This window comes from Polyodon spathula, chromosome 6, assembly GCF_017654505.1.
Source record: "Polyodon spathula isolate WHYD16114869_AA chromosome 6, ASM1765450v1, whole genome shotgun sequence".
Taxonomy (NCBI): Eukaryota; Metazoa; Chordata; class Actinopteri; order Acipenseriformes; family Polyodontidae; genus Polyodon; species Polyodon spathula.
In genome coordinates this window covers 16,805,835-16,950,013 of record NC_054539.1, presented here as the reverse complement: position 1 = coordinate 16,950,013, position 144,179 = coordinate 16,805,835, and the positions used below count along the sequence as shown (strand labels likewise).

The 144,179-nt window shown below is 39.6% G+C and overlaps 9 protein-coding genes across 9 annotated transcripts in view; all 9 read right to left on the bottom strand.

The window, feature by feature from the left end:
• The window catches only part of LOC121316518 (trace amine-associated receptor 4-like), a 10,419-nt gene extending 2,568 nt beyond the window's left edge, over positions 1 to 7,851 (bottom strand). The window contains exons 1-2 of the mRNA XM_041251552.1: positions 7,830 to 7,851; positions 5,997 to 6,039 (exon numbers count right to left, since the gene is read on the bottom strand). Of these exons, the coding sequence (XP_041107486.1) occupies positions 5,997 to 6,022 (26 nt within the window). The 5' untranslated portion in view covers positions 6,023 to 6,039; positions 7,830 to 7,851. The remainder of the gene's footprint in view (positions 1 to 5,996; positions 6,040 to 7,829) is intronic.
• Positions 7,852 to 37,564: 29,713 nt separating this feature from the next.
• Positions 37,565 to 38,610, bottom strand: LOC121316517 (trace amine-associated receptor 1-like). The gene has a single exon (XM_041251551.1). The coding sequence runs from the start codon at positions 38,600 to 38,602 to the stop codon at positions 37,565 to 37,567; it is 1,038 nt and encodes a 345-aa protein (XP_041107485.1). The 5' UTR covers positions 38,603 to 38,610.
• A 14,909-nt stretch (positions 38,611 to 53,519) lies between these two features.
• Positions 53,520 to 54,565, bottom strand: LOC121316656 (trace amine-associated receptor 1-like). Its single transcript, XM_041251696.1, has 2 exons — positions 54,242 to 54,565; positions 53,520 to 54,169 (listed from the first exon to the last, which is right to left on the bottom strand). Exons 1-2 carry the CDS (start codon positions 54,555 to 54,557, stop codon positions 53,520 to 53,522), a joined length of 966 nt encoding a protein of 321 aa, XP_041107630.1. The 5' UTR covers positions 54,558 to 54,565.
• Positions 54,566 to 69,042: 14,477 nt separating this feature from the next.
• LOC121316516 (trace amine-associated receptor 1-like) lies at positions 69,043 to 70,080 on the bottom strand. Its single transcript, XM_041251550.1, has one exon. The coding sequence runs from the start codon at positions 70,078 to 70,080 to the stop codon at positions 69,043 to 69,045; it is 1,038 nt and encodes a 345-aa protein (XP_041107484.1).
• A 14,086-nt stretch (positions 70,081 to 84,166) lies between these two features.
• On the bottom strand, positions 84,167 to 85,207 carry LOC121316515 (trace amine-associated receptor 1-like). The gene has a single exon (XM_041251549.1). It carries the CDS (start codon positions 85,202 to 85,204, stop codon positions 84,167 to 84,169), a length of 1,038 nt encoding a protein of 345 aa, XP_041107483.1. The 5' UTR covers positions 85,205 to 85,207.
• Positions 85,208 to 99,704: 14,497 nt separating this feature from the next.
• On the bottom strand, positions 99,705 to 100,727 carry LOC121316655 (trace amine-associated receptor 1-like; the record flags this gene model as incomplete). Its single annotated transcript, XM_041251695.1, has 2 exons — positions 100,412 to 100,727; positions 99,705 to 100,339 (listed from the first exon to the last, which is right to left on the bottom strand). Coding segments are annotated over exons 1-2 (951 nt in total), but the record flags the coding sequence as incomplete, so codon positions are not given.
• A 13,765-nt stretch (positions 100,728 to 114,492) lies between these two features.
• On the bottom strand, positions 114,493 to 115,530 carry LOC121316514 (trace amine-associated receptor 1-like). The gene has a single exon (XM_041251547.1). The coding sequence runs from the start codon at positions 115,528 to 115,530 to the stop codon at positions 114,493 to 114,495; it is 1,038 nt and encodes a 345-aa protein (XP_041107481.1).
• Positions 115,531 to 127,017: 11,487 nt separating this feature from the next.
• Positions 127,018 to 128,037, bottom strand: LOC121316513 (trace amine-associated receptor 1-like). Its single transcript, XM_041251546.1, has one exon. It carries the CDS (start codon positions 128,035 to 128,037, stop codon positions 127,018 to 127,020), a length of 1,020 nt encoding a protein of 339 aa, XP_041107480.1.
• A 14,548-nt stretch (positions 128,038 to 142,585) lies between these two features.
• On the bottom strand, positions 142,586 to 143,623 carry LOC121316512 (trace amine-associated receptor 1-like). Its single transcript, XM_041251545.1, has one exon. It carries the CDS (start codon positions 143,621 to 143,623, stop codon positions 142,586 to 142,588), a length of 1,038 nt encoding a protein of 345 aa, XP_041107479.1.
• Positions 143,624 to 144,179: the final 556 nt, after the last annotated feature.

The following is a 144,179-nucleotide window of genomic DNA, read 5'->3' as shown; positions in this document are numbered from 1 at the left end:
TATGGTTTGAATCAAACTACTAGACATAAGAAAACCCCAAATACATAGTTTAATCAATAAAAGTATACACAGATATTCAAATCCCTTGGAACAAATGTTACAATTGAACATTTGTCTTATTGTATATCCCTGTATGTTAATACAATCTTCCTTCTAAACTCTAAGTTATTTGAATATATTTCAATAATCAAAAACTGTTCTATTGTCATAGTCACTTATTCTAATTAACAACATAAGCCAATGATCAATCAATCTCCACACTAGCCAGCCCTTTTCCATAATTTGATTAAACACTGAGGTACAAAACTCATTCCACGTATCTTCAATAAAAATAATAAAAAAAAAACACTTCCATAAATGTGAATAGAAATATATAAATGTCAATATAAAAGTCCAGCGGACAATTTAAATAAAAATATTTATATCTTTCTAACATGGTTGTTCTAACATGTTCATGGCTTGTTAGCATATTGTAAATCTCACCTTATAGTCACTCTGCACTGTTTTTCCAAAACTGTGTTGCTGTTATGTCCACTGCAGCTTCTTTTTCCATGTACAATTCTTACTTTTTGAAATCCAAATGCTTCACCAAATTGGTGTCCTAGAGTATAAAGAGGTGTTGAGGTTGTCAAATAATCTTGTTCCCACAGCTATTACATCAGGTTACTCCCCCATTAACCTCCTGAGTGTCATTGGACAGATTTAACTGATATTTACCCAAGGGCCCACTTATCTGTCATTGTTAGTAACTTAACCCTCCTTTACTGTGTCAGAAATTGATCCTGTTTAAATATTTACTTTGCTGGTGTTTGTTCTGCTATTTAACTCTTATTGCATTAGTTTGAAATATAAAGGTATACAATAAATTTTCCTCTCTACAGAAATCTTTCGTAAGACCAGAAAGATTTGTACAATTTGAAGAGAAACCAGAGTATGTCTATGGAACTTTTTGCAGTGCACTAGAGACTACAAAATCGTTGTTCTTTTGTTGTGGTGACAAATGTGTAATGTATTTCTTTTTTTCCATCAAATTGTAAAACAAAATCAGTTATGCCTGACTACAATTACAAATTATGTTATTTGATTTGGTTAAGATTCCTGTCTGCGGGTAAAAGGAATCATGGGTATGCAAATTAGTGCAGCTCTTTCTGAAAACTAGTATAAAGTACCAATGGAACATAACAAAATGTTTTTTTGTGTATCCTACTATTTCTCTATAGGCTAATGGCATTTATTCTCCAAAATGCACGTGGGACCTATGTTGGTTGTTAGCAATGTGGTTGCAAATAGTGACTTTGAGCATGGTACCATATGGTAAAATATAAGATATACAAAAAAAATATTTACCGTATTAAAAATGTACAATTCGTTAATGCTCTTCAAAAATGAATTCCTTAAGGTTTCTGGTAGAACTTCCCAATCATTAACAGGTAAATACTTTTAAATGTTTTTATTTTCACCTTTCTTTTACATCATGTTTTTAATTGTTCTGTTCCAAAATCGATTTTTTCCTCTGTATCAGATTTCAACTGGCATTATAAGGGTGGCGCCGATGTGGCACCAATAGCATGTTTAGTGCCAGTGAGGCACCAGCATTTCCCAACTTATAATCTTTCTACTACTGTACGTTTGCTGCAGCCCACTGCCCAATTTACAATCCAAGAGTTACTTGAGAAACTGCATCCCTGTTTAGGTATTGTTTATGACTGCATACATTACATGAAATGCAGTTTAATAGTTCAACAAATTGCTAATTTCCTATCTCTCTGCACTCATAGAATAATTTGTAGAAGTAGCACAAAAACCCACTGTCTAAAACACAAAATCCAAGTCTCCATCATTCCTGTACTGGTAGTACTGAGATACTAGCAAGTCAAGGTCAAATAAGTTAAACTAATTTGCAGCTGACAGAATATGCAATGTATTGGCTCTATAAAAGCTACATTTAATTCAATTTCTAGGTATTGCGGTAATGTGGTCGAAGGTAATAAACAATCTTCACAAAGATTTTGTTTAAATAAACAGAAAACTTTATTTACAGAAAATAAATATTGTTTACAAAAAGAAAACACCTAGCTCTTCTTAAAGAACTAAATCAAACACAAACTTCAAGCCTCAACTAATAACAGGACGGCTAAGCCGTTTTCCTGCAAACACACATTGCAAAAAACAATATTTGCTTTCATATAACACTGTTTTCATGTAGTCCTACTTCTTAACATGAAACTCTGCTACAAACAGGCTTTAAATAGCTCACCCAGGCTACATAATAATATTTCAATGAATTACGTCTGTTACCAATCAGGTCCACTCTTTACACACATGTATCCTGCAAACCGATGACCTCTTGTGGTCTACATGCTTGTACTGCAGCCCAAATACCATACATACTTCATACATATTTATTATATTGGTGTTTAATATGTGTTATGAAACGTGCATTTACATTTCAGACTATAAATAAATGTTTATAGTAGTGCTGGTCCTGAAGGCTGCTGGAGTGAATAAATAAAAAAACAATGCTGCACACCGCAGGGGATGCGAATGACACAGATATGCCATAATAATGAACTGGCGACGCCATGTTGTTTGTTTGTGTAGAAACAGGTTTCGTTAAGACCATTACTAAGCAAGTAAAGCATTCCCTTTTCTAGTGCAGAGGCGCGTGCAATCTTCAAACTATGCTAGGGGGTGCTGACATCTGGCAAGTGAAAACATTGAGAACCACAAAACAAAATTATCACTCACGTGGAAATGCACTCCAGTCACATATTTTCATCACACTTCCTGCTCCAGTAACCTATTACTCTATAGTAACCCTCTCTATACTGACCTACTACTGTTGCTTCCTAGGTCCTGGCCTCCCAGCGACTCAGAGCCGTTCTGATGGTCCTGGCTGGGCAAGCGCCTTCACAGGCACAGTCTTGCAGTCGAGGGGTTCTGTTGTCGTGCTGAATGCGCATATCTCAAAGTGGTGCAAAATTCACTACTTTGTAAAGCGGACGCTCTCCTACTTGATGTAAACAAACACACGCTTCCACTCATCACATGTCTGTGTAGCAATGGCCTTGCAGTAGCCTCGAACTGGGGCGCAGATGCTTTTTTTTCCCATTAAATTTAGAATCTCCAATTATTTGTAATTTTCTCACAATTTGGAATGCCCAATTATTATTATTATTCACCTTCACCGCGGGGATTCCCCACACTGCTCAGAGACCTGAGACTCAGTGGCCGTCCTCCGATCCCACGAGCCAATCACTGTCTTTTTACATCCTGGTACCTGAGAACGGATGGCCACAGGCTACTGGCCTGTGGAGGACAAAGACCAGCAGATTTCCACCCCCAAGCTCAGAAAGCACCAGAACTGTAGGGGTCTCCATAGAGCGAGTTCCCAGCAGAGTTCCCAGTGAAGACCGCCTGCCTCGCACACCCATGATTCGAACTTTGCAATCTCTGGTTGTATGACTCACCCTGCTTTTACCAGGTGAACCATTTGCCATCAACATGCTGTAAAGTGTTTCAGACAACCAGAGTGCTGAATTTATGTTTCCCTTTCTAAAAAATTAATAAACACAGCGCGTTGCCGTCAAGACACAACAGCAACTACAGTGACAGCCAAGTAGTCCCCAACAATAAAAGCTACAAATAAACCTATTTGAAATACAGACTTAAACTAGGGGAAAATACTAGCTCACAAATATTTTATGTTGGTTCCCTTTCTAATAATTTTACTCTCACAATTACTACAACTATCATTACTCATCCTCTAAGTATGGCTAGACACACATGTATTTTTTTTGTTACACGTGACAAAACTGGCAGTTAAAAAAATAAAACCTCAATAACAACAATAATAATAAGGAATTCACTCTCATTGAAAGATAAATAACGAGACCGTAGGTGGAGGATCCATGTCACCAGAAGCCCGAAATACAATTACAGGCTTTTTATTATGCACTTTGGTGTACTTTATTTGTTATAATTAGTTGTAATTGTTTACAATAGCTTGAAGAAGTAGCACATATGACAATTTCCCTTCCCTGTTTTTTTGTTACGCTCTTGTTTTGCCACTAAATTTTGTTCTGTTTTTGTGAAGTCTGTTTGGTTACCGTAGTAAATTGAACTCTCATATTTGTGTCATGTTAAATACCTGTCTTTGCTTCCCAGTATACCGTAATGTTGTTGAGTTGTTGTGTGGTATTTGATGAATTTTCCAGTTTTCTCCATTTTGTGTAATGTTTTGTTGAAAACATTGTATTCTGGGAGATGTAGTTGTTAGTGAAAGTTTTAGGAGATAGACAAGCTGTGCAGCAAAATTGCTCTGCACATTTTTACGCATTTATTCAAATCTATTGAGCATTTGGGATTTTTAATGCATAAAAACACAGGTACACAGCTTAACTAGACCGCTGGATGCGAGTCCACGTTATGAAGACGAGATTTTGCAAATCAAAGGTAGGCACTGTGTGTAACATGCGTACGGATCCGGGTGATAATGATTTTATCCACCATTGCAGAAAAGTATAATGCTTTGTCTATATTAGATATGAGCTCAGTTTTCAAATAATCATGAATAAATATATGTACATCGGAGCCATTAAATTAAGATGCTCCCATGGTGATTGATCACTTGAATGTGTCCACTGGTCAGATGTTTCTAAATTGTGTTGTGCTTTACTTAGCTTCTTATTGAAAAGCACAAACAGCGTGACATTGTTGTTCAAATTAATTGGATATTCTTTCTCAGTTCTATAAAGACAAAACAAATGGTCACATCCAGTTTATTAGATTTTTGTTTACTTCCCTCCAATGAAAAGTGAAGTAAAGTATGCATTGATCTTCGTATTAAACATGTTATTGTAATATGTTAAGTTAAGTCAATACAAAATATAATAGTTGTTTTTAAATTATCAATATAAACTGTAGTGAAACCAATTAATGAAAAACTATAGCAAATGTACCTTACCATAAAATGTTATTGGATTTAAACAAGAAGCTGCAGAATACTTAAGCAACATATTTGTGTAGTGTACAAAGAGATAACCACTCAGAAATCTTATAAACAACAAGGCTTTTAAATGTGTGCTGTTCATTCTTGGATAGTAATAGATCTTGACATTTTTACATTGCTCTGTTCTGCAGTAATCTCCATGGTGCTTTAGTGACTGAATTATGTATTTGTTTTTTATTTCGTACAACAAATCACTGGAGTGATCTGATTGGTAAGAATGGAGTGTTATACAGAAAGAGACACAATAAGTAAGGTAAGGGATGCAATGCCACTGTGTGGAATGGAAAGACACATTTCCACCCCAGTGGAAATGAAAAAATCCTGTGATGACTAGTGGTCATGATGAACTGGAAATGCAATTGTTATTGGTCAATAAAGATTAAATAAAGTAAATACAGCTATTCAAATAGCAACCTGTAGCTGGATTAACACATCAACAAAACAACACAATTTGCATGGCTCAGTTACATTTTAATTAGAAGAACGCAGCAGTTAGAAGCCAAGCTAACTGGTCCCATGAGTACAATATAGAGGTTGTGGTTTCATCTCTAGTGGGTTCATGATTAAATTACTTTTAATAATGTCGTTCTGAGGGTTCCCCGAGTGGCTCACCTGGTAAAAGCTTGGCCGCATGGTGTACAAGGTGATTCATATGGTCAGGAGAGTGAAGGTTTGCATCCTGGTGGTGCAAAGTCGACGGTCTTTGCTGGGGATTCCGGAGGGAGGGTCAGATTGGATTGGCAGTGGCACACTCATGGGTTACGGAGGGACCATTGATCCTCACTGTGCTACAGAGGACCCTACTGGCCAGGTTCCTGGGGCGCTCTAGCAGATACCGACAGGGCCAACCTATGTCCTCTAAAGGCCGATAGCTCGTTGACATAAGTTGCTGAGTTTCTGAGTGTAAAAGAGGAAACTGGCTTGGTCTAAGGATCGGTGGACGCCCACTGAACCTTTAGTTCTCCTGAACTGTGTGGGGAATTGCTGTGGTGAGGGAACATAATTGGACATTTTAAATTAGGGAGAAAATTCAAGGGTAAATTAATTGGGCACTGTAAATTTTTTAAGTAAATAACTACAGTTAAAAAAAATTATGTAGGTCTGAAAAATGCTCACTGTGGATAAGGCAGATTCTTCAAGAAACATTGTCCTTCTCTACACTTGGCAGTAATAACAAGAGAATATAAAAACAGATAGCAGAAAACCTTTTGTGGGAATAGGAAATACTGAATAAAATGTACCCTTGGAATAAACATATACAGTGCTCCCCCTTTATAATGCTGTAGCCATATGCTGGGAGCCATAGTTAAGAGTTAAGTGCTATAACAAGAATATTAGTGTTAGTTTAATAGCATTATGGGGCAAATGGGAGTCATGACTGTAGCGCCTTATAACCTGTTCCGCAATATAAAGGGCCACCTTATAAAGGAGGTGCACCATATATATATATATATATATATATATATATATATATATATATATATATATATATATATATATATATATATTATTAACACATTATTTATATCCATCTCGACAAGTATCTGTGTTCTTTTCAAGTATAAAAGGGGATTTCCGGTAACCATTGGGTCCATGAACGTGCGTAACAGGCAGGGATTTTTAATGTCCTTTGGGAAAATAACGAAAAGATTGCTTTTTTTTGAAAAAGCTAATAATCTTATTTGATCTGAACCATCTTACATAATGAACAATACTAGCTAATTTCTACACTGTACCTGGTTTGCACAAATCCCTGGTCTAATTTAAAAGAGCAGGTCAAAACGATTTGATAGAACCTACTTTTACCTAAATCATCATCCTTACCTGAGATTCTTCTTCGTGTATGCTGAGGCACTTGCTCTTCATTCCCTACCACTGATGATTTTTCATGCATTTGTAACTGTTAGCTAACGTTACCTAACAGTGCGAATTTGATCAAAACAATATGTTTGTTTATAGGGAATTTATTTTGTGTATCATCGGCTATGTCTGTTTCCCTGTCGTCTTTGGGTAGCCAGGATCGGCTATGTTCAGTTCTATGCTATGTCAACAAGGTGGAGGCTGGATGCGAACTGGCGACCCTGCACATTGTAAATGAGCATCTTCACGACTATGCATAAGAGGGTCATCTGCATTCATGGTTTTTAGAGCTTTTAACCTCATCTCATGTCTCTGACGAAACAGAATCTGTGCCAGCTGTGTACCACACACTGTCTGTTACAAGATGCCTCCTTTCTTAGCTGTGTAACTATGGCAATTCAATAAACCTCACATACAGATAGCGCAGCCCTTTGTAACCAGCCAGACTGTATTTATTTACATGCTTGATTGACAGAATCTTTGTCACTTTGATTGTGTTTCCATGTTTCCATGTTTATTTGGAAGTACAGTATATGCATGTACAAACACCCATGTAATCGTTATTTGCTGCTCTAGCTTTGTATGTTTTATACTGTGTTTAGACAAAGATTATTATACACAGACAAAATATAAAAAGTAGTAGGAGGAAATGCTATGATTTTTGTTTATTCGTTCTATTTCTAAATCTGTATTGTGGAGGGACATAATATGTAATAATCAAACATAAATCAAATTGTATTTCTTTATACATCTAAATGTGTTTTATAATAATTTTCTAAATGTGTTTGCTTAATGACTCAGTAGGAATTAAGGGGTGGTGCATAATATATATATATATTATATTTGCACCAACGAATATATATATCTATATATATATATATATATATATATATATATATATATATATATATATATATATATATATATATATATATATATATATATATATATAAGGTGACATTGGTTTTATTGTTTTATGTTGGGAACTATTTTTAAGAAAAATAAAAAACTGAAATATCTTGCTTGCATAAGTATTCAACCCCTGTGCTGTGGAAGCACCCAGTTTGCACCGATGAAAGAAATTGCCCTAACAAGTACATAATTACCTTACCATTGGCCTCCACCTGTGAACCATTAAAGTTACTGTCACATTTTCTGGATAAAAACCCCACTGTTGAAGGATCAGTGGTAAGGCTGTGAATCTGAAGGAAAATGAAGACCAAAGAGCATTCTGGGAGTGGAGTAATGGTGCTCCAGTCAACCATATCAAGAGCTCTGCATAACACTGGCCTGTATGGGAGGATGGCAAGAAAGAAGCTGTTATTCAAAAAGTAACATCTGAAAGCACTTCTGGAGTTTGCCAGAAAGCATGAGAGTGACCCAGCTGCGATGTGGGAAAAGGTTTTGTGGTCAGATGAGACCAAGATAGAGCTTTTTGGCCAAAACTCAAAGCGCTATGTGAGGCGCAAACCTAACACTGCACACGTCTCAAGACACACCATCCCTACAGTGAAGTATGGTGGTGGCAGCATTATGCTGTGGGGATGCTTCTCATCAGCAGGGACTGGGCATCTTGTTACAATTGAAGGAATAATGGAATAAGCAAAATACAGGAAAATACTGCAAGAGAACCTGCTTCAGTCCACTAAAAAACTGAAGCTTAGGAGGAAATTCACCTTTCAGCAGGACAATGATCCCAAGCACAAGGCCAGAGCAACATTGGAATGGCTCAAGAACAAAAAGGTGAATGTCCTACAGTGGCCCAGTCAAAGTCTTGATCTCAATCCCATTGAGAATCTGTGGCACTATTTGAAAATTGCGGTCCACAAGGGTCGTCCAACCAACCTGAACAACCTGGAGCAAATCTGCCAAGAAGAATGGGCCAAAATCACTCCGACACTGTGTGCAAAGCTGGTACATATTTACCCCAAAAGACTTAAAACTGTTATTGCAGCGAAAGGTGGCTCTACCAAATATTAATGTGTGGGGGTTGAATACTTATGCAAGCAAGATATTTTAGTTTTTTATTTTTCTTAAAAATATTTCCCAACATAAAACCAGTGTCACCTTACAATAATTGATTTTGAGTTTAAGTGTTTTAAAATAAAATATCGAACAGAACGAAATTATCATTTGTAATTCATTAATATGAGAGAATTGGTCATTGGTCTGAATACTTTTGCAAGGCTATTTATTTATGTATTTGTTATTTTAGCTCTGTAATTTAATAACTGGCATGCAGTTTGCAAAGGTAAAGAAGTACTGCAGAAGTTACTGAATTCACATTCCTGGGCAGGTGTATGGCCAACCAATCCCAAACACTGTATAGTCTATAGAACGAGAATGAGCAGTTGTCCTGAGGAAACTGGAGAGTTAAGACCAGACATAAAAATATCTTGATATTGTTATATGGAGATATACAAAAAAAAAAAAAAAGGTTTCTAGTTTGATGTACAAACTTTTTGCAGTAATATACAGTGTTTATATTGTTATGCAGTCTGTTGACATTTTCATTTGTTTCCAGGTTCAATAATTAATGTTAAAAAGTTTACCCCAGGGTGCCTTAGGTAACATAATTTAGATAAAAATGTTCTATCATTGATAAAGTACCTCCAAAAGGTAGAGCATAAAATGAAATAAAATAAACTTTTTTTTAACATTTGTTCCCTTATATATATATATATATATATATATATATAACACACGTACTTGCAGTACCAGTAAATCATATTCATATTCATAAATTGTGTCACCTTCTGTTACTGTCTTACACAGAGCCATATACAGTAGCTATTAAAGTAAATACATTGCACATTTCTAAACACTTAGCAGTGGCTTTACATAATACCAAAGGTCACCAAATTAATATTGGACATGAACAAGTCAAGTATGCATGAGAGAGGCATACTATCAAATGTAGATTTCCTCAAGTCATTATTTTTTATGGTGTTTGTTTTTGTCAACACTTAACGGATAGCTTATGTTTGCATTGGTGTGCCCACAGTGCCCTATTTGTAGTAATGGTACAACATTTACAGTTTGCCACCTTAGTTAAATGTCTGAGGGATTTGTTGTAGTAAGTTGAACTGACAATTGCACAAGCACCCTTGTAAATTAGTTGTTTACTCTGTCAGACAGATTATGTGTCAAGCAAAGGGCCCTATCAACACCTATCCTCATTTTATGTATTAATGATATTGCAAGTCTCCCAGGCTTCAAGGTGTCAAAAACTACCAAACATTAAACATTATCTAATGATCTAATGATCTGTGTTCTAGCAGCTGTGGTTCCTTGGAGACTGCGCTGGTACTGACAACAGGGTAATTGGATGTAGTGTAACGTTCCATGCAATAATCAACAAAAACAACAGCCGCTGTTTTGTTTGATTTCTTAAACTTTATAATGTGTTTAAAAGTTGTTTTTTTTCATGTTAAACCTTTATTCTTTGCAGGAAATACACATTCAATTAAAAAACTGTTATTTTATTTTTTACACATATATATTGTGTGGTGTTCTGGAAAAAAAAAAAAAAGTATATCCCACAATCACAATTTCAGATTAAACTAATTTTGCTTACTATTATCATTAAAATGTTTTCTAGAAAAACTCACCCAAACATTTCAGTTAAAAAAAAAAAAAAAAAAAATATATATATATATATATATATATATATATATATATATATATATATATATATATATATATATATATATCTATATAGTGCGAGGGGGATATATAACCAAACCATTAACGAAACATTTGGTTACATAAGGATAGGTTATCTAAAGAAAATTACATGTACAATAGGTTTATTAAAGCAATGACTAAATGATTTGGAGATTTTTATATTCATGCATTTTTTTAGAATGATTTTGCTCCATTGAAATACTATATTTTATCAAGTTTTCTGGTGTTGCAGATACTGTTGAGAGTGGTGGTGCAGTGGTTGGAGGGGACAGCTTATTTTTGTTTTGATTCCCAGTTAAACACCTTACTTACTCTGTAACCCTCTGTTACTTTGCACCAGTCCTTCTTAGTTGTAACCTGGGCAGAACCAGGGCATGTCATATTACAACATTTCAGAAGTGCCGCCTTCTCTTAATAAAACAAAGTGCATTCAAAAAAGACACTTCATTTAAACAGCTGTCTATTTTTATAAATATTTTTTTATTGACTCTTTTTTTATCTTTTATGATGCACAAAACAAATCCACTGACATGGTATGGTTTTAGCTATAGTGTAAATAAGTATTATCCCGTGCACAACATACTTTATTTCTCACTGTATTTTTCCATACATCTTTAAAACCTCTTATTAAATTGTGATGGCATTTGATATTAAGTCACTGAGAGCTGTATATTCTCTGTATATACAAGGGGGTGGGGGAGGTCTGTCTGTCCATACACAAAAACAGTTATAACACATATTGTAAATCCCAATGTCCATTAAACTATTCTTTTACATTCTTTATATTTACATTTCTGATTGTTTTCAGCTCCAGTTGCCAGATGATCTCTCACCATAGATTATTATTATTATTATTATTATTATTATTATTATTATTATTATTATTATTATTATTAATAATAATAATAATAATAATAATAAGAATAAGAAGAAGAAGAAGAAGAAGAAGAAGAAGAAGAAGAAGAAGAAGAAGAAGAAGAAGAAGAAGAAGAACATAATGGCAACTAACACAAAGAAATACTGTGATCCTGAATAAAAAGAATAAACAAATGACAAAATTTGTGGGATGAAATCTAGAAATCTACTCTCACAACATAATATCTAGCTCATGTAACATCTGGTACTTTTAACAATTTTAATAATTATTTAATTGACTTGTTCTTGCTGAGAACTCAACTAGTTCAATACATGTAATGGTTGCTATGGGGGATCTTTCTCTCTCTCTCTCTCTCTCTCTCTCTCTCTCTCTCTCTCTCTCTCTCTCACAGGCACACACTGCCAGTTGTCCAGAGTCAATAGATAAGTATTTTACTTTATGTTACTCTGTATCAAGGCTAATTCATAGACTCTAATGGTAGAGAATTTCTCTGTATAATTTTACCTTTACTGTATGTTAATAGTAAAAACTGATTACTGTGATTTGAAATTGTTTGTTGTGTCTGGTCATTTTTACTCTCAGGTCTCGGTAGATTTTAAGAAAATAATAATAGGCCTTGTTTTCTTACACTCAGGGTTAGATCAGTTTAAACTCTGTCTTATTAAAGGATTAAAATACAAAAGGTATGCAAAAGTGCACAAGTTAAACCAAAGCAGGAAAAAGCAGCCCACTTCAGTACATCCAGTGTACATCCAGCTACATTCACTGCTTCCAAACCTCTTCCCTCTATTGCAGGAGGTGCAATGGATGAGACTCAAATCAACATATATACATATACAACAGTTGTTTTTTTTCTGAAAGAGTAGATAGCTCCACATTACATTTTCATTCACTGTACTCTCCCCCTTACCCTGTTAGGATACAATCATCCTGAGTGGCTTATTTCAATTACTCAAATGCTGGGTTTTTCACTCTGTGTAAAGGTGGTTTGGCCTGAGTTTTGGTGTAGCTTTTCAGCTCCGGTTGCCAGATTCTCTTTCACCATAGACATAGGAAATACACGCTAAATGACTCTATATTTGTACGAGCAAGAACCATTGAGTGATCAGGTACAATGAACAGGTACTGTGTACTGACAGCAATGCAAAACTTGATTCACTAAACGGTGAATAACACTTAGGCTGATCTGCATTAAGCACTGTATGTATAAAAGATAAATAACAAATGCCAGTAGGGTGAAACTGTAATAAGTGAGTTTAATAAAAATGTTTGCAAATGAATGTACATAGGCCTCTGCGCAGGTTGTAATGTTTTTTTTCTTCTTCTTTTTCTTAATTCAGTCTATTTTATTTTACATTATGTTTGCTGACTCAGGTATCAAATGCATTTAGGGGCAATTGAAAAAGTTTTTAAAAAACTGTTAAATGTTTGTTTCCCTATATTTGTGCTGGGACTGTAAAATACTGTACTGAGAAAAAAAAGTATAAATGACAATCTATTGCAGTATATACAGTAGGAGTACTGTCCACATTTCTGGGAGTCTAATCTGGGAACTATGAAGAGCTGCTGGGTGTAAATGGGTAGAAATGAAATCTCTTTTTCCACTACAAATGAGTGTCATTTCCTGGTAAGTTCATTTCTTATATATTCTGTACAGTGTGAATGGCACATTCTCAAAAATGTATTATCATTGTCTTGTTTAAGTAAAGACATTTTTAGAATCTGTCTCTCGTGAAAATTGACTGAATCTATAGTTCATTCTGAAATTATGTGGAATTTGCAGCGAATAGAGTAACTGAAATTGTTTATTTTTTTCACAATTTTCACACATTTTAAAAAATAGCAATGAGTGAAAACCTGTAATAAATATTAGGCATATTTTCCTTTTAAATCTTGCAATGTAATTTTGTTGCCAGTAGATGTCAGTGTTGTATGAAGCCTTTACCCTCAATTTACAACATCACCCTAAGCATTTTGTACTGGAGCTTTAGGGAGCAGGTTGGTAAACTACAACAAAACAGTGTTTACAAATAAAGGGATTTGTGAGGAATACAGAATATGTGTTTTTTTAATTAAAAAAAAAAAATTACTTTTAAAAGACAGGATACTGAAGGTCTATGCCAGGTTTACTGTTGCCGAAAACAAATTAACTGTTTAACCTGGAAAAGAGGGAGTCTCCATATGCAGACTAATTGTTTCTAGAAAAAAAAAAAAAAAAAAATTAAATTAGCTTTACATTAAACTGAGTGAGAGGGCGGCGCAGCCCCTGAGTTGCTCATCGTATACACCTCAGAGTGTTTTTAATAAATAAAAGTTACTTAACCTCAGGACCAGGAGTAATATTTGCCATACCTACTACCTACTGTATGCATCAGCTGAAGATATATACAATAACACTATTCCAAAAGTACTTTTTGAATACACCTAATATTAGGTAGTTTCCATGTGATATACAGAGACCTGGTAGTCCTGGTAGCCAAACTGATACCATTTGATTAAGATTATGGAACTGGCTTTCTTTAGCACTAGATTTTTGAACAATATTGTATGTGAGCTGTGCATTTCATATTCTTGTATTTTATTGAATTGTTGCTGTAGATAGGCTATTTAAACAAAAGGTTCTAAATGTAAAACAATGCACAGTAATAAAAACAAAAAAATCTTAAATTAAAAATGATGTGCATTTGGGACCCTTACCTGAAAGCACCAAGCTGCCAAGCTGAATCAAGCTGGCCTTAAAAAATACATTTTTCTTGCTGTTGCACATTCATATTCATATATTCAGCTAATACAATAAATTTACCCAAACAACAACCCCTACACACCCCACCATTTCCCTCCTTTATTCATAAATACAGAGTATCTCCCCCACCAGAGGAAGTGTGTGGCAGTGGTGCGTTGCTAAGGTTACTTACCTGAGTAACCAAGGATCTTTGATAATTGAGTCCCACATGTTTTACAAGAGCTAAAACTCCCAGAAGGGTTGCCTTCCTAGTATCTATACATGTTCTTCCCTAACAGTATCAAATAAAATACCATTACAGAATTTGGATTCATTATTATGTGCATGCCTTATATAAGAAAATGTGGAAAAGCTCAGATTTTATGTGGTTTTAGAAGAAACACCTGAGAGGTATATTGTATCAAATTCAAATGAGAAGAAAACAAGACTCGAAAAATATTTTCTCTGAGAAGTGGATGAGACATACATGCTCCCTGAAGAACTACATCCTCCACAATGCATTGCTTTTGCAGCCAAATTTAGCTTTCAAGAGCCTGGGGAAATGTAAACACAGTGCCTCACTGAAATGCAGTACGAGTGTGAAAACCATTGCATGTATTTCCAGAGGCACATGAAAATAGCAGACAGAGCTTTGTTTATTATGTACTGCTTGCAAGTAAATATCAAGTACAACTTACAGTAGGTGACAGTTGGTTTAGTCATGCAATATATATTTTTAATTACATTTTTTGTTCTTTTGATTGATCAATATTTCCTTTAACTACAACACAATAATAGTATATTTTGTAATACTTGTTTCTTAGCAACATAATTGGCATTTTATGTAGATAAATATCAATTTGCAGAGTTAATAAAGTTGGATAAAAGTTGGTATTAAAACCATACAAAGGAGAGCTTCTCTAATGCAACGTCTTGTAGGGGAGTATCATTTTAAAGTGGTGTAATAGCACAATCGTCCAAGCGTTGTAGAACCCACATTACAGTAATGGAGGTCCTTTTTTCAAGACAGCTTTGAAGTTGCCCCTGCAGCATGCTTGAACGTTTAAAAAACAATAGTAAAATATATACATCAAATCTAAAATAATGTTGCGATCCTGGGGGGAGGGGTAGAATCAGGATATAGTAGAGGGTGTGTGCGTGCAAGGGTTGCATGGGGGGGTGTATGTGTGCAGGGATGCATGGGGGGTGTGTGCATGCTGGGGGTTGCATGGGGGGGTGTATGCGTGCAGGGGTTGCATGGTGGTGTGTGCATGCAGGGGTTGCATGTTGGGTGTGTGCATTGCATGTTGTGTGTGTGCATGCTGGGGGTTGCATTGTGTCTGGATGCTCGCAGGTGTCGCCTGTTGTGTGTCGGTGTGTGTGTAGGTGAATTGGGGTGCAGGTTTGGCGCGAAAGACGTGGGGGCGGGGGTCTGTGTAAGGGGTGGGGGAAGTGAGGGCATATAAAGGGGTGCAGGGAAAAGCCAGGAGGATTAGGGGAGAAGAGTGTGAGAGAAGGTTGTGTTTGATGGAGATAGATAGAAAGAGAAAAAGGGTAGCGTAAAACAAACAACTATGATCATTCATTTTAATTTTTCCCAGTTCCCTTCCCCTACTTTATTGTTTTATTTCACTGATTATTGCACAAAAACAAACGGCTTGAGCCTTCATCTTCTGTACACCAAACACAACTATAAACTAAACAGGTGTAAACAACGCAAAGCTTTTAACAATATACATTTTTTTTTTTTAAACTTTTAATGTGTTTTTATTATTTAAAGAGACAGTAACCAAATACACAGTAAAACCTGTCTACTATGCACCTTTACATATCAGCATCATTTTAGGGTTCCGACCAAATCCCTATTGAAAATGATTGCATGATACCCTTTACAATACGAAAGCCGTCAATTATGGAGTCCGGCATGGTTTGTAGGTCTTGTCTGTCTAAAACAAATGTACATCTTACTGTGCAGACTGGCATCAAGTCACTTGATTTTTATTTTCTAAGTTATTTTTATAATCAACTATATTGCATACATACGCATGTGACCCGCTGGTATGATACATCTTCAGTAAAATAAGGGTTTCATAGTGGACAGTAAAATGTATACAATCCTTGAATTACAGGGTATGACTGGACAGTACTCCTAATGTATCTACAGTAATGGTGTTCTTGAAAGCATTACATTAGTTTGTCATTTATATGTTTTTTTCTACATACAGTATTACATTTTACAGTAACCTCTATAAACCAGCACACTGAATTATCCGGAACACTTTGTGGCTGTTAGATAAGTTTTACTATAGACCATCGGTGCTGTAATTCAGCAATGCATTGTTCAAATGCTCTGTTCTTTAGTGATTGTGAGTAATTATACAGTTTGTAGGCTTTATATGAACAATATTTCATAAGCATATTTAGCTGAGATATTAATTGTTAATATTTACTTATTTATTTTATTTCAATATTGGAAAGTTTCAACTGTAGGCTATATTTAAAAAAAAAAAAAAGTCATTCATAGTGTAGTCTTTCTACAATATTATTGTAAAATGGAAAAGCAATCAAGCCTACTGCCTACCCACATGAACAAAAATGGTTTGTAAACTTCTTTATCCTTCTAAATACATAAATATCCAGGCAAGATGCTTCAATTATTAAAATAGAAATACATGTTTTCTTCCACTCTGTCCTTTTCATGCTTTGCGTCACTCCAGTTTTTCACTCCCTTTTTTTTTCAGTGTGTTGGTTGATTTGTGGAAATGGTAACTTCAGTTGCCTCCCAATTAAAAGACATCCCCGCTTTCTCTCTCTCCCCCCATTTTGCAGCACCTTAAATTTCAGGAATTGTTTGATTTGCTGTGTAAGAGAAAACCGCTTGCTGGAAAGCGGCACAGTTTTCACAGCTTCTCAGAATGCACATCCTTAGTCTATAAATTACTTTTAGGGCAACTGTGAATCTTATAAAACAAAAACAACTTTGTCCACTGCATTGGATTGCAAATATTTACCAATTTGTTAAAGTTATACCTATTAAGTAGAAACAAGTGTGACTTAGAAACTGTTAAAGGCCTATCAAAGAAGTGTAAATTATCAGAAAAATCACAACTGGAATTTTTTCAGCTCAAAGTTAAATTAGCATAAAATGAAATGGTGAAATAAATAGAAATGCATTTTTGACTGGAGCAACATAAGGAAACCCATATTGTATATATAATGGAATAAACAATTATACACTCCCATTGGTGTTATACTTTAATCTGCAAATATTTTAGTTAGAGAATAATCTCTTTTAAATATCTGACCAAGCATAATAATCCTTAATGCTTTTCTGAACCAGATGGAAAACAGAAGCTGTACTGAGCATGATGTCAGTGCTGGTGTGGATTTTACAAAAGAAGTTTCCCAGATACCAGCAGCCTTCCACTGATTGGATGGCGCTGCACGGCATTATAAATCCCCCCAGGAGAAAGTCACATACTGCCAGTGAGAGGATAAGGTAATTTGCAGATGTGTGAAGCTGCTTAAAATGAGCTATGGAGGTAACAACCAGTAGGTTCCCAAACACTGTGACTATTATTACCATGAACATGCACATTGGAAAACGAATGATGAATGGTCGAACTTCTCTAGGACAAGACCCACTTACAGATTCATAACCCAACGGCATGACTACAGTGTTTCTAATGTTAGAGCTCATTCTGCAGGGGCCACGTTTCTTTCATAGCGGTTTTGTCCCTAGAGAAAATTTAAAGTTTCCTTATATATGACCAGGTTATTTATAAGAACAAAGTTTAATAATATTTTTTTTTTCTTGCCCAAATAGATGTTGTTCTTCTAGCAACAATCTGAAAAATGTTCTTGATTTTAAGAGGTGCAGGTTGGATACTCCTGTTGTAGAGTTGCCCAAATTATTGGATAGCACAATAATGCACACTTGCAGAGAAAAATAATAACTTTAGATAAATATTCTTAAAAGATCACTAATAATGGGTTGTTTCTACAGGGGAACTAATTTGCTACAGTTGTGTTGACAACATAATGTTGGTCAATGAAAAGCAATAAATCTGGCAAAATAAGCAAACCACAAAATGAGTATTGATACAATACATTAAATTACTCTTTTATGTTAATAACATATTTCCAATCAGCAGTCAACACATTGAACAAGCTTAAGATCAAAAGAGTACACAAACATACACTTTGCAGTTGCATTATGCTGCATTGTGCTACTTTATGGAAAAGCTTACTGGTTGGTAGTTTTCCCTCAAGTACAGTAAGTGAGGTATGACACAGGCCCGGTATTTGGGATGGAACTGCAAAACAGTCTCGCGTTTTGATTGGTCCATGTCTGTCACATGAATAAGTCGTCACACGAGTGGAAAAGCTTGCAGGCATTTTTAACATTGCGATCAGAGAGAGAAAGAGAGAGAGAGATCTGCTTTCCACAACATTGCAATTAAAATATAATGTGGTATTTTGCTGTACTAATATAACAAACTATGAGTTTTTACTTTATATGAATTATCATGTTATGCATGAATGTAAGAATTGTTGTTTCTGTAGTGGTGTACTTTTTTCTTTCAAATAGCATATATCTATAACACTATGTAACACAATTTTTGTTCCTGGGTAGTAAGTGTTATTTCCTAATTGCTTATGCCTCAAAAGTATAGAAAATGGCTATTATTCCCCACAAACTTTGCTTTTGTGACCAGGACAGTGATATTTTGAAATTTACCTATTTCCAATGAGAAAATGGGCGAATTTGTGTCTTTTCAGAAAAAAACAACATATGAATCCAAATTAACATGTATTTATACTAAAGTAATACAAAAATGACTACAAAAGATTTAGAAGTGATTCGTTTTTCGAGATTTACGATTATACTGTAAATCACTTTCACGAGTCAGCCCCCAGATGCAGTCTCCCATCATGTTCTCATTATACTGTCCTTGGTAGCGGCGTTCAAAGTCCAGTATATCCTGGTGGAAGCACTCGCCTTGCTCCTCCGAGTATGCTCCCATGTTCTCCTTGAATTTATCAAGATGAGCATCAAGGATATGGACTTTGAGGGACATCCTACAGCCCATTGTGCCGTAGTTCTTCACCAGAGTCTCAACCAGCTCCACATAGTTTTCGGCCTTGTGATTGCCCAGGAAGCCCCGAACCACTGCAACAAAGCTGTTCCAAGCCGCTTTCTCCTTACTAGTGAGCTTCTTGGGGAATTCATTGCACTCCAGGATTTTCTTTATCTGTGGTCCGACGAAGACACCGGCTTTGACAAATTGTTTCATAAGGCCCAATTTGATGTGCAGTGGTGGCATCAGCACCTTCCGGGGGTCCACCAGTGGCTCCCACTTAATGTTGTTCCTCCCCACAGAGAACTCGGTCCGCTGTAGCCAGTCCCGCCTGTGGTAGTGCGCCTTGGTGTCCCTGCTGTCCCAAAGGCAAAGATAGCAGAGAAACTTGGTAAAACCGCCTTGGAGACCCATCAGGAATGCCACAGTCTCCTATGACCTCCCAGCCGTACTCATCATACTTCAAGGCGTCCAGCAAGGTCTTGATGCTGTTGTAATTCTCTTTGAGGTGCACCGAGTGAGCCAGGGGAATAGACGGGTACTTGATACCATTATGGAGCAGCACGACTTTGAGGCTCCTGGATGAGCTGTCAATGAAGAGGCGCCACTCATTCTGGTTACAGGCGATTCTGATTGCTTCGAACAGACTGGTCACATTGTGGCAGAAGCAGAGCCCATCTTGACGGGTGAAGAAGCTGGAAAAAGGTTGGTGACGCTTCCTCTGATCTGCGACTTGCACACTTTCATCCAACAAGTTCCACTGCTTGAGCCTAGACGTCAAAAGCTTGGCATTGGACTTGGTGAGACCAAGATCTCTAATCAAGTCGTTGAGGTCTTTTTGGTTGGGGTAGTATGGGTTTCTCTCCTCAGCTCCACCTCTGAAATTGTCATCTGGATCTACAACGTCTTCCTCGCTCTCTGACCTGCTCATGGCAGTGTGGCACCGGGGCGATGGATGAAGGAAGGTCCGGATACATGATAGCAGGTGCATTCTTGCCAGTCGTTTGGAAGGGTCCACCATGCAGAAGTAGCAGTTGCTTGAGTGGTCAGTGGGTTCCGGCCAAATTCTTGGGATAGCGAACTTCATGGCTCTCTTTTCCCCTCTGTACCATCCTACAAAAATACATTTATTTCACCCATGACTAATGTGTAAGTAGATTCTCACAACATTTTTCATATATGATATATTTTTTCAATAACATTGAAAATTGTAAAACATTTTAAAATTAAAAACTTTTACAATTTTAAAAATTAACAAATTTTATAACATAAAATTCCAAGCAACAATTGTCCATCTTACCTTCCAGAGTTTTTTTGCAGTGCTCGCAGGTGAAATGAGGTGCCCAGGGTTTGTCTTGATCCCCGACAGGCATGCCGAAATATGCCTTGTAGGCCTCACACATCTTAGCAGATGCTTCCACGAGTACTTTTTCGCTCTTGTCTTGATAAATTGGCTGCAGACATAGCAAAATGCGTCTGCCGGATGCTTGCAGCCTCTTGATGCCATCTCAGAAAAATGCAGATATGTATCCACTTAGGCAGCTGGAACTAAACTGAACTGGTGGGCTTAAGGCCCCTGTATTTATACTACTATTTATATTACTGGAAAGTTCTAGAAGTTACTCCAAGTTTACTCAGCACTGAATCTATCTGGAATGTTCTGGAAAATAGGTACATTTCAAAATATCACTGTCCTGGTCACAAAAGCAAAGTTTGTGGGGAATAATAGCCATTTTCTATACTTTTGAGGCATAAGCTATTAGGAAATAACACTTACTACCCAGGAACAAAAAAAAAAAAAAATTGTTACACGGTGTAATCGTTTGTGTGATGTATTTTAATATCAAATATATACACTATTGCAGTTTTGTTACATGATACATTAGTTTATCTCTAATGTAATCACAGTTTTAAATATAGACTGTGACTGTTTTCATTTATGTCCCAAATTCTGAGCCACTTTGCTTTTGATAACGTCCCAAATTCCAGGCCGCTCTGATAACGTCCCAATTTCTGGGCTGCTCTGGTTTTTAGATAACGTCCCAAATTCTGCATTTTCGAATTCAGCCCAGTTTTTGGGATATTCTGCTTAGCTGACAGCTGAGTTTAAGTCATGCATGCACAGTTTACCATAAACTGGATCGTGAATTCATTTGAGAGTAACCCTTAGTATATGAATCAAATGTATTTTTTACTCTTCCAAGAAAACTTTTTTTTTTTATGAAGAAACAGAAATAAAATGTAAGTGTTAAAAAAATGTATTTGTTATTACAATGAAGAAACTTGAAATAAATACATGAAAATTAATGAAAGCAGTTATTTTCCTTTATTAAAGGCTAATATTAAAACACTTTTGAGAAAGAACATGGTATTCCAAAAAAAAAAAAAAGGATATTTAATCTGCTTATGTAATGTCCATCAATATATAGTTATGCGTAGGGTTTACCAGACCTTCTGGGTTTAAGAGACCAGTGCCCTTCAACAACTTCAAATAAATCTTATTGTATTGTATTAGTCAACATTTTCCTTATCTATTCCTGATAGTTTATACTGTAGGCCAGGGGTTTTCAATTTTGAAACTGTACCCCTTCTACCTGGAGGTTTCAGCTCAAGTACCCTGTGGCAGAGCAAAGCTCTGCGCTTTAAATTGGCAGAGATGGGGTTAACTTCCCCTACCTGCCTGGGTTTATTATGTTCAGGTGGCTGGGGTTGATTAGTTGATTAGGTTGATTAACGATCAATCAGCGCCCAGCCACCTGATATAAAAGGAGGCCTCTGCTTCTCATTTGGGGAGAGGGAGCTGAGGAAGCAGGTTGGTTTTTTTTTTGGGTTGTTTAGAAAGTTTGAATCCAGTGAAGGCATTGCCCAGCCTGGAAACTGTTATTTTTGTAAGTTTTGCTTTTTATCTTTTTTGTGTTTAAATTGCTTTGTTTTGGCCCTTGTGCCCTTTCATTTTGTGTTTATTTATAATAAAATAGTTATTTTTTGAACTGCAGTCTGTCTCTGGGCCTCTATCCACTCGCCAGCCTACCACATACCCCTTTACAATTTTCGCTCAGTTGAACGGTACCTCAGTTGCAATAAAATGGAGAATAATCTAATGCTTCTGTTGCATAAATACACTACAAAATGTGATCGTTTCAGGTGTTACACAGTATATAATGGACATTTTTGTAGTATTTTGCCATAGGAAATCTTGTTCGGGTAGGGGGTGGGGTCCTGTCGTACCCAATAGGTCCACAAATCCTGGGCCAACGAACTTGGTAGTACTGTCTTTAGATGCACAACAGTTTTAGCTAAAGAAATTGGGTTCCTTCGAGTTCGTACGGCCCATGATTGCTATTTGCTGAGCCTTATCCTGATGGTGTTTTTATAATGGGATTTGTCATAGGGAGGGGTGGTCTCTTATGGTACCTCATATCTCCACGACCCCTGAGGCAAGGAATTAGGGAGCACTCTCTTCATGTGCACATGACTCTCAGCTAAAGACAATCACCAGTCATGGGTTCATACACCACCCCGCTGCCAGATGTTGGGCGTTGCCCCAAAGGTGTTTTATAATGGGATTTCCCATAGACATTTTTCAGGGTACTATATCTCGGGTTTCTGGGGTCCCTGAGTCTTGTAAATCGGTAAGGGGGTCCACCTCGTGCCCCTGTTGATCCCTCCAAGCAATGTGTTCCCAGCTGGAGAGGACCCCAATTTAGACTTTTTTGCCAACCTGAAGCTCAAAAGCTGTTGGAAATCTAACCTTGACATGCCATCATGCTGAAAATGTGAACATTTGTTGAAAATGTAGCATTTGAAAATGGATGTCTCTCTGTGAAAGAGGGGCCCCAGACATGACCCTAGGAAGTTCAACCCGGGTTCTAGGCCCCAGGGTCTTTGAGATATGTCCCCGTAGATGGGTCATTTTTGGACATTTTTGATGGGGCATTGTCACAAAGACGGCCGGAGTGGGTGACGACAGACCAGAAACAGGAACTGACTCTAAACACAGGCTTTGAAATGGTGAAGGCGCTGATGCACAGTTTAATAATGAACAGGCAGAAAATAAAAGGTTTGTAACAATACAAAAACAGGACGTGGTACATGAGGCCAAAATAAATAGACAAACAAAACGAATACACTTACAAAACACAGAGTAGACGAACGCTAAACCAAAACAATTGAGACTTGATAATTACACTTATCTCTCGCTCTCTTTCTCTTTCTCTCTCTCTCCCCCGTTCTTCACTCCCGAACACACAACCCTGCGAATGTGACAACATGCTTCTTTTATGCAGCTGTACCGAGACTCGACAGGTAATCAATCATTCATTTGGAGTCTCGGTAAAACTGCACGTGAATTAATCAAGTGCAATTCCCCGTGCTCATATATTACTACATTTTACTTGCACGTGAAGTGCTGTGCAATCCTAGTGCCTAAATACACATATACATTTTAAACACTTGTGTTACACAGACCCGTTTATATCCCGTGTGCCAATGTCTATACACCAACATTTAAACACACCACACGCAACACATAACAGATAATATACACAGGGGCGGGCACTTTGTCATAGGCGTATCTCAGGTTCTGTGGAGGTTAGGAACTTGATTTTTTTTTGCGGCGGGTCCAAACGGGGCCCCCGCACAAGGAGTCACCATTTTCATGGTTCTAGGTGCCAGGATGGCTCAGCAAAATGTTATTGTCACAACTTGAGTTTTTGGGTGAACCACAGTGCCATTTTAGGAGGTGGTTTGTGGCGCTCCCGTGAGTCTTTATCACGTTCAATGGTGTTTCTATGTGTTCGGGTTCAAGAGAGATACATGAAAATGTGTTTTTCAACCCTGCCATAGACATGAATGAGGCTGAACACCCTGAACACCCTGGAAAACCCTGAACATATTTTTTGCAAAGAATTGCCACAAATTCATGGCATGTTACATTCAGGCTGGTCCCCTAAGTCTAGAACCCTTTGAACGGTCATTGTATGTGCTCTGGGTCAAGAGATATGACTGAAAGATGTGTTTTTTAACACTGCCATAGACATGAATGGAGCTGAACACCCTGAAAATGTTTTTTTTTGCAAAGAATTGCTACAAAACTGGGCATGTTACATTCAGGTTGGTCTCCTGCTTCTGTTCCAGAAATATGCACTAAAAGTGATGGCTTTAAGCATAAGGCAATAATGTGATTTGTGCCACCTAAGGAGAGGTGCATCTGTTACTTAAGTAATTCAGGGTACAGTTGGAACAAAAACCAGGAGGGACATCGGCCCTCCACAACCAGGATTGGAGACCCCTGCTAGCAGATTCATTGTTCCATATCACCAGATTTATATTTTAATTAAAACACCTAATGAATCCCCCTATTGTTTATTGCTAATTCTGCATTTGTTATGTGCTTCTCCAGGCAGAATGTATGTATTTTATGAAACAAGTGGTGTGTAGTGTAATGACTACATCTTCTTTACAGTGAGTGTAAAGCAATCAGTTTTGTTCAAGGAATGTATGTAGGTGTACGCTTGCAGAGGTTGCCTGGTGGTGTGTGTGTGTGCCGGGGTTGCATGGTGGTGTGTGCAGTGGTGGCTTGATGGTATGCGTGTAGGGGTTGCATGGTGGTGCGTGCTTGCAAGGGTTGCATGGTAGGTGTATGTGTGCAAGGGTTGCATGGTGGTGTGTGCATGCAGGGGTTGCATTGTGGGTGTGTACATGCAGGGGTTGCATTGTGTCTGGATGCGCGCAGGTGTTGCCCGTTGTGTGTCGTTGTGTGTGTAGGGTGCAGGTTTGGCACAAAAGACGTGGGGTCGGGGTCTGTGTAAGGGGTGGGTGAAGCGAGGGCATATAAGGGGGTGAGGGGAAAAAAACGGGAGGATTAGGGGAGAAGAGTGTGACAGAAGGTTGTGTTTGATGGAGATAGATAGAAAGATAAAAAGGGTAGCATAAGTGCATGGGGTGCACGATAAGTGCATGGGCATGGGACAGATGTGCACTGGATGTGCTGGTGCATGGGTACCGATGTACATGGGGAGTACACAAGCACAGGTGCGTGGATAGATGCACCGGCACGGATGTGCACGGGGCACAGGTGTGCATGGGTATGCACGGGCACGGGTATGCATGGGGTGCATGCACGGGCACGGATGTGCACGAGGTGTACAGGTGTGCAACTGGTGCACGGGCACGGATGTGCATAGGCACGAGTGTGCACAGGACACGGGAGTGCACAGGGTGCATGGGGCACGGGTGTGCACAGGGTGCACGGTGTATGGGTGTGCACGGGGCATGGGAGTGTACAGGGTGCACAGGGCACGGGTGTGCACGGGGTACACAGGGCACGGGTGTCCACAGGGTGCATGGGCATCTGTCGCTGCGAGGGTGTGGTGAGACACACTTGGGGAATAATCCTTCAGAAAACCATATTAAAATTTAGATCGGGAGATCTAAGCTAGCACACAGGGTAAAAACTCTGTGCGCAGCTGGTGTCTGGAGCTGGCTATGGTCTAATAAAGACCGCTGCTGTAGTGTTCCGTCAAGCCCAGGGCCAACATACACACACTTCATGTTTAATTGATCCAATGAAGTAATTTAAGGTAGAGTTGGAACAAAAAGCAGGAGAGACACCAGCCTTCCAGGACCGGAATTGACCCCTGGACTAGACACACAATATATATGTAGGGATAACAATAGGAAACAGCAACAATCAAAGTAAACACTTTAACAAGATAGAGGAGACCGCAGCAACAATCAAATCTCGTCCCATCTGTTGGTCCTCGACTTCTCTCTCTTGCATCTGCCACTGGCAGTAAAGAGTGCTCGGTCATACTCCTGCTGCTGCTCTGCTCTGTTTTGACCTGCTTAGTTTCCCCTTGTCTCTCTCTCTCTCTTCTCTGTGTTTTTCTCTCATCTCCACATTTCTTTCTCTTTTAAATCCAAACTGGTTTTTAGAATAAACAGTAGGATTTGCACAATTGACTTAACTGGAATATCTCTAAAATTAATAATTATTTCTGATGGCAGACTACTCCTTAAAACTAATAATATACAGTACCAGGCTTTTCCCCATTTTTCTAAGGTAAGAATGTATGAGGTCTTCTCTAAAACTAATAACATATATTCTTGTACCTTGGAGTTGCCTCTCACTTAAGATACAACATTATAAAAGTTCTGCTTTGGTTGTTAAAATATATTTTCCTGGTACCATAATATAGCAGGTGGACTGCAATAGGCAGGATAGCAGGACCCAAGGGAACTCTTAATTCTGTCAACCTTGTTTTATTCTTTTCTTTTCAAATATTCTAATTGACTAATTGTTTAACATTAACAATTCAGTATACTATATAAACAAGCCATTTCTTCTCAAACTATTTTCACTATTCTGTTTTCACTTTATAGAACATTTTCACTGTATAGATATTTACTTTTATGTTTTTCCTTAATATTGTGTTTGATTTTATATTGTTGCTTGAGTGGCTATGACTGAATCAAATGCACTTAATCACCTAATTAGTGAGACAATTGATTGGACACTGGATATGGAGTGATTTTGGCTGTTGAATTGCAAGCTTGAATAAAAGCAATAAAGAAAATCACACAACAAAAACAATATGCCACATCTGTCAAGACTCTTTAATACATTCTCCCAGCTTTGGTGCATGATTCTCCCACTGTCGCTCACTTTAAATCAACTATCAGGACCCACCTGTTCTCTCTTGCTTTCCATGCTCTTTAAGCCTGATATCGATAGGTTGCGGATGCAACCCCGGTTCCCTGAAAAAGAAAATAACCATCAATGTATGGGACATTGCCGTCAGGCAGTAGGATTGGCTGTGCTTTATAACAAAGCTGCCGATAGGCCTCCGCGCGAGCTGACGCGAGACTCTCTTCCTCTTTTGCTCTTCAGGCCGTGAAGGCTTCCGGAGCGACCTCACGGCTTGATGGTTATTTTCTCTTTCAGGGAACCGGGGTTGCATCAGCAACCTACCGTTCCCTTTCAATTCGAAAATAACCATCAACGTATGGGAACAGTGTACCTAAGCCGTCGTGAGGGAGGATTCTCTGCAGTAGGACAGACTTACGTCATAACGCAACTGCGTAGGCAATACATCTAGGCATATGCGGAGCTGCGCCTCAGAGTCTATGCTCGCAATGACACCTGTCCTAAGGTGAGGTATTAAACACTATATTGGCATCCTGAGGTACCATAGAGTGTAGTACAGATGCTCCAAATAATGGAGCAGAGGAATCCAGCACGTTTAATCTGTAAAACTTCATAAAAGTATGTGGTGTAGCCCAACTGGCTGCCGCGCAAATGTCAGACACTGGCACTCCTCTAAAGAGGGACCAGGACATTGCCATACCCCTAGTGGAATGCACCTTCAACTGCCCTGGTGGTGGAAGGCCTGCAGACTCATAGGCTAATTTAATAGCATCCACTATCCAGTGGGAAAGGTGTTGTTTTGACAACGGCTGACCCAAGGTCTTAGAACCATGGCATATGAACAGTTGTTCTGTTTGCCTCACGGTCGTTGTACGGCCAATATAACACCTCAATGCCTGCACAGGGCAGATCATGTGTAACCGTTGTTCCTCTGGAGAGGAAAAGGGAGGAGGATGGAACGCCATCAACTCGACCGGCTGGTTCATGTGGAACGGAGATATAACCTTTGGTAAAAAGGCTGGATCTGGGTGCATGGAGACCTTAGAACAGTCTCCTGCGAAGCGGATACATGAAGGATGCACTGACAGTGCATGTAACTCACTGACGCGTTTGGCTGACACTACTGACAGCAAAAACACAGTTTTTATAGACATGAGCTTCATATCCACTGTGTGGAGAGGCTCAAATGGTGCCTTGGTAAGGGCTTCTAGCACCACGTCAAGGCTCCATGACGGTAAGCTGGTTCTTGGAGGTCACAAGCGTCTTGCGCCTTTAAGGAACTGAGATGCCAGAAAATGGCAACCTGGTGATAATTCGTCAATTCGTACATGGCAAGCTGATATGGCGGCTAAATACACTGTGTATTTGTGCTAAATACAAGTGTAGAGGGAGATTTCCCTTCATCTAACAGTTTCTGTAGAAACTGTAATATCACCACCATAGGACAAGAGATTGGTTCATGGCCCCCTGCCAGACACCAATCCTGGAACAACTGCCACTTGTACATGTACTGCGACCTAGTAGAGGGCGCCCTAGCACTCTGAATGGTCAAAATCACCGCCGTCGAAAGCCCTAAGGCTGACAGGCGCTCCCGTTCAGGGGCCAAGCCCACAGCTGCATGAGCCTGGGGTTCGGGTGCCAAAGCCGTCCTTCGGCCTGGGACAATAGGTCTGCTCACAGGGGCAGCTCCCAGGGCTGACCCAGTAGCAACTGCACCAAGCTCGGGAACCAGATCCTCCGAGGCCACCGAGGAGCGACCAGTATCGCTGTCGCTTGCTCTACCCTGACCTTCTCCAAGAAGGTGGGGAGCATCGGAATCGGTGGAAAAGCATATAAGAGGACTGGTGGCCATTCGTGAGCCAGTGCGTCGACTCCTAGGGGGCTGTCGAGGTCCCTCACTGAGAACCATAGGGGGCAATGCGTGGTCTCTCGTGAATCGAAGAGATCTACTTGTGCCCTGCCAAACCATTCCCAGATGCGTTGTACCACCTGGGGGTGGAGACGCCATTCCCCTGCAAGAGGGCCTCCCCTGGATAGGAGATCTGCTGCATAATTGGCTCTGCCCGGTAGGTGAATCGCGCGCAGAGAGGTCAAGCGCAGCTGTGCCCATAGCAACAGCCGTGCTATCATCCGGTGAAGGCGAGGGGACCGTAGGCCGCCCTTTCGTGGTTGATATACGCCACAACCATGGCGTTGTCCAACCGCACCAGCACGTGCTTGCCTAGACGTACTGGCAAGAAGTGCCGAAGGGCAAGGTCCACTGCTCTGAGCTCCAGAGCATTGATGTGGGCTGATCTCCAGGGTCCTGACCACACTCCACGAGTCCCTGAGCCATTCCACACTGCTCCCCAACCTTAGTTGGTGTTGTCGGTCGTAGCAAGCTCCCTCCAGAAGATGGGACCCAATCAACCTGCGGTGTTTGTCTCTCCGCGGATGCAACGCGAAGGCATTGAACCAGGCCTGTAGAGGTCTCTGGTGTAATAAACCCAAAGGAAGGGCTTGTGAGGCGGCAGCCATCAACCCCAGCATGCGTTGGCACAGCTCCATGCTGACTGTTTCTCTCAACCTGAATAGAGAGAGACACCGCTCCAGGGAGGCAACTCTTTGTGTTGACAGGGTCGCTTCCATGGACACTGAGTCCAGATGTAGACCCAAAAACTCAGTCTGTTGGCTGGCACGAGGCGGCTCTTTCTGAATTGATTTTCAGACCTAGCCTCCGAAGATGGTTTGTAACCATCACTGTGTGCTGTGCCAACTGCACTCCTTTGACTGCGCGCAGACGAGACAGTCGTCTAGATAGTTCAGCAGTCGGATGCCCTGGGCCCACAGAGGAGCCAGAATAGCGTCCATACACTTCGAAAAGGTTCGAGGAGCTAGTGACAGACCGAATGGGAGGACACAAAACTCGTACACCCTGCTCTGAAATGCGAAGTGCAGATACTTCCTGTGACCTGGACAGATGGGAACGTGAAAGTACGCATCTGTCAGGTCCACGGTGGTAAAAAAGTCGCCGAGTCAGACAGACTGGATGACGTGCCTGTGTGTAAGCATCCTGAATGATAAAATCCACAGGTATTTGTTCAGTACTCGTAGATCTAAAATTGGTGCGGAATCTGCCGTCCTTCTTGGGCACTAGGGAGTATTTGGAATAGAATCCCTGGTCGAACAGAGCATGGTCTACTTGTTGAATGGCACGCTTCCTGAGCAATGCCCGGTGGATATAGTCTTGTGCACCCAGATGTCGTTGATGCATTGTTGCCAGAACTGGAGGTGTGGGACAGTGTAGGGGTGGGTTGACGGCTGCCTGAAGATTTCAGGGCTTTTTTGGCTGCGTTAGTTTGCGAGGGGGCTGGCCAGAACGACAGGGACATGGTCTGCCACCTCCCTTAGTGTGCCACCCTCCGCGCTGCAGTCCTGAAAATGGAGGCTGACCACGCGCTGCTGCAGCTGAAGGAGGTGTCTTAGCACCCCGTGGCTGTGGTAGGTGCTGTGGTGGCGTTCTACGCCACTGATGCTCCTGTTGGCACTTATGCCGGAAGGACTTATGCGGCCACATCTTCGCCATCTGCTGAGATGCCTCCCGGGCTTTAGCAGAGCGCTGCAGCATCTCCTCCACCGCTGGGCCAAACGTGTGCCCCGGTGTGATGGGAGCATCTAGTAACGGGGCCTTGTCAGGCTCTTGGACTCTCGCCTGCGAGAGCCAGAGCTGCCTTCTGGCAACTACTAGTAACGCAATACTCCTGCCCTGGGCCAGAGCATTTAGCTGGGCTATCTTGACGAGGAATTGAGCGACCAGGGGGTCATTGGTTCCAACACCTCCAAGTGTCTTGTTCTGAGTTGTGAGAGGTTATTCGGTATCCGGACTCACTTTCTGACGCATCCCTGGAGATGGCATCTATGTCCTAAACCCCTTGAGGTTGTTGGCCGACTGGGGCGGGCAGAGCTGGTTGGATGGCTGTCGGCCCGACCTGTGCATCGGTGGTCTGTGGTGCCCTGTTAGTTAATGACATGAGCAGCGATTGCTGACCCATCATCATGTCCATAAACTGGGACATTTTAGACGTGAGCTCTGCCATGACTGACCTGTTCCTATACAGTCTGTCTTGACGAGGGAAACGAGAGCGTCCCCTATGACGGGGTGAGATGGAGCGAGATCGTGACCAACGAGGGCATTCCCTGATAGGGGAGGGGCCTTGGGGTCGAAAAGGCGGGCTACGGGAGCGTTCCCGAGCATGTCTACGCTCTGGAGATCTCTGACCAGCTGTAAGCTGGGAGGGGCTCCTGGATAGCTGTGATTTCACAGGCAGGGTTGCTGTAGACGACGGAGGAGCAGACACCGTACAAGACAACCCAGAGGAAGGGGAGTGGCTCCCCACTGCTTTCCTCGCCCTCTGGCGAAGAGTGTGCTGCTGAAAGTTAGCACACAGTGAACAAAACGATCTGTCCGCCAAGGTCCTAGACACGCCACACAATCCTCATGCGGGTCGTTTGCCGACAATTTAGCCTGGCAGGTGACGCAACGGTGAAACCCAGACATGTTAATGATAGGCGTCGTGAACGCCAAGGTGTGTGCCTTGATAAGTGCGCCGAGTGTCGAGGTACATGTACTGAATGGCGAGGCGTTGATGCACCGAGTGTCGAACGGCGAAGCGTTGAGGCGTCGAGCGTCGAGGTGTTGATGCATCGAGCGTCGAGGTGTTGATGCACCGAGCGTCGAGCACGGGAGCGTCGAGCGTCGAGGTGTGTGCGCCGAACTTTGAAGCGCAGAGCGTCGAGGTGCGTGCGCCGAGCATCTACGTGCGTGCACTGAGCATACGTGCACCGAGCGTCGATCGCAAGAGCGTCGAGCGTCGAGGTGCATGCACCGAGCGTCGAAGCGGTGAGTGTCGAGGTGCTTGCACCGAGCGTCGAGGAGTCGATGCGCCGAGTGTCGAACGCGGGAGCGTCGAACGTCGAGACGCGCTCGTGGAGAGTCAAGGTGCCGAGCATCAAACACAGAAGCGTTGAGCGTCGAGGCATGTGCGCCGAGGGTCGAAGCGCCGAGGGTCAAAGCGTCGAGCGTCGAGATGCGTGCATCGAGTGTCGATGCACCAAGCGTTGAGGTGCGCGCAAGCGCCGAGGCGCTGACACTGGAAACGCCGAAGCATGTGTACTGAGCGTAAAGACGCTATGCACTAGACGCCGAAACGTCAGCTGACCCGCAGAGTGGAGATGCTAAGTGCTACTACAGTGTCTTGGTCTTAAAAGACAATGGAGTTGTGCTATACTTACCTGTTGGTAAGGGGCAATGAAAGTTGTTTTTGACCTTTTCAGGATCCTTCACTTTATGAAGCCTAATCAACATGTTGACCTCCCTTTGAACTTCACTGCAAAATACTATGAAAACACCTCTATAATTTTTACATTACACACTTTTATAAACACCATAAAGTCAAGGACAGTATCAGTTTTGATAATTATTATAATTGTTCAAGAGTGTAGTGCTAATAATATTGATGCATGAAATTCATAACAAAGGAAATATACAGAATATTCAAATGTCTGCACAACTACATTGTAGTGTACTGCATCCCTATGATAACAAACAAACAAAAACAAAAAAAAAAATGTGTGGACCCCACTTGGAGAATTGCTGAAATAGCAAGGAATAGGCTTAGGGAGTCTCCTCATCAGAATAAAAACAGTATGCCACAAATAGATAAAAGGCAATTACCATTATGTCAGATTACAATAGTAATATTTTTGGCAGATCTTTAGTTTGTTTTTTTCCCTCTGGATTTGACTTTTGTTTAAACAATGTTATTAGGCTTTATCCCTATAAAGCCTACTGCACTTAAAATACACATCTATTGTGATAATAATTTAAAAAGTTATATTGACACTTTTTAAAATTAGATCTCCAGCCATACAAGGCTCTAATTGGGTACATTGATTAGGAAGTGCTGTGATTGACTACTGCACAAATCACTACGAACAAGACAAACTGTAGATATATGTTTACAATTTTAGATAATCCAATTTGTTGCTCATCAGTTAGTCACATATATTTGCTGAATTGTGAAAAAATTATATTAAAAATAACTCTTTGTTGAGGATCTAAGCAATATGTAGACCAACACTAGGATGAGGACTGCTCTATAGCATTTTACCTTCACTGATGTTTCAAAGTTAAACAAAATATGACAAAGGCGAAGTTACGTTGTGTTGGAAATAAACAGTAAGTTGTACAAAAACTATATTTGTAACTTTAAAGAATAGATTGGAGTTTCTTAATAGAAAAAAAAGATAGACAGTCCTTGCCTAAATATTGTACAGTTTGAAAATAGTGTAACACATCCAGGTATATTTAAGGAGTCAAAAAACTTTCCTTGCTGTAAATTTACAGAATTCCCATCATATGACTATCCTGGTCAGAGCCGGTGGTTTGAAGTTTCAAGGCATGTATTTAAAGAAGTTATGTACTGTATGTTATGTAAGTTCCATTGCTGTAAATGATGGTTAATAAACAATGTATTAAAGATAACAGAGTTTCTTCCCTACTGCTTGCATAAAATACCACGGAAAAATGACAAACATTTTAGTTCCCTGAGTAAAATCTTTCTTTTAAAAACAGAATCACTAAATAAAAGGTTAAACAAGAAGTCGTAGTTGCAGCATAGGTGGGAGGGATATAATTTTAAAATACATGTCAACATAAAAGAGATATGAATCCATTGGGTTTTGTAACATTATTTAACACTTATTGAGGTGATGTACATTTTCTTGACTTGATCATTCTAATAGAGCATTTACCAAGTTTGCTGTCAAAGAAATAATAATAATATAATATATATATATATATATATATATATATATATATATATATATATATATATATATATATATATATATATATATTTTATATACAGTGCCTTGCAAAAGTATTCAGACCCCTGACCAATTTCAACCCCTGTGCTGTGGAAGCTCCCAGTCTCATATTACTGAATTACAAATGGTACATTGAAATTTTGTTCTGTTTGATATTTTATTTTTAAACACTGAAACTCAGAATCAATTATTGTAAGGTGACATTGGTTTTATGTTGGGAAATATTTTTAAGAAAAATAAAAAACTGAAATATCTTGCTTGCGTAAGTATTCAACCCCTGTGCTGTGGAAGCTCCCAGTTTGCACCGATGAAAGAAATTGCCCTAACGAGGACACAATTACCTTACCATTGGCCTCCACCTGTGAACCATTAAAGTTGCTGTCACATTTTCTGGATAAAAACCCCACTGTTGAAGGATCAGTGGTAAGGCTGTGAATCTGAAGGAAAATGAAGACCAAAGAGCATTCTACAGAAGTTAGAGATAAAGTAATACAAATGTATAGATTAGGGAAAGGGTTCAAAAAAATATCCAAGTGTTTGGATATCCCAATGAGCACAGTTGGATCAATAACACTGTGTAACAAATTTTTATTTTTTTTTGTTCCTGGGTAGTAAGTGTTATTTCCTAATTGTTTATGCCTCAAAAGTATAGAAAATGGCTATTATTCCCCACAAACTTTGCTTTTGTGACCAGGACAGTGATATTTTGAAATTTACCTATTTCCAATGAGAAAATGGGCAAATTTGTGTCTTTTCGTTCACATAAAGTCAGAAAAAGTGACTAGTGAGTAGTTTTTCGAGATTTACGATTATACTGTAAATTTACTACTCACTTCTAAATCTTTTGTAGTCATTTTTGTATTACTTTAGTATAAATACATGTTAATTTGGATTCATATGTTGTTTTTTTCGGACTTTATGTGAACAAAAAGACACAAATTCGCCCGTTTTCTCCTTGGAAATAGTGATATTTTGAGTGATATAGTGTAATCAGCAAGCGGAAGCTGCATCACACAACCTAGGCACTGCCAAGAAAAGGCCGTCCCTCAAAACTCAGTGCTCAAACAAGAAGGAGACTTGTGAGAGAAGCCACAGAGAGGCCAACAATCACTTTGAAGGAGCTACAGAGTTCAATGGCTGGGAGTGGTGTAATGGTGCACCAGTCAACCATATCAAGAGCTCTGCATAACACTGGCCTGTATGGGAGGGTGGCAAGAAAGAAGCCATTACTCAAAAAGTACCATCTGAAAACACTTCTGGAGTTTACCAGAAAGCATAAGAGTGACCCAGCTGCGATGTGGGAAAAGGTTTTGTGGTCAGATGAGCCCAAGATAGAGCTTTTTGGCCAAAACTCAAAGCGCTATGTGTGGCGCAAACCTAACACTGCTCATGCCTCAAGACACACCATTCCTACAGTGAAGTATGGTGGTGGCAGCATCATGCTGTGGCGATGCTTCTCATCAGCTGGGACTGGTCATCTTGTTACAATTGAAGGAAGAATGGATGGAGCAAAATATAGGAAAATCTGCTTCAGTCTGCTAAAAAACTGAAGCTTGGGAGGAAATTCACCTTATAGCAGGACAATGATCTCAAGCACAAGGCCAAAGCAACATTTGAGTGGCTCAAGAACAAAAAGGTGAATGTCCTACAGTAGCCCAGTCAAAGTCCTGATCTCAATCCCATTGAGAATCTATGGCACTATTTGAAAATTGCGGTCCACAAGCGTCGTCCAACCAACCTGAACAACCTGGAGCAAATCTGCCAAGAAGAATGGGCCAAAATCACTCCGACACTGTGTGCAAAGCTGATACATACTTACCGCAAAAGACTTAAAGCTGTTATTGCAGCGAAAGGTGGCGCTACCAAATATTCATGTGTGGGGGTTGAATACTTATGCAAGCAAGATATTTCAGTTTTTTATTTTTCTTAAAAATATTTCCCAACATTAAACCAATGTCACCTTACAATAATTGATTTTGAGTTTCGGTGTTTAAAAATAAAATATCAAACAGAACGAAATTTCAATGTACCATTTGTAATTCATTAATATGAGAGAATTGGTCAGGGGTCTGAATACTTTTGCAAGGCACTGTGTGTGTGTGTGTATATATATATATATATATATATATATATATATATATATATATATATATATAATATATATATATTTATAATTTTAACAATTTAATTTACCAACTTTTGAAAACTGATGCGTTAGTGCTGATTAAAATCCCTTTACTGTAAACTGTCTACACACCTAAGCAACGCTAATTAATCGGAACATTTTCACCTTTTTCTATACAGTACCTGCTGGGTAGCCAGTAGGAAACCAGTAAAGAAAAAATCTAACTCCCAGCTCCTGTTGGTCACCAGTTTACCATCTTTGCTTTGTTCATATACATAGAGAGCAAGGAATAAAATAAGTCAGATGTATTAGGATTAAAAATGATTTTGTGGCTGCGCTCACTTAATACAGTACATTTAGTTAACAGTGTAAGTAGTTTTGGATGGTGATGTCATCATGTGTAAAAGTGAATGCCCTGTGTCATAGCCTACCCATGATGTGTACATCTGTCGCAGTGAAGCATTCCATAACAAATTACCAGAGGGTTCGTAACAAGACTACACCTCTTCTCTCTTGGCACCACCCCATGCAACTGAGCTTGCCGGTTTACCTTCACTACAGTATGCATCAGCATCGATATCAGCAGTCCTCCTGGTTCAACTGCAGCAAATGTCGAGCCATTTGTGTTATGGAAACATAGTTTAATTAAAACTTGAGAGCTGTTAAGACCAAACACTTCATTAAAACATGATTATTTTAGAACTAGAATAAAGCACTTTGAGAGCATTTCCCTAAAGATTTTGAACATCATCTCTCCTGCTTAATCACTTATATTTGACTTTATCTGTTTTTCATGCTGATTATGGCTGTTTACTGCGAACGATTACATTCAAAATAGATTAGCAATAGAGGTAAAACAATCCAACACAGTTATACATTTTAATAGTTTGAGCCTTTACAGTACAAAATCAGGTTTCGTTTACAACATTTATCAAAACACAGATACATAGATTTAACAAAAGCAAACTGGTTTGGCATCTCACAGAACAGCTGCACAGCCATGGAGCTCATTAACCAATAAAGAGCAATGCAAATCTCCCAGCTCTATTACCATGAACAAATATTTTACAAAAACCAAGACGGATTTAAGGAAGTTCATTCTTTATATTTACATTTCTCTTTAATGTATACGTATATAAAATAACAGTGAAGTAAAATGTCTATAAAAGCTACAGCAAATAGAGTGCAGTGCAACCCAGTTTCAACTGTATGCTTCAAACTAGAACTGCTAATGCTGGATATGGGAAGTGCTATAAAAATATATTCTAGGTTATTGCTGCATGATTACTTTAAAAACTTGTAATAGATGTAAAGGCCAATTAAAACAGAAATATGTGCTTTTAAGATTAATAAAAAAGGGATTTACATACAGCGTGTGGTTGTTAAAGCAATACTCTTTACAAACAAAATGTGATCAGTTTATACTTTTTTAGACCATTTTATAGAACTGGGGAGTCAACTTGGATTACCATTACAAATAAGCATTTGATGCAATCCAGGTAGATTTCTTAGTGGAAGTTCGTGTTTCATTTTGTAATTTAAACCGTTCCAAAAAGGACAGGGTGCGTCAACAAAAACATGTACCATTTTTAAAATAAGAATTGTTATAGATACTATATATATATATATATATATATATATATATATATATATATATATATATATATATATATATATATACTTACATTAGTTAGTTAATAATTGTATACTGGAAGAATTATTTTGAAAGATTTTGCCAGATATAATAACTCTGAATGCTTTTCTGAACCATTTATAAAATAAAGCATAAATAAAAGGATTAAACGCTGAGTTTAAATAAGCGAACCAGACCAAAGCATCTACTAAAATAGGTGGAATTGAGTCATTAATGATAGGATCCACATTAAAGAATGTAAACAATGGTGACCAACAGACTAGAAAGACCCCCATTGTTATCCCCAGGGTCCTTGCAGCTTTCATTTCTCTCTTTAGTGATGCTGTATTTTTCTTTTCTTCAGCTGTTTGCCTTTGGAGTTCTGTGTCTCTAATTGACCTGGCCTGTCTTCTTGCCACAATAAATATTTTAAGATAGATACATATCATAACAAATCCTGGGATGTAAAAAAATAATAAAGATGTAATAATGGCTGATGCTGCACTTAGAGCTAAAAAGCAACCTCCTATACAGTCAGTATTATCATATGAATCTTCCATACCTTGTTTGTTTAATTCTAGAAATATGAATCCAAATCCACTAACTGCAGCTAAGGTCCAGCTAATGAATATCATGTTAACTGTAACAAATACAGTAATTTTGTTTCTGTATCTAAGAGGATGACACACTGCATAGTAGCGGTCAATGGAAACGAAGAACATATGCCATAGGGAAGCTGTGCAAAGTGTGATATCTGTACTGGTATGGACTTTGCAAAATAAGTCCCCAAAGTACCAACAATTTTCAACCGATCTGATCACACTGGGTGGCATTACAAATCCTCCCACGAGAAAGTCAGCAGCTGCCAGAGAGAGGATAAAAAAATGTGTGGGTGTGTGAAGCTGCTTGAAATGTGCTATAGAGATAATGACCAACAGGTTTCCACAAAGTGTGACTGTGATCACTGCCCCCAGGAACAAGTATAGTGGAACACGAGCAATGATTGGAAAGGTGCTTTTAGGACATGACCCAGGTGTAGATTCATAACAGAACTGTGTGCTTCCAGAGATCCCACTTTGACTGAAATTCATTTTCCAATATGTATTACCTAGAGAAAAATAAATATGCTTTTATTAGATAGGCAGTGGCTTTTAAGTACATTTAAAAAAACACCTTTAATCTTTGACACCTTTTTTTATTGGTTATGTCACAAAAGTATTAGCATTCAAGATGCTCAAAACATAAACAGAGCAATGCCACTATATACTTGCATTGCTGTATTCTAAAGGGTAAAAGCACTTTCCTACTCATAATTAATAGCTGCACCCTTTTATCTGCCCCCAGTAGAGCTGTCTTTTCTGTGTTGGTTCATAGGATTAAGTCAAATGCTCTATGTGGAGGAAGCTTACAATTAGTTACAGTTGCAAACTACAGCTGGAGTGAAAATATATATGGAAATAAAAAAGAAGCCCTGCAACTCAAGTCTCTAAAATAGTAACATATCAAGATTTATTTCTTAAGGCATCAAAAACCTTGACAGATATCAAGTTTTTGTTTCTGGTGCCTTTTATAGTAAAATGCTTTAAGTCAAAATGTTTACCTAGTTTCTTTTTATATTGCTACATATGTTACCATGTTTATGTACTTATGGATGAAATATAATATCGCTTAGTTCATAAAAACACACAGAATAAAAAAGTCACAATTGTTGCAGTTCCAATTCCTCACTATGCACAATAAAAAGTGTGAGTAATTTCTGCAGAGAATGTCAACAAAAAAGTTACTATTTAGTTTTTCATTTCAACACCAAATACATTGGAATTGTCAAGGTTCCTGAAAATCCATTTTCAACACATTTCATATTTCAATAGAAAACCCATAACCAGTACCTCAAAGTCCACTGCTGTGCTTCCATTCCTTGTTGTTTTCCACATGACAGTTTCATATTTAAAACCACAGCCACGTGTGCATCTGCACCAATTTCTTGACAAAATATGTAATTACCTCAATTTTTTCCTTAAGGAGATACAACATCTCCAGTGGTAAACAAAACAGTGGTCATTAGGGTGTCATTCTTTTAATGTGCACCATGAGAGTGACCTTTACTAATAAGGCATCCTATGGTTATCAACAGTACTATACCTCCTTACTCTCTTGATACCAACCATGCAACTGAGCTTCCTGGTTAACAATAATGTGCAACAGCAGTTTCGTTTCACAATATTTACAGAATGCTAAGTCTGTAGTTCAGCCACATTCACAAAAGACAATATAACATGTACTGTTTCAAAATTAGAAATAAGTCTGAAAGTTAGACCTGTTGGAAATGTGTACAAAGATGCAATGCAGAATTTTAGAAGAATCCATGCATAAGTTACTTATTATTCATCAATACGCATGCCCAAAACATCATCTGTGTAGTGTGGGGTGATGGATATAGCAGTACAGTGATCGCAAAATATACAAGTTACTAAAGGACCTACATTAAACCGTATTGCTTATTATACAATCAATTCACACACTTACACACACATACATATATATATAGTTTCTGTCTCTTTCTGTGTACTGAAGGCTGTGCTCCACGCCACTGTAAGCTACGCGCTGCTCCGGTTGTGTACTGCATGTGGTCCAGACTTGTACTGTCTGTATGCAGTGCTTCACACCGCTGCAAACTGCGTGCTGCATCGGTTGTGTGATTGCACGTTGTCCAGACTAGACACCTGGCCCAGTAACCTCAGTGCTTATGCCCCTGGTCGTCGGTGCTTCAGACCCTTGGTGCCTCGTTGCCCACGGTGCCATAGAACCTCGATGCCTCGTCACCCCTGGTGTTTAGATGCTCCCTGCATCACTGCCTTCAGTGCATCGGCACCTTAGAGCCTCGACGCCTTGGTCCTTTAGCACCCTCGGTGCTCATGAGCCACGAGGTCTCAGTGCTTATGTGCTCAGATACTCCCTGCATCGATACCTTCGGTGCTTCAACATCTCAGACATGGTAACTCGGTACTTCAGCACTTTTTGGTCCAGGAGCCTAGACGTCTCCGTACTTCAACGCACTTGGCACTCGATCGCACCCTGCATGTGCAGATGCTCATGCATCACAATGTCGAAGTTCCACCTTTGCCCGTCCTTTGGAGGGAAGATTCTCCCACAGGACAAACACCTCCTATGTGTCAAGTCCTTGGGATGAGACGTTTTGCTCGATCTACGCAGTGTCAGCCACGGACCCTGTGCAGGAGGTTCACAGAGTTTATGGGAGCGGCTTCCTCAGCCAGCTCAGCTGAGCCCTCTGCAGCGTTGGGAGCCCTGCCTTCCTCCCCTCCTCCACCTGCCTTCCAGCCCAACACTGAGTATTCACTTCATCACTTCAGTCCATCGAGCTTGGAGCTGCTCATGGTCTCCTTCGAGGAGCAGTAAGAGGGTAAGAGGGCAAAGCACAGTAGGTAGGCCAAGGACATTGTCAGAATCTGCACATACCCTTTATATATATATATATATCAGGGGATAAGTGGATTGTTTGTGCACTGGGCTTCCAATGTATCCAGATGACTTTTAATAATCAAGAAGACCTCACAGACTCATTCGATTTGAAATATTTAGCGAATTAGAGTAATATCAGTACTCCTGGTTTTCAGTGATTGATATCAATAATGGTTTTTGGAGTCTAACTATTAGACTGGAAGACCAATGGAAGTTCGCATTAACGGTGAAAGTTGTACACAAGGGTATCACAACTCACCAGTGATACAGTATTCCATCAATGTCTGGCAAAGACAACAAGGTCTCTAGACAACAACCAACATGGAACTGTGTTACAAAAATGTCGATGACTTATTGTTATGTAGTTCTTCTCTTGCAGAGGTGCAGAAGTTGTTGCATGACACAGTGGCCCTACCAGTGTGTGCGTTCAAGGAAACATCCAAGGACAATGGGTACACAAGTGTGACAAAGTGCCTGCCCCTGTGTATATTATCTGTTATATGTTGCATGTGGTTTGTTAAATGTTGGTGTATAGTCATTGGTACACGGGATATAAATGGGTCTGTGTAACACGAGTGTTTAAAATGTATATTTGTATTTAGGCACAGGATTGTACATCACTTCACGTACATTTAAAGTAGTTAATATGTGAGCACGAGGTTGCACATAATTAATTCACGTGCTGGGATTCAAGTGAATAATGAATTAGTAATTGAATCCCAGCACAACAATATATATAGATGCACGTTTTACTCACTCACGGTTGGGTGTTCGGTGAGTGGAGAACGGGAGAGAGAGAGAGAGAGAGAGAGAGAGAGAGATGGAGAATTCGAAGTAAATGTCAACTGCTATTGCGTGTTGGTGGGACCAGCACGATCCTTGTTTATTTATCTGCTCACCGTGTTTGTTAGTGTGTCTGGCCGTGCAACATGTTTATCTGTATAGTCCGTTTTGTGTGTCTTTTTGTTTTGGCGTAGAATGCTGTGTCCTGTTTTCTGTTTGTTTAAACCCTTTTATTTTGCAATAAACCAGCGCAAGCAAGCGCCATCATCATTTCACATCATCTGTCTTTGTGTTCATTCCTTTTAATGGTTCTGACGCCGCCCACTTCGGCCGTCTTTGTGACAACAAGACACAAACCAAACTATATAGAACTAACAAAGCAGAGGTTGTTGGCGCTGCTCCTCTGACAAAAGACAATCTTTGATATTGGAACTTGTGAAAATAACTGAACATGCTACGACCCCAACCAGAGTATGACTTATATAGAGCCAATGACTATGTAAGCCTGGCAATAGACAAAGCCACGGTATGGACTGACTTACAAATTAGACTACCACCAGGAGGGTATAATGCCAGGAGTGAGACACTCTGGACGACATGACACATGGAGCCAGTGGTTATGGCTCCACAGGAATACATACTAATTGAGTTTGTTTGTAATGCAGGAACTCCAAGATGTACCCCAACCTATTTTGTGTTCACAGGCAGTGACCAAAATAGGCCCCTGCGAAGAACTCGAAGAAAAGCCAATCCCACAATGGCTTGTTATGACAAGGGAATAGCCCCTCAAATTAAAATTGTATTAAAATAGAGCGAAAGAGAAAAACGAAACCCATGCAACCTTGAAAAATACGTACAACAAAGTACAATTACTTCAATAAGTAGAACACGTAACCGATGTGACATACTGTCTGAATTAGTGGGGTGGTTTGGGGCAGCCCAATCTACCACGAATGGAATAAACACTGAATTCCAACAAGTAGATAACATGGAATGCACCATGCAGCTAATGCAATACAATTAATGGTAAAGTCTATCAAAACCTCTTACAGGCTATTAGGGATAATGTTAATGTAACACAACATGAAGAACGGTGTTACCGTATGGGAATGGCCATGGGGAACCACTTTGACCGAAACATAAATAATCTCCTCTTTGGATGTTTATCAGTGTCGCATAGAAAATCCCTCGAACGTGTTAAGGCAGGTGGTTTAGGTATCGAATGGGCTGCTGATGTGTGGGACACCATCCTCTTCCGCCCATATCGAGGCCTGTATCACCTGTACACTAATATCACCTGTCAAATTTGAATACCCTCAGGAACCTCTAGGGTACCTGCGGCAGTAAAAGCGGTTAAACCATTTGGACAACAGGAAGGTAAGCATGTATATACTTTGTAAAATGTGCGGTGGGTAGGAAATGGTAGTTTGTACAGTCTTGATTGTTGTACACAATATAATGACACTGTAATGTATATATACTTACGTGCTGACTATAGCCCTCTTTCTCCTTGCTGCTGTTTCCACTTAACCACTTAAAGGCTTTGAACAAATGACACATTGGTGCTTCACCTCTGACTGTACACACACATCTATAGGAGCAAGAACATGTGAAACAAATATCTCTTATTGTATATATGTGAACCACACAGTCACACTGGGATCCAGAATAATACATCGATTATGGCTGGCAACAATATACCACAAGAAGTCCAGCAGAAGTACATGCACGTATGGCTCAGGACATTGCAAAGATTGTCAAAACCTGGAGCTTGAGTCGAGAGTGGGGTTTTGGTTTGGAGTTGATAATAACTTTTTTTATGTTTTGCCATATGAAACATGTCACGAGGCGTCAACGACGTGAACGCCATATTACTCAAGGCGTAAAGTCAGCATTAATGATTTAAAAGAAGAGGATACTTCAAGGCAAGTACTAGTAACCTCTGCCTTGAGATACAGAAGACGGAAAATGAGAAAAAAGAAGGTGGTATGGTCCTTTGACTTGTACTGCCAATTTGCTTTTCTGGCTCACTGCACAAAGAGACTAAGAACACAGGAAGGAAAGATACCAGTAATTTGACTTGTACAAAGAGTGCAGGAACAATGGAAGATTACAAAGTGTGGAATGTGTGCAAAACTGTTCTGGTTAAATAAAGGATACATAGATGAAGTGTCAGCACTGAGTGGTGCAACACCTGTGGAGAATGTTCAAGGTTATTTATGCAAACTGTTAATATGCTAATAGTATTATTGCAAATTTACTAACATAGATGCATGCAGAATGCTTTTACTGACACAGACACATAGGGGCAAGTGCTGGTAACCTCTGCCTTATGCCATGGACCATCTCTGTTTTCAGCTATTCGAAGGTCCAAAGGAGGGACTCAAGAGGCAGCCAATACCCAGGTCGGCACTTGCAGGGTTAAGGAAGATCGCGTGATGTTTCCAAGGCAGGACAGTCTATTGAAAGATGACTGTTTTGCCTTTCATAGCCTGCTTTGCGTTTCATATACTGTTTTGTTTTTCCTACTGTTATGCTTTTCACACAAAATGTTCTAGTGCAGTGTGACTTTGTTTAGATTTTGATGCAGCTACGCTTGTAAAAGATTAGGGAAAGAATCTGTTCAAGGTTGCTGCATTTGTGTGAGACAGATAAACTGTTTTCCTGAGTTTTGAGCGAAAACAACTCCTTATAGGGAGGACTTCGAGACTGTTCCATGATATTGTTGACTTATTATTCTGCTCAATGTTGCTATGCTGAACATGGGTAAGCACTAGGTCACCTTGTCTTAAGCTAAGAGAGAGTGTGTCCATGTTACTGCTGTGGTGTGTTCATGTAACTGCTTCTCTTCCCTTGCATGCATTGTAATAAACTTCTTGAGCTGCTACCGATCAGAGTCCTCAGTCATTTCATACAACAGGATATTTTCCCCCTATTACAGCGGCCCTCACTGAGCCGGTAGCCTCAGAGCTGCACCTGGTCTCTGTTATGCTGCTACATATTTTAGGCTTCCATGGACAGGCCCTGGGCAGAAGCCTGGTAGGTTTTGTAGTGGTGTGCAGACAGCTTTGGCTGTCATAGGCCAGGGTCCTGGATGCAGCCATATTAGACGCACCTACCTCCCCTGGCCATACTTTCAGGCCAGTGGTGGAGGAGACACTGTAATGCTCCCACTGAAAGCGGGAGTCGTCTCGACAGGTGGCTGCGATGCTCCCTTCCCATGCTCCGGTATTGGATAGGACAAAGTGCTGGCCCTTAACTACGGTAACCTAGATTGTTCCGATCCCCACTGCGCTGCATAGCGACCTGAGGCACTGCCTACAGGCTTCCGCAACAACTAATACTTGGGGCCGCCCGCAAGGACAGGGGAAGAGCTTCGGGAGACAGTTCCCATGGAACCGCTCTAAACAGCCTCCAAGACAGGTTCCACCCCAGCTTCAGCAGCCCCAGCAGGGCCCCTGAAGGCTTGAGGCCTCAGACCCACCCCTTCTCACAACACCAGCTACAATACTGGCGCAACTGCATCTCAGACTCTTGGGTGCTCGCCACAAGTTATGAGCTACAGTTCCACACGGAACCTCCTCTCTTTCGAGGGATCACGGTTACATCCTTGAGCGACCCTCTACAGGTCTTGGCCCTCAAGCAAGAAGTAAAAACATTACTTCTCAAGCAAGCCATCCACCTCGTAGAACGCACCTCTCAAGAAGAGGGGTTCTACTTGTGATACTTTCTGTGTCAAAAAAGGACGAGGGTCTACGACCCATACTAGACCTGAAACACCTCAACAGGTTCTTGAGGGAGATGATGTTACAGGTGGTCACAAATCGCCACATCCTCTGGTCAGTCTGGCCAGGCAACTGGTTTACCACTGTGGACTTAAAGGATGCATATTTTCATGCCCTGTGCACAGGAAATACCTCCACTTCACCTTTCAGGGAAGCATCTTTGAGTTTTCCATGATGCCATTCTGCCTCTCCTTAGCCCCCCACACATTCTCAAAGTGCGTGGATGCCATTCTAGCCCCCTTCTGGCTGCAGGGGATCAGGGTGTTGAACTTTTTGGACAACTGGTTGATCTGCTCCTGTTCGCAGGAAGGAGCAGAGGCCCACACGACGATTGTGACAGGGCATCTGGCGACACTGGGGCTCACAGTGTTGTTTCACAAACTATTGGGTCTGATGGCCGCAGCTTCATCAGCCATCCAGCTGGGGTTACTCTACATGCACCCGATCCAAGTGTTGCTCAGTGCCTTCCGGCTACACCCCAAACGAGACAGAGCGCGTTGGCTGACCGTGACTCACATATGCTGGGAAGCCCAGTGCTGGTGGAGACAAGCTTCTCACCTACGCAAAGGCGTAAGGATGGGAGGGACCCACAGTCGTCAGGTGGTGACAACAGACGCATCCCTATTGACAGTTCCCCTGGGTTCTCATATTCTGGCAAGCCATTTTCTAAAGAGTGCTCGGTGGCTACATCCTCCTAGGAAGGACGTCATCCCCAAGTGGAGTCTATATGTGGTATTGGAGGCTCTCACTAAGGCCCCGTTTGAGCCTATACATTCTACAGAGTTGAAATATCTCAATATGTTGTTAGCCATCACCTCCACTAAGCCGATTAGTGAGCTGCAGGCTCTGTCAGAACACAGCTCCTGTATGCACGTTTGGGATGGTGGAAACAGGGTGTCGTTACGCATGAACCCCGCTTTCCTCCCTAAGGTGGTTACGGCTTTGCACCTGAATCAATCAGTGCAACTAGAGGCTTTCCATCCTCCACATTTTTCTTCAGAGGAGGGTCGGAGATTGAATTTTTTCTGCTCGGTTTGGGCATTGAGATGTTATGTAGATTGGACGAAAGCTATGCGTCAGTCAGACCAGCTCTTCGTCTGTCAAGGTGAAAGGACTCTGGGTCAAGCCTTCTCGAAGCAGCCACTGTCCCACTGGATTGTGGACACAATTTGGACTGCATAACTAATGCTGGCCTACCCCAACCTGAAAGGATGGTGTGATGAGTCAAAGGGATTTCGGTCTGTGATTCAGCCTCCCGACAGTAGATGGCATCAAACCAACTCGGGACTTCCCTTACCAAGATCTCGTGACCATGGCAAAAGTCATCTTTTGAGGGGCGGCACCTTGGTGAGGGGCGGAAGTACGAGTATGTAAATTCCAGCCACTGGAGTCAAGTGAAGGATAAGGACACTTGTCAGTTGGGGATTGGTGTTCCACTGACTACAGAGGCGGGACATTACATACTAAAGGAAACGTATTACTGTGTTCGGGGTGGGTCCGAAAGTAGAATAGGAGGAGTAATGGGTGGAGGGAGAGACTGGTTTGGTGCAGAGGGATTTTAAAAAAAAAAAACACTAACATTTCTTTTGTCTTTTTTTGTTTATGTATGGTTTACCATGAAGACGATAAAAGACGAGTTATCACGATCTGTTTTGGATTTCACCCCTGCACACCTTCCCTCACACCATTTTGTTTTCTTTTGTTAGTTAATTATTTTGTTGTGTATAGATAATAAAAATAAATTATTTTATTTCTGTACACATAAATTACTGTCTGGACATTCCATTTAATACACTCTCGCCTCGCACGTGGTGTGAGAAGTGGTATGGATTCAACTACAGTGTTGGCAATGTTTAGGGAGCAGGAGGAGAAACGAGAGGAGAGAGAGACATGGCACCAGGAACAGCTCGCCCCGTTCTTTGGACAGCTGGTGGAAAAACTATCAATATCAACATCAGAGAGAGCGGTTGCCCGGATGTTTGCAGCTCAGCCAAAACTTCAGAAGATGACCTCGGAAGATGATCCCGAGGCTTTCTTGATAACTTTTGAGAGAGTGACAGAGGCTGCAGAGTGGCCTAGGGAACACTGGGCCATGAAATTGGCACCCTGCCTGACAGGGGAAGCTCAGGCAGCGTATCGAGCCCTGAAGGCCACGAATGCAGGGGACTATGTTAAAGTAAAAGAAGCCATTCTCTCACGCCTCGGGATCACAGAGGAAACATACCAGCGCCGTTTCCGGGAATACCAGCTGTCCAAGGGGATGCGGCCCCGGGTTGCGGGACAATATCTTTTAGATCGGTGCACCCAGTGGCTGCTGCCAGAAGAACATACACCCCAAGAACTGGTGCAGAAAATAGTTATAGAACAGTTCGCGTCTATACTACCGCCAGGGAATCGAGAGTGGATTAAGAGGAATTGACCTACCACTCTCGAGGATGCCATCCTCCTGGCGGTGGCCTACGAAGACGCGAACGAAGGCGCTGGGTCAGACCCTACTCCTGCCCCTAAACTAACTCGGACCAACCAACCAATGAAGCCCAGAGGGGGTAACCAGACCTTCAAACCATGGAGGTCGAGGGTAGCCCCATCCTGGGCGAGAGAGAATCCCCCTAACCTGCCGGTCGCGGACTCGCAGGACAGATTAACTCCGTTGATGCCTCCTAACCAAGTGTGCTACCAATGTAATGAGCCTGGACACATTGCCAGGAATTGTCCAGTAATGAAGGTGGACCTGGCGACAAGATCCTGGTCAGCAGTAACAGGTAGGAACACTGGGGAATGTCGGGAGGGCCCTTATCAGTTAAGAGTACAGGTCGGGGGAAAGAGTACTTACGCATTTGCGGACTCTGGGTGTGCACAAACATTGATTCGGCAAGCTCTCTTGGATGGGGTAGCCTGGGAGCCACAGGGTAAAGTGGCTATCTCCTGTATTCATGGAGAAACTCGGGTTTATCCCACCACTAAAGTTAGACTTATTGTAGATGATTATTCAGCTTACGTTAAAGTGGCTGTAGCGCAATGTTTACCATACCCTGTTCTCCTGGGAAGAGACTGGCCATTTTTTGATCGTATTTTAGGTCGGGAAATGGTCTTAGTTTCTACCAGGGGACAATTAAAGCAACAGGAGAAAACAATTGGCGAGATTTTTCCGTTGCAATCCGACCTGTTTAACCCTAAAATCCGCCCAAGAAAAACAAAAAGAGAGCGTCGGGTGGAAAAATATGAGGGAACTCTGAGACGACAAGGGGAGGGGTCTGACACAAAAGTAAACCAATCGCTCAAACGGCAAGAGAAGGGAAGGGTTAGAGGTTTCCGGGTGTTCCTTTGGCTCCACTCTGAGGGGTGGGATATGTGATGAGTCAAAGGGATTTCGGTCTGTGATTCAGCCTCCCGACAGTAGATGGCATCAAACCAACTCGGGACTTCCCTTACCAAGATCTCGTGACCATGGCAAAAGTCATCTTTTGAGGGGCGGCACCTTGGTGAGGGGCGGAAGTACGAGTATGTAAATTCCAGCCACTGGAGTCAAGTGAAGGATAAGGACACTTGTCAGTTGGGGATTGGTGTTCCACTGACTACAGAGGCGGGACATTACATACTAAAGGAAACGTACTACTGTGTTCGGGGTGGGTCCGAAAGTAAAATAGGAGGAGTAACGGGTGGAGGGAGAGACTGGTTTGGTGCAGCGGGATTTAAAAAAAAAAAACACTAACATTTCTTTTGTCTTTTTTTGTTTATGTATGGTTTACCACGAAGACGATAAAAGACGAGTTATCACGATCTGTTTTGGATTTCACCCCTGCACTCCTTCCCTCACACCATTTTGTTTTCTTTTGTTATTTAATTATTTTGTTGTGTATAGATAATAAAAATAAATTATTTTATTTCTGTACACATAAATTACTGTCTGGACATTCCATTTAATACACTCTCGCCTCACAGATGGCCACACACTTTAACAGAGGAGGAGAGATGCCATGGGCCCTCTTTAGAGATGCCTCATTGACTGATATCTGTATTGCGGCTAGCTGGTCTATTCCACTTACATTCAACAGGCTCTATCGACTCAATGTGGTAGATCCCTCAACGCCTTCATTAGGCACAAGGGTCCTTGAGGTTGCATGCTCACACCACAAAGATTTGTTTGGTGGTAGCGAGATGTCCGTCATCTGCTGTCGGCTCAAACTCCCGCATGGCAGCTTTGATATACTTTTCCAAAAGTATTGTTGTTGGTTGTCTTCAAATTGAAAGGGAACGATAGGTTAAGGATGTAACCTCGGTCCCCTGAGGTTAATGTTTTCGATACTGTAAACATTTTAAATGACACACAATTATGCAGAGGTAGGAAGTTAATGGTAACGTGATAAACATTTACAGTGCAGACTATTTTGTACTATTTATAATGACTTTGCCAAATAGAAAGCGAATATGAGTGTTTCCAAAGAGATTTCTAAATACTGTCTTAATTCTGTGCATCCAAAGACATATAATTAAGTTTTAAGAGTGAAACCTACTGTTTGGTGTTCTGTCTTAAACCAGTAGACTGCCAGTCCCAAACTGTTTTGAAAAATTATATATTAAATAAACGGAAAAAAAAAAAAATGTTAATCAGATTATTCTGCCTTTTATATCACCTGTTCTAAGGCAGTGGTTCCCAGTCTGTGGTCCATGACTAAATTCCAGGTGGTTTGTAAACAACTCCCAATATTCGGTTATACAGTTCTAAACAGCACAACAAACAGCTTGTAATCGTGTTACATAATCATACTGAAGTGTCATTCTGGGCCCATGATTGAGGAAACACGATAAAAGCACTTAGTTTCTTTGACATGCTGGTCCACCATAATTTGTAGTACAGCTTGATAAAGCTATTATTAGATAGGGAAGGATTTGAATTTCGCTGTCTGCTTGTTTGTGTTTTCAGCCCATGCGAAACCCACACGGGCCCAATTCGGGTACAGCAGAATACAACCACCATAGCTGGGCCAATGCTGGGCCAGTCACACTAAAACCGAAGCAAGACTGTAGAAAAATTGTTTGTTCATTTTATTTGAATGACTTTTTTTCTGATGCCAAAAGCACAAACAAAAACAACGGCCAAATTATTGTACAAATGTACCTCAAATAGGACTAAATTAGAATGATACATAAAATATATATATATGTTTTATAGTTTCTATTTTAAAGGCTTTTCTTAGCTGTTCACTGATTCATTGAGCTCCGCTTTTCCCATTAAAAAAAATCAAAAAGCTTTGGTGTTCGCTGACTGTCTCAAATATTGCAATTGCCAAGTGTAAACTGTGTCCCTTGTGATCACAAGCATTATTAAATAGCCTAAGCTTGTTAAATAAGACGTGTCAAGTTAATTAAATTTAAATATTAAATATATTTTGGTGTATTCGTTAAGCGGTAAATTAATTTAGTGAATACAAAATATATATTTCAAAAGAAAAATAACGACTATATAAGTTAACGTATATGAGAATAATTCACAACACTGACAGGACAGAATGACTGGTTATTTGAAATATTTGTAGGAGGTTTAATTGAGTATGGAGGAGGGATGAGCGGGTGCACACACGAGTTTGTCTCCACCTGAAAACAGTAAATTATGATAGTGTAATTTATGTGTGCCGTGTTAAATAACGACAGCTGTTGAAGTGCCTTTTTGTCAAATGTGTCAGTGTAGCGTATTTAGCAGTCTTTTGTCAGTACAAGAGGGGAGGACCAAAGTAAAGTTAGCTTGATGTTTGATATTCGTTTGATATTCGCTACTGTGGACGTAAACAGCTACCGGCATGAATTAAAATTGCTCGAAACACACTACATGCCCCATCATCCCTACCATAGATACTTGAGCAGCAGGATGATGGGTTCTGAGGTTCGCTCTGACTTAAGCGATGAGTTTCGCGCCAGTTTCGCGGGTAGAATGTTCAGTCTCTGAGGTAAAAGGCTACCCGGCGTGACTGAAAGGACTTGAAATGAATACAGCAGCTTGAATTCAATACAGCAGCTGACGTTTTCAAATCAACTTTAAATGAAATAAGACAATTTGTGAATCTGTTTTATCTGTGAACACTTTGAATAGTCTGTGAAAATAAAAACATCGCGTTTACCCGGTGTGAATAAAAAGGCCTTTTCAGTTTACCTCAGAGACTGAACATTCTACCAGACAAACTGGCACTCATCGTTTAAGTCAGAGCGAAATTGAGAGCTACATTTCCCCCATCGTCCTCCTGCTCAAGTATCTATGGTGGGGATGATGGAAAATATAGTGCTGAAGTTCTCCTAAATGGTACGTGTGAAGCCGTCTTTGTAAAAAACAGCACAGTGGACTGCAGTTCAGTAGTGTAAAAAAGTGGTCAGGATGTCAAAAATAAATTAAAAAAGCAATGTGCATACCTTACTTAAACTGATTCAGCAGCATATGGGAATGTGTAACACACACACACACACACACACACACACTACTTGATTTCCCCTTTAAATTGCTGTAAAGAAAAGGGGACCAACTGAACAAAAACAATACAGTGTACACATCTTAGTACAACTTGAGAATGATATGTGTTTTTTAATTTTTTTATTTTTTATGGCCATTGTCACTTTATCATGGAATTGCTACCATACAGCACATGGGTTGGTCATCCTAAACTTAGACCAGTAGGAACCGGATACAAACAAATGGCTAGCTATGTTTTGATTTTAGTATTTGTATATCCCAGATTATATGGGAAACAAATAAAATTGAAATATGATAGCAAATAGGCAAGAAATAAATCACTGTGGAGACTCAAAAAAAAAAAATCTGTTAAAGAGTACCGACCCATGTATTGTATAATAATTTCACCTACACGTGAATCTGCTATTAGTTGCTGATTTGTTTTGTTTTCCAGATAATCTGGGATATACAAATACTGAAATGGTTAGCCGTTTGTTTGCATCACTTTCTTACTGGTCAAAACGCAAGCATACAGAAGGGATCCTTCAAGAGCTGTCTACTTCTGAACCTGCTGGCGTAGGGTGTGATTCCTCAGATATTGCTTTTGTAAATACAGTGTCAGAACCAAAAAATGCTCTAATAGCAAACCAAGAGGCAGAAGATATTGAATATGTACATGGACAAAACCAATTTGAAGCAGAATATGATGAACATGTGAACAGCTTTCAAATGGATGTTGCAGTATTCAGTGAGAATAATAGTGTCGGTCAAGTTGATAGTGATGGTCAATTCCCTTATAGTGAAAGTGATTCAGATTCTGATTCGGATGATTCACGGGGTATAGATTTGGATTTAGATAAAAGCAAATCTTAAATAATCTGTCACTGAAGTTGATAGAGCAAGTTTAAAAACAAAATTATCTATTGCTAACAAAACCTTGTTTAGCGGTTAAATGTAACCCTTTCATGCATAAATTATGTTAAGCTTAAACAAGATTTTTTTTCAAATGTTTTTTATTAATCTTCAGGGCTTATAAAAATATAAAAAAAACTTTACATACAGCTTGTGGTTGTTAAAGCATTACTTTATTAAACACAAATGCATAATAGCTACTTTATAATGTTAGTAACTTCAAGGTTATACTGGAATAATAAGTAGAAGATGATTATGCTAACAGAGGTAACAGCATTTCTTTTTTTAATCTGGTTTTGAATTTTTCTTTAGCAAATTAGTCTATTAGCAAAAATTACTCAATACTCTTTACAAACAAAATGTGATCAGTTTATACTTTTTTAGACCATTTTACAGAAAGGGGGAATCAACTTGGATTACCATTACAAATAAGCATTTGATGCAATCCAGGTAGATTTCTTAGTGTATAAAATGCTGAAAGTGAAACAGTGGAAGTTAATGTTTCATTATGTCATTTAAACCGTTCCAAAAAGGACAGGGTGCGTCAACAAAAACATGTACCATTTTTAAAATAACAATTATTATAGATACAATATATATATACTTAGATTAGTTAGACAATAATTGTATACTGGAAGAATTACTTTGAAAGATTTTGCAAAATATAATAACTCTGAATGCTTTTCTGAACCATTTATAAAATAAAGCATAAATAAAAGGATTAAATGCTGAGTTTAAATAAGCGAACCAGATCAAAGCATCTACTAAAATAGGTGGAACTGAGCCTTGAATTGCATGATCCACATTAAGGTATATAAAACATGGTGACCAACAGACTAGAAAGACCCCCATTGTTATCCCCAGGGTCCTTGCAGCTTTCATTTCTCTCTTTAGTGATGTTGTATTTTTCTTTTCTTCAGCTGTTTGCCTTTGGAGTTCTGTGTCTCTAATTGACCTGGCCTGTCTTCTTGCCACAAGAAATATTTTAAGATAGATACATATCATAACAAATCCTGGGATGTAAAAAAATAATATAGATGTAATAATGGCTGATGCTGCACTTAGAGCTAAAAAGCAACTGCCTATACAGTCAGTATTATCATATGAATCTTCCATACCTTGTTTGTTTAATTCTAGAAATATTAATCCAAATCCAATAACTGCAGCTAAGGTCCAGCTAATGAATATCATGTTAACTGTAACAAATACAGTAATTTTGTTTCTGTATCTAAGAGGATGGCACACTGCATAGTAGCGGTCAATTGAAATGAAGAACATATGCCATAGGGAAGCTGTGCAAAGTGTGAAGTCTGTACTGGTATGGACTTTGCAAAATAAGTCCCCAAAGTACCAGCAATTTTCAATTGATCGGATCGTGCTGGGGGGCAGTACAAAAAGTCCAAGGAGAAAGTCAGCAGCTGCCAGAGAGAGAAGAAGAAAATGTGTGGGTGTGTGAAGCTGCTTGAAATGTGCTATAGAGATGATGACCAACAGGTTTCCACAAAGTGTGACTGTGATCACTGCCCCCAGGAACAAGTATAGTGGAACACGGGCAGTGACTTGAAAGGTGCTTTTAGGACATGACCCAGGTGTAGATTCATAACAGAACTGTGTGCTTCCAGAGGTCCCACTTTGACTGAAATTCATTTCCAATATGTTTTACCTAGAGAAAAATAAATATGTTTAATATTAGATAGGCTGTGGCTTTTAAAGTACATTTAAAAAACACCTTTAATTTTTTAAACCTTTTTTATTGGTCATGTCAGAAAAGTATTAGCATTCAAGATGCTCAAAACATAAACAGAGCAATGCCACTATATACTTGCATTGCTGTATTCTAAAGGGTAAAAGCACTTTCCTACTCATAATTAATAGCTGCACCCTTTTATCTGCCCCCGGTAGAGGTGTCTTTTCTGTGTTGGTTTACAGGATTAAGTCAAATGCTCTATGTGGAGGAAGCTTTTCATTGCCTAGTTTACAGTTAGTTACAGCTGCAGACTATAGCTGGAGTGAAAATATATATGGAAATAAAAAAGAAGTCCTGCAACTCAAGTCTCTAAAATAATAACATATCAAGGTTTATTTCTTAAGGCATCATAAACCCTGACAGATAACAACAGGTTTTGTTTTTGATGCCATTTATAGTAAAATGCTTTAAGTCAAAATGTTTACCTAGTTTCTTTTTATATTGCTACATATGTTACCATGTTTATGTACTTATGGATGAAATATAATATTGCTTAGTTCATAAAGACACACAGAATAAAAAAGTCACAATTGTTGCAGTTCCAATTCCTCACTATGCACAATAAAAAGTGTGAGTAATTTCTGCAGAGAATGTCAACAAAAAAGTTACTATTTAGTTTTTCATTTCAACACCAAATACATTGGAATTGTCAAGGTTCCTGAAAATCCATTTTCAACACATTTCATATTTCAATAGAAAACCCATAACCAGTACCTCAAAGTCCACTGCTGTGCTTCCATTCCTTGTTGTTTTCCACATGACAGTTTCATATTTAAAACCACAGCCACGTGTGCATCTGCACCAGTTTCTTGACAAAATATGTAATTACCTCAATTTTCCTTAAGGAGATACAACATCTCCAGTGGTAAACAAAACAGTGGTCATTAGGGTGTCATTCTTTTAATGTGCACCATGAGAGTGACCTTTACTAATAAGGCATCCTATGGCTATCAACAGTACTACACCTCCTTACTCTCTTGATACCAACCATGCAACTGAGCTTCCTGGTTAACAATAGTGTGCAACAGCAGTTTCGTTTCACAATATTTACAGAATGCTCTGTCCGTAATTCAGCTATATTTACAAAAGACAATATAACACATACTGTTTCAAAATTAGAAATAAGTCTGAAAGTTAGACCTGTTGGAAATGTGTACAAAGATGCAATGCAGAATTTTAGAAGAATTTATGCATTAATCACTTATTATTCATCAATATGCATGCTCAAAACATAATCTGTGTAGTGTGGGGTGATGGATATAGCAGTACAGTGATCACAAAATATACAAGTTACTAAAGGGCCTAGAGTAAAGCATATTGCTTATTATAAAGTCAATTCACACACACACACATACACACACACACACACACATTTATAGTTTCTGTCTCTTTCTGTAGGCTGTGCACCATGCCACTGTAAGCTACGCGCTGCTCCAGTTGTGTCACTGCATGTGGTCCAGACTTATACTGTCTGTATGCAGTGCTTCACACTGCTGCAAGCTGCGTGCTGCATCGGTTGTGTGATTGCACGCTGACCAGACTAGACCCCTGGCACAGTAAGCTCGGTGCTTATGCTCCTGGTCCTCGATGCTTCAGACCCTTGGTGCCTCGCCACTTCGGTGCCTCGTTGCCCACGGTTCCACAGAACATCGATGCCTCGTCGCCCTTGGTGTTTAGATGCTCCCTGCATCATTGTATTCAGTGCATCGGCACCTTAGAGCCTCGACGCCTTGGTTCTTTGGCACCCTCGATGCTCATGAGCCTCGACGTCTCAGTGCTTCTGTGCTCAGATACTCCCTGCATTGATACCTTCGGTGCTTCAACATCTCAGACTCGGTATCTCAGTACTTCAGCACTTTTTGGTCCCAGAGCCTTGACGTCTCTGTACTTCGACGCACTTGGCACTCAATCGCACCCTGCATGTGCAGATGCTCATGCATCACAATGTCGAAGTTCCACCTTTGCCCGTCCTTTGGAGGGAAGCTTCTCCCACAGAACAGACACCTCCTGTGTGTCAAGTACTTGGGATGAGACGTTTTGCTCGATCTATGCAGTGTCCCAGCCACGGACCCTGTGCAGGTGGTTCACAGAGTTTATGGGAGCGGCTTCCTCAGCCAGCTCAGCTGAGCCCTCTGCAACGTTGGGAGTCCTGCCTTCCCCCCCTCCTCCACCTGCCTTCCAGCCCAACACTGAGTATTCACTTCATCACTTCAGTCCACCGAGCTTGGAGCTGCTCATGGTCTCCTTTGAGGAGCAGTAAGAGGGTAAGAGGGCAAAGCACAGTAGGTAGGCCAAGGATATTGTCAGAATTTGCACATACTCTTTATATATATATATATATATATATATATATATATATATATATATATATCTCAAGGTAGACGTTTAGGAGGACATAGAGATGTTTGGGACTCCTGTAAGTGGATTGTTTGTGCACTGGGCTTGCAATGTATCCAGATGACTTTTAATAATCAAGAAGACCTCACAGACTCATTCGATTTGAAGTTTTTAGTGAATTAGAGTAACATCAGTACTCCTGGTTTTCAGTGATTGATATCAGTAATGGTTTTTGGAGTCTAACTATTAGACTGGAAGACCAACAGAAGTTTGCATTAACTGTGAAAGGTGTACACAAGGGTATCACAACTCACCAGTGATACAGTATTCCATCAATGTCTGGCAAAGGCAATAAGGTCTCTAGACAACAACCAACATGGAACTGTGATTCAAAAATGTCGATGACTTATTGTTATGTAGTTCTTCTCTTGCAGAGGTGCAGAAGTTGTTGCATGACACACTGGCCCTACCAGTGTGTGCGTTCAAGGAAACAACCAAGGACAATGGGTACACAAGTGTGACAAAGTGCCCGCCCCTGTGTATATTATCTGTTATGTTGCATGTGGTTTGTTAAATGTTGGTGTATAGTCATTGGTACACGGGATATAAATGGGTCTGTGTAACACGAGTGTTTAAAATGTATATTTGTATTTAGGCACAGGATTGTACATCACTTCACGTACATTTAAAGTAGTTATTATGTGAGCACGAGGTTGCACATAATTAATTCACGTGCTGGGATTCAAGTGAATAATGAATTAGTAATTGAATCCCAGCAAAACAGTATATATAGATGCACGTTTTCACTCACTCGCGGTTGGGTGTTCGGTGAGTGGAGAACAGGAGAGAGAGGAGGAGAATTAAAGTAAATGTCAATTGCTATTGCGTGCTGGTGGGACCAGCACGATCCTTGTTTATTTATCTGCTCACCGTGTTTGTTAGTGTGTCTGTCCGTGCACCGTGTTTGTCTGTATAGTCCGTTTTGTTTGTCTTTTTGTTTTGGCATAGAGTGCCGTGTCCTGTTTTCTTTTTTGTTTAAACCCTTTTATTTTGCAATAAACCGGCGCAAGCAAGCGCCATCATCATTTCACATCATCTGTCTTTGTGTTCATTCCTTTTACTGGTTCTGACGTCGTCCACTTCGGCCCTCTTTGTGACAACAAGACAAAAACCAAACTATATAGAACTAAAAAAGCAGAGGTTGTTGGCGCTGCTCCTCTGACAAAAGACAATCTTTGATATTGGAACTTGTGAAAATAACTGAACATGCTATGACCCCAACCAGAGTATGACTTATATAGAGCCAATGACTATGTAAGCCTGGCAATAGACAAAGCCACGGTATGGACTGACTTACAAATTAGACTACCACCAGGAGGGTATTATGCCAGGAGTGAGACACTCTTGACGACATGACACGTGGAGCCAGTGGTTATGGCTCCACAGGAATACATACTAATTGAGTTTGTTTGTAATGCAGGAACTCCAAGATGTACCCCAACCTGCGAAGAACTCGAAGAAAAACCAATCCCACAATGGCTTGTTATGACAAGGAAATAGCCCCTCAAATTAAAATTGTATTAAAATAGAGCGAAAGAGAAAAACGAAACCCATGCAACCTTGAAAAATACGTACAACAAAGTACAATTACTTCAATAAGTAGAACACGTAACCGACGTGACATACTGTCTGAATTAGTGGGGTGGTTTGGGGCAGCCCAATCTACAACGAATGGAATAAACATTGAATTCCAACAAGTAGATAACATGGAATGCACCATGTAGCTAATGCAATACAATTAATGGTAAAGTCTATCAAAACCTGCTTACAGGCTATTAGGGATAATGTTAACGTAACACAACATGAAGAACGGTGTTACCATATGGGAATGGACATGGGGATCCACTTTGACCGAAACATAAATAATCTCCTCTTTGGATGTTTATCAGTGTCGCATAGAAAATCCCTCCAGCGTGTTAAGGTAGGTGGTTTAGGTATCGAATGTTCTGCTGATGTGTGGGACGCCATCCTCACCCGCCCATATCGAGGCCTGTATCATACCACTAATATCACCTGTCAAATTTGAATACCCTCAGGAACCTCTAGGGTACCTGCGGCGGTAAAAGCGGTTCAACCATTTGGACAACAGGAAGGTAAGCATGTATATACTTTGTAAAATGTGCGGTGGGTAGTAAATGGTAGTTTGTACAGTCCTGATTTTTGTACACAATATAATGACATTGTAATGTATATATACTTACGTACTGACTATAGCCCTCTTTCTCCTCGCTGCTGTTTCCACTTAACCACATAAAGGCTTTGAACAAATGACACATTGGTGCATCACATCTGACTGCACACACACATCTGTAGGAGCAAGAACATGTGAAACAAACACCTCTTATTGCATATATTTGAATTTGCCAAAGTAAAGCTCTGCCATTTAGAAATTGGCAGGGATGGGGGTTGATAATTTCCCCTACCTACCTGGGTTTATTATGTTCAGGTGGCTGGGGTTGATTAGTTGATTATATGAGCAGTTTAATTAACGATCAATCAGCGCCCAGCCACATGATATAAAAGGAGGCCTCTACTTCTCATTTGGGAGGAGGGAGCTGAGGAAGTAGGTTGGTGGTTTTTGGTTTGTTGGTTTTGTGGTTTTTTTGTGATTTTGTGAATTCTACAACCAGTGAAGGCATTGCCCAGCCTGGAAATCTTTATTTTGTAAGTTTTGCTTTTGGTCTTGCTTTATTTGTGTTTCAATCCCTTTGTTTTGGCCCTTGTGCCCTTTTATTTTTGTGTTTATTTATAATAAAAGTATTATTTTTTTGAACTGCAGTCTGTCTCTGGGCCTCTATCCACTCACCAGCCTGCCACAGTGAACCACACAGTCACACTGGGATCCAGAATAATACATCCATTATGGCTGGCAACAATCGACCACAAGAAGTCCAGCAGAAGTACATGCACGTATGGCTCAGGACATTGCAAAGATTGTTAAAACCTGGAGCTCGAGTCGAGAGTGGGGTTTTGGTTTGGAGTTGATAATGATTCTTTTTATGTTTTGCCATATGAAACGTGTCACGAGGCGCCATCGACGTGAACGCCGAATTACTCAAGGTGTAAAGTCATCATTTATGATTTAAAAGAAGAAGATACTTCAAGGCAAGTACTAGTAACCTCGGTATAGAAGACGGAGAATGAGAAAAAAGAAGGTGGTATGGCCCTTTGACTTGTACAGCCAATTTGATTTTCTGGCTCACTGCACGAAGAGACTAAGAACACAGGAAGGAAAGAGACCAGCAATTGACTTGTATTTGACTTGTACAAAGAGTGCAGGAACAATGGCAGATTACAAAGTGTGGAATGTGTGCAAAACTGTTCTGGTTAAATAAAAGATACATAGATGAAGTGCCAGCACTGAGTGGTGCAACACCTATGGGGAATGTTCAAGGTTATTTATGCAAACTGTTAATATGCTAATAGTATTATTGCAAATTTACTAACATAGATGCATGCAGAATGCTTTTACTGACACAGGCACATAGGGGCAAGTGCTGATAACCTCTACTTCATGCCATGGACCATTTCTGTTTTCAGCCATGGGCAGGCCCTGGGCAGAAGCCTGGTAGGTCTTGTAGTAGTGCGCAGACAGCTTTGTTTGTTACAGGCCAGGGTCCTGGATGCGGCCATATTAGATGCACCTACCTCCCCTGGCCATACTTTCGGGCCAAAGGTGGAGGAGACACTGCAACGCTCCCACTGAGAACCACCGTACAAATAGGTTACGCTCTACAGTTCCGCACAGAACCACATCCCTTTCGAGTGATCACAGTTACCTCCGTGAGCGAACCTTTCCAGGTTTTGGCCCTCAAGCAAGAATTAAAAACATTACTTCTCAAGCAAGCCATCCGCCTCGTAGAACGCACCTCTCAAGAAGAGGCATTCTACTCGTGATACTTTCTGTTGCCGGAAAAAGGACGGGGGCCTACGACCCATCCTAGACCTGAAACACCTCAACAGGTTCTTGAGGGAGAAGATGTTCCAGATGGTCACAAATCGCCACATCCTCCGGTCAGTCCGGCCAGGTGACTGGTTTACCACTGTGGACTTAAAGGACATGCATTTTCACACCCTGTGCACAGGAAATACCTCCACTTCACCTTCCAGGGAAGCATCTTTGAGTTTTCCGAGCTGCCATTCTGCCTCTCCTTAGCCCCCCACATGTTCTCAAAGTGCGTGGATGCCATTCTAGCCCCCTTCTGGCTGCAGGGGATCAGGGTGTTGAAATTCTTGGACAACTGGTTGATCTGCTCCCAGTTGCAGGAAGGAGCAGAGGCCCACACAACAACTGTGACAGGGCATCTGGCGACACTGTGGCTCACGGTGTTGTTTCACAAACTATTGGGTCTGATGGCCGCAGCTTCATCAGCCATCCAGCTGGGGTTACTCTACATGCGCCCGGTCCAAGTGTTGCTCAGTGCCTTCCGGCTACACCCCAAACGTGACAGAGCGCGTTGGCTGACCGTGTCTCACATATGCTGGGAAGCCCAATGCTGGTGGAGACAAGCTTCTCACCTACGCAAAGGCGTAAGGCTGGGAGTGATCCACAGCTGTCAGGTGGTGACAACAGACGCATCCCTGTTGACAGTTTCCCTGGGTGCTCATATTCTGGAGAGCCATTTTCTAAAGGGTGCTCGGCGGCTACAACCTCATAGGAAGGACGTCCTCCCCGAGTGGATTCTAGATGTGGTATTGGAGGCTCTCACTAAGGCCCCGTTTGAGCCTATACATTCTATAGAGTTGAAATATCTCAATATGTTGTTAGCCATCACCTCCACTAAGCGAATGAGTGAGCTGCAGGCTCTGTCAGTGCACAGCTCCTGTATGCATGTTTGGGATGATGGAAAGAGTTACGCATGAACCCCGCTTTCCTCCCTAAGGTGGTTACGGCTTTGCACCTGAATTAATCAGTGCAACTAGAGGCTTTCCATCCCCCACATTTTTCTTCGGAGGAGGGTCGGAGATTAAATTTCTTCTGCTCGGTTCGAGCATTGAGATGTTATGTAGATTGGACAAAAGCTATTCGTCAGTCTGACCAGCTTTTCCTCTGTCAAGGTGAAAGGACTCTGGGTCAAGCCTTCTCGAAGCTGCCACTGTCCCACTGGATTGTAGACACAATTTGGACTGCATATACTAATGCTGGCCTACCCCCACCCGAGAGGGTGGCCGCACACTTTGCCAGCTCTGACATGAAATGCTCAGTAAATACTTCACCTGTGGTAGGCATATCCCAAAAGTATTGTTGTTGGTCGTCTTCTCATTCAGGGAGCCAGGATTATATCCGTAACCTATTGTTTTATCAAGAGGTTAATGTTTTTGATACTGTAAACATTTTAAATGACAAACAATTATGCGAAGGTGAGAAGTTAATGGTAAAGTGATAAACATTTACAGTGCAGACTATTTTGTACTGTTTATAATGACTGCCGAATAAAAAGCGAATATGAGTGTTTCCAAAGAGATTTCTAAATACTGTCTTAATTCTGTGCACCCAAAGACATATAATTAAGTTCTAAGAGTGAAACCTACTGTTTGGTATTCTGTCTTAAACAAGTAATCTGCCAGTCCCAAACTGTTGTGAAAAATTATATATTAAATAAACGGGGGGAAAAAAAAAAGTGTTAATCAGATTATTTTGCCTTTTATATCACCTGTTCTAGGGCAGTGGTTCCCAGTCTGTGGTCCATGACTAAACTCCAGGTGGTCTGTAAACAACTCCCAATATTCGATTATACAGTTTTAAACAGCACAACAAACAGCTTGTAATCGTGTTACATAATCATACTGAAGTGTCCTTCTGGGCCCATGATTGAGGAAACACGATAAAAGCACTTAGTTTCTTTGACGTGCTGGTCCACCATAATTTGTAGTACAGCTTGATAAAGCTATGATTAGACAGGGAAGGAACTGAATTTCGCTGTCTGCTTGTTTGTGTTTTCAGCCCATGCAAAACCCACACGGGCCCAATTCGGATACAGCAGAATACAGCCACCATAGCTGGGCCAGTCACACTAAAACCGAAGTAAGACGGTAGAAAAATTGTTTGTTTATTTTATTTGTATGATTTTTATGATGCCAAAAGCACTAACAAAAAGAACGGCCAAAATAAAGTACAAATGTACTTCAAATAGGACTAAATTAGAATGATACATAATATATATATATATGTTTTATAGTTTCTATTTTAAAGGCTTTCTCTTAGCCGTTCACTGACTCATTGAGCTCCACTTTTCCCATAAAAAAAAAAAAAAAAAAACTTTGGTGTTCGCTGACTCTCTCAAATATTGCAATTGCCAAGTGTAAACTGTGTCCCTTGTGATCACAAGCATTATTAAATAGCCTAAGCTTGTTAAATAAGACGTGTCAAGTTAATTAAATTTAAAATTGAAATGTATTTTGGTGTATTTTTTAAGCGGTAAATTAATATAGTGAATACAAAATATATATATTTCAAAAGAAAAATAACAACTATATATGTTAACGTATATGTGAGTAATTCACAGTACCGACAGGACAGAATGAGAGGTTATTTAAAATGTTTGTAGGAGGTTTAACTGAGTATGGAGGAGGGATGAGCGGGTGGACGCGCACACACGAGTTCGTCTCCACTTGAAAACAATAAATTATGATAGTGTAATTTATGTGTGCCATGTTAAATAACGACAGCTGTTCAAGTACCTTTTTGTCAAATGTGTCAGTGTAGCGTATTTAGCAGTCTTTTTTCAGTACAAGAGGGGAGGACCAAAGTAAAGTTAGCTTGATGTTCTATATTCGTTTGATATTCGCTACTGTGGATGTAAACAGCATGAAATAAAATTGCTCGAAACACACTACATGCCCCATCATCCCTACCATAGATACTTGAGCAGCAGGATGATGGGTTCTGAGGTTCGCTCTGACTTAAGCAATGAGTTTCGCGCCAGTTTCGCGGGTAGAATGTTCAGTCTCTGAGGTAAAAGGCTACCCGGCGTGACTGAAAGGACTTGAAATGCTTCAATACAGCAGCTGGCATTTTCAAATCAACTTTAAATGAAATAAGACAATTTTTGAATCTGTTTTATCTGTGAACACTTTGAATAGTTTGTGAAAATAAAAACATCGCACTTACCCACATGCTTACCCGGTGTGAATAAAAAGGCCTTTTCAGTTTACCTCAGAGACTGAACATTCTACCAACCAAACTGGCACTCATCGTTTAAGTCAGAGAGAAATTGAGAGCTACATTTACCCCATCGTCCTCCTGCTCAAGTATCTATGGTAGGGATGATGGAAAATATAGTGCTGAAGTTCTCCTAAATGGTACGTGTGAAGCCGTCTTTGGAAAAAACAGCACAGTGGACTGCAGTTCAGTAGTGTAAAAAAGTGGTGAGGATGTCAAAAGTAAATAATAAAAGCAATGTGCATACCTTACTTAAACTGGTGCAGCAGCATAAAGAAAAAGAAAACGGGACAAAGATAAAGGGACAAACTGATCAAAAACAATACAGTGTACACATCATAATACAACTTGAGAAAGATATGTGTTTTTATTTTTTTTTTAATTTCATGGCCAGTGTCACTTTATCATGGAATTGCCACCATACAGTACATGGGTTGGTCACCCTAAGCTTAGAGCAGTAGGAAAGGGATCCAAACAAATGGCTAGCTATGTTTTGATTTTCGTATTTGTATATCCCAGATTATATGGGAAACAAATTAAATTGAAATATGACAGCACAAAGGCAAGAACTAAATCACTATGGAGACTCAATAAAAAAATTGTCTGTTAAAGAGTACCGATCCATGTACTGTATAATAAATTCACCTACACGTGAATCTGCTATTAGTTGCTGATTTGTTTTGTTTTCCAGATAATCTGGGATATACAAATACTGAAATGGTTAGCCGTTTGTTTGCATCACTTTCTTACTGGTCAAAACGCAAGCATACAGAAGGGATCCTTCAAGAGCTGTCTACTTCTGAACCTGCTGGCGTGGGGTGTGATTCCTCAGATATTGCTTTTGTAAATACAGTGTCAGAACCAAAAAATGCTCTAATAGCAAACCAAGAGGCAGAAGATATTGAATATGTACATGGACAAAACCAATTTGAAGCATATGATGAACATGTGAACAGCTTTCAAATGGATGTTCCAGTATTCAGTGAGAATTATAGTGTCGGTCAAGTTGATAGTGATGGTCAATTCCCTTATAGTGAAAGTGATTCAGATTCTGATTCGGATGATTCAGGGGGTATAGATTTAGATTCAGATAAAAACAAATCTTAAATAATCTGTCACTTAAGTTGATAGAGCAACTTTAAAAACAAAATTATGTATTGCTAACAAAACCTTGTTTAGCGGTTAAATTTAAAGCCATTCGCACTTAGCTTTGCAAATTGTTAAATATGCTATACAAACCACTGTTAGGGACAAATTTAGAAAAAACTGTAGACTGATAATACCAAAATATATTCTTTATGGGAGCTCATTTCAGAAACACTGTTGTCCATGGAAGTTTAAAACAATATTTTATTTCTGCTTTAGTGTATAAGGTGGATATATATATATATATATATATATATATATATATATATATATATATATATATATATATATATATATATATACACACACACACACACACACACACACACACACACACACATATTAGCTATATAAGGACTAACACATCACAGCACTTGCAGTCTTGCAAGCATGCTGATAGCAACAGGTCATTCTAGCTCTTATATTAACCCCAAGCCAACTACTCTCCTTTTTGATTTTGTCTGGCTGCCTTCCTTGGAACTATTGGTGGGGTGGATGTTCTTACCACTGTCCGCAGAATTATGGCTGCCTTACTTGGTCATGAATTAGCAACCAAATTCAATTGGAAGGGACTTGAAAACAAAAGATCATTTTATGACCTCAAACTTCGAAAAGTGATGATTGTTGAGATGCTCTTAAATATGTTCAACGTTACCTCTGTAGAATCCTAACATTAGTTAAAAACATTTGATCTTTTTTCATTGCATTTCAAATGAGCAGTAAATCTGCATGATATGTTAAATAATATGTTAAGAATATTATGAAGTAAACAGAGAAGTACGTGTGGGGGCGAGAGAGAGAGGCGATGATGTGGGGTTGGTGTTTGGTTGAGGGAATTACACTGTATTTTTAGGTCAGAATGGTAACTTTAGATATGTTGTTGAATTTAAGTCGAAGTTGACAGAGTCCATGGATATTGTCGTTATCTGGAGTCATGTGTATTTTACATCTTTACATATTTTTTCAAAATGTGTGAGTTAATCTTACAGATGAATGGGAGTATGAGACAAGATGCTATCCCAATTCGGTAGACTTGATAAGACTGATTTTTTAAATTTAATAAATATTTATTTATTGTCTCTAACAAAACCCTGTGGACACAAAGTTATTAGAGTTACATTATGGAAGGTGACTGGATTTAAAAATGTTGTTAAATTGATATTTTAGATGCTGTACCCCTGAATCCCCCGACAAAAACAGCACAGGGCTCAGAAATCGAGACAGTAGCCATGCTGTGGCTAAGAAATGCACGAGATCGGGCAGGCGGAAGGAAGCAGCACCTCTTGTAGGCAATGAGGAAACATCAGGAGCAGCAGCAGTAGCAATAAGAAAACCATATCAAAACTTTGACCCTCATACAAATTACAAGCCTGGTACTTATGGCGAGTTTTTTTGCTTGTCAGAGGGATATTCCTCCTACCCCAGAGTGAACCCATCACTTATAGAGGCTTGTAATTTGTGATTAGCGGGTTGGTCAAAGCTTTGATTTGGTCTGGGCCTGTGTTACATTTATCATTTATTATTAATTGTTTAAATTGTTAAAACTTTTGGGTAAAATTATATTTAAACTGTCATTTATGTTGTTAAATGTTCCCCATATGGAAAGATAAATAAAATAAATATGATCCTTATAATTCTAATATCTAAAGACTGGCCCCTTTTTATACCTTTATGAAAATATGAGATATAAATGATAAATATATTGCTTTATGTATTTTAAATATTATTTAAATACATAAAGCAATATATTTATGATATATCTCATATTTTGCATTTATAAAAGGGGCCAATTCTTATATGTTAAAAATATAAGGATAAAAATGTTTTTCTTGTAGAATTGTAAAAAGAATATAATAAAGGTGTTCAGAAGACTTCAAAACATGAACAAGTTTGTTTTGTGTTAATTGAAAACTATTTCTATATTCAACTTTAGATTCCTGACATTGTGCAAAGTACAATCACCATTTTGTAATTTGTTTTCAAATTGAAAAATGGTTATTGTATTTTGCCCAATGACAAAATTCTAAGATTGAGTGTAACACTGTAAGTATTATTTTATTGTAAATTATTTACATTCTAGAGAACTTAAAGAACACCATATAATACTATATATTCAAAATAATACTTAAGCTGTTAGATTGCTAGTAGTGTTGATGTATTTGAAATTATTTTTGTCGAAACCCTTCGCTATGACAAAATAACGATAATTATAATATTATATAACGATATGTATAATATTTATTTGCTTTGTTTATTTACTGTAAGAAATAGTTGATTACATATTTTTCTTGTGTAATAAACTGCTAATAGGCCTACTAACAATGTGTCGATGTGAGGAGTGTAAATATGAAAAATTATGAAAAAAACAAACAAAAAAAAAACCTCACTCCAGTGGGCCCATCAAAACATTCTAAAACTCACTAGTGAAAGGTTTAATTAAAACCGGACAGTTGTTAGGACCAAATACTTTATTAAAACATGATTATTTTAGAACTAGAACTGGAATATACTAGAATAAGGTACTTTGAGAGCATTTCCCTAAATATTTTGAACATCATCTTTCCTGTTTAATCACTTATATTTTACATTATCTGTTTTTCATGCTGATTATGGCTGTTTACTGCGAACGATTACATTCAAAATAGATTTGCAATAGTGGTAAAACAATCCAACACAGTTATACATTTTAATAGTTTGAGCCTTTACAGTACAAAATCAGGTTTCGTTTACAACATTTATCAAAACACAGATACACAGATTTAGCAAAAGCAAAGTGGTTTGGCATCTCACAGAACAGCTGCACAGCCATGGAGCTCATTAACCAATAAAGAGCAATGCAAATCTCCCAGCTCTATTACCATGAACAAATATTTTACAAAAACCAAGACGGATTTAAGGAAGTTAATACTTTATAGTTACATTTCTCTTTAATGTATACGTATATACAAGAACAGTGAAGTAAAATGTCTATAAAAGCTACAGCAAATAGAGTGCAGTGCAACCCAGTTTCAACTGTATGCTTCAAACTAGAACTGCTAATGTTGGGTATGGGAAGTGCTATTAAAATATATTCTAGGTTATTGTTGCTTGAATATGTTAAAAATGTATGCAATAGATGTAAAGGCCAATGAAAACAGAAATATGTAGAAGGGGTTTACATACAGCTTGTGGTTGTTAAAGTATTACTTTATTAAACACAAATGCATAATAGCTACTTTCTAATGTTAGTAACTTCAAGGTTATACTGGAATAATAACTAGAAGATGATTATGCTAACAGAGGTAACAGCATTTCTTTTTTTAATCTGGTTTTGAATTTTTTTATTTTTTATTACGTCTATTAACAAAAATTACTCAATACTCTTTACAAACAAAATGTGATCAGTTTATACTTTTTTTAGAACATTTTACAGAAAGGGGGAATCAACTTGGATTACCATTACAAATAAGCGTTTGATGCAATCCAAGTAGATTTCTTAGTGTATAAAATGCTCAAAGTGAAACAGTGGCAGTTAATGTTTCATTTTGTAATTTAAACTGTTCCAAAAAGGACAGGGTGTGTCAACAAAAACATGAACCATTTTTAAAATAACAATTATTATAGATATATATATATATATATATATATATATATATATATATATATATATATATATATATATATATATATATATACTTACATTAGTTAGATAATAATTGTATTGTGGAAGAATTTCTTTGAAAGATTTTGCAAAATATAATAACTCTGAATGCTTTTCTGAACCATTTATAAAATAAAGCATAAATAAAAGGATTAAATGCTGAGTTTAAATAAGCGAACCAGAACAAAGCATCTACCAAAATAGGTGGAAGTGAGCCTTGAATTGCATGATCCACATTAAAGTATATAAAAAATGGTGACCAACAGACTAGAAAGACCCCCATTGTTATCCCCAGGGTCCTTGCAGCTTTCATTTCTCTCTTTAGGGATGCTGTATTTTTCTTTTCTTCAGCTGTTTGCCTTTGGAGTTCTGTGTCTCTAATTGACCTGGCCTGTCTTCTTGCCACAAGAAATATTTTAAGATAGATACATATCATAACAAATCCTGGGATGTAAAAACATAATAAAGATGTAATAATGACTGATGCTGCACTTAGAGCTAAAAAGCAACCTCCTATACAGTCAGTATTATCATATGAATCTTCCATACCTTGTTTGTTTAATTCTAGAAATATTAATCCAAATCCAATAACTGCAGCTAAGATCCAGCTAATGAATATCATGTTAACTGTAACAAATACCGTAATTTTGTTTCTGTATCTAAGAGGATGGCACACTGCATAGTAGCGGTCAATGGAAATGAAGAACATATGCCATAGGGAAGCTATGCAAAGTGTGAAGTCTGTACTGACATGGACTTTGCAAAATAAGTCCCCAAAGTACCAGCAATTTTCAACTGATCGGATCGTGCTGGGGGGCAGTACAAATAGTCCCAGGAGAAAGTCAGCAGCTGCCAGAGAGAGGAGAAGAAAATGTGTGGGTGTGTGAAGTTGCTTGAAATGTGCAATAGAGATGATGACCAACAGGTTTCCACAAATTGTGACTGTGATCATTGCCCCCAGGAACAAGTATATTGGAACACGGGCAATGATTGGAAAGGTGCGTTTAGGACATGACCCAGGTGTAGATTCATAACAGAACTGTGTGCTTCCAGAGATCCCACTTTCACTGAAATTCATTTCCAATATGTATTACCTAGAGAAAAATAAATATGTTTAATATTAGATAGGCTGTGGCTTTTAAAGTACATTTAAAAAACACCTTTAATTTTTTAAACCTTTTTTATTGGTCATGTCAGAAAAGTATTAGCATTCAAGATGCTCAAAACATAAACAGAGCAATGCCACTATATACTTGCATTGCTGTATTCTAAAGGGTAAAAGCACTTTCCTACTCATAATTAATAGCTGCACCCTTTTATCTGCCCCCAGTAGAGCTGTCTTTTCTGTGTTGGTTTACAGGATTAAGTCAAATGGTCTATCTGGAGGAAGCTTTTCATTTTGGAAAATGGCCTAGTTTACAGTTAGTTACAGTTGTAGACTATAGCTGGAGTGAAAATATTTATGGAAATAAAAAAGAAGTCCTGTAACTGAAGTCTCTCAAATATTAACATATCAAGGTTTATTTCTTAAGGCATCAAAAACTTTGACAGATATCAACAGGTTTTGTTTCTGATGCCTTTCATAGTAAAATGCTTTAAGTCAAAATGTTTACCTAGTTTATTTTTATATTGCTACATATCTTACCATGTTTATGTACTTATGGATGAAATATAATATTGCTTAGTTCATAAAGACACACAGAATAAAAAAGTCACAATTGTTGCAGTTCCAATTCCTCACTATGCACAATAAAAAGTGTGAGTAATTTCTGCAGAGAATGTCAACAAAAAAGTTACTATTTAGTTTTTCATTTCAACACCAAATACATTGGAATTGTCAAGGTTCCTGAAAATCCATTTTCAACACATTTCATATTTCAATAGAAAACCCATAACCAGTACCTCAAAGTCCACTGCTGTGCTTCCATTCCTTGTTGTTTTCCACATGACAGTTTCATATTTAAAACCACAGCCACGTGTGCATCTGCACCAGTTTCTTGACAAAATATGTAATTACCTCAATTTCCTTAAGGAGATACAACATCTCCAGTGGTAAACAAACAGTGGTCATTAGGGTGTCATTCTTTTAATGGGCACCATGAGAGTGACCTTTACTAATAAGGCATCCTATGGCTATCAACAGTACTACACCTCCTTACTCTCTTGATACCAACCTTACAACTGAGCTTCCTGGTTAACAATAATGTGCAACAGCAGTTTCGTTTCACAATATTTACAGAATGCTCTGTCCGTAATTCAGCTATATTTACAAAAGACAATATAACACATACTGTTTCAAAATTAGAAATAAGTCTGAAAGTTAGACCTGTTGGAAATGTGTACAAAGATGCAATGCAGAATTTTAGAAGAATTTATGCATTAGTCACTTATTATTCATCAATATGCATGCTCAAAACATAATCTGTGTAGTGTGGGGTGATGGATATAGCAGTACAGTGATCACAAAATATACAAGTTACTAAAGGGCCTAGAGTAAAGCATATTGCTTATTATAAAGTCAATTCACACACACACACATACACACACACACACACACACACACACACATTTATAGTTTCTGTCTCTTTCTGTAGGCTGTGCACCATGCCACTGTAAGCTATGCGCTGCTCCAGTTGTGTCACTGCATGTGGTCCAGACTTATACTGTCTGTATGCAGTGCTTCACACTGCTGCAAGCTGCGTGCTGCATCGGTTGTGTGATTGCACGCTGACCAGACTAGACCCCTGGCACAGTAAGCTTGGTGCTTATGCTCCTGGTCCTCGATGCTTCAGACCCTTGGTGCCTCGCCACTTCGGTGCCTCGTTGCCCACGGTGCCACAGAACCTCGAGGCCTCGTCGCCCTTGGTGTTTAGATGCTCCCTGCATCATTGTCTTCAGTGCATCGGCACCTTAGAGCCTTGACGCCTTGGTTCTTTGGCACCCTCGATGCTCATGAGCCTCGACGTCTCAGTGCTTCTGTGCTCAGATACTCCCTGCATCGATACCTTCGGTGCTTCAACATCTCAGACTCGGTATCTCAGTACTTCAGCACTTTTTGGTCCCAGAGCCTCGACGTCTCTGTACTTCGACGCACTTGGCACTCAATCGCACCCTGCATGTGCAGATGCTCATGCATCACAATGTCGAAGTTCCACCTTTGCCCGTCCTTTGGAGGGAAGCTTCTCCCACAGGACAGACACCTCCTGTGTGTCAAGTACTTGGGATGAGACGTTTTGCTCGATCTATGCAGTGTCCCAGCCACGGACCCTGTGCAGGAGGTTCACAGAGTTTATGGGAGCGGCTTTCTCAGCCAGCTGAGCTGAGCCCTCTGCAACGTTGGGAGTCCTGCCTTCCCCCCTTCCTCCACCTGTCTTCCATCCCAACACTGAGTATTCACTTCATCACTTCAGTCCACCGAGCTTGGAGCTGCTCATGGTCTCCTTCGAGGAGGTGTAAGAGGGTAAGAGGGCAAAGCACAGTAGGTAGGCCAAGGATATTGTCAGAATTTGCACATACTCTTTATATATATATATATATATATATATATATATATATATATATATATATATATATATATATATCTCAAGGGAGACGTTTAGGAGGACATAGAGATGTTTGGGACTGTTATAAGTGGAATTTTTGTCCACTGGGCTTTCAATGTATCCAGATGACTTTTAATAATCAAGAAGACCTCAAAGACTCATTCGATTTGAAGTTTTTAGTGAATTAGAGTAACATCAGTACTCCTGGTTTTCAGTGATTGATATCAGTAATGGTTTTTGGAGTCTAACTATTAGACTGGAAGACCAACAGAAGTTCGCATTAACGGTGAAAGGTGTACACAAGGGTATCACAACTCACCAGTGATACAGTATTCCATCAATGTCTGGCAAAGGCAATAAGATCTCTAGACAACAACCAACATGGAACTGTGATTCAAAAATGTCGATGACTTATTGTTATGTAGTTCTTCTCTTGCAGAGGTGCAGAAGTTGTTGCATGACACACTGGCCCTACCAGTGTGTGCGTTCAAGGAAACAAAGAAAGGACAATGGGTACACAAGTGTGACAAAGTGCCTGCCCCTGTGTATATTATCTGTTATGTTGCATGTGGTTTGTTAAATGTTGGTGTATAGTAATTGGTACACGGGATATAAATGGGTCTGTGTAACACAAGTGTTTAAAATATATATTTGTATTTAGGCACAAGATTGTACATCACTTCACGTACATTTAAAGTTGTTATTATGTGAGCACGAGGTTGCACATAATTAATTCACGTGCTGGGATTCAAGTGAATAATGAATTAGTAATTGAATCCCAGCAAAACAGTATAAATAGTTGCACGTTTTACTCACTCGCGGTTGGGTGTTCGGTGAGTGGAGAACAGGAGAGAGAGGAGGAGAATTCGAAGTAAATGTCAATTGCTATTGCGTGCTGGTGGGACCAGCACGATAATTGTTTATTTATCTGCTCACCGTGTTTGTTAGCGTGTCTGTCCGTGCACCGTGTTTGTCTGTATAGTCCGTTTTGTTTGTCTTTTTGTTTTGGCGTAGAGTGCCGTGTCCTGTTTTCTTTTTGTTTAAACCCTTTTATTTTGCAATAAACCGGCGCAAGCAAGCGCCATCATCATTTCACATCATCTGTCTTTGTGTTCATTCCTTTTACTGGTTCTGACGTCGTCCACTTCGGCCGTCTTTGTGACAACAAGACACAAACCAAACTATATAGAACTAACAAAGCAGAGGTTGTTGGCGCTGCTCCTCTGACAAAAGACAATCTTTGATATTGGAACTTAAAAATAGGTGAAATTGAAAATAACTGAACATGCTACGACCCCAACCAGAGTATGACTTATATAGAGCCAATGACTATGTAAGCCTGGCAATAGACAAAGCCACGGTATGGACTGACTTACAAATTAGACTACCACCAGGAGGGTATTATGCCAGGAGTGAGACACTCTTGACGACATGACACGTGGAGCCAGTGGTTATGGCTCCACAGGAATACATACTAATTGAGTTTGTTTGTAATGCAGGAACTCCAAGATGTACCCCAACCTATTTTGTGTTCACAGGCAGTGACCAAAATAGGCCCCTGCGAAGAACTCGAAGAAAAGCCAATCCCACAATGGCTTGTTATGACAAGGGAATAGCCGTGTGAGGCGAGAGTGTATTAAATGGAATGTCCAGACAGTAATTTATGTGTACAGAAATAAAATAATTTATTTTTATTTTCTATACACAACAAAAGGATTAAATAACAAACGAAAAACAAAATGGTGTGAGGGAAGGAGTGCAGGGGTGGAATCCAAAACAAACTGTGATGACTCGTCTTTAATTTGTCTTCGTGGTGACCCATACATAAACAAAAAAAAGACAAAAGAAATGTTAGAGTTTCAAAAATCCCGCTGCACAAAACCAGACTCTCCCTCCACCCGTTACTCCTCCTACTTTACTTTCGGACCAACCCCGAACACAGTAGTACGTTCCCTTTAGTATGTAATGTCCCGCCTCTGTAGTCAGTGGAACACCAATCCCCAACCGACACGTGTCCTTATCCTTCACTTGACTCCAGTGGCTGGAAGTTACATACTCGTACTTCCGCCCCTCACCAAGGTGCCGCCCCTCAAAAGATGACTTTTGCCATGGTCACGAGATCTTGGTAAGGGAAGTCCCGAGTTGGTTTGATGCCATCTACTGTCGGGAGGCTGAATCACAGACCGAAAACCCTTTGACTCATCACAAGCCCCTTAAATTAAAATTGTATTAAAATAGAGCGAAAGAGAAAAATGAAACCCATGCAGCCTTGAAAAATACGTACAACAAAGTACAATTACTTCAATAAGTAGAACACGTAACCGATGTGACATACTGTCTGAATTAGTGGGGTGGTGTGGGGCAGCCCAATCTACCACGAATGGAATAAACATTGAATTCCAACAAGTAGATAACATGGAATGCACCATGCAGCTAATGCAATACAATTAATGGTAAAGTCTATCAAAACCTGCTTACAGGCTATTAGGGATAATGTTAATGTAACACAACATGAAGAACGGTGTTACCGTATGGGAATGGCCATAGGGATCCACTTTGACCGAAACATAAATAATCTCCTCTTTGGATGTTTATCAGTGCCGCATAGAAAATCCCTCCAGCTTGTTAAGGTAGGTGGTTTAGGTATCGAATGGGCTGCTGATGTGTGGGACACCATCCTCTCCCACCCATATCGAGGCCTGTATCATACCACTAATATCACCTGTCAAATTTGAATACCCTCAGGAACCTCTAGGGTACCTGCGGCGGTAAAAGCGGTTAAACCATTTGGACAACAGGAAGGTAAGCATGTATATACTTTATAAAATGTGCGGTGGGTAGTAAATGGTAGTTTGTACAGTCCTGATTTTTGTACACAATATAATGACATTGTAATGTATATATATTTACGTACTGACTATAGCCCTCTTTCTCCTCGCTGCTGTTTCCACTTAACCACATAAAGGCTTTGAACAAATGACACATTGGTGCATCACCTCTGACTGCACACATATATTTATAGGAGCAAGAACATGTGAAACAAACACCTCTTATTGTATATATTTGAATGTGCCAGAGTAAAGCTCTGCTGTTTAGAAATTGGCAGGGATGGGGTTAATTTCCCCGACCTACCTGGGTTTATGATGTTCAGGTGGCTGGGGTTGATTAGTTGATTAAATGATTAAATTAATGTTTAATTAACGATCAATCAGCGCCCAGCCATAAAAGGAGGCCTCTACTTCTCATTTGGGAGGAGGGAGCTGAGGAAGCAGGTTTGTTGGTTTGTTGGTTTGTTGGTTTGTTGGTTTGTTGGTTTGTTGGTTTGTTGGTTTTGTGAATTCTACAACCAGTGAAGGCATTGCCCAGCCTGGAAATCTTTATTTTGTAAGTTTTGCTTTTGGTCTTGCTTTGTTTGTGTTTCAATCCCTTTGTTTTGGCCCTTGTGCCCTTTTATTTTTGTGTTTATAATAAAAGTATATTTTTTTGAACTGCAGTCTGTCTCTGGGCCTCTATCCACTCACCAGCCTGCCACAGTGAACCACACAGTCACACTGGGATCCAGAATAATACATCCATTATGGCTGGCAACAATAGACCACAAGAAGTCCAGCAGAAGTACATGCACGTATGGCTCAGGACATTGCAAAGATTGTTAAAACCTGGAGCTCGAGTCGAGAGTGGGGTTTTGGTTTGGAGTTGATAATGATTCTTTTTATGTTTTGCCATATGAAACGTGTCACGAGGTGCCATCGACGTGAACGCCATATTACTCAAGGTTAAAAGTCGGCATTAATGATTTAAAAGAAGAAGATACTACAAGGCAAGTACTAGTAACCTCTGCCTTGAGGTATAGAAGACGGAGAATGAGAAAAAAGAAGGTGGTATGGCCCTTTGACTTGTACAGCCAATTTGCTTTTCTGGCTCACTGCACGAAGAGTCTAAGAACACAGGAAGGAATCGATCAGCAATTGACTTGTATTTGACTTGTACAAAGAGTGCAGGAACAATGGCAGATTACAAAGTGTGGAATGTGTGCAAAAATGTTCTGGTTAAATAAAAGATACATAGATGAAGTGCCAGCACTGAGTGGTGCAACACCTATGGGGAATGTTCAAGGTTATTTATGCAAACTGTTAATATGCTAATAATATTATTGCAAATTTACTAACATAGAAACATACAGAATGCTTTTACTGACACAGGCACATAAGGGCAAGTGCTGGTAACCTCTGCTTCATGCCATGGACCATTTCTGTTTTCAGCCATGGGCAGGCCCTGGGCAGAATCCTGGTAGGTCTTGTAATGGTGCGCAGACAGCTTTGGCTGTTACAGGCCAGGGTCCTGGATGCGGCCATATTAGATGCACCTACCTTCCCTGGCCATACTTTCGGGCCAGTGGTGGAGGAGACACTGCAACGCTCCCACCGAGAGCCACCGTACAAATAGGTTACACTCTACAGTTCTGCACAGAACCACCTCCCTTTCGAGGGATCACGGTTACCTCCGTGAGCGACCCTTTCCTGGTCTTGGCCCTCAAGCAAGAAGTAAAAAAATTACTTCTCAAGCAAGCCATCTGCCTCGTAGAACGCACCTCTCAAGAAGAGGTGTTCTACTCGTGATACTTTCTGTTGCCGGAAAAAGGACGGGGGCCTACGACCCATCCTAGACCTGAAACACCTCAACAGGTTTTTGAGGGAGAAGATGTTCCAGATGGTCACAAATCGCCACATCCTCCGGTCAGTCCGGCCAGGTGACTGGTTTACCACTGTGGACTTAAAGGACATGCATTTTCACACCCCGTGCACAGGAAATACCTCCACTTCACCTTTCAGGGAAGCATCTTTGAGTTTTCCGTGCTGCCATTCTGCCTCTCCTTAGCCCCCCCACATTCTCAAAGTGCGTGGATGCCATTCTAGCCCCCTTCTGGCTGCAGGGGATCAGGGTGTTGAACTTCTTGGACAACTGGTTGATCTGCTCCCAGTTGCAGGAAGGAGCAGAGGCCCACACAACAGCTGTGACAGGGCATCTGGCGACACTGTGGCTCACGGTGTTGTTTCACAAACTATTGGGTCTGATGGCTGCAGCTTCATCAGCCATCCAGCTGGGGTTACTCTACATGCACCCGATCCAAGTGTTGCTCAGTGCCTTCCGGCTACACCCCAAACGTGACAGAGCGCGTTGGCTGACCGTGTGTCACATATGCTGGGAAGCTCAATGCTGGTGGAGACAAGCTTCTCACCTACGCAAAGGCGTAAGGATGGGAGTGACCCACAGCCGTCAGGTGGTGACAACAGACGCATCCCTATTGACAGTTCCCCTGGGTGCTCATATTCTGGAGAGCCATTTTCTAAAGGGTGCTCGGCGGCTACATCCTCATAGGAAGGATGTCCTCCCCGAGTGGATTCTAGATGTGGTTTTGGAGGCTCTCACTAAGGCCCAGTTTGAGCCTATACATTCTAGAGTTGAAATATCTCAATATGTTGTTAGCCATCACCTCCACTAAGCGAATTAGTGAGCTGCAGGCTCTGTCAGTGCACAGCTCCTGTATGCATGTTTGGGATGATGGAAACAGGGTGTCGTTACGCATGAACCCCGCTTTCCTCCCTAAGGTGGTTACGGCTTTGCACCTGAATCAATCAGTGCAACTAGAGGCTTTCCATCCCCCACATTTTTCTTTGGAGGAGGGTCGGGGATTAAATTTCTTCTGCTCGGTTCGGGCATTGAGATGTTATGTAGATTGGACGAAAGCTATGCGTCAGTCTGACCAGCTCTTCATCTGTCAAGGTGAAAGGACTCTGGGTCAAGCCTTCTCGAAGCAGCCACTGTCCCACTAGTTTGTAGACACAATATGGACTGCATATACTAATGCCGGCCTACTCCCACCCGAGAGGGTGGCCGCACACTTTGCCAGCTCTGACATGAAATGCTCTGTAAATACTTCACCTGTGGTAGGCATATCCCAAAAGTATTGTTGTTGGTCGTCTTCTCATTCAGGGAGCCAGGGTTACATCCGTAACCTATTGTTTTATCATGAGGTTAATGTTTTTGATACTGTAAACATTTTAAATGGCACACAATTATGCAGAGGTGAGAAGTTAATGGTAACGTGATAAACATTTACAGTGCAGACTATTTTGCACTATTTATAATGACTGCCAAATAAAAAGCGAATATGAGTGTTTCCAAAGAGATTTCTAAATACTGTCTTAATTCTGTGCACCCAAAGACATATAATTAAGTTCTAAGAGTGAAACCTACTGTTTGGTATTCTGTCTTAAACAAGTAACCTGCCAGTCCCAAACTGTTGTGAAAAATTATATATTAAATAAATGGGGGGAAAAAAAAGTGTTAATCAGATTATTCTGCCTTTTATAGCAACTATTCTAAGGCAGTGGTTCCCAGTCTGTGGTCCATGACTAAACTCCAGGTGGTCTGTAAACCACTCCCAATATTCGGTTATACAGTTCTGAACAGCACAACAAACAGCTTGTAATCGTGTTACATAATCATACTGAAGTGTCATTCTGGGCCCATGATTGAGGAAACACGATAAAAGAACTTAGTTTCTTTGACGTGCTGGTCCACCATAATTTGTAGTACAGCTTGATAAAGCTATCATTAGATAGGGAAGGAATTGAATTTCGATGTCTGCTTGTTTGTGTTTTCAGCCCATGCAAAACCCACACGGGACAAATCGGATACAGCAGAATACAACCACCATAGCTGGGCCAATGCTGGGCCAGTCACACTAAAACCGAAGCAAGACGGTAGAAAAATTGTTTGTTTATTTTATCTGTATGATTTTTTTTCTGATACCAAAAGCACTAACAAAAATAACGGCCAAATTAAAGTACAAATGTACTTCAAATAGGACTAAATTAGAATGATACATATATATATATATATATATATATATATATATATATATTATATATATAAAATATATATATATGTTTTATAGTTTCTATTTTAAAGGCTTTTTCCTAGCCGTTCACTGATTCATTGAGCTCCACTTTTCCCATAAAAAAAAAAAAAAAAAAAAAAAAAAAAAAAAACTTTGGTGTTCGCTGACTCTCTCAAATATTGCAATTGCCAAGTGTAAACTGTGACCCTTGTGATCACAAGCATTATTAAATAGCCTAAGCTTGTTAAATAAGACGTGTCAAGTTAATTAAATTTAAAATTTAAATGTATTTTGGTGTATTTTTTAAGCGGTAAATTAATATAGTGAATACAAAATATATACATTTCAAAAGAAAAATAACTATATATGTTAACGTATATTTGAGTAATTCACAGTACCGACAGAACAGAATGACAGGTTATTTAAAATGTTTGTAGGAGGTTTAATTGAGTATGGAGGAGAGATGAACGGGTGCACACGCACACGCAAGTTCGTCTCCACTTGAAAACAGTAAATTATGATAGTGTAATTTATGTGTGCCGTGTTAAATAACGACAGCTGTTCAAGTGCCTTTTTGTCAAATGTGTCAGTGTAGCGTATTTAGCAGTCTTTTTTCAGTACAAGAGGGGAGGACCAAAGTAAAGTTAGCTTGATGTTTGATATTCGTTTGATATTCGCTACTGTGGACGTAAACAGCTACCGGCATGAATTAAAATTGCTCGAAACACACTACATGCCCCATCATCCCTACCATAGATACTTGAGCAGCAGGATGATGGGTTCTGAGGTTCGCTCTGACTTAAGCGATGAGTTTCGCGCCAGTTTCGCGGGTAGAATGTTCAGTCTCTGAGGTAAAAGGCTACCCGGCGTGACTGAAAGGACTTGAAATGATTCAATACAGCAGCTGACGTTTTCAAATCAACTTTAAATGAAATAAGACAATTTGTGAATCTGTTTTATCTGTGAACACTTTGAATAGTCTGTGAAAATAAAAACATCGCACTTACCCACGTGCTTACCCGGTGTGAATAAAAAGGCCTTTTCAGTTTACCTCAGAGACTGAACATTCTACCAGACAAACTGGCACTCATCGTTTAAGTCAGAGAGAAATTGAGAGCTACATTTCACCCCATCGTCCTCCTGCTCAAGTATCTATGGTGGGGATGATGGAAAATATAGTGCTGAAGTTCTCCTAAATGGTACGTGTGAAGCCGTCTTTGGAAAAAACAGCACAGTGGACTGCAGTTCAGTAGTGTAAAAAAGTGGTGAGGATGTCAAAAATAAATAATAAAAGCAATGTGCATACCTTAATTAAACTGATGCAGCAGCATATGGGAATGTGCAACACACACACACTACTTGATTTCCCCTTTAAATTGCTTTAAAGAAAAGGGGACCAACTGAACAAAAACAATACAGTGTACACATCTTAGTACAACTTGAGAAAGATATGTTTTTTTATTTTTATTTTTTTAGGCCAGTGTCACTTTATCATGGAATTGCCACCATACAGTACATGGGTTGGTCATCCTAAACTTAGATGGCTAGCTATGTTTAGATTTTCGTATTTGTATATCCCAGATTATATGGGAAACAAATTAAATTGAAATATGACAGCACAAAGGCAAGAAATAAATCACTATGGAGACTCAATAAAAAAATTGTCTGTTAAAGAGTACCGATCCATGTACTGTATAATAAATTCACCTACACGTGAATCTGCTATTAGTTGCTGATTTGTTTTGTTTTCCAGATAATCTGGAATATACAAATACTGAAATGGTTAGCCGTTTGTTTGCATCACTTTCTTACTGGTCAAAACGCAAGCATACAGAAGGGATACTTCAAGAGCTGTCTACTTCTGAACCTGCTGGCGTGGGGTGTGATTCCTCAGATATTGCTTTTGTAAATACAGTGTCAGAACCAAAAAATGCTCTAATAGCAAACCAAGAGGCAGAAGATATTGAATATGTACATGGACAAAACCAATTTGAAGCAGAATATGATGAATATGTGAACAGCTTTCAAATGGATGTTCCAGTATTCAGTGAGAATAATAGTGTCGGTCAAGTTGATAGTGATGGTCAATTCCCTTATAGTGAAAGTGATTCAGATTCTGATTCGGATGATTCAGGGGGTATAGATTGAGATTTAGATAAAAACAAATCTTAAATAATCTGTCACTGAAGTTGATAGAGCAACTTTAAAAACAAAATTATGTATTGCTAACAAAACCTTGTTTAGCAGTTAAATTTAAAGCCATTCACACCTAGCTTTGCAAATTGTTAAATATACTATACAAACCACTGTTAGGGACAAATTTAGAAAAAAATGTAGACTGATAATACCAAAAATATATTCTTTATGGGAGCACATCTCAGAAACACTGCTGTCCATGGAAGTTTAAAACAATATTTAATTTCTGCTTTAGTGTATAAGGTGGAGTATATATATATATATACACACACACACACACATATATTAGCTATATAAGGACTAACACATCACAGCACTTGCAGTCTTGCAAGCATGCTGATAGCAACAGGTCATTCCAGCTCTTAACTACACCCCAAGAAAACTACTCACCTTTTTGATTTTGTCTGACTGCCTTCCTTGGAACCATTGGTGGGGTGGATGTTCTTACTGCTGTCCGCAGAATTATGGCTGCCTTACTTGGTCATGAATTAGCAACCAAATTCAGTTGGAAGGGACTTGGAAACAAAAGATAATTTTACGACCTCAAACTTCGAAAAGTGACGATTGTTGAGTTGCTCTTAAATATGTTTAACGTTACCTCTGTAGAATCCTAACATTAGTTAAAAACATTTGATCTTTATTCTTTGCATTTCAAATGAGCAGTAAATCTGCATGATATGTTAAATAATATGTTAAGAATATTATGAAGTAAACAGAGAAGTACGTGTGGGGGCGAGAGAGAGAGGCGATGATATGGGGTTGGTGTTTGGTTGGGGGAATTACACTGTATTTTTAGGTCAGAATGGTAACTTTAGATATTAAACTTTTGGTAACTTTTTTAATTTAAGCCGAAGTTGACAGAGTCAATGGATATTCTAGTTATCTGGAGACATGTGCATTTTACATCTTTACATATTTATTCAAAATGTGTGAGTTAATCTTACAGATGAATGGGAGTATGAGATAAGATGCTATCCCAATCCACTAGACTTGATAAGTCTGATTTTTCTTAATTTAATAATTTAATGGCTTCAAGGTGCCATCGACGTGAACTCCATATTACTCAAGGTTAAAAGTCGGCATTAATGATTTAAAAGAAGAAGATACTACAAGGCAAGTACTAGTTATTTTCCTTGTGTAATAAACTGCTAATAGGCCTACTAACAAAGGTGTCGATGTGAGGAGTGTAATTATGAAAAATTACGAAAAAAAACATACAAAAAAAACAAAGCAAAAAAACCTCACTCCAGTGGGCCCATCAAAACATTCTAGAACTCACTAGTGAAAGGGTTAATTGAAACCTGACAGCTGTTAAGACCAAATACTTTATTATAACATGATTATTTTAGAACTAGAACTGGAATATACTAGAATAAAGTACTTTGAGAACATTTCCCTAAATATTTTGAACATCATCTCTCCTATTTAATCACTTATATTTTACTTTATCTGTTTTTCATGCTGATTATGGCTGTTTACTGCAAACGATTATTTTCAAAATAGATTTGCAATAGCGGTAAAACAATCCAACACAGCTATACATTTTAATAGTTTGAGCCTTTACGGTACAAAATCAGGTTTCGTTTACAACATTTATCAAAACACAGATACACAGATTTAGCAAAAGCAAACTGGTTTGGCATCTCACAGAACAGCTGCACAGCCATGGAGCTCATTAAGCAATAAAGAGCAATGTAAATCTTCAAGATCTATTACCATGAAGAAATATTTTACAAAAACCAAGACAGATTTAAGGAACTTAATACTTTATATTTACATTTTTCTTTAATGTATACGTATATACAAGAACAGTGAAGTAAAATGTCTATAAAAGCTACAGCACATAGAGTGCAGTGCAACCCAGTTTCAACTGTATGCTTCAAACTAGAACTGCTAATGTTGGGTATGGGAAGTGCTATTAAAATATATTCTAGGTTATTGCTGCATGATTACTTTAAAAACGTATGTAATAGATAAAGGCCAATGAAAACAGAAATATGTGCTTTTAACATTAATAAAAAAGGGGTTTACATACAGCTTGTGGTTGTTAAAGCATTACTTTATTAAACACAAATGCATAATAGCTAATTTCTAATGTTAGTAACTTTAAGGTTATACTGGAATAATAAGTAGAAGATGATTATGCTAGCAGAGGTAACAGCATTTCTTTTTTTAATCTGGTTTTGAATTAATTTTTTTTTTATTAGCAAAAATTACTCAATACTCTTTACAAACAAAATGTGATCAGTTTATACTTTTTTAGACCATTTTACAGAAAGGGGGAATCAACTTGGATTACCATTACAAATAAGCGTGTGATGCAATCCAGGTAGATTTCTTAGTGTATAAAATGCTGAAAGTGAAACAGTGGAAGTTAATGTTTCATTATGTCATTTAAACCGTTCCAAAAAGGACAGGGTGCGTCAACAAAAACATGTACCATTTTTAAAATAACAATTATTATAGATACAATATATATATATATATATATATATATATATATATATATATATATACTTAGATTAGTTAGACAATAATTGTATACTGGAAGAATTACTTTGAAAGATTTTGCAAAATATAATAACTCTGAATGCTTTTCTGAACCATTTATAAAATAAAGCATAAATAAAAGGATTAAACGCTGAGTTTAAATAAGCGATCCAGATCAAAGCATCTCCTACAATAGGTGGAACTGAGCCTTGAATTGCGTGATCCATATTAAGGTATATAAAACATGGTGACCAACAGACTAGAAAGACCCCCATTGTTATCCCCAGGGTCCTTGCAGCTTTCATTTCTCTCTTTAGTGATGTTGTATTTTTCTTTTCTTCAGCTGTTTGCCTTTGGAGTTCTGTGTCTCTAATTGACCTGGCCTGTCTTCTTGCCACAAGAAATATTTTAAGATAGATACATATCATAACAAATCCTGGGATGTAAAAACATAATAAAGATGTAATAATGACTGATGCTGCACTTAGAGCTAAAAAGCAACCTCCTATACAGTCAGTATTATCGTATGAATCTTCCATACCTTGTTTGTTTAATTCTATAAATATTATTCCAAATCCAATAACTGCAGCTAAGGTCCAGCTAATGAATATCATGTTAACTGTAACAAATGCTGTAATTTTGTTTCTGTATCTAAGAGGATGGCACACTGCATAGTAGCGGTCAATTGAAATGAAGAACATATGCCATAGAGAAGCTATGCAAAGTGTGAAGTCTGTACTGGCATGCACTTTGCAAAATAAGTCCCCAAAGTACCAGCAATTTTCAACTGATCGGATCGTGCTGGGGGGTAGTACAAATAGTCCCAGGAGAAAGTCAGCAGCTGCAAGAGAGAGGAGAAGAAAATGTGTGGGTGTGTGAAGCTGCTTGAAATGTGCTATAGAGATGATGACCAACAGGTTTCCACAAAGTGTGACTGTGATCACTGCCCCCAGGAACAAGTATAGTGGAACACGAGCAATGATTGGAAAGGTGATTTTAGGACATGACCCAGGTGTAGATTCATAACAGAACTGTGTGCTTCCAGAGATCCCACTTTGACTGAAATTCATTTCCAATATGTTTTACCTAGAGAAAAATGAATATGTTTAATATTAGATAGGCTGTGGCTTTTAAAGTACATTTAAAAAAACACCTTTAATTTTTGAAACCTTTTTTATTGGTCATGTCACAAAAGTATTAGCATTCAAGATGCTCAAAACATAAACAGAGCAATGCCACTATATACTTGCATTGCTGTATTCTAAAGGGTAAAAGCACTTTCCTACTCATAATTAATAGCTGCACCCTTTTATCTGCCCCCAGTAGAGCTGTCTTTTCTGTGTTGGTTTACAGGATTAAGTCAAATGCTCTATGTGGAGGAAGATTTTCATTTTGGAAAAGGTCTTTCTCTCTCTCTCTCTCTGTCTCTCTCTCTGCCTAGCTTACAGTTGTAGACTATAGCTGGAGTGAAAATATTTATGGAAATAAAAAAGAAGTTCTGCAACTGAAGTCTCTAAAATAGTAACATATCAAGATTTATTTCTTAAGGTATCAAAAACCTTGACAGATATCAACAGGTTTTGTTTCTGATGCCTTTCATAGTAAAATGCTTTAAGTTAAAATGTTTACCTAGTTTTTTTTTTATATTGCTACATATCTTACCATGTTTATGTACTTATGGATGAAATATAATATTACTTAGTTCATAAAGTCACACAGAATAAAAAAAGTCACAATTGTTGCAGTTCCAATTCCTCACTATGCACAATAAAAAGTGTGAGTAATTTCTGTAGAGAATGTCAACAAAAAAGTTACTATTTAGTTTTTCATTTCAACACTAAATATATTGGAATTGTCAATGTTCCTGAAAATACATTTACAACACATTTCATATTTCAATAGAAAACCCATAACCAGTACCTCAAAGTCCACTGCTGTGCTTCCATTCCTTGTTGTTTTCCACATGACAGTTTCATATTTAAAACCACAGCCACGTGTGCATCTGCACCAATTTCTTGACAAAATATGTAATTACCTCAATTTTCCTTAAGGAGATACAACATCTCCAGTGGTAAACAAAACAGTGTTCTAGGGTGTCTTTCTTTTAATGGGCACCATGAGAGTGACCTTTACTAATAAGGTATGCTATGGCTATCAACAGTACTACAACTCCTTACTCTCTTGATACCAACCTTGCAACTGAGCTTCCTGATTAACAATAGTGTGCAACAGCAGTTTCGTTTTACAATATTTACAGAATGCTCTGTCCGTAATTCAGCTATATTTACAAAAGACAATATAACACATACTGTTTCAAAATTAGAAATAAGTCTGAAAGTTAGACCTGTTGGAAATGTGTACAAAGATGCAATGCAGAATTTTAGAAGAATCCATGCATAAGTCACTTATTATTCATCAATATGCATGCTCAAAACATCATCTGTGTAGTGTGGGGTGATGGATATAGCAGTACAGTGATCACAAAATATACAAGTTACTAAAGGGCCTAGAGTAAAGCATATTGCTTATTATACAGTCAATTCTCACACACACACACACACACACACACACACACACACACATTTATAGTTTCTGTCCCTTTGTGTAGGCTGTGCTCCACGCCACTGTAAGCTTATACTGTCTGTATGCAGTGCTTCACACTGCTGCAAGCTGAGTGCTGCATCGGTTGTGTGATTGCACGCTGTCCAGACTAGACACCTGGCCCAGTAACCTCGGTGCTTATGCTCCTGGTCCTCGGTGCTTCAGACCCTTGGTGCCTCGCCACTACGGTGCCTCGTTGCCCACGGTGCCACAGAACCTCGAGGCCTCGTCGCCCTTGATGTTTAGATGCTTCTTGCATCAGTGTCTTCAGTTCATCGGCACCTTAGAGCCTTGACGCCTTGGTTCTTTGTCACCCTCGGTGCTCATGAGCCTCGACGTCTCAGTGCTTCTGTGCTCAGATACTCCCTGCATCGATACCTTCGGTGCTTCAACGTCTCAGACTCGGTATCTCAGTACTTCAGCACTTTTTGGTCCCAGAGCCTCGACGTCTCCGTACTTCGACGCACTTGGCACTCGATCGCACCCTGCATTGGTACCCTAAGTGCCTCGGTGACCCAGAGCCTGAGTGCTGCTGTGTTTCAGTCTTTCAGTGCCCCCAGAACTCAATGCATTGTTGCTCCCCTAGTGCAGATGCTCGTGCATCACAATGTAGAAGTTCCACCTTTGCACATCCTTTTAGGGAAGCTTCTCCCACAGGACAAACCCATCCTGTTTGTCAAGTCCTTGGGATAAGACGTTCTGCTCGATCTACGCAGTGTCCCAGCCACGGACCCTGTGCAGGAGGTTCACAGAGTTTATAGGAGCGGCTTCCTCAGCCAGCTCAGCTGAGCCCTCTGCAATGTTGGGACTCCTGCTTTCCACCCCTCCTCCACCTGCCTTCCAGCCCAACACTGAGAATTCACTTCATCACTTCAGTCCACCGAGATCGCAGCTGCTCATGGTCTCCTTCGAGGAGCAGTAAGAGGGTAAGAGGGCAAAGCACAGTAGGTAGGCCAAGGATATTGTCAGAATCTGCACATACTCTTTATATATATATATGTATATATATATCTCAAGGGAGACATTTAGGAGGACACAGAGATGTTTGGGACTCCTATAAGTGGATTGTTTGTCCACGGGGCTTGCAATGTTTCTCACAGACTCATTTGATTTTAGCGAATTAGAGTAACATCAGTACTGCTGGTTTTCAGTGATTGATATCAGTAATGGTTTTTGGAGTCTAACTATTAGACTGGAAGAGCAACAGAAGTTCGCATTAACGGTGAAAGGTGTACACAAGGGTATCACAACTCACCAGTGATACAGTATTCCATCAATGTCTGGCAAAGGCAATAAGGTCCTTTGACAACAACCAATATGGAACTGTGTTACAAAAATGTCGATGACTTGTTGTTATGTAGTTCTTCTCTTGCAGAGGCGTAGAAGTTGTTCCATGACACACTGGCCCTACCAGTGTGTGTGTTCAAGGAAACATCCAAGGACAATGGGTAAACAAGTGTGACAAAGTGCCCGCCTGTGTATATTATTTGTTATGTTGCGTGTGGTTTGTTAAATGTTGGTGTGTAGTCATTGGTACACGGGATATAAATGGGTCTGTGTAATACGAGTGTTTAAAATGTATATTTGTATTTAGGCACGGGATTGTACATCACTTCACGTACATTTAAAGTAGTTAATATGTGAGCACGAGGTTGCACATAATTAATTCACGTGCTGGGATTCAAGTGAATAATGAATTAGTAATTGAATCCCAGCACAACAGTATATATAGTTGCACGTTTTACTCACTCGCGGTTGGGTGTTCGGTGAGTGGAGAACGGGAGAGAGAGAGAGAGAGAGAGAGAGGAGAATTCGAAGTAAATATCAATTGCTATCGCGTGCTGGTGGGACCAGCACTACACTTGTTTATTTATCTGTCACTGTGTTTGTTTCTGTGTCTGTCTGTGCACTGTGTTTGTCTGTATAGTCCATTTTGTTTGTCTTTTTGTTTTGGCGTAGAGTGCCGTGTCCTGTTTTCTTGTTTGTTTAAACCCTTTTATTTTGCAATAAACCGGCGCAAGCAAGCGCCATCATCATTTCACATCATCTGTCTTTGTGTTCATTCCTTTTCCTGGTTCTGACACCGCCCACTTCGGCCGTCTTTGTGACAACAAGACACAAACCAAACTATATAGAACTAACAAAGCAGAGGTTGTTGGCGCTGCTCCTCTGACAAAAGAGGATCTTTGATATTGGAACTTGTGAAAATAACTGAACATGCTACGACCCCAACCAGAGTATGACTTACATAGAGCCAATGACTATGTAAGCCTGGCAATAGACAAAGCCACGGTATGGACTGACTTACAAATTAGACTACCACCAGGAGGGTATTATGCCAGGAGTGAGACACTCTTGACGACATGACACATGGAGCCAGTGGTTATGGCTCCACAGGAATACATACTAATTGAGTTTGTTTGTATTACAGGAACTCCAAGTACTCTAACCTATTTTGTGTTCACAGGGCAATGACCAAAATAGCCCCCTGCGAAGAACTCGAAGAAAAGCCAATCCCACAATGGCTTGTTATGAGAAGGAAATAGCTCCTCAAATTAAAATTGTATTAAAATAGAGCGAAAGAGAAAAACGAAACCCATGCAGCCTTGAAAAATACGTACAACAAAGTACAATTACTTCAATAAGTAGAACAAGTAACCGATGTGACATACTGTCTGAATTAGTGGGGTGGTTTGGGGCAGCCCAATCTACCACGAATGGATTAAACACTGAATTCCAACAAGTAGATAACATGGAATGCACCATGCAGCTAATGCAATACAATTAATGGTAAAGTCTATCAAAACCTGCTTACAGGCTATTAAGGATAATGTTAATGTAACACAAGATGAAGAACGGTGTTACCGTATGGGAATGGCCATGGGGAACCACTTTGACCGAAACATAAATAATCTCCTCTTTGGACGTTTATCAGTGTCGCATAGAAAATCCCTCGAACGTGTTAAGGCAGGTGGTTTAGGTATCGAATGGGCTGCTGATGTGTGGGATGCCATCCTCACCCGCCCATATCGAGGTCTGTATCATACCACTAATATCACCTATCAAGTTTGAATACCCTCAAGAACCTCTAGGGTACCTGCGGCGGTAAAAGCGGTTCAACCATTTGGAGAACAGGAAGGTAAGCATGTATATACTTCGTAAAATGTGCGGTGGGTAGGAAATGTTAGTTTGTACAGTCCTGATTTTTGTACACAATTTAATGACATTGTAATGTATATATACTTACGTGCTGACTACAGCCCTCTTTCTCCTTGCTGCTGTTTCCACTTAACCACATAAAGGCTTTGAACAAATGACACATTGGTGCATCACCCCTGACTGCACACACATCTATAGGAGCAAGAACATGTGAAACAAATACCTCTTATTGTATATGTGTGAATGTGCCAGAGCAAAGCTCTGCCGGTTAGAAATTGGCAGGGATGGGGTTAATTTCCCCTACCTGCTTGGGTTTATTACGTACAGGTGGCTGGGGTTGATTGGTTGATTAGATGATTAGTTTAATTAACTATCAATCAGCGCCCAGCCATAAAAGGAGGCCTCTACTTCTCATTTGGGAGGAGGGAGCTGAGGAAGCAGGTTGGTGTTTTTTGGTTTGTTGGTTTTGTGAATTCTGCATCCAGTGAAGTCATTGCCCAGCCTGGAAATCTTTATTTTGTAAGTTTTGCTTTTGGTCTTGCTTTATTTGTGTTTCAATCCCTTTGTTTTGGCCCTTGTGCCCTTTTATTTTTGTGTTTATTTATAATAAAAGAATATTTTTTTGAACTGCAGTCTGTCTCTGGGCCTCTGTCCACTCGCCAGCCTGCCACAGTGAACCACACAGTCACACTGGGATCCAGAATAATACTTCCATTATGGCTGGCAACAATAGACCACAAGAAGTCCAACAGAAGTACATGCACGTATGGCTCAGGACATTGCAAAGATTATCAAAACCTGGAGCTCGAGTCGAGAGTGGGGTTTTGGTTTGGAGTTGATAATGATTCTTTTTATATTTTGCCATATGAAACGTGTCACGAGGCGCCATCAACGTGAACGCCGAATTACTCAAGGTGTAAAGTCGGCATTAATGATTTAAAAGAAGAAGATACGTCAAGGCAAGTACTAGTAACCTCTGACTTGAGGTATAGAAGACGGAGAATGAGAAAAAAGAAGGTGGTATGGCCCACTGACTTGTACAGCCAATTTGATTTTCTGGCTCACTGGTCGAAGAGACCAGCAATTGACTTGTATTTGACTTGTACAAAGAGTGCAGGAACAATGGCAGATTACAAAGTGTGGAATGTGTGCAAAACTGTTCTGGTTAAATAAAAGATACATAGATGAAGTGCCAGCACTGAGTGGTGCAACACCTATGGAGAATTTTCAAGTTTATTTATACAAACTATTAATATGCTAATAGTATTATTGAAAATCTACTTACATAGAAGCATGCAGAATGCTTTTACTGACACAGACACATAGGGGCAAGTGCTGGTAACCTCTGCTTCATGCCATGGACCATTTATGTTTTCAGCCATAGGCAGGCCTTGGGCAGAAGCCTGGTAGGTCTTGTAGTGGTGGGCAGACAGCTTTGGCTGTTACAGGCCAGGGTCCTGGATGCGGCCATACTAGAAGCACCTACCTCTCCTGGCCATACTTTCGGGCCAGTGGTGGAGGAGACACTGCAACGCTCCCACCGAGAGCGGGAGACGTCTTGACAGGTGGCTGCGATGTTCCCTTCCCGTGCTCCGGTATGGGATAGGACAAAGTGCTGGCCCTTAGCTATGTTAACCCGGATAGTTCCGATCCCCACTCTGCTGATAGCGACCTGAGGCACTGCCTACAGGCTTCCGCAACAACTAATACTTGGGGCCGCCCACAACGACAGGGGAAGAGCTCCGGGAGGCAGTTCCCATGGAACCACCCTAAACAGCCTCCAAGACAGGCTCCACCCCAGCTTCAGCAGCCCCAGCAGGGCCCCTGAAGGCTTGAGGCCTCAGACCCACCCCTTCTTATAACACCAGCTACAATACTGGCGCAATTGCACCCCAGACTCTTGGGTGTTAGCCACCGTACAAACAGGTTAGGCTGTACAGTTCCGTTCAGATCCTCCTCCCTTTCAAGGGATCACAGTTATCTCCGTGAGCGACCCTTTCCAGGTCTTGGCCCTCAAGCAAGAAGTAAAAACATTTCTTCTCAAGCAAGCCATCCGCCTCGTAGAACGCACCTCTCAAGAAGAGGCGTTCTACTCGTGATACTTTCTGTTGCCGGAAAAAGGACGCGGGCCTACGACCCATCCTAGACCTGAAACACCTCAACAGGTTCTTGAGGGAGAAGATGTTCCAGATGGTCACAAATCGCCACATTCTCCGCTCAGTCCAGCCAGGCGACTTGTTTACCACTGTGGACTTAAAGCAGATGCATTTTCACACCCGGTGCACAGGAAATACCTTTACTTCACTTTTCAGGGAAGCATCTTTGAGTTTTCCGTGCTGCCATTCTTCCTCTCCTTAGCCCCCCACACGTTCTCAAAGTGCGTGGTTGCCATTCTAGCCCCCTTCCGGCTGCAGGGGATCAGGGTGTTGAACTACCTGGACAACTGGTTGATCTGCTCCCAGTTGCAGGAAGGAGCAGAGGCCCACACGACAATTGTGACAGGGCATCTGGCGACACTGGGGCTCACGGTGTTGTTTCACAAACTATTGGGTCTGATGGCCGCAGCTTCATCAGCCATCCAGCTGGGGTTACTCTACATGCGCCTGATCCAAGTGTTGCTCAGTGCCTTCCGGCTACACCCCAAACGTGACAGAGCGCGTTGGCTGACCGTGACTCACATATGCTGGGAAGCCCAATGCTGGTGGAGACAAGCTTCTCACCTACACAAAGGCGTAAGGCTGGGAGTGATCCATAGCCGTCAGGTGGTGACAACAGAACCATCCCTATTGACAGTTCCCCTGGGTGCTCATATTCTAGCAAGCCATTTTCTAAAGGGTGCTCGGCGGCTACATCCTCCTAGGATGGACGTCCTCCCCGAGTGGATTCTAGATGTGGTATTGGAGGCTCTCACTAAGGCCCCGTTGGAGCCTATACATTCTATAGAGTTGTCTGTCTCTGCCGTCTGTCAGTGCACAGCTCCTGTATGCATGTTTGGGATGATGGAAACAGGGTGTTGTTATGCATGAACCCCACTTTCCTCCCTAAGGTGGTTACGGCTTTGCACCTGAATCAATCAGTGCAAGTAGAGGCTTTCCATCCCCCACATTTCGGAGATTGAATTTCTTCTGCTCGGTTTGGGCATTGAGATGTTATGTAGATTGGACGAAAGCTATGCGTCAGTCTGACCAGCTCTTCGTCTGTCAAGTTGAAAAGACTCTGGGTCAAGCCTTCTCAAAGCAGCCACTGTCCCACTGGATTGTGGACACAATTTGGACTGCATATACTAATGCTGGCCTACCCCCACCTGAAAGGATGGCCACACACTTTAACAGAGGAGGAGCGATGTCATGGGCCCTCTTTAAAGATGCCTCATTGACTGATAGCTGTACTACCGCTTGCTGGGCTATTCCACATACATTAACCAGGTTCTACCGACTCAATGTGGTAGATCCCTCAATGCCTTCATTCAGCACAAGTGTCCTTTCTGAGGGTTGCATGATCACACAACAAAGATTTGTTTGGTGGTAGCGAGATGTCCGTCATCTGCTGTCGGCTCAAACTCCCGCACGACAGCTTTGATATACTTTTCCAAAAGTATTTTTGTTGGTCGTCTTCAAATTGAAAGGGAACGATAGGTTAAGGATGTAACCTCGGTCCGCTGAAAGAGAAGACGACCAACAAACCTTGTAAGGTTGCATCACTCTCATTTGCAGGTTCAATGCTGAAGAGGACGTCACTCCCTGGAGGGACCTATTGGCAGCTGTGACATGAAATGCTCAGTAAATACCTCACCTGTGGCAGGCATATCCCAAAAGTATTGTTGTTGGTCGTCTTCTCATTCAGGGAGCCAGGGTTACATCCGTAACCTATTGTTTTATCATGAGGTTAATGTTTTTGATACTGTAAACATTTTAAATGGCACACTGTTATGCAGAGGTGACAAGTTAATGGTAACGTGATAAACATTTACAGTGCAGACTATTTTGTACTGTTTATAATGACTGCCGAATAAAAAGCGAATATGAGTGTTTCCAAAGAGATTTCTAAATACTGTCTTAATTCTGTGCACCCAAAGACATATAATTAAGTTCTAAGAGTGAAACCTATTGTTTGGTATTCTGTCTTAAACAAGTAACCTGCCAGTCCCAAACTGTTATGAAAAATTATATATTAAATAAACGGGGAAAAAAAAATAAAAGTGTTAATCAGATTATTCCGCCTTTTATAGCAACTGTTCTAGGGCAGTGGTTCCCAGTCTGTGGTCCATGACTAAACTCCAGGTGGTCTGTAAACAACTCCCAATATTCGGTTATACAGTTCTAAACAGCACAACAAACAGCTTGTGATCATGTAACATAATCATACTGAAGTGTCATTCTTGGCCCATGATTAGGGAAACACGATAAAAGAACTTAGTTTCTTTGACGTGCTGGTCCACCATAATTTGTAGTACAGCTTGATAAAGCATATCATTAGATAGGGAAGGAATTGGATTTCGCTTTCTGCTTGTTTGTGTTTTCAGCCAAAAACGGGCCCAATTCGGGTACAGCAGAATTACAGCCACCATAGCTGGGCCAATGCTGGGCCAGCCACACTAAAACCGAAGCAAGACGGTAGAAAAATTGTTTGTTCATTTTATTTGTATGATTTTTTTTCTGATGCCAAATGCACTAACAAAAATAACGGCCAAATTAAAATACAAATGTACTTCAAATAGGACTAAATTAGAATGATACATAAAATATATATATATATATATATATATATATATATATATATATATATATATATATATATATATATATGTTTATGTTTTATAGTTTCTATTTTAAAGGCTTTTTCTTAGCTGTTCACTGACTGATTGAGCTACACTTTTCCCATAAAAAAAAATCAAAAAACTTTGGTGTTCGCTGACTCTCTCAAATATTGCAATTGCCAAGTGTAAACTGTGACCCTTGTGATCACAAGCATTATTAAATAGCCTAAGCTTGTTAAATAAGACGTATCAAGTTAATTAAATTTAAAATTGTAATGTTTTTTGGTGCATTCGTTAAGCGGTAAATTAATATAGTGAATACAAAATATATATATTTCAGAAGAAAAATAACAACTATATATGTTAACGTATATGTCAGTAATTCACAGTACCGACAGGACAGAATGAGAGGTTATTTAAATTGAGTATGGAGGAGAGATGAACGGGTGCACGTCGCACACGCAAGTTCGTCTCCACTTGAAAACAGTAAATTATGATAGTGTAATTTATGTGTGCCGTGTTAAATAACGAGAGATGTTCAAGTGCCTTTTTGTCAAATGTGTCAGTGTAGCGTATTTAGCAGTCGTTTTTCAGTACAAGAGGGGAGGACCAAAATAAAGTTAGCTTGATATTCGCTACTGTGGACGTAAACAGCTACCGGCATAAATTAAAATTGCTCGAAACACACTACATGCCCCATCATCCCTACCATAGATACTTGAGCAGCAGGATGATGGGTTCTGAGGTTCGCTCAGACTTAAGCGATGAGTTTCGCGCCAGTTTCGCGGGTAGAATGTTCAGTCTCTGAGGTAAAAGGCTACCCAGGGTGACTGAAAGGACTTGAAATGCTTCAGTACAGCAGCTGGCATTTTCAAATCAACTTTAAATGAAATAAGACAATTTTTGAATCTGTTTTATCTGTGAACACTTTGAATAGTCTGTGAAAATAAAAACATCGCGCTTACCCGGTGTGAATAAAAAGGCCTTTTCAGTTTACCTCAGAGACTGAACATTCTACCAGACAAACTGGCACTCATCGTTTAAGTCAGAGCGAAATTGAGAGCTACATTTCCCCCATCGTCCTCCTGCTCAAGTATCTATGGTGGGGATGATGGAAAATATAGTGCTGAAGTTCTCCTAAATGGTACGTGTGAAGCCGTCTTTGGAAAAAACAGCACAGTGGACTGCAGTTCAGTAGTGTAAAAAAGTGGTGAGGATGTCAAAAATAAATAATAAAAGCAATGTGCATACCTTACTTAAACTGGTCCAGCAGTATATGGGAATGTGCAACACACACACACTACTTGATTTCCCCTTTAAATTGCTTTAAAGAAAAGGGGACCAACTGAACAAAAACAATACAGTGTACACATCTTAGTACAACTTGAGAAAGATATGTTTTTTTATTTTTATTTTTTTAGGCCAGTGTCACTTTATCATGGAATTGCCACCATACAGTACATGGGTTGGTCATCCTAAACTTAGATGGCTAGCTATGTTTAGATTTTCGTATTTGTATATCCCAGATTATATGGGAAACAAATTAAATTGAAATATGACAGCACAAAGGCAAGAAATAAATCACTATGGAGACTCAATAAAAAAATTGTCTGTTAAAGAGTACCGATCCATGTACTGTATAATAAATTCACCTACACGTGAATCTGCTATTAGTTGCTGATTTGTTTTGTTTTCCAGATAATCTGGAATATACAAATACTGAAATGGTTAGCCGTTTGTTTGCATCACTTTCTTACTGGTCAAAACGCAAGCATACAGAAGGGATACTTCAAGAGCTGTCTACTTCTGAACCTGCTGGCGTGGGGTGTGATTCCTCAGATATTGCTTTTGTAAATACAGTGTCAGAACCAAAAAATGCTCTAATAGCAAACCAAGAGGCAGAAGATATTGAATATCTACATGGACAAAACCAATTTGAAGCAGAATATGATGAACATGTGAACAGCTTTCAAATGGATTTTCCAGTATTCAATGAGAATTATAGTGTCGGTCAAGTTGATAGTGATGGTCAATTCCCTTATAGTGAAAGTGATTCAGATTCTGATTCGGATGATTCAGGGGGTATAGATTTAGATTTAGATAAAAACAAATCTTAAATAATCTGTCACTGAAGTTGATAGAGCAACTTTAAAAACAAAATTATGTATTGCTAACAAAACCTTGTTTAGCAGTTAAATTTAAAGCCATTCACACCTAGCTTTGCAAATTGTTAAATATACTATACAAACCACTGTTAGGGACAAATTTAGAAAAAAATGTAGACTGATAATACCAAAAATATATTCTTTATGGGAGCACATCTCAGAAACACTGCTGTCCATGGAAGTTTAAAACAATATTTAATTTCTGCTTTAGTGTATAAGGTGGAGTATATATATATATATATACACACACACACACATATGTTAGCTATATAAGGACTAACACATCACAGCACTTGCAGTCTTGCAAGCATGCTGATAGCAACAGGTCATTCCAGCTCTTAACTACACCCCAAGAAAACTACTCACCTTTTTTATTTTGTCTGACTGCCTTCCTTGGAACCATTGGTGGGGTGGATGTTCTTACTGCTGTCCGCAGAATTATGGCTGCCTTACTTGGTCATGAATTAGCAACCAAATTCAATTGGAAGGGACTTGGAAACAAAAGATAATTTTACGACCTCAAACTTCGAAAAGTGACGATTGTTGAGTTGCTCTTAAATATGTTTAACGTTACCTCTGTAGAACCTTAACATTAGTTAAAAACATTTGATCTTTATTCTTTGCATTTCAAATGAGCAGTAAATCTGCATGATATGTTAAATAATATGTTAAGAATATTATGAAGTAAACAGAGAAGTACGTGTGGGGGCGAGAGAGAGAGGCGATGATATGGGGTTGGTGTTTGGTTGGGGGAATTACACTGTATTTTTAGGTCAGAATGGTAACTTTAGATATTAAACTTTTGGTAACTTTTTTAATTTAAGCCGAAGTTGACAGAGTCAATGGATATTCTAGTTATCTGGAGACATGTGCATTTTACATCTTTACATATTTATTCAAAATGTGTGAGTTAATCTTACAGATGAATGGGAGTATGAGATAAGATGCTATCCCAATCCACTAGACTTGATAAGTCTGATTTTTCTTAATTTAATAATTATTTATTTATTGTCTCTAACAAAACCTTGTGGACACAAAGTTATTAGAGTTACATTATGGAAGGTGACTGGATTTAAAAATGTTGTTAAATTGATATTTTAGATGCTGTACCCCGGAATCCCCCGACAAAAACAGCACAGGGCTCAGAAATCGAGACAGTAGCCATGCTGTGGCTAAGAAATGCACGAGATCGGGCAGGCGGAAGGAAGCAGCACCTCTTGTAGGCAATGAGGAAACATCAGGAGCAGCAGCAGTAGCAATAAGAAAACCATATCAAAACTTTGACCCTCATAGAAATTACAAGTCTGGTACTTATGGCGACTTCTTTTTACTTGTCAGAGGGATATTCCACCTAACCCAAAGGGAACCCATCACTTGCAGAGGCTTGCAATTTGCGATTAGCGGGTTGGTCAAAGTTTTGATTTGGTCTGGGCCTGTGTTACATTTATTATTTATTATTAATTGTTTAAATTGTTACAACTTTTGGGTAAAATTATATTTAAAATGTCATTTATGTTGTTAAATGTTTCCCATATGGAAAGATAAATAAAATAAATATGATCCTTATAATTCTAATATCTAAAGATTGGCCCCTTTTTATACCTCTATGAAAATATGAGATATAAATGATAAATATATTGCTTTATGTATTTAAAATATTATTTAAATACATAAAGCAATATATTTATCATATATCTCATATTTTGCATTTATAAAAGGGGCCAATTTTTAGATGTTAAAAATATAAGGATAAAAATGTTTTTCCTGTAGAAATGTAAAAAGAATATAATAAAGGTGTTCAGAAGACTTCAAAACTTGAACAAGTTTGTTTTGTGTTAATTGAAAACTATTTCTACATTCAACTTTAGATTCCTGACATTGTGCAAAGTACAATCACCACTTTATCTGTTTTTCATGCTGATTATGGCTGTTTACTGCAAACGATTACATTCAAAATAGATTTGCAATAGTGGTAAAACAATCTAACACAGTTATACATTTTAATAGTTTGAGTCTTTACGGTACAAAATCAGGTTTCGTTTACAACATTTAGCAAAACACAGATAAACAGATTTAGCAAAAGCAAACTGGTTTGGCATCTCACAGAACAGCTGCACAGCCATGGAGCTCATTAACCAATAAAGAGCAATGCAAATCTTCAAGCTCTATCTGCCATGAACAAATATTTTACAAAAACCAAGACAGATTTATGGAAGTTAATAATTAATATTTACATTTCTCTTTAATGTATACGTATATACAAGAACAGTGAAGTAAAATGTCTATAAAAGCTACGGCAAATAGAGTGCAGGGCAACCCAGTTTCAACTGTATGCTTCAAACTAGAACTGCTAATGTTGGGTATGGGAAGTGCTATTAAATATATTCTAGTTTATTGCCGCATGATTACTTTAAAAACTTATGTAATAGATAAAGGCCAATGAAAACAGAAATATGTGCTTTTAACATTAATAAAAAATGAGTTTACATACAACTTGTGGTTGTTAAAGCCTTACTTTATTAAACACAAATGCATAATAGCTACTTTCTAATGTTAGTAACTTCAAGGTTATACTGGAATAATAAGTAGAAGATGATTATGCTAACAGAGGTAACAGCATTTCTTTTTTTAATCTGGTGTTGAATTAATTTTATTTTTTATTAACGTCTATTAGAAAAAATTACTCAATACTCTTTACAAACAAAATGTGATCACTGTATAATTTTTTAGACCATTTTTCAGAAAGGGGGAATTAACTTGGATTACCATTACAAATAAGCATTTGATGCAATCCAGGTAGATTTCTTAGTGTATAAAATGCTCAATATATATATATATATATATATATATATATATATATATATATATATATATATAGTTAGATAATAATTGTATTGAGGAAGAATTTCTTTGAAAGATTTTGCAAAATATAATAACTCTGAATGCTTTTCTGAACCATTTATAAAATAAAGCATAAATAAAAGGATTAAACGCTGAGTTTAAATAAACGAACCAGAACAAAGCATCTACTAAAATAGGTGGAACTGAGCTTTGAATTGCATGATCCACATTAAAGTATATAAAAAATGGTAACCAACAGACTAGAAAGACCCCCATTGTTATCCCCAGGGTCCTTGCAGCTTTCATTTCTCTCTTTAGTGATGTTGTATTTTTCTTTTCTTCAGCTGTTTGCCTTTGGAGTTCTGTGTCTCTAATTGACCTGGCTTGTCTTCTTGCCACAAGAAATATTTTAAGATAGATACTTATCATCACAAATCCTGGGATGTAAAAATATAATATAGATGTAATAATGACTGACGCTGCACTTACAGTTAAAAAGCAACCTCCTATACAGTCAGTATTATTATATGAATCTTCCATACCTTGTTTGTTTAATTCTAGAAATATTAATCCAAATCCAGTAACTGCAGCTAAGGTCCAGCTAATGAATATCATGTTAACTGTAACAAATATAGTAATTTTGTTTCTGTATCTAAGAGGATGGCACACTGCATAGTAGCGGTCAATGGAAATGAAGAACATATGCCATAGGGAAGCTATGCAAAGTGTGAAGTCTGTACTGGCATGGACTTTGCAAAATAAGTCCCCAAAGTACCAGCAATTTTCAACTGATCGGATCATGCTGGGGGGCAGTACAAATAGTCCCAGGAGAAAGTCAGCAGCTGCCAGAGAGAGGAGAAGAAAATGTGTGGGTGTGTGAAGCTGCTTGAAATGTGCTATAGAGATGATGACCAACAGGTTTCCACAAAGTGTGACTGTGATCACTGCCCCAAGGAACAAGTATATTGGAACACGGGCAATGACTGGAATGCTGATTTTAGGACATGACCCAGGTATAGATTCATAACAGAACTGTGTGCTTCCAGGGATCCCACTTTGACTGAAATTCATTTCCAATATGTATTACCTAGAGAAAAATAAATATGTTTAATATTAGATAGGCTGTGGCTTTTAAAGTACATTAAAAAAAAACACCTTTAATTTTTTAAACCTTTTTTTATTGGTCATGTCACAAAAGGATTAGCGTTCAAGATGCTCAAAACATAAACAGAGCAATGCCACTATATACTTGTACTGCTGTATTCTAAAGGGTAAAAGCACTTTCCTACTCATAATTAATAGCTGCACCCTTTTATCTGCCCCCGGTAGAGCTGTCTTTTCTGTGTTGGTTTACAGGATTAAGTCAAATGCTCTATGTGGAGGAAGCGCTTTTCATTTTGGAAAAGGTCCCTCTCTCTCTCTCTCTCTCTGCCTAGCTTACAGTTGTAGACTATAGCTGGAGTGAAAATATTTATGGAAATAAAAAAGAAGTCCTGCAACTGAAGTCTCTAACATATCAAGTTTTATTCAAGACTTAAGTCATCAAAAACCTTGACAGATATCAACAGGTTTTGTTTCTGATGCCTTTCATAGTAAAATGCTTTAAGTCAAAATGTTTACCTAGTTTATTTTTATATTGCTACATATCTTACCATGTTTATGTACTTATGGATGAAATATAATATTGCATAGTTCATAAAGACACACAGAATAAAAAAGTCACAATTGTTGCAGTTCCAATTCCTCACTATGCACAATAAAAAGTGTGAGTAATTTCTGCAGAGAATGTCAACAAAAAAGTTACTATTTAGTTTTTCATTTCAACACCAAATACATTGGAATTGTCAAGGTTCCTGAAAATCCATTTTCAACACATTTCATATTTCAATAGGAAACCCATAACCAGTACCTCAAAGTCCACTGCTGTGCTTCCATTCCTTGTTGTTTTCCACATGACAGTTTCATATTTAAAACCACAGCCACGTGTGCATCTGCACCAATTTCTTGACAAAATATGTAATTACCTCAATTTTCCTTAAGGAGATACAACATCTCCAGTGGTAAACAAACAGTGGTCATTAGGGTGCCATTCTTTTAATGTGCACCATGAGAGTGATCTTTACTAATAAGGCATCCTATGGCTATCAACAGTACTACACCTCCTTACTCTCTTGATACCAACCATGCAACTGCGCTTCCTGGTTAACAATAGTGTGCAACAGCAGATTCGTTTCACAATACATACAGAATGCCCAGTCCGTAATTCAGCTATATTTACAAAAGGTAATATAACATGTACTGTTTCAAAATTAGAAATAAGTCTGAAAGTTAGACCTGTTGGAAATGTGTACAAAGATGCAATGCAGAATTTTAGAAGAATTTATGCATTAGTCCCTTATTATTCATCAATATGCATGCCCAAAACATCATCTGTGTAGTGTGGGGTGATGGATATAGCAGTACAGTGATCACAAAATATACAAGTTACTAGAGGGCCTACAGTAAAGCGTATTGCTTATTATACAATCAATTCACACATACACACACACGCACACACACACACACACACATTTATAGTTTCTGTCTCTTTCTGTAGGCTGTGCTCCACACCACTGTAAGCTACACACTGCTATGGTTGTGTCACTGCATGTGGTCCAGACTTATACTGTCTGTATGCAGTGCTTCACACTGCTGCAAGCTGCATGCTGCATCGGTTGTGTGATTGCACGCTGTCCAGACTAGACACCTGGCCCAGTAACCTCGATGCTTATGCCCCTGGTCCTCGGTGCTTCAGACCCTTGGTGCCTCACCACTTTGGTGCCTCGTTGCCCACGGTGCCACAGAACCTCGATGCCTCGTTGCCCTTGGTGTTTAGATGCTCCCTGCATCAGTGCCTTCAGTGCATCGGCACCTTACAGCCTCGACGCCTTGGTCCTTTGGCACCCTCGGCGCTCAAGAGCCTCGACGTCTCAGTGCTTCTGTGCTCAGATACTCCCTGCATCGATACCTTCGGTGCTTCAACATCTCAGACTCGATATCTCAGTACTTCAGCACTTTTTGGTCCCAGAGCCTCGACGCCTCCGTACTTCGACGCACTTGGCACTCGATCGCACCCTGCATCGGTACCCTCTGTGCCTCGGTGACTCAGAGCCTGAGTGCCTCTGTGTTTCAGCCCCTCTGTGCCCCCAGACCTCAATGCATTGGTGCTCCCCTAGTGCAGATGCTCGTGCATCACAATGTCAAAGTTCCACCTTTGCACATCCTTTGGAGGGAAGCTTCTCCCACAGGACAAACACCTCCTGTGTGTCAAGTCCTTGGGATGAGACGTTTTGCTCGATCTATGCAGTGTCCCAGCCACGGACCCTGTGCAGGAGGTTCACAGAGTTTATGGGAGCGGCTTCCTCAGCCAGCTCAGCTGAGCCCTCTGCAACGTTGAGAGTCCTGCCTTCCACCCCTCCTCCACCTGCCTTCCAGCCCAACGCTGAGTATTCACTTCATCACTTCAGTCCACTGAGCTCGAAACTTCTCATGGTCTCTGTGGCAGGCTGGTGAGTGGATTGAGGCCCAGAGACAGTCTGGAGTTCAAAAAAATAACTATTTTATTATAAACACAAAAATGAAAGGGCACAAGGGCCAAAACAAAGCAATTTAAACACAAAATAAACAAAATAAAGCAAAAATACACTCACAAAAATAAAGGTTTCCAGGCTGGGCAATGCCTTCACTGGATTCAAAACATTCAAAAATCACCAACACCAAAACACCAACCTGCTTCCTCAGCTCCCTCCTCCTAAATGAAAAGCAGAGGCCTTCTTTTATGTCAGGTGGCTGGGCGCTGATTGATCGTTAATTAAGCTAATCATCTAATCAACCCCAGCCACCTGAACACAATGAACCAAGGCATGTAGGGGAATTTAACCCCATCCCTGCCAATTTCTAAAGAGCAGAGCTGTGCTCTGCCACAGTCTCCTTCAAGGAGCAGTAAGATGATAAGAGGGCAACGCACAATAGGTAGGACAAGGATATTGTCCGAATCTGCACATACTCTTTATTTATATCTCAAGGGAGATGTTTAGGAGGACATAGAGATGTTTGGGACTCCTATAAGTGGATTGTTTGTCCACTGGGCTTGCAATGTATCCAGATGACTTTTAATAATCAAGAAGACCTCACTGTCTCATTCAATTTGAAGTTTTTATTGAATTAGAGTAACATCAGTACTCCTGGTTTTCAGTGACTGATATCAGTAATGGCTTTTGGAGTCTAACTATTAGACCGGAAGACCAACGGATGTTCGCATTAACGGTGAAAGGTGTACACAAGGGTATCACAACTCACCAGTGATACAGTATTCCATCAATGTCTGGCAAAGGCAATAAGGTCTCTAGACAACAACCAACATGGAACTGTGTTAAAAAAATGTCGATGACTTGTTGTTATGTAGTTCTTCTCTTGCAGAGGCATAGAAGTTGTTGCATGACACATTGGCCCTACCAGTGTATGCGTTCAAGGAAACATCCAAGGACAATGGGTAAACAAGTGTGACAAAGTGCCCGCCCCTGTGTATATTATCTGTTATGTTGCGTGTGGTTTGTTAAATGTTGGTGTATAGTCATTGGTACACGGGATATAAATGGGTCTGTGTAACACAAGTGTTTGAAATGTATATTTGTATTTAGGCACAGGATTGTACATCACTTCACGTACATTTAAAGTTGTTATTATGTGAGCATGAGGTTGCACATAATTAATTCACGTGCTGCGATTGAAGTGAATAATGAATTAGTAATTGAATCCCAGCACAACAGTATATATAGTTGCACGTTTTACTCACTTGTGTTTGGGTGTTCAATGAGTGGAGAACGGGAGAGAGAGAGAGAGAGAGGTGGAGAATTCGAAGTAAATGTCAACTGCTATTGCGTGTTGGTGGGACCAGCACGATCCTTGTTTATTTATCTGCTCACCGTGTTTGTTATTGTGTCTGGCCGTGCAACATGTTTATCTGTATAGTCCGTTTTGTGTGTCTTTTTGTTTTGGCGTAGAATGCTGTGTCCTGTTTTCTGTTTGTTTAAACCCTTTTATTTTGCAATAAACCGGCGCAAGCAAGCACCATCATCATTTCACATCATCTGTCTTTGTGTTCATTCCTTTTAATGGTTCTGACGCCGCCCACTTCGGCCGTCTTTGTGACAACAAGACACAAACCAAACTATATAGAACTAACAAAGCAGAGGTTGTTGGCGCTGCTCCTCTGACAAAAGACAATCTTTGATATTGGAACTTGTGAAAATAACTGAACATGCTACGACCCCAACCAGAGTATGACTTATACAGAGCCAGTGACTATGTAAGCTTGGCAATAGACAAAGCCACGGTATGGACTGACTTACAAATTAGACTACCACCAGGAGGGTATTATGCCAGGAGTGAGACACTCTTGACGACATGACACATGGAGCCAGTGGTTATGGCTCCACAGGAATACATACTAATTGAGTTTGTTTGTAATGCAGGAACTCCAAGATGTACCCCAACCTATTTTGTGTTCACAGGCAGTGACCAAAATAGGCCCCTGCGAAGAACTCGAAGAAAAGCCAATCCCACAATGGCTTATTATGACAAGGGAATAGCCCCTTAAATTAAAAATGTATTAAAATAGAGCAAAAGAGAAAAACGAAACCCATGCAGCCTTGAAAAATACGTACAACAAAGTACAATTACTTCAATAAGTAGAACACGTAACCGATGTGACATAGGGTTCATAACCCTACTACAGCTGCCCTCACTGAGCCGGTAGCCTCAGAGCTACACCTGGTCTCTGTTATGCTGCTACATATTTTAGGCTTCCATGGACAGGCCCTGGGCAGAAGCCTGGTAGATCTTGTAGTGGTGCGCAGACAGCTTTGGCTGTCACAGGCCAGGGTCCTGGATGCAGACATATTAGACGCACCTACCTTCCCTGGCCATTCTTTCTGGCCAGTGGTGGAGGAGACACTGCAACGCTCCCACCGAGAGTGGGAGTTGTCTCAACAGGTGGCTGCGATGATCCATTCCCATGCTCTGGTATGGGATAGGACGAAGTGCTCGCCCTTAACTAAGGTAAACCAGATAGTTCCGATCCCCACTGCGCTGTATAGCGACCTGAGGCACTGCCTATAGGCTTCCGCAACAACTAATACTTGGGGCCGCCCGCAAAGACAATGGAAGAGCTCTGGGAGACAGTTCCCATGGAACTGCCCTAAACAGCCTCTAGACAGGCTCCACCCCAGCTTCAGCAGCCCCAGCAGGGCCCCTGAAGGCTTGAGGCCTCAGACCCACCCCTTCTCACAACACCAGCTACAATACTGGCGCAATTGCACCCCAGACTCTTGGACTCTGGGGCTCACGGTGTTGTTTCAAAAACTATTGGGTCTGATGGCCGCAGCTTCATCAGCCATCCAGCTGGGGTTACTCTACATGCGCCCGATCCAAGTGTGGCTCAGTGCCTTCCGGCTACACCCCAAACGTGACAGAGCGCGTTGGCTGACCGTGTCTCACATATGCTGGGAAGCCCAATGCTGGTGGAGACAAGCTTCTCACCTATGCAAAGGTGTAAGGATGGAAGGGACTCACAGCCGTCAGGTGGTGACAACAGACGCATCCCTATTAACAGTTCCCCTGGGTTCTCATATTCTGGCAAGCCATTTTCTAAAGAGTGCTCAGTGGCTACATCCTCCTAGGAAGGACGTCATCCCCAAGTGGAGTCTAGATGTGGTATTGGAGGCTCTCACTAAGGCCCCATTTGAGCCTATACATTCTATAGAGTTGAAATATCTCAATATGTTGTTAGCCATCACCTCCACTAAGCCGATTAGTGAGCTGCAGGCTCTGTCAGAGCACAGCTCCTGTATGCATGTTTGGGATGATGGAAACAGGGTGTTGTTATGCATGAACCCCGCTTTCCTCCGTAAGGTGGTTACGGCTTTGCACCTGAATCAATCAGTGCAACTAGAGGCTTTCCATCCCCCACATTTTTCTTCGGAGGAGGATCGGAGATTGAATTTCTTCTGCTCGGTTCGGGCATTGAGATGTTATGTAGATTGGACGAAACTCTGCGTCAGTCTGACCAGCTCTTTGTCTGTCAAGGTGAAAGGACTGTGGATCAAGCCTTCTCGAAGCAGCCACTGTCCCACTGGATTGTGGACACAGTTTGGACTGCATATACTAATGCTGGCCTACCCCAACCTGAAAGGATGGCCACACACTTTAACAGAGGAGGAGCGATGTCATGGGCCCTCTTTAGAGATGCCTCATTGACTGATATCTGTACTGTGGCTAGCTGGGCTATTCCACTTACATTCACCAGGTTCTACCGACTCAATGTGGTAGATCCCTCAATGCCTTCATTAGGCACAAGGGTCCTTGAGGTTGCATGCTCACACCACAAAGATTAGTTTGGCGGTAGCGAGATGTCCGTCATCTGCTGTCGGCTCAAACTCCCGCACGGCAGCTTTGATATGCTTTCCCAAAAGTATTGTTGTTGGTCGTCTTCAAATTGAAAGGGAACGATAGGTTAAGGATGTAACATCGGTCCCCTGAGGTTAATGTTTTTGATACTGTAAACATTTTAAATGACACACAATTATGCAGAGGTAGGAAGTTAATGGTAACGTGATAAACATTTACAGTGCAGACTGTTTTGTACTATTTATAATGACTGCCGAATAAAAAGCGAATATGAGTGTTTCCAAAGAGATTTCTAAATACTGTCTTAATTCTGTGCATCCAAAGACATATAATTAAGTTTTAATAGTGAAACCTACTGTTTGGTATTGTGTCTTAAACCAGTAGACTGCCAGTCCCAAACTGTTTTGAAAAATTATATATTAAATAAACGGAAAAAAAAAAAAAAAATGTTAATCAGATTATTCTGCCTTTTATATCACCTGTTCTAAGGCAGTGGTTCCCAGTCTGTGGTCCATGACTAAACTCCAGGTGGTCTGTAAACAACTCCCAATAATCGGTTATACAGTTCTAAACAGCACAACAAACAGCTTGTGATCGTGTAACATAATCAGACTGAAGTGTCCTTCTGGGCCCATGATTGGGGAAACACGATAAAAGCACTTAGTTTCTTTGACATGCTGGTCAACCATAATTTGTAGTACAGCTTGATAGAGCATATCATTAGACAGGGAAGGAATTGAATTTCGCTGTGTGCTTGTTTGTGTTTTCAGCCCATGCAAAACCCACACTGTACTGTATAATAAATTCACCTGCAGCGTGAATCAGCTATTAGTTGCTGATTTGTTTTGTTTTCCAGATAATCTGGGATATACAAATACTGAAAAGGTTAGCCGTTTGTTTGCATCACTTTCTTACTGGTCAAAACGCAGGCATACAGAAGGGATACTTCAAGAGCTGTCTACTTCTGAACCTGCTGGCGTGGGGTGTGATTCCTCAGATATTGCTTTTGTAAATACAGTGTCAGAACCAAAGAATGCTCTAATAGCAAACCAAGAGGCAGAAGATATTAAATATGTACATGGACAAAACCAATTTGAAGCAGAATATAATGAACATGTGAACAGCTTTCAAATGGATGTTCCAGTATTCAGTGAGAATAATAGTGTCGGTCAAGTTGATAGTGATGGTCAATTCCCTTATAGTGAAAGTGATTCAGATTCTGATTCGGATGATTCAGGGGGTATAGATTTAGATTTAGATAAAAACAAATGTCACTGTCACCTGTCACTGAAGTTGATAGAGCAAGTTTAAAAACAAAATTATCTATTGCTAACAAAACCTTGTTTAGCGGTTAAATTTAACCCTTTCATGCATGAATTATGTTAACCTTAAACAAGATTTTTTTTCAAATGGTTTTTATTAGTCTTCAGGGCCTATAAAAACATAAAACCCCCCCTTTTTTTTTTTTTTTAGTACAAAATTTAAGAAGTTATACATCTGTCCACTTGAGTGGACAACATGCGTCTGTAACATAACAAAGTCTCTATTATCTTGGAACAACATATTATGAATGAAAGTCTTTCTCTTTTATTTGGGAAGAAAAAGTAATACAAAATGCAAAACTAAATGGCTGGTACCATTCCAACTGGTATGTATTTGAATGTTTTCTCATATTTATTTTTTTTCCAGAAAAAAAAATGTCCTCAAAGTTGAAAATATTTTTTTTTATACCCAAATACGTATGTATTCACCCAGAAACAAAAATGTCCTAAATGTTTGTTATAAAAATGTCTTCCTTATTGAAACAATAATATATTTTTTTTTACTTCAGAGTGTTATACACATCAAGTTACCATCCTTCCCTCTTTAGTGAAATGAATTTGTCTGATTTTAGCGCTGGGTGTGGAAGTTGGCAAAGCACCCGGAACACAATGGCTCGAGGCACTGCATGCACATGTACTTAGTTTTCCATGTACAAGCTGCATCATGGCACCTGTTAGCATTTTTTGCATCAGTTAGCTTTGGCCAGTGATTCCCCACACTGAACCTGACTTCAGGGGGTGCCCTTGACACTGCCCTGCGCTTCAAAGGAGAGGGTGTCTCACTTGACCTTCCTCTTCGACATTGCTCCAGAGAGCCGGCATTGATCAGCGCTCGATCCTTGTAACAGAATCCTGACATTCGATACAGTAGCCATGCATTTATACAAGTCACATCAAGAAAGTGAAAGAATACTCGAATGTACCATCTCCTGTTTTTGCGTCTGTGTCGGTACATCGATACACACTGATCTGTGAGATCCACTCCCCCCATGCTTTTGTTATATAGCTTGACATCAAATGGTCTAGGGATGTTGATCATTTCCTTTTCTTTCTTGGTCCACCTCTGGGTAGAATCCTGTGGCTGTTTGCCTGCACAGGACGATGCAACGTGTATCATTGAACTGTCTAGCCACCATGTAATGGTGATGTTCTCATCATTGGTCACAACTGATGACGCACCTCTTCCTTCTTCCTTCAGCTATTTCTCACTCTTCAACTTTGATTTTGCTCCCATTAGCCTGTTAGCTCTGCATGTACCTCTTGCATAGATGCCCTGGTCACGTAACCTCTGGAGGAGAGCGATGGTACAAAAAAAGTTATCAAAAAGGACCTTGTGATTTTTATTTTGTATGTCATCACACAGGCGAAGAACCACATCAGCACACATGCCCAGTGTACTAACTTCACCTCTGCCTCCACTTGCTCCCTGATACACCTCAAATCTATACATGTACCTGGATGTCCCTACTCTCACCCACACCTTCAAACCCCAGGGCTTGGGTTTCTTCGGAATGTAGTACTTGATGGACAGGTGGCCCGTGAAGGAAGTCATTTGCTCATCAACAGACTGGAACTCTTCAGGATCAACTGCTTTACTAAAGGATGCCTCCAGTTTGTCTAACACAGGTCGAATTTTGAAGAGTTTATCTTTGTTTCCTGGCTCTTGCGAATAATTGTCTGCAAAGTGAAGGTACTGACAAATCTCTTCAAATCTGTTTACAGGCATTGCATTTGCAATCATGTCAAGGCGAAGGCCTTCATTCGATGACCAGTACATTCTGGATCTTGGATATCTGACATAGAACATTATCAGATTTATCATTATCAAAGGAAACTTTGAAATTCTTGGCTTGTTAGGGACAGATATTCCTTCCCTTTCTGCAGTGCATACAAGTTTGTGTTGTGGATCATCTCTTCAACCAGGGTATCAGAAAACAAGTGCATAAAGAAGTGTATGGGCTCTGTTCCCTCAACATTCACTTTGTGCTCTCCTAAAAATGTAGGCAACACTCCTTCAAAATCATTATCTTTGCTTTTCCATCTTCCAGCCTATTTGTGGACAAAACTGCAATATATAGCTCTTATATTACAATTTTCTTTTAGCACAGGCCTATAGAACAACATAGGCCTAATGTGCAATATTAATCTTAATATTGCATGACGTCCACTTAAGTGGACATATGGTTTAACATAAACTGTGAAAGAAATAAAGTGAATATTTGAAGAAAACATATACCATCTTATTCCCTAAACATTACTTTCTTTGAATATATTTTTTTGACCTGCTCTGCTCTTTTTGTGTAAAAGGATTTTACGGAAATCCCTGAGGTGTTCGCTGCTGCTGAACTTTCCTCTGCAATTGTATTGGCACCTTTATGTTTTTTGTAGTACCTATCAAATGCCATTAGATGGCAGGCGTTTTAATTTCGGTAGAGGTCCAATGAAGAGGATACCATGCATTGGTGATGTCAAAACAGAGTTTCTTTTGGAGATAATCACTTAACAATAGCTGTCCACTGTAGTGACCTCTATGCATGAAAGGGTTAAAGCCATTCACACTTAGCTTTGCAAAGTGTTAAATATACTATACAAACCACTGTTAGGGACAAATTTAGAAAAAATGTAGATAATACCCCAAATATAAAACAATACAAAAACAATATTTAATTTCTGCTTTAGTGTATAAGGTGGATTATATATATAAGGACTAACACATCACAACACTTGCAGTCTTGCAAGCATGCTGATAGCAACAGGTCATTCTAGCTCTTAAATTAACCCCAAGCCAACTACTCTCCTTTTTGATTTTGTCTGACTGCCTTCCTTGGAACTATTGGTGGGGTGGATGTTCTTACCACTGTCCGCAGAATTATGGCTGCCTTACTTGGTTATGAATTAGCAACCAAATTCAATTGGAAGGGACTTGGAAACAAAAGATCATTTTATGACCTCAAACTTCGAAAAGTGACAATTGTTGAGATGCTCTTAAATATGTTTAACGTTACCTCTGTAGAACCTTAACATTAGTTAAAAACATTTGATCTTTTTTTCATTGCATTTCAAATGAGCAGTAAATCTGCATGATATGTTAAATAATATGTTAAGAATATTATGAAGTAAACAGAGAAGTACGTGTGCGGGTGAGAGAGAGAGGCGATGATGTGGGGTTGGTGTTTGGTTGAGGGAATTACACTGTATTTTTAGGTCAGAATGGTAACTTTAGATATGTTGTTGAATTTAAGTCGAAGTTGACAGAGTCCATTGATATTCTAGTTATCTGGAGTCATGTGTATTTTACATCTTTACATATTTATTCAAAATGTGTGAGTTAATCTTACAGATGAATGGGAGTATGAGACAAGATGCTATCCCAATTCAATAGACTTGATAAGACTGATTTTTCTTAATTTAATAATTATTTATTTATTTATTGTCTCTAACAAAACCTTGTGGACACAAAGTTATTAGAGTTACATTATGGAAGGTGACTGGATTTAAAAATGTTGTTAAATTGATATTTTAGATGCTGTACCCCGGAATCCCCCGACAAAAACAGCACAGGGCTCAGAAATCGAGACAGTAGCCATGCTGTGGCTAAGAAATGCACGAGATCGGGCAGGCGGAAGGAAGCATCACCTCTTGTAGGCAATGAGGAAACATCAGGAGCAGCAGCAGTGGTAATAAGAAAACCATATCAAAACTTTGACCCTCATACAAATTACAAGCCTGGTACTTATGGCGACTTTTTTTGCTTGTCAGAGGGATATTCCTCCTACCCCAGAGGGAACCCATCACTTATAGAGGCTTGTAATTTGCGATTAGTGGGTTGGTCAAAGCTTTGATTTGGTCTGGGCCTGTGATACATTTATTATTTATTATTAATTGTTTAAATTGTTAAAACTTTTGGGTAAAATTATATTTAAACTGTCATTTATGTTGTTAAATGTTCCCCATATGGAAAGATAAATAAAATAAATGTGATCCTTATAATTCTAATATCTAAAGATTGGCCCCTTTTTATACCTTTATGAAAATATGAGATATAAATGATAAATATATTGCTTTATGTATTTTAAATATTATCATATATCTCATATTTTGCATTTATAAAAGGGGCCAATTTTTAGATGTTAAAAATATAAGGATAAAAATTTTTTCCTGTAGAAATGTAAAAAGAATATAATAAAGGTGTTCAGAAGACTACAAAACTTGAACAAGTTTGTTTTGTGTTAATTGAAAACTATTTCTATATTCAACTTTAGATTCCTGACATTGTGCAAAGTACAATCACCATTTTGTAATTTGTTTTCAAATTGCAAAATGGTTATTGTATTTTGCTCAATGACAAAATTCTAAGATTGAGTGTAACACTGTAAGTATTATTTTATTGTAAATTATTTACATTCTAGAGAACTTAAAGAACACCATATACTACTAGATATGCAAAATAATACTTAAGCTGTTAGATTGCTTGTAGTGTTGATGTATTTGAAATTATTTTTGTCGAAACCCTTCGCTATGACAAAATAACGATTAATATTTATTTGTCTTGTTTATTTACTGTAAGAAATAGTTAATTACATATTGTTCTTGTGTAATAAACTGCTAATAGGCCTACTAACAATGTGTCGATGTGAGGAGTGTAAATATGAAAAATTATGAAAACAAAAAAAAAACCTCACTCCAGTGGGCCCATCAAAACATTCTAAAACTCACTATTCAAGGTCTTAATTAAAACCTGACAGCTTTTAAGACCAAATACTTTATTAAAACATAATTATTTTAGAACTAAAACTGGCATATACTAGAGTAAAGTCCTTTGAGAGCATTTCCCTAAATATTTTGAACATCATCTCTCCTGTTTAATCACTTATATTTTACTTTATCTGTTTTTCATGCTGATTATGGCTGTTTACTGCGAACGATTACATTCAAAATAGATTTGCAATAGTGGTAAAACAATCCAACACAGTTATACATTTTAATAGTTTGAGCCTTTACAGTACAAAATCAGGTTTCGTTTACAACATTTATCAAAACACAGATAAACAGATTTAGCAAAAGCAAACTGGTTTGGCATCTCACAGAACAGCTGCACAGCCATGGAGCTCATTAAGCAATAAAGAGCAATGTAAATCTTCAAGATCTATTACGATGAACAAATATTTTACAAAAACCAAGACGGATTTAAGGAAGTTAATACTTTATAGTTACATTTCTCTTTAATGTATACGTATATACAAGAACAGTGAAGTAAAATGTCTATAAAAGCTACAGCAAATAGATTGCAGTGCAACCCAGTTTCAACTGTATGCTTCAAACTAGAACTGCTAATGTTGGGTATGGGAAGTGCTATTAAAATATATTCTAGGTTATTGTTGCTTGAATATGTTAAAAATGTATGCAATAGATGTAAAGGCCAATGAAAACAGAAATATGTAGAAGGGGTTTACATACAGCTTGTGGTTGTTAAAGCCTTACTTTATTAAACACAAATGCATAATAGCTACTTTCTAATGTTAGTAACTTCAAGGTTATACTGGAATAATAAGTAGAAGATGATTATGCTAACAGAGGTAACAGCATTTCTTTTTTTAATCTGGTTTTGATTTTTTGATTTTTTTTTATTAACGTCTATTAACAAAAATTACTCAATAATCCTTACAAACAAAATGTGATCAGTTTATATTTTTTTAGTCCATTTTACAGAAAGGGGGAATCAGCTTGGATTACCATTACAAATAAGCATTTGATGCAATCCAAGTAGATTTCTTAGTGTATAAAATGCTCAAATTGAAACAGTGGCAGTTAATGTTTCATTTTGTAATTTAAACCGTTCCATAAAGGACAGGGTGCGTCAACAAAAACATTTTTAAAAGCAATTCTTATATATATATATATATATATATATATATATATATATATATATATATATATATATATATATATATATATATATATATATATACACACACACACACACACACACACACACACACACACACACACACACACACACATACAGACACACACACACACACACACACACACACACACACACACTTCCATTAGTTAGTTAATAATTGTATACTGGAAGAATTGCTTTGAAAGATTTTGCCAGATATAATAACTCTGAATGCTTTTCTGAACCATTTATAAAATAAAGCATAAATAAAAGGATTAAACGCTGAGTTTAAATAAGCGAACCAGACCAAAGCATCTACTAAAATAGATGGAATTGAGTCATTAATGAAAGGATCCACATTAAAGTATATAAAACTTGGTGACCAACAGACTAGAAAGACCCCCATTGTTATCCCCAGGGTCCTTGCAGCTTTCATTTCTCTCTTTAGTGATGCTGTATTTTTCTTTTCTTCAGCTGTTTGCCTTTGGAGTTCTGTGTCTCTAATTGACCTGGCCTGTCTTCTTGCCACAAGAGATATTTTAAGATAGATACATATCATAACAAATCCTGGGATGTAAAAAAATAATAAAGATGTAATAATGGCTGATGCTGCACTTAGAGCTAAAAAGCAACCGCCTATACAGTCAGGATTATCATATGAATCTTCCATACCTTGTTTGTTTAATTCTAGAAATATGAATCCAAATCCACTAACTGCAGCTAAGGTCCAGCTAATGAATATCATGTTAACTGTAACAAATACCGTAATTTTGTTTCTGTATCTAAGAGGATGGCACACTGCATAGTAGCGGTCAATGGAAATGAAGAACATATGCCATAGGGAAGCTGTGCAAAGTGTGATATCTGTACTGGTATGGACTTTGCAAAATAAGTCCCCAAAGTACCAGCAATTTTCAACTGATCGGATCATGCTGGGGGGCAGTACAAATAGTCCCAGGAGAAAGTCAGCAGCTGCCAGAGAGAGGATAAAAAAATGTGTGGGTGTGTGAAGTTGCTTGAAATGTGCTATAGAGATGATGACCAACAGGTTTCCACAAAGTGTGACTGTGATCACTGCCCCCAGGAACAAGTACATTGGAACACGGGCAATGATTGGAAGGGTGATTTTAGGACATGACCCAGGTGTAGATTCATAACAGAACTGTGTGCTTCCAGGGATCCCACTTTGACTGAAATTCATTTCCAATATGTATTACCTAGAGAAAAATAAATATGTTTAATATTAAATATGCTGTGACTTTTAAAGTATATTTAAAAAAACACGTTTAATCTTTGACACCTTTTTTTATTGGTCATGTCACAAAAGTATTAGCATTCAAGATGCACAAAACATAAACAGAGCAATGCCACTATATACTTGCATTGCTGTATCTAAAGGGTAAAAGCACTTTCCTGCCCCCAGTAGAGCTGTCTTTTCTGTGTTGGTTCATAGGATTAAGTCAAATGCTCTATGTGGAGGAAACTTTTCATTTTGGAAAATGGCCTAGTTTATAATTAGTTACAGTTGTAGACTACAGGTGGAGTGAAAATATATATGGAAATAAAAAAGAAGTCCTGCAACTGAAGTCTCTAAAATAGTAACATATCAAGGTTTATTTCTTAAGGCATCAAAAACCTTGACAGATATCAACAGGTTTTGTTTCTGATGCCTTTTATAGTAAAATGCTTTAAGTCAAAATGTTTACCTAGTTTATTTTTATATTGCTACATATCTTACCATGTTTATGTACTTATGGATGAAATATAATATTGCTTAGTTCATAAAGACACACAGAATAAAAAAGTCACAATTGTTGCAGTTCCAATTCCTCACTATGCACAATAAAAAGTGTGAGTAATTTCTGCAGAGAATGTCAACAAAAAGGTTACTATTTAGTTTTTCATTTCAACACCAAATACATTGGAATTGTCAAGGTTCCTGAAAATCAATTTTCAACACATTTCATATTTCAATAGAAAACCCATAACCAGTACCTCAAAGTCCACTGCTGTGATTCCATTCCTTGTTGTTTTCCACATGACAGTTTTCATATTTAAAACCACAGCCACGTGTGCATCTGCACCAGTTTCTTGACAAAATATGTAATTGCCTCAATTTTCCTTAAGGAGATACAACATCTCCAGTGGTAAACAAACAGTGGTCATTAGGGTATCATTCTTTTAATGGGTACCATGAGAGTGACCTTTACTAATAAGGCATCCTATGGCTATCAACAGTACTACACCTCCTTACTCTCTTGACACCAACCATGCAAATGAGCTTCCTGGTTAACAATAATGTGCAACAGCAGTTTCGTTTCACAATATTCACAGAATGCTCAGTCCGTAATTTCAGCTATATTTACAAAAGACAGTATAACACATACTGTTTCAAAATTAGAAATAAGTCTGAAAGTTAGACCTGTTGGAAATGTGTACAAAGATGCAATGCAGAATTTTAGAAGAATTTATGCATTAGTCACTTATTATTCATCAATATGCATGCTCAAAACATCATCTGTGTAGTGTGGGGTGATGGATATAGCAGTACAGTGATCACAAAATATACAAGTTGCTAAAGGGCCTAGAGTAAAGCATATTGCTTATTATACAGTCAATTCACACACGCACACACACACACACACACACACACACACACACACACACACACACACACACATAGTTTCTGTCTCTTTCTGTAGGCTGTGCTCCACACCACTGTAAGCTACGCACTGCTATGGTTGTGTCACTGCATGTGGTCCAGACTTATACTGTCTGTATGCAGTGCTTCACACTGCTGCAAGCTGCGTGCTGCATCGGTTGTGTGATTGCACGTTGTCCAGACTAGACACCTGGCCCAGTAACCTCGGTGCTTATGCCCCTGGTCCTCGGTGCTTCAGACTCTTGGTTCATCGCCACTTTGGTGCCTCGTTGCCCACGGTGCCACAGAACCTCGATGCCTTGTCGCCTTTGGTGTTTAGATGCTTCCTGCATCAGTGCCTTCAGTGCATCGGCACCTTAGAGCCTCGACGCCTTGGTCCTTTGACACCCTCGGTGCTCATGAGCCTCAACGTCTCAGTGCTTCTGTGCTCAGATACTCCCTGCATCGATACCTTCGGTGCTTCAACGTCTCAGACTCGGTATCTCAGTACTTGCAGTACCCTGCATCGGTACCCTGAGTGCCTCTGTGTTTCAGCCCCTCTTTGCCCCCAGAACTCATTGGTGCTCCCCTAGTGCAGATGCTTGTGCATCGCAATGTCGAAGTTCCACCTTTGCACGTCCTTTGGAGGGAAGCTTCTCCCACAGGACAAACACCTCCTGTGTGTCAAGTCCTTGGGATGAGATGTTCTGCTCAATCTACGCAGAGTCCCAGCCACGTACCCTGTGCAGGAGGTTCACAGAGTTTATGGGAGCGGCTTCCTCAGCCAGCTCAGCTGAGCCCTCTGCAACGTTGGGAGTCCTGCCTTTCCCCCCCCTCCTCCACCTGCCTTCCAGCCCAACACTGAGTATTCACTTCATCACTTCAGTCCACCGAGCTCGCAGCTGCTCATGGTCTCCTTCGAGGAGCAGTAAGAGGGTAAGAGGGCAAAGCACAGTAGGTAGGCCAAGGATATTGTCAGAATTTGCACATGCTCTTTATATATATATATATATATATATATATATATATATATATACAACTCACCAATGATACAGTATTCCATCAATGTCTGTGAAAGGCAAAAAGGTCCCTAGATAACAACCAACATGGAACTGTGATTCAAAGATGTCGATGACTTGTTGTTATGTAGTTCTTCTCTTGCAGAGGCGCAGAAGTTGTTGCATGACACACTGGCCCTACCAGTGTGTGAGTTCAAGGAAACAACCAAGGACAAAGGGTACACAAGTGTGACAAAGTGCCTTCCCCTGTGTATATTATTTGTTATGTTGCGGGTGGTTTGTTAAATGTTGGTGTATAGCCATTGGTACACAGGATATAAATGGATCTGTGTAACACGAGTGTTTAAAATGTATATTTGTATTTAGGCACGGGATTGTACATCACTTCACGTACATTTAAAGTAGTTAATATGTGAGCATGAGGTTGCACATAATTAATTCACGTGCTGCGATTGAAGTGAATAATGAATTAGTAATTGAATCCCAGCACAACAGTATATATAGATGCACGTTTTACTCGCTCGCGGTTGGGTGTTCGTGATGATATTGAATCCGAGAAGCCCACTCAGAGTCTTGCGGAGAGAGAGAGAGAGAGAGAGAGGTGGAGAATTAGAAGTAAATATCAATTGCTATTGCGTGCTGGTGGGACCAGCACGATACTTGTTTATTTATCTGCTCACCGTGTTTGTTAGTGTGTCTGTCTGTGAAGTACTTAAAAAAATAGATGGTGATTAAGTAGATTCAAGAAAATGCACAGAGTCCTTTTCTTCAATCAGTTGCCAGGTTTATTGAAATATGCAGGGAGTCTGGTCCCAGGTACAGGACAAGCAGAATACTCAAAATTACAATGTTTGCGTGACATTAAATACCCTTCTGTATAGATGGTCCACCTCCCCTTTCTCTGACATTAACCAATGGTCAAGGTAATTTAATTTATTGTGTGAGTGTTAATGTGTGTGTGTCTGTGTGTGTAGTCTAGTGTGACAACCTCTGAACTCAGTGCATTCTTCACACTCCTGGAGACAAAAGGTCCATACATCTGCCTTTTGTTATCTCCTTGCGACCCCCTTTGATGCCAGCGGGATTATCTCTTTTGATCTCTCTGAAGTCTAGAGCCTGTTCCCTTCTAGTCCACAGCATTGTTATCTCATTAGCTTGCAGTCATTGTTGGGCAGTTTGTAGACGCATCGTCTCTATCAGTGGTTAGCAGTACATGCAATTTGAACCAAACAGTCTGCTATCTGCAATATTAGTCTCTTTTCAGAAAAGAACACCAGTATAGCTCTGCTAGTCCACATGCGTAGCAAACCCCTAATCAATTCTCAATCCATGTTTTCCAACAGTCCGTGCACCGTGTTTGTCTGTATAGTCCGTTTTGTTTGTCTTTTTGTTTTGGCGTAGAGTGCCGTGTCCTGTTTTCTGTTTGTTTAAACCCTTTTATTTTGTAATAAACCGGTGCAAGCAAGCGCCATCATCATTTCACATCATCTGTCTTTGTGTTCATTCCTTTTCCTGGTTCTGACGCCGCCCACTTCGGCCGTCTTTGTGACAACAAGACAGAAGCCAAACTATATAGAACTAACAAAGCAGAGGTTGTTGGCGCTACTCCTCTAACAAAAGACAATCTTTGATATTGGAACTTGTGAAAATAACTGAACATGCTATGACCCCAACCAGAGTATGACTTACATAGAGCCAGTGACTATGTAAGCCTGGCAATAGACAAAGCCATGGTATGGACTGACTTACAAATTAGACTACCACCAGGAGGATATTATGCCAGGAGTGAGACACTCATGACGACATGACACATGGAGCCAGTGGTTATGGCTCCACAGGAATACATACTAATTGAGTTTGTTTGTATTATAGGAACTCCAAGATGTACTCTAAACTATTTTGTGTTCACAGGGCAATGACCAAAATAGGCCCCTGCGAAGAACTCGAAGTAAAGCCAATCCCACAATGGCTTGTTATGACAAGGGAATAGCCCCTCAAATTAAAATTGTATTAAAATAGAGTGAAAGAGAAAAACGAAACCCATGCAACCTTTTAAAATACGTACAACAAAGTACAATTACTTCAATAAGTAGAACACGTAACCGATGTGACATACTGTCTGAATTAGTGGGGTGGTTTGGGGCAGCCCAATCTACCACGAATGGAATAAACATTGAATTCCAACAAGTAGATAACATGGAATGCACCATGTAGCTAATGCAATACAATTAATGGTAAAGTCTATCAAAACCTGCTCACAGGCTATTAGGGATAATGTTAACGTAACACAACATGAAGAACGGTGTTACCATATGGGAATGGCCATGGGGATCCACTTTGACCGAAACATAAATAATCTTCTCTTTGGACGTTTATCAGTGTTGCATAGAAAATCCCTCGAACGTGTTAAGGCAGGTGGTTTAGGTATCGAATGGGCTGCTCATGTGTGGGACGCCATCCTCACCCGCTCATATCGAGGCCTGTATCATACCACTAATATCACCTATCAAATTTGAATACCCTCAGGAACCTCTAGGGTACCTGCTGCGCTAAAAGTGGTTCAACCTTTTGGACAACAGGAAGGTAACCATGTATATACTTTGTAAAATGTGCGGTGGGTAGTAAATGGTAGTTTGTACAGTCCTGATTTTTGTACACAATATAATGACATTGTAATGTATATATACTTACGTACTGACTATAGCCCTCTTTCTCCTCGCTGCTGTTTTCACTTAACCACATAAAGGCTTTGAACAAATGACACATTGGTGCATCACCTCTGACTGCACACACACATCTATAGGAGCAAGAACATGTGAAACAAATACCTCTTATTGTATATATGTGAATGTGCTAGAGCAAAGCTCTGCCATTTAGAAATTGGCAGGAATGGGGTTAATTTCCCCTACCTGCCTGGGTTTATTATGTTCAGGTGGCTGGGGTTGATTAGTTGATTATATGATTAGTTTAATTAACGATCAATCAGCGCCCAGCCATCTGACATAAAAGGAGGCCTCTACTTCTCATTTGGGAGGAGGGAGCTGAGGAAGCAGGTTGGTGTTTTTTGGTTTTGTGAATTCTACATCCAGTGAAGGCATTGCCCAGGCTGGAAATCTTTATTTTGTAAGTTTTGCTTTTGGTCTTGCTTTATTTGTGTTTCAATCCCTTTGTTTTGGCCCTTGTGCCCTTTTATTTTTGTGTTTATTTATAATAAAAGTATATGTTTTTGAACTGCAGTCTGTCTCTGGGCCTCTATCTACTCGCCAGCCTGCCACAGTGAACCACACAGTCACACTGGGATCCAGAATAATACATCCATTATGGCTGGCAACAATAGACCACAAGAAGTCCAGCAGAAGTACATGCACGTATGGCTCAGGACATTGCAAAGATTGTTAAAACCTGGAGCTCGTGTCGAGAGTGGGGTTTTGGTTTGGAGTTGATAATGATTCTTTTTATGTTTTGCCATATGAAACGTGTCACGACGCGCCATCGACGTGAACGCCGTATTACTCAAGGTGTAAAGTCGGCATTAATGATTTAAAAGAAGAAGATACTTCAAGGCAAGTACTTGTAACCTTTGCCTTGATGTACAGAAGACGGAGAATGAGAAAAAAGAAGGTGGTATGACCCTTTGACTTTTACAGCCAATTTGCTTTTCTGGCTCACTGCACAAAGAGACTAAGAACACAGGAAGGAAAGAGACCAGCAATTGACTTGTATTTTACTTGTACAAAGAGTGCAGTAACAATGGCAGATTACAAAGTGTGGAATGTGTGCAAAACTGTTCTGGTTAAATAAAAGATACATAGATGAGTGGTGTTCAAGTTTATTTATGCAAACTGTTAATATGCTAATAGTATTATTGCAAATTTGCTAACATAGATGCATGCAGAATGCTTTTACTGACACAGACACATAGGGGCAAGTGATGATAACCTCTGCTTCATGCCATGGACCATTTCTGTTTTCAGCCATGGGCAGGCCTTGGGCAGAAGCCTGGTAGGTCTTGTAGTGGTGTGCAGACAGCTTAGGCTGTCACAGGCCAGGGTCCTGGATGCGGCCATATTAGACGCACCTACCTCCCCTGGCCATACTTTCGGGCCAGTGGTGGAGGAGACACCGCACTGCTCCCACCGAGAGCGAGAGGCGTCTTGACAGGTGGCTGCAATGTTCCCTTCCCATGCTCCGGTATGGGATAGGACGAAGTGCTGGCCATTAACTATGATAACCCGGATAGTTCCGATCCCCACTGCACTGATAGCGACCTGAGGCACTGCCTACAGGCTTCCGCAACAACTAATACTTGGGGCCGCTCGCAAGGACAGGGGAAGAGCTCCGGGAGGCAGTTCCCATGGAACCACCCTAAACAGCCTCCAAGACAGGCTCCACCCCAGCTTCAGCAGCCCCAGCAGGGCCCCTGAAGGCTTGAGGTATCAGACCCACCCCTTCTCATAACACCAGCTACAATACTGGCGCAACTGCACCCCAGACTCTTGGGTGTTAGCCACCGTACAAACAGTTTATGCTCTACAGTTCCGTTCAGAACCTCCTCCCTTTCGAGGGATCACGGTTACCTCCGTGAGCTTCCCTTTCCAGGTCTTGAAATCATTACTTCTCAAGCAAGCCATCCACCTTGTAGAACGCACCTCTCAAGAAGAGGTGTTCTACTCGTGATACTTTCTGTTGCCAGAAAAAGGACGCGGGCCTACGACCCATTCTAGACCTCAACAGGTTCTTGAGGGAGAAGATGTTCCAGATGGTCTCAAATCGCCACATCCTCCGGTCAGTCCGGCCAGGTGACTGGTTTACCACTGTGGACTTAAAGGACATGCATTTTCACACCCCGTGCACAGGAAATACCTCCACTTCACCTTCCAGGGAAGCATCTTTGAGTTTTCCGTGCTGCCATTCTGCCTCTCCTTAGCCCCCCACACATTCTCAAAGTACGTGGATGCCATTCTAGCCCCTTTCCGGCTGCAGGGGATCAGGGTGTTGAACTACCTGGACAACTGGTTGATCTGCTCCCAGTTGCAGGAAGAAGCAGAGGCCCACACGACAATTGTGACAGGGCATCTGGCGACACTGGGGCTCACGGTGTTGTTTCACAAACTATTGGGTCTGATGGCCGCAGCTTCATCAGCCATCCAGCTGGGGTTACTCTAATGCGCCCGGTCCAAGTGTTGCTCAGTGCCTTCCGGCTACACTCCAAACGTGACAGAGCGCGTTGGCTGACCGTGTCTCACATATGCTGGGAAGCCCAACGCTGGTGGAGACAAGCTTCTCACCTACGCAAAGGCGTAAGGCTGGGAGTGATCCACAGCTGTCAGGTGGTGACAACAGATGCATCCCTGTTGACAGTTCCCCTGGGTTCTCATATTCTGGCAAGCCATTTTCTAAAGGGTGCTCGGCGGCTACATCCTCCTAGGAAGGACGTCCTCCCCGAGTGGATTCTAGATGTGGTATTGTAGGCTCTCACTAAAGCCCCGTTTGAGCCTATACATTCTATAGAGTTGAAATATCTGAATATGTTGTTAGCCATCACCTCCGCTAAGCGAATTAGTGTGCTGCAGGCTCTGTCAGTACAGAGCTCCTGTATGCATGTTTGGGATGATGGAAACAGGGTGTCGTTACGCATGAACCCCGCTTTCCTCCCTAAGGTGGTTACGGCTTTGCACCTGAATCAATCAGTGCAACTAGAGGCTTTCCATCCTCCACATTTTTCTTCGGAGGAGGGTCGGAGATTGAATTTCTTTTGCTCGGTTTGGGTATTGAGATGTTATGTAGATTGGACAAAAGCTATGCGTCAGTCTGACCAGCTCTTCGTCTTTCAAGGTGAAAGGACTCAAGCCTTCTCGAAGCAGCCACTGTCCCACTGGATTGTGGACACAATTTGGACTGCATATACTAATGCCAGCCTACCCCCACCTTAGAGGGTGGCCTTACACATTACCAGAGGAGTAGCGACATCATAGGCCCTTTTTAAAGATGCTTCATTGACGTATAGCTGTACTACGGCTTGCTGGGCTATTCCTCATACATTAACCAGGTTCTACCGACTCAATATGGTAGATCCCATATTGCCTTCATTAAGCACAAGGGTCCTTTGTGAAGGTTGCATGCTCACACCACAAAGATTAGTTTGGCGGTAGCGAGATGTCCATCATCTGCTGTCGGCTCAAACTCCCGCACGACAGCTTTGATATACTTTCCCAAAGTATTGTTGTTGGTCTTCTTCAAATTGAAAGGGAACGATAGGTTAAGGATGTAACCTCGGTCCCCTGAAAGAGAAGACAACCAGCAAACCTTGCAAGGTTGCATCACTCGCATTTGCAGGTTCAATGCTAAAGAGGACGTCACTCCCTGGAGGGACCTATTGGTAGCTCTGACATGAAATGCTCAGTAAATACCTCACCTGTGGCAGGCATATCCCAAAAGTATTGTTGTTGGTCGTCTTCTCATTCAGGGAGCCAGGGTTACATCCGTAACCTATTGTTTTATCATGAGGTTAATGTTTTTGATACTGTAAACATTTTAAATGGCACACAATTATGCGGAGGTGAGAAGTTAATGGTAACGTGATAAACATTTACAGTGCAGACTATTTTGTAGTATTTATAATGACTGCCGAATAAAAAGCGAATATGAGTGTTTCCAAAGAGATTTCTAAATACTGTCTTAATTCTGTGCACCCAAAGACATATAATTAAGTTCTAAGAGTGAAACCTACTGTTTGGTATTCTGTCTTAAACAAGTAACCTGCCAGTCCCAAACTGTTGTGAAAAATTATATATTAAATAAACGGGGGAAAAAAAAAAAGTGTTAATCAGATTATTTTGCCTTTTATAGCAACTGTTCTAGGGCAGTGGTTCCCAGTCTGTGGTCCATGACTAAACTCCAGGTGGTCTGTAAAAACTCCCAATATTCGGTTATACAGTTCTAAACAGCACAACAAACAGCTTGTGATCGTGTAACATAATCATACTGAAGTGTCATTCTGGGCCCATGATTAGGGAAACACGATAAAAGAACTTAGTTTCTTTGACGTGCTGGTCCACCATAATTTGTAGTACAGCTTGATAAAGCTATCATTAGATAGAGAAGGAATTGAATTTCGCTGTCTGCTTGTCTGTGTTTTCAGCCCATGCGAAACTCACACTGGCCCAATTCGGGTACAGCAGAATACAACCACCATAGCTGGGCCAATGCTAGGCCAGTCACACTAAAACCAAGCAAGATGGTAGAAAAATTGTTTGTTCATTTTATTTGTATGATTTTTTTTCTGATGCCCAAAGCACAAACAAAAATAACGGCCAAATTAAAGTAGAAATGTACTTCAAATAGGACTAAATTAGAGTGATACATAAAATATATATATGTTTTATAGTTTCTATTTTAAAGGCTTTTTCCTAGCCGTTCACTGATTCATTGAGCTCCACTTTTCCCATAAAAAAAAAATAAATAAACTTTGGTGTTTGCTGACTCTCTCAAATATTGCAATTGCCAAGTGTAAACTGTGTCTCTTGTGATCACAAGCATTATTAAATAGCCTAAGCTTGTTAAATAAGACGTGTCAAGTTAATTATATTTAAAATTTAAATGTATTTTGGTGTATTTTTTAAGCGGTAAATTAATATAGTGAATACAAAATATATATATTTCAAAAGAAAAATAACAACTATATATGTTAACGTATATGTGAGTAATTCACAGTACCGACAGGACAAAATGACAGGTTATTTAAAATATTTGTAGGAGGTTTAATTGAGAATGGAGGAGGGATGAGCGGGTGCACACACATGAGTTCGTCTCCACTTGAAAACAATAAATTATGATAGTGTAATTTATGTGTGCCGTGTTAAATAACGACAGCTGTTGAAGTGCCTTTTTGTCAAATGTGTCAGTGTAGCATATTTAGCAGTCTTTTTTAAGTACAAGAGGGGAGGACTGGTGGAGTTAGCTTGATGTTCGATATTTGTTTGATATTCGCTACTGTGGACGTAAACAGCTACCGGCATGAATTAAAATTGCTCGAAACACACTACATGCCCCATCATCCCTACCATAGATACTGGAGCAGCAGGATGATGGGTTCTGAGGTTCGCTCAGACTTAAGCGATGAGTTTCGCGCCAGTTTCGCGGGTAGAATGTTCAGTCTCTGAGGTAAAAGGCTACCCGGCGTGACTGAAAGGACTTGAAATGATTCAATACAGCAGCTGGCATTTTCAAATCAACTTTAAATGAAATAAGACAATTTTTTAATCTGTTTTATCTGTGAACACTTTGAATAGTTTATGAAAATAAAAACATCGCACTTACCCGAGTTTACCCTGTGCGAATAAAAAGGCATTTTCAGTTTACCTCAGAGAATGAACATTCTACCACCGAAACTGGCACTCATCGTTTAAATCAGAGCGAAATTGAGAGCTGCATTTCCCCCATCGTCCTCCTGCTCAAGTATCTATGGTGGGGATGATGGAAAATATAGTGCTGAAGTTCTCCTAAATGGTACGTGTGAAGCCGTCTTTGGAAAAAACAGCACAGTGGACTGCAGTTCAGTAGTGTAAAAAAGTGGTGAGGATGTCAAAAATAAATAATAAAAGCAATGTGCATACCTTAATTAAACTGGTCAAGCAGCATAAAGAAAAAGACAAACACACACACACACACTACTTGATAAAGCTGGAAAAGGGGACAAACTGAACAAAAACAATACAGTGTACACATCTTAGTACAACTTGAGAAAGATATGTTTTTTTATTTTTATTTTTTTAGGCCAGTGTCACTTTATCATGGAATTGCCACCATACAGTACATGGGTTGGTCACCCTAAACTTAGACCAGTAGGAAAGGGATCCAAACAAATGACTAGCTATGTTTTGATTTTAGTATTTGTATATCCCAGATTATATGGGAAACAAATTAAATTGAAATATGACATCACAAAGGCAAGAAATAAATCACTGTGTGGGCTCAATAAAAAAAATAGTCTGTTAAGGAGTACCGACCCATGTACTGTATAATAAATTCACCTGGAAGAATTATTTTGAAAGATTTTGCCAAATATAATAACTCTGAATGCTTTTCTGAACCATTTATATAATAAAGCATAAATAAAAGGATTAAATGCTGAGTTTAAATAAGCGAACCAGACCAAAGCATCTACTAAAATAGGTGGAACTGAGCTTTGAATTGCATGATCCACATTAAAGTATATAAAACATGGTGACCAACAGACTAGAAAGACCCCCATTGTTATCCCCAGGGTCCTTGCAGCTTTCATTTCTCTCTTTAGTGATGTTGTATTTTTCTTTTCTTCAGCTGTTTGCCTTTGGAGTTCTGTGTCTCTAATTGACCTGGCCTGTCTTCTTGCCACAAAAAATATTTTAAGATAGATACATATCATCACAAATCCTGGGATGTAAAAACATAATATAGATGTAATAATGACAGATGCTGCATTTAGAGCTAAAAAGCAACCTCCTATACAGTCAGAATTATCATATGAAACTTCCATACGTTGTTTGTTTAATTCTAGAAATATTAATCCAAATCCAGTAACTGCAGCTAAGATCCAGCTAATGAATATCATGTTAACTGTAACAAATATAGTAATTTTGTTTCTGTATATAAGAGGATGGCACACTGCATAGTAGCGGTCAATAGAAATGAAGAACATATGCCAAAGGGAAGCTGTGCAAAGTGTGAAGTCTGTACTGGCATGCACTTTGCAAAATAAGTCCCCAAAGTACCAGCAATTTTCAACCGATCGGATCGTGCTGGGGGGCAGTACAAATAGTCCAAGGAGAAAGTCAGCAGCTGCCAGAGAGAGGAGAAGAAAATGTGTGGGTGTGTGAAGCTGCTTGAAATGTGCTATAGAGATGATGACCAACAGGTTTCCACAAAGTGTGACTGTGATCACTGCACCAAGGAACAAGTATATTGGAACACGGGCAATGACTGGAATGGTGATTTTAGGACATGACCCAGGTGTAGATTCATAACAGAACTGTGTGCTTCCAGGGATCCCACTTTGACTGAAATTCATTTCCAATATGTATTACCTAGAGAAAAATAAATATGTTTAATATTAGATAGGCTGTGGCTTTTAAAGTACATTTAAAAAACACCTTTAATTTTTGAAACCTTTTTTATTGGTCATGTCACAAAAGGATTAGTATTCAAGATGCTCAAAATATAAACAGAGCAATGCCACTATATACTTGCATTGCTGTATTCTAAAGGGTAAAAGCACTTTCCTACTCATAATTAATAGCTGCACCCTTTTATCTGCCCCCAGTAGAGCTGTCTTTTCTGTGTTGGTTTACAGGATTAAGTCAAATGCTCTATGTGGAGGAAACTTTTCATTTTGGAAAATGGCCTAGTTTGCAGTTAGCTTACATTTGTAGACTATAGCTGGAGTGAAAATATTTATGGAAATAAAAAAGAAGTCCTGCAACTGAAGTCTCTAACATATCACGGTTTATTTCTTAAGGCATCAAAAACCTTGACAGATATCAACAGGTTTTGTTTCTGATGCCTTTTATAGTAAAATGCTTTAAGTCAAAATGTTTACCTAGTTTCTTTTTATATTGCTACATATCTTACCATGTTTATGTACTTATGGATGAAATATAATATTGCTTAGTTCATAAAGACACACAGAATAAAAAAGTCACAATTGTTGCAGTTCCAATTCCTCACTATGCACAATAAAAAGTGTGAGTAATTTCTGCAGAGAATGTCAACAAAAAAGTTACTATTTAGTTTTTCATTTCAACACCAAATACATTGGAATTGTCAAGGTTCCTGAAAATCCATTTTCAACACATTTCATATTTCAATAGAAAACCCATAACCAGTACCTCAAAGTCCACTGCTGTGCTTCCATTTCTTGTTGTTTTCCACATGACAGTTTCATATTTAAAACCACAGCCACGTGTGCATCTGCACCAGTTTCTTGACAAAATATGTAATTGCCTCAATTTTCCTTAAGGAGATACAACATCTCCAGTGGTAAACAAAACAGTGGTCATTAGGGTGTCATTCTTTTAATGGGCACCATGAGAGTGACCTTTACTAATCAGGCATCCTATGGATATCAACAGTACTACACCTCCTTACTCTCTTGATACCAACCATGCAACTGAGCTTCCTGGTTAATAATAGTGTGCAACAGCAGTTTCGTTTCACAATATTTACAGAATGCTCAGTCTGTAATTCAGCTATATTTACAAAAGACAATATAACACATACTGTTTCAATATTAGAAATAAGTCTGAAAGTTAGACCTGTTGGAAATGTGTACAAAAATGCAATGCAGTATTTTAGAAGAATTTATGCATTAGTCACTTATTATTCATCAATATGCATGCTCAAAACATAATCTGTGTAGTGTGGGGTGATGGATATAGCAGTACAGTGATCACAAAATATACAAGTTACTAAAGGGCCTAGAGTAAAGCATATTGCTTATTATACAATCAATTCACACACACACACACAACACACACACACACACACACACACACACACACACACACACACACACACACATTTATAGTTTCTGTCTCTTTCTGTAGGCTGTGCTCCACGCCACTGTAAGCTACGCGCTGCTCCGGTTGTGTCACTGCATGTGGTCCAGACTTATACTGTCTGTATGCAGTGCTTCACACTGCTGCAAGCTGCGTGCTGCATCGGTTGTGTGATTGCACGCTGTCCAGACTAGACACCTGGCCCAGTAACCTCGGTGCTTATGCCCCTGGTCCTCGGTGCTTCAGACCCTTGGTTCCTCGCCACTTCGGTGCCTCGTTGCCCACGGTGCCACAGAACCTCGATGCCTCGTCGCCCTTGGTGTTTAGATGCTCCCTGCATCAGTGTCTTCAGTGCATCGGCACCTTAGAGCCTTAGTGCTTATGAGCCTCGAGGTCTCAGTGCTTCTGTGCTCAGATACTCCCTGCATCGATACCTTCGGTGCTTCAACGTCTCAGACTCAGTACTTCAGCACTTTTTGGTCCCAGAGCCTCGACGTCTCCGTACTTCGACACACTTGGCACTCGATCGCACCCTGCATCGGTACCCTCGGTGCCTCGGTGACCCAGAGCCTGAGTGCCACTGTGCCCCCAGACCTCAATGCATTGGTGCTCCCCTAGTGCAGATGCTCGTGCATCACAATGTCGAAGTTTCACCTTTGCACGTCCTTTGGAGGGAAGCTTCTCCCACAGGACAAACACCTCCTGTGTGTCAAGTCCTTGGGATGAGACGTTCTACTCGATCTATGCAGTGTCCCAGCCACGGACTCTGTGCAGGAGGTTCACAGAGTTTATGGGAGCGGCTTCCTCAGCCAGCTCAGCTGAGCCCACTGCAACGTTGGGAGTCCTGCCTTCCCCCCCTCCTCCACCTGCCTTCCAGCCCAACACTGAGTATTCACCTCTTCACTTCAGTCCATTGAGCTCGCAGCTGCTCATGGTCTCCTTCAAGGAGCAGAAAGAGGGTAAGAGGGCAAAACACAGTAGGTAGGCCAAGGATATTGTCAGAATTTGCACATACTCTTTTATATATATATATATATATATATATATATATATTATATATATATATATATATATATATATATATATATATATATTAATATATATAATATATATATATTATCAACCTCAATTGTTTAGGAGGACATATAGATGTTTTGGACTCCTATAAGTGGATTGTTTGTGCACTGGGCTTGCAATGTATCCAGATGACTTTTAATAATCAAGAAGACCTCACTGACTCATTCGATTTGAAGTTTTTAGCGAATTAGAGTAACATCAGTGCTCCTGGTTTTCAGTGATTGATAAAAGTAATGGTTTTTGGAGACTAACTATTAGACCGGAAGACCAACGGAAGTTCGCATTAACGGTGAAAGGTGTACACAAGGGTATCACAACTCACCAGTGATACTGTATTCCATCAATGTCTGGCAAGGGCAATAAGGTCTCTAGACAAAAACCAACATGGAACTGTGTTACAAAAATGTTGATGATTTGTTGTTATGTAGTTCTCTTGCAGAGGCGCAGAAGTTGTTACATGACTCACTAGCCCTACCATTGTGTGCGTTCAAGGAAACATCCAAGGACAATGGGTACAGAAGTGTGACAAAGTGCCCGCCCCTCTGTATATTATCTCTTATGTTGCATATGGTTTGTTAAATGTTGGTGTATCATCATTGGTACACGGGATATAAACGGGTCTGTGTAACCCGAGTGTTTAAAATGTATATTTGTATTTAGGCACGGGATTGTACATCACTTCACGTACATTTAAAGTAGTTATTATGTGAGCACGAGGTTGCACATAATTAATTAATGTGCTGGGATTCAAATGAATAATTAATTAGTAATTGAATCCCAGCACAAGAGTATATATAGTTGCATTTTTTACTCACTCGTGGTTGGGTGTTCAATGAGTGGAGAACGGGAGAGAGAGAGAGAGAGGATGAGAATTCGAAGTAAATATCAATTGCTATTGCGTGCAGGTGGGACCAGCACGATACTTGTTTATTTATCTGCTCACCGTGTTTGTTAGTGTGTCTGGCCGTGCAACATCATTGTCTGTATAGTCTGTTTTGTGTTTCTTTTTGTTTTGGCGTAGAGTGCTGTGTCCTTGTTTTCTTTTTGTTTAAACCCTTTTATTTTGCAATAAACCAGCGCAAGCAAGCGCCATCATCATTTCACATCATCTGTCTTTGTATTCATTCCTTTTAATGGTTCTGACGCCGCCCACTTCGGCCGTCTTTGTGACAACAAGACACAAACCAAACTATATAGAACTATCAAAGCAGAGGTTGTTGGCGCTGCTCCTCTGACAAAAGACAATCTTTGATATTGGAACTTGTGAAAATAACTGAACATGCTACGACCCCAACCAGAGTATGACTTATACAGAGCCAGTGACTATGTAAGCTTGGCAATAGACAAAGCCACGGTATGGACTGACTTACAAATTAGACTACCACCAGGAGGGTATTATGCCAGGAGTGAGACACTCTTGACGACATGACACATGGAGCCAGTGGTTATGGCTCCACAGGAATACATACTAATTGAGTTTGTTTGTATTATAGAAACTCCAAGATGTACCCCAACCTATTTTGTGTTCACAGGCAGTGACCAAAATAGGCCCCTGCGAAGAACTCGAAGAAAAGCCAATCCCACAATGGCTTATTATGACAAGGGAATAGCCCCTCAAATTAAAATTGTATTAAAATAGAGTGAAAGAGAAAAACGAAACCCATGCAACCTTGAAAAATACGTACAACAAAGTACAATTACTTCAATAAGTAGAACACGTAACCGATGTGACATACTGTCTGAATTAGTGGGTTGGTGTGGGGCAGCCCAATCTACCATGAATGGAATAAACACTGAATTCCATCAAGTAGTTAACATGGAATGCACCATGCAGCTAATGCAATACAATTAATGGTAAAGTCTATCAATGATTCTTTTTATGTTTTACCATATGAAACATGTCACGAGGCGTCAACGATGTGAGCGCCGTATTACTCAAGGCGTCATGTCAGCATTAATGATTTAAAAGAAGAGGATACTTCAAGGCAAGTACTAGTAACCTCTGCCTTGAGATACAGAAGACGGAAAATGAGAAAAAAGAAGGTGGTATGGCCCTTTGACTTGTACAGCCAATTTGATTTTCTGGCTCACTGCACAAAAGAGACTAAGAACACAGGAAGGAAAGATACCAGCAATTGACTTGTATTTGACTTGTACAAAGAGTGCAGGAACAATGGAAGATTACAAAGTGTGGAATGTGTGCAAAACTGTTCTGGTTGAATAAAGGATACATAGATAAAGTGCCAGCACTGAGTGGTGCAACCCCTATGGAGAATGTTCAAGGTTATTTATGCAAACTGTTAAAATGCTAATAGTATTATTGCAAATTTACTAACATAGATGCATGCAGAATGCTTTTACTGACACAGACACATAGGGGCAAGTGCTGGTAACCTCTGCTTCATGCCATGGACCATTTCTGTTTTCAGCCATGGGCAGGCCCTGAAGAGGCAGCCAAACCCTGGTAGCACTTGTAGTGGTGCGCAGAGGAGCTTTGTGCTGTTTCCAAGGCCAGGGTCCTGGATGATGCCATATTAGATGCACCTACCTGCCCTTTTCATATACTGTTTTGGCCATGTTATGCTTTGGAGGAGTTCTAGTGCAGTGTGACTCCCAGATTTTGATGCAGCCACTTGTAAAAGATTAGGGAAAGCTGTTCAAGGTTGCTGCATTTGTGTGAGACAGAACTGTTTCCCTGAGTTTTGAGTGAAAACAACTCCTTATCCGGGAGCGAACCTTTCCAGGATTTGGCCCTGAAGCAAGAATCTGCTCAACATTGCTTGCTCAACATGCCATCCGCCTCGTAGGGTCACCTCTTAAAACTAAGAGAGAGTTTGTTCGTGTTACTGCTGCGGTGTGTTCATGTACGTGCTTCTTTTCCCTTGCAAGCATTGTAATAAACTTCTTGAGCTGCTACTAATCAGAGTCATCCATCAATTCATACAACAGGATATTTTCCCCCTACTACAGCGGCCCTCAATAAGGTAGCCTCAGAGCTGCACATGGTCTCCGGTATGCTGCTCATATTTTAGGCGACTGGTTTACTGGGCAGAAGCCTGGTGGTAATGGTAAAGCAGACAGCTTTGGCTGTCACAGGCCAGGGTCCTGGATGCACATATTAGACGCACCTACCTTCCCTGGCCACTTTCGGGCCAGTGGTGGAGGAGACACTGCAACGCTCCCACCATGCTCCGGTAGTTTTCCGAAGTGCTGGCCCTTAACGGCCTAAACCTGCGCTTATAGCCCCTGAGGCACTGCCTCAAAGTGCGTTCCGCCAACTAGCCCCCTTGGGGCTGCCAGCAAAGATCATGGGTGCTTGGGAGAAGTTCCCATGGAACTGCCCTAAACTGCCTTAGATCAGGCTCCACCCCAGCTTCAGCAGCCCCAGCAGGGCCCCTGAGGCTTGAGGCCTCAGACCCACCGATTCTCACAACACCAGGGCAATACTGGCGCACTTGCACCCCAGACTCTTGGGCTCACGGTGTTGTTTCAAAAACTATTGGGTCTGATGGCCGCAGCTTCATCTACCATCCAACTGGGGTTACTCTACATGCACCCGATCCAAGTGTTGCTCAGTGCCTTCCGGCTACACCCCAAACGTGACAGAGCGCGTTGGCTGACCGTGTCTCACATATGCTGGGAAGCCCAATGCTGGTGGAGACAAGCTTCTCACCTACACAAAGGCGTAAGGCTGGGAGTGATCCACAGCCGTCAGGTGGTGACAACAGACCCATCCCTGTTGACAGTTCCCCTGGGTTCTCATATTCTGGCAAGCCATTTTCTAAAGGGTGCTCGGCGGCTACATCCTCCTAGGAAGGACGTCCTCCCCGAGTGGAGTCTAGATGTGGTATTGGAGGCTCTCACTAAGGCCCCGTTTGAGCCTATACATTCTATAGAGTTGAAATATCTCAATATGTTGTTAGCCATCACCTCCACTAAGCTGATTAGTGAGCTGCAGGCTCTGTCAGTGCACAGCTCCTGTATGCATGTTTGGGATGATGGAAACAGGGTGTTGTTATGCATGAACCCCGCTTTCCTCCCTAAGGTGGTTACGGCTTTGCACCTGAATCAATCAGTGCAACTAGAGGCTTTCCATCCCCCACATTTTTCTTCGGAGGAGGATCGGAGATTGAATTTCTTCTGCTCGGTTTGGGCATTGAGATGTTATGTAGATTGGACGAAACTCTACGTCAGTCTGACCAGCTCTTCGTCTGTCAAGGTGAAAGGACTGTGGATCAAGCCTTCTCGAAGCAGCCACTGTCCCACTGGATTGTGGACACAGTTTGGACTGCATATACTAATGCTGGCCTACCCCAACCTGAAAGGATGGCCACACACTTTAACAGAGGAGGAGCGATGTCATGGGCCCTCTTTAGAGATGCCTCATTGACTGATATCTGTACTGCAGCTAGCTGGGCTACTGTGGCAGGCATTCACCAAAGAATTCAATGTGGTAGATCCCTCAATGCCTTCATTAGGCACAAGGGTCCTTGAGGTTGCATGCTCACACCACAAAGATTAGTTTGGCGGTAGCGAGATGTCCGTCATCTGCTGTCGGGTCAAACTCCCGCACAACAGCTTTGATATACTTTCCCAAAAGTATTGTTGTTGGTCATCTTCAAATTGAAAGGGAACGATACCTATTGTTTCGGTATCCTGAGGTTAATGTTTTTGATACTGTAAACATTTTAAATGGCACACAATTATGCTGAGGTGGGAAGTAAATGGTAACGTGATAAACATTTACAGTGCAGACTATTTTGTACTATTTATAATGACTGCCGAATAAAAAGCGAATATGAGTGTTTCCAAAGAGATTTCTAAATACTGTCTTAATTCTGTGCACCCAAAGACATATAATTAAGTTTTAAGAGTGAAACCTACTGTTTGGTATTCTGTCTAAAACCAGTAGACTGCCAGTCTCAAACTGTTTTGAAAAATTATATATTAAATAAACGGAAAAAAAAAAAAAAAAAAAAAAATGTTAATCAGATTATTCTGCCTTTTATATCACCTGTTCTAAGGCAGTGGTTCCCAGTCTGTGGTCCATGACTAAACTCCAGGTGGTCTGTAAACAACTCCCAATATTCGGTTATACAGTTCTAAACAGCACAACAAACAGCTTGTAATCGTATTACATAATCATACTGAAGTGTCATTCTGGGCCCATGATTGGGGAAACACGATAAAAGCACTTAGTTTCTTTGACATGCTGGTCCACCATAATTTGTAGTACAGCTTGATAAAGCTATCATTAGATAGGGAAGGAATTGAATTTCGCTGTGTGCTTGTTTGTGTTTTCAGCCCATGCAAAACCCACACTGTACTGTATAATAAATTCACCTGCACGTGAATCTGCTATTAGTTGCTGATTTGTTTGTTTTCCAGATAATCTGGGATATACAAGTACTGAAATGGTTAGCCGTTTGTTTGCATCACTTTCTTACTGGTCAAAATGCAGGCATACAGAAGGGATACTTCAAGAGCTGTCTACTTCTGAACCTGCTGGCGTGGGGTGTGATTCCTCAGATATTGCTTTTGTAAATACAGTGTCAGAACCAAAGAATGCTCTAATAGCAAACCAAGAGACAGAAGATATTAAATATGTACATGGACAAAACCAATTTGAAGCAGAATATAATGAACATGTGAACAGCCTTCAAATGGATGTTCCAGTATTCAGTGAGAATTATAGTGTCGGTCAAGTTGATAGTGATGGTCAATTCCCTTATAGTGAAAGTGATTCAGATTCTGATTCGGATGATTCAGGGGGTATAGATTTAGAGTTAGATAAAAACAAATGTCACTGTCACCTGTCACTGAAGTTGATAGAGCAAGTTTAAAAACAAAATTATGTATTGCTAACAAAACCTTGTTTAGCGGTTAAATTTAACCCTTTCATGCATGAATTATGTTAACCTTAAACAAGATTTTTTTTCAAATGGTTTTTATTAGTCTTCACGGCCTATAAAAACATAAAAAAAACTTTTTTTTTTTTTTTTTTTTAGTACAAAATTTAAGAAGTTATACATCTGTCCACTTGAGTGGACAACATGAGTCTGTAACATAACAAAGTCTCTATTATCTTGGAACAACATATTATGAATGAAAGTCTTTCTCTTTTACTTGGGAAAAAAAAGTAATACAAAATGCAAAACTAAATGGCTGGTACCATTCCAACTGGTATGTATTTGAATGTTTTCTCATATTTATTTTTTTTCCAGAAAAAAAAATTTCCTCAACGTTGAAAATATATTTTTTTTATGTCCAAATACGTATGTATTCACCCAGAAACAAAAATGTCCTAAATGTTTGTTATAAAAATGTCTTCCTTCTTGAAACAATAATATATTTTTTTTACTTCAGAGTGTTATACGCATCAAGTTACCATCCTTCCCTCTTTAGTGAAATGAATTTGTCTGATTTTAGCGCTGGGTGTGGAAGTTGGCAAAGCACCCGGAACACAATGGCTTGAGGCACTGCATGCACATGTACTTAGTTTTCCATGTACAAGCTGCATCATGGCACCTGTTAGCATTTTTTGCATCAGTTAGCTTTGGCCAGTGATTCCCCACACTGAACCTGACTTCAGGGGGTGCCCTTGACACTGCCCTGCGCTTCAAAGGAGAGGGTGTCTCACTTGGCCTTCCTCTTCGACATTGCTCCAGAGAGCCGGCATTGATCAGCGCTTGAGCTATGAATGCTTTGAAATACAACAGATCCTTGTCACAGAATCCTGACATTCGATACAGTAGCCATGCATTTACACAAGTCACATCAAGAAAGTGAAAGAATACTCGAATGTACCATCTCCTGTTTTTGCGTCTGTGTCGGTACATCGATACACACTGATCCGTGAGATCCACTCCCCCCATGCTTTTGTTATATAGCTTGACATCAAATGGTCTAGGGATGTGGATCATTTCCTTTTCTCTTGGTCCACCTCTGGGTAGAATCCTGTGGCTGTTTGCCTTCACAGGACGATGCAACGTGTATCACTGAACTGTCTAGCCACCATGTAATGGTGATGTTCTCATCATTGGTCACAACTGATGACGCACCTCTTCCTTCTTCTTTCAGCTATTTCTCACTCTTCAACTTTGATTTTGTTCCCATTAGCCTGTTAGCTCTGCACGTACCTCTTGCATAGATGCCCTGGTCACGTAACCTCTGGAGGAGAGCGATGGTACAAAAAAAGTTATCAAAAAGGACCTTGTGATTTTTATTTTGTATGTCATCACACAGGCGAAGAACCACATCAGCACACATGCCCAGTGTACTAAATTCACCTCTGCCTCCACTTGCTCCCTGATACACCTCAAATCTATACATGTACCTGGATGTCCCTGCTCTCACCCACACCTTCAAACCCCAGGGCTTGGGTTTCTTGGGAATGTAGTACTTGATGGACAGGTGGCCCGTGAAGGAAGTCATTTGCTCATCAACAGACTGGAACTCTTCAGGATCATCTGCTTTACTAAAGGATGCCTCCAGTTTGTCTAACACAGGTCGAATTTTGAAGAGTTTATCTTTGTTTCCTGGCTCTTGCGAATAATTGTCTGCAAAGTGAAGGTACCGACAAATCTCTTCAAATCTGTTTACAGGCATTGCATTTGCAATCATGTCAAGGCGAAGGCCTTCATTCGATGACCAGTACATTCTGGATCTTGGATATCTGACATAGAACATTATCAGATTTATCATTATCAAAGGAAACTTTGAAATTCTTGGCTTGTTAGGGACAGATATTCCTTCCCTTTCTGCAGTGCATACAAGTTTGTGTTGTGGATCATCTCTTCAACCAGGGTATCAGAAAACAAGTGCATAAAGAAGTGTATGGGCTCTGTTCCCTCAACATTCACTTTGTGCTCTCCTAAATATGTAGGCAACACTCCTTCAAAATCATTATCTTTGCTTTTCCATCTTCCAGCCTATTTGTGGACAAAACTGCAATATATAGCTCTTATATTACAATTTTCTTTTAGCACAGGCCTATAGAACAACATAGGCCTAATGTGCAATATTAATCTTAATATTGCATGACGTCCACTTAAGTGGACATATGGTTTAACATAAACTGTGAAAGAAATAAAGTGAGAATTTGAACAAAACATATACCATATTATTCCCTAAACATTACTTTCTTTGAATATATTTTTTTTACCTGCTCTGCTCTTTTTGTGTAAAAGGATTTTACGGAAATCCCTGAGGTGCTCGCTGCTGCTGAACTTTCCTCTGCAATTGTATTGGCACCTTTATGTTTTTTGTAGTACCTATCAAATGCCATTAGATGGCAGGTGTTTTAATTTCGGTAGACGTCCAATGAAGAGGATACCATGCATTGGTGATGTCAAAACAGAGTTTCTTTTGGAGATAATCACTTAACAATAGCTGTCCACTGTAGTGACCTCTATGCATGAAAGGCTTAAAGCCATTCACACTTAGCTTTGCAAAGTGTTAAATATACTATACAAACCACTGTTAGGGACAAATTTAGAAAAAATGTAGATAATACCCAAAATATAAAACAATACAAAAACAATATTTAATTCTGCTTTAGTGTATGAGGTGGATTATATATTATATATATATATATATATATATATATATATATATATATATATATATATATATATATATATATAAGGACTAACACATCACAGCACTTGCAGTCTTGCAAGCATGCTGATAGTAACAGGTCATTCTAGCTCTTAACTTAACCCCAAGCCAAATACTCACCTTTTTGATTTTGTCTGACTGCCTTCCTTGGATCTATTGGTGGGGTGGATGTTCTTACCACTGTCCGCAGAATTATGGCTGCCTTACTTGGTAATGAATTAGCAACCAAATTCAATTGGAAGGGACTTGAAAACAAAAGATCATTTTATGACCTCAAACTTCGAAAAGTGACGATTGTTGAGATGCTCTTAAATATGTTTAACGTTACCTCTATAGAACCTTAACATTAGTTAAAAACATTTGATCTTTTTTCATTGCATTTCAAATGAGCAGTAAATCTGCATGATATGTTAAATAATATGTTAAGAATATTATGAAGTAAACAGAGAAGTACGTGTGGGGGCGAGAGAGAGAGGCGATGATGTGGGGTTGGTGTTTGGTAGGGGGAATTACACTGTATTTTTAGGTCAGAATGGTAACTTTAGATATGTTGTTGAATTTAAGTCGAAGTTGACAGAGTCCATGGATATTGTTGTTATCTGGAGACATGTGTATTTTACATCTTTACATATTTTTTCAAAATGTGTGAGTTAATCTTACAGATGAATGGGAGTATGAGATAAGATGCTATCCCAATTCTGTAGACTTGATAAGTCTGATTTCTTTAATTTAATAATTATTTATTTATTGTCTCTAACAAAACCTTGTGGACACAAAGTTATTAGAGTTACATTGTGGAAGGTGACTGGATTTAAAAATGTTGTTAAATTAATATTTTAGATGCTGTACCCCGGAATCCCCCGACAAAAACAGCACAGGGCTCAGAAATCGAGACAGTAGCCATGCTGTGGCTAAGAAATGCACGAGATCGGGCAGGCGGAAGGAAGCAGCACCTCTTGTAGGCAATGAGGAAACATCAGGAGCAGCAGCAGTGGCAATAACAAAACCATATCAAAACTTTGACCCTCATACAAATTACAAGCCTGGTACTTATGGCGACTTTTTTTTACTTGTCAGAGGGATATTCCACCTAACCCAAAGGGAACCCATCACTTGCAGAGGCTTGCAATTTGCGATTAGCGGGTTGGTCAAAGTTTTGATTTGGTCTGGGCCTGTGTTACATTTATTATTTATTATTAATTGTTTAAATTGTTACAACTTTGGGGTAAAATTATATTTAAAATGTCATTTATGTTGTTAAATGTTTCCCATATGGAAAGATAAATAAAATAAATATGATCCTTATAATTCTAATATCTAAAGATTGGCCCCTTTTTATACCTCTATGAAAATATGAGATATAAATGATAAATATATTGCTTTATGTATTTTAAATATTATTTAAATACATAAAGCAATATATTTATCATATATCTCATATTTTGCATTTATAAAAGGGGCCAATTTTTAGATGTTAAAAATATAAGGATAAAAATGTTTTTCCTGTAGAAATGTAAAAAGAATATAATAAAGGTGTTCAGAAGACTTCAAAACTTGAACAAGTTTGTTTTGTGTTAATTGAAAACTATTTCTACATTCAACTTTAGATTCCTGACATTGTGCAAAGTACAATCACCATTTTGTAATTTGTTTTCAAATTGCAAAATGGTTATTGTATTTTGCTCAATGACAAAATTCTAAGATTGAGTGTAACACTGTAAGTATTATTTTATTGTAAATTATTTACATTCTAGAGAACTTAAAGAACACCATATACTACTATATATTCAAAATAATACTTAAGTTGTTAGATTGCTAGTAGTGTTGATGTATTTGAAATTATTTTTGTCGAAACCCTTCGCTATGACAAAATAACGATTAATATTTATTTGTCTTGTTTATTTACTGTAAGAAATAGTTGATTACATATTGTTCTTGTGTAATAAACTCCTAATAGGCCTACTAACAAATGTGTCGATGTGAGGAGTGTAAATATGAAAAATTATGAAAAAAACAAACAAAAAAAAAAACCTCACTCCAGTGGGCCCATCAAAACATTCGAAAACTCACTAGTGAAAGGGTTAATTAAAACCGGACAGTTGTTAGGACCAAATACTTTATTAAACCATGATTATTTTAGAACTAGAACTGGAATATACTAGAATAAGGTACTTTGAGAGCATTTCCCTAAATATTTTGAACATCATCTCTCCTGTTTAATCACTTATATTTTACATTATCTGTTTTTCATGCTGATTATGGCTGTTTACTGCAAACGATTACATTCAAAATAGATTTGCAATAGTGGTAAAACAATCCAACACAGCTATACATTTTAATAGTTTGAGCCTTTACAGTACAAAATCAGGTTTCATTTACAACATTTATCAAAACACAGATACACAGATTTAGCAAAAGCAAAGTGGTTTGGCATCTCACAGAACAGCTGCACAGCCATGGAGCTCATTAACCAATAAAGAGCAATGCAAATCTCCCAGCTCTATTACCATGAACAAATATTTTACAAAAACCAAGACGGATTTAAGGAAGTTAATACTTTATAGTTACATTTCTCTTTAATGTGTACGTATATACAAGAACAGTGAAGTAAAATGTCTATAAAAGCTACAGCAAATAGAGTGCAGTGCAACCCAGTTTCAACTGTATGCTTCAAACTAGAACTGCTAATGTTGGGTATGGGAAGTGCTATTAAAATATATTCTAGGTTATTGTTGCTTGAATATGTTAAAAATGTATGTAATAGATGTAAAGGCCAATGAAAACAGAAATATGTAAAAGAGGTTTACATACAGCTTGTGGTTGTTAAAGCCTTACTTTATTAAACACAAATGCATAATAGCTAATTTCTAATGTTAGTAACTTCAAGGTTATACTGGAATAATAAGTAGAAGATGATTATGCTAACAGAGGTAACAGCATTTCTTTTTTAAATCTGGTTTTGATTTTTTATTTTTTTTTTATTAACGTCTATTAGCAAAAATTACTCAATAATCCTTACAAACAAAATGTGATCAGTTTATATTTTTTTAGTCCATTTTACAGAAAGGGGGAATCAGCTTGGATTACCATTACAAATAAGCATTTGATGCAATCCAAGTAGATTTCTTAGTGTATAAAATGCTCAAATTGAAACAGTGGCAGTTAATGTTTCATTTTGTAATTTAAACAGTTCCATAAAAGACAGGGTGCGTCAACAAAAACACGGGCCATTTTTAAAAGAACAATTCTATATATATATATATATATATATATATATATATATATATATATATATATATATATATATATATATATATATATATACACACACATATACACACACACACACACACACACACACTTCCATTAGTTAGTTAATAATTGTATACTGGAAGAATTGCTTTGAAAGATTTTGCCAGATATAATAACTCTGAATGCTTTTCTGAACCATTTATAAAATAAAGCATAAATAAAAGGATTAAACGCTGAGTTTAAATAAGCGAACCAGACCAAAGCATCTACTAAAATAGATGGAATTGAGTCATTAATGAAAGGATCCACATTAAAGTATATAAAACTTGGTGACCAACAGACTAGAAAGACCCCCACTGTTATCCCCAGGGTCCTTGCAGCTTTCATTTCTCTCTTTAGTGATGCTGTATTTTTCTTTTCTTCAGCTGTTTGCCTTTGGAGTTCTGTGTCTCTAATTGACCTGGCCTGTCTTCTTGCTACATGAAATATTTTAAGATAGATACATATCATAACAAATCCTGGGATGTAAAAAAATAATAAAGATGTAATAATGGCTGATGCTGCACTTAGAGCTAAAAAGCAACCACCTATACAGTCAGGATTATCATATGAATTTTCTATATCTTGTTTGTTTAATTCTAGAAATATTAATCCAAATCCACTAACTGCAGCTAAGGTCCAACTAATGAATATCATGTTAACTGTAACAAATACTGTAATTTTGTTTCTGTATCTAAGAGGATGGCACACTGCATAGTAGCGGTCAATGGAAATGAAGAACATATGCCATAGGGAAGCTGTGCAAAGTGTGAAGTCTGTACTGGCATGGACTTTGCAAAATAAGTCCCCAAAGTACCAACAATTTTCAACTGATCGGATCATGCTGGGGGGCAGTACAAATAGTCCCAGGAGAAAGTCAGCAGCTGCCAGAGAGAGGATAAAAAAATGTGTGGGTGTGTGAAGTTGCTTGAAATGTGCTATAGAGATGATGACCAACAGGTTTCCACAAACCGTGACCGTGATCACTGCCCCCAGGAACAAGTATAGTGGAACACGGGCAATGATTGGAAGGGTGATTTTATGACATGACCCAGGTGTAGATTCATAACAGAACTGTGTGCTTCCAGAGATCCCACTTTGACTGAAATTCATTTTCCAATATGTATTACCTAGAGAAAAAGAAATATGTTTAATATCAGATAGGCTTTGGCTTTTAAAGTATATTAAAAAAAACATCTTTAATCTTTGACACCTTTTTTATTGATCATGTCACAAAAGGATTAGCATTCAAGATGCTCAAAACATAAACAGAGCAATGCCACTATATACTTGCATTGCTTTCCTGCTCATAATTAATAGCTGGACCCTTTTATCTGCCCTCAGTAGAGCTGTCTTTTCTGTGTTGGTTCATAAAATGGCCTAGTTTACAGTTAGTTACAGTTGTAGACTACAGCTGGAGTGAAAATATTTATGGAAATAAAAAAGAAGTCCTGCAACTGAAGTCTCTAAAATAGTAACATATCAAGATTTATTTCTTAAGACATCCAAAACTTTGACAGATATCAAGTTTTTTTTTTTTTTCTGGTGGCTTTCATAGTAAAATGCTTTAAGTCAAAATGTTTACCTAGTTTATTTTTATATTGCTCCATATCTTACCATGTTTATGTACTTATGGATGAAATATAATTTTACTTAGTTCATAAAGACA

Excerpts from the sequence above, each read along its gene's own strand:
- LOC121316517 (XM_041251551.1), bottom strand. The coding sequence starts at position 38,602 with ATGAATTTCAGTCAAAGTGGGATCTCTGGAAGCACACAGTTCTGTTAT.
- LOC121316656 (XM_041251696.1), bottom strand. The coding sequence starts at position 54,557 with ATGAATTTCAGTCAAAGTGGGACCTCTGGAAGCACACAGTTCTGTTAT. Across the intron at positions 54,170-54,241 it reads GTACTTTGGGGACTTATTTT|ACCGCTACTATGCAGTGTGC; the intron begins GCAAAGTCCATA and ends TCATTTCAATTG.
- LOC121316516 (XM_041251550.1), bottom strand. The coding sequence starts at position 70,080 with ATGAATTTCAGTGAAAGTGGGATCTCTGGAAGCACACAGTTCTGTTAT.
- LOC121316515 (XM_041251549.1), bottom strand. The coding sequence starts at position 85,204 with ATGAATTTCAGTCAAAGTGGGATCTCTGGAAGCACACAGTTCTGTTAT.
- LOC121316514 (XM_041251547.1), bottom strand. The coding sequence starts at position 115,530 with ATGAATTTCAGTCAAAGTGGGATCCCTGGAAGCACACAGTTCTGTTAT.
- LOC121316513 (XM_041251546.1), bottom strand. The coding sequence starts at position 128,037 with ATGAATTTCAGTCAAAGTGGGATCCCTGGAAGCACACAGTTCTGTTAT.
- LOC121316512 (XM_041251545.1), bottom strand. The coding sequence starts at position 143,623 with ATGAATTTCAGTCAAAGTGGGATCTCTGGAAGCACACAGTTCTGTTAT.